This window comes from Coptis chinensis, chromosome 9 (assembly GCF_015680905.1).
Source record: "Coptis chinensis isolate HL-2020 chromosome 9, ASM1568090v1, whole genome shotgun sequence".
In the NCBI taxonomy this organism is placed as follows: domain Eukaryota; kingdom Viridiplantae; phylum Streptophyta; class Magnoliopsida; order Ranunculales; family Ranunculaceae; genus Coptis; species Coptis chinensis.
Window position 1 is genome coordinate 60270377 of NC_141464.1, and position 144179 is coordinate 60414555.

The 144179-nt window shown below is 38.3% G+C and overlaps 8 protein-coding genes, 6 long non-coding RNA genes and 1 pseudogene across 24 annotated transcripts; 8 read left to right on the top strand and 7 right to left on the bottom strand.

Annotated features, from left to right (window-relative positions):
* Positions 1-6307: 6307 nt before the first annotated feature.
* On the top strand, positions 6308-6401 carry LOC147477071 (small nucleolar RNA R71; annotated as a pseudogene).
* A 7499-nt stretch (positions 6402-13900) lies between these two features.
* Positions 13901-20579, bottom strand: LOC147477072 (uncharacterized). Of its 6 annotated transcripts, none has more exons than XM_086584266.1 (5): positions 20475-20579; positions 20259-20309; positions 16243-16427; positions 15989-16159; positions 13901-14195 (listed from the first exon to the last, which is right to left on the bottom strand). In XM_086584266.1, exons 3-5 carry the CDS (start codon positions 16396-16398, stop codon positions 14088-14090), a joined length of 435 nt encoding a protein of 144 aa, XP_086440392.1. In that variant the 5' UTR covers positions 16399-16427; positions 20259-20309; positions 20475-20579; the 3' UTR covers positions 13901-14087. The 6 variants fall into 6 exon arrangements, 5 of the variants coding, with proteins under 5 accessions (XP_086440392.1, XP_086440389.1, XP_086440390.1 ...); XR_015208933.1 differs by lacking the exons at positions 13901-14195; positions 20259-20309; positions 20475-20579 and adding exons at positions 15063-15126; positions 15201-15858; positions 16861-16912; XM_086584263.1 differs by lacking the exons at positions 20259-20309; positions 20475-20579 and adding an exon at positions 17024-17796.
* Positions 20580-28947: 8368 nt separating this feature from the next.
* Positions 28948-29670, top strand: LOC147477073 (uncharacterized). Its single transcript, XR_015207191.1, has 3 exons — positions 28948-29110; positions 29233-29266; positions 29361-29670. It is a non-coding gene; the product is annotated as an uncharacterized LOC147477073 (long non-coding RNA).
* A 701-nt stretch (positions 29671-30371) lies between these two features.
* On the bottom strand, positions 30372-32656 carry LOC147477074 (uncharacterized). Its single transcript, XR_015208052.1, has 4 exons — positions 32518-32656; positions 30938-31087; positions 30806-30853; positions 30372-30716 (listed from the first exon to the last, which is right to left on the bottom strand). It is a non-coding gene; the product is annotated as an uncharacterized LOC147477074 (long non-coding RNA).
* LOC147477075 (outer mitochondrial transmembrane helix translocase-like) lies at positions 31707-85710 on the top strand. Of its 5 annotated transcripts, XR_015208048.1 has the most exons (6): positions 31707-32583; positions 33494-33794; positions 33897-33958; positions 84179-84237; positions 84329-84522; positions 85652-85710. XR_015208048.1 is itself a non-coding variant. In XM_086583147.1 (5 exons), exons 1-4 carry the CDS (start codon positions 32470-32472, stop codon positions 84191-84193), a joined length of 492 nt encoding a protein of 163 aa, XP_086439273.1. In that variant the 5' UTR covers positions 31707-32469; the 3' UTR covers positions 84194-84237; positions 84329-85576. The 5 variants fall into 5 exon arrangements, 3 of the variants coding, with proteins under 3 accessions (XP_086439273.1, XP_086439274.1, XP_086439275.1); XM_086583147.1 differs by lacking the exon at positions 85652-85710 and having other exon boundaries at positions 84329-85576; XM_086583149.1 differs by having other exon boundaries at positions 32522-32660; positions 33494-33958.
* LOC147477076 (uncharacterized) lies at positions 36560-40809 on the top strand. Of its 2 annotated transcripts, none has more exons than XR_015208050.1 (2): positions 36560-40371; positions 40453-40809. It is a non-coding gene; the product is annotated as an uncharacterized LOC147477076 (long non-coding RNA). The 2 variants fall into 2 exon arrangements; XR_015208051.1 differs by having other exon boundaries at positions 40458-40809.
* Positions 51720-58834, bottom strand: LOC147477077 (phenylalanine--tRNA ligase, chloroplastic/mitochondrial-like). Its single transcript, XM_086584251.1, has 11 exons — positions 58698-58834; positions 58345-58569; positions 58074-58264; positions 56876-57082; positions 56668-56785; positions 56454-56530; positions 54923-55102; positions 54026-54070; positions 53323-53427; positions 52116-52229; positions 51720-52029 (listed from the first exon to the last, which is right to left on the bottom strand). Exons 2-11 carry the CDS (start codon positions 58565-58567, stop codon positions 51979-51981), a joined length of 1311 nt encoding a protein of 436 aa, XP_086440377.1. The 5' UTR covers positions 58568-58569; positions 58698-58834; the 3' UTR covers positions 51720-51978.
* Positions 65969-66390, bottom strand: LOC147477078 (uncharacterized). The gene is made up of 3 exons (XR_015208692.1): positions 66280-66390; positions 66124-66213; positions 65969-65998 (listed from the first exon to the last, which is right to left on the bottom strand). It is a non-coding gene; the product is annotated as an uncharacterized LOC147477078 (long non-coding RNA).
* Positions 68038-69794, top strand: LOC147477079 (uncharacterized). The gene is made up of 5 exons (XM_086583380.1): positions 68038-68942; positions 69056-69219; positions 69342-69375; positions 69470-69668; positions 69772-69794. Exons 1-5 carry the CDS (start codon positions 68820-68822, stop codon positions 69792-69794), a joined length of 543 nt encoding a protein of 180 aa, XP_086439506.1. The 5' UTR covers positions 68038-68819.
* LOC147477080 (uncharacterized) lies at positions 70357-72132 on the bottom strand. The gene is made up of 3 exons (XR_015208505.1): positions 71044-72132; positions 70912-70959; positions 70357-70822 (listed from the first exon to the last, which is right to left on the bottom strand). It is a non-coding gene; the product is annotated as an uncharacterized LOC147477080 (long non-coding RNA).
* A 6637-nt stretch (positions 85711-92347) lies between the features above and the next one.
* On the top strand, positions 92348-92833 carry LOC147477081 (uncharacterized). The gene has a single exon (XM_086585912.1). It carries the CDS (start codon positions 92348-92350, stop codon positions 92831-92833), a length of 486 nt encoding a protein of 161 aa, XP_086442038.1.
* Positions 92834-93003: 170 nt separating this feature from the next.
* Positions 93004-93450, top strand: LOC147477082 (uncharacterized). The gene has a single exon (XM_086585913.1). It carries the CDS (start codon positions 93004-93006, stop codon positions 93448-93450), a length of 447 nt encoding a protein of 148 aa, XP_086442039.1.
* An 8371-nt stretch (positions 93451-101821) lies between these two features.
* Positions 101822-108952, bottom strand: LOC147477083 (phenylalanine--tRNA ligase, chloroplastic/mitochondrial-like). The gene is given in 12 exon segments (XM_086584410.1): positions 101822-102131; positions 102218-102251; positions 102253-102329; positions 103423-103527; positions 104127-104171; positions 105020-105199; positions 106551-106627; positions 106765-106882; positions 106973-107179; positions 108174-108364; positions 108446-108670; positions 108801-108952. Coding segments are annotated over 11 exon segments (1308 nt in total). The 5' UTR covers positions 108669-108670; positions 108801-108952; the 3' UTR covers positions 101822-102080.
* A 6048-nt stretch (positions 108953-115000) lies between these two features.
* LOC147477084 (uncharacterized) lies at positions 115001-120702 on the bottom strand. The gene is made up of 3 exons (XM_086585914.1): positions 120682-120702; positions 120478-120575; positions 115001-115622 (listed from the first exon to the last, which is right to left on the bottom strand). The coding sequence occupies exons 1-3, from the start codon at positions 120700-120702 to the stop codon at positions 115001-115003; spliced, it is 741 nt and encodes a 246-aa protein (XP_086442040.1).
* An 8038-nt stretch (positions 120703-128740) lies between these two features.
* LOC147477085 (uncharacterized) lies at positions 128741-130031 on the top strand. Its single transcript, XR_015208076.1, has 3 exons — positions 128741-128852; positions 129588-129738; positions 129841-130031. It is a non-coding gene; the product is annotated as an uncharacterized LOC147477085 (long non-coding RNA).
* Positions 130032-144179: the final 14148 nt, after the last annotated feature.

Here is a 144179-nt window from a genome sequence, read left to right on the forward strand (position 1 = left end):
TCACAATGTCGACCCCAACCCGGTCCGTGTAACGGGCACAAAAAACAGGGAAGAAACATAGCATAATACGACAAACTAAAATAGGCATAAGAAGATACTTATGCCTCATGTTCTGGGCTCGTGCTAAACTAGACATTAATGTCTTGGGAAGGTCATATAGTAGACGTCCCCCAGCTAGAGCAAGGAAAACGTCGTAAGTGGCGTCATTCGCATAAGAAAAATGCCACTCCCCTAATATGTTTAGCATTATAAAAAAACATCACTGTGCCCACGTTCATGGACAGGCTACCAAGGGCGATGTTATATTCCCCTTGGTCTTCTATCCTAAAGATTCCTGCCCCATAATGCTCATGCAAATCCTCATAGTTATAGAGGTACATATTATCTACCAAATAGGCCCATGAGTCTTGTATTTCAGAGGGCATAACAAGTCCGAGAGCAAAGGCTAACAAGAACCTGGTAATTTCTATTGGTTCATCCCCGATGGTGATGGAGAACACTTGTTCTCCATCTGGTCTATCAAAGAACTTACAATTATCATAAAAATAAGATGTAAGTACGGGAGAATAAAGTTCATCAGGACTTACCAATAGTGGCTCCCAGCCTGCTAGAATGATCACTTTGCGAAACCACACACCATAGGTGTCACTTTGGAAAAAGTCTTCAAAAGACTGTTCCGGTATGATACGAGGGGGTGTCATCACCAACTACGCGCTGGAACAGTTGCAGAAGATCCTGGAATAACCCACAAAAAATCGGATTTTTCCTTGCCTTGCGGTTCCGGGCGCGTGCGCTTCAACCTATGCAGGGTGAAGCGCAGGTTGTAACTACGGTGAATTTCGAAGTTCGTGCACTTAGGCCCGTGGTGCACTCATTTTTGCACAGGATGGGCTGAAGTTGCGCTCTGGATGAAAACTGGAATTCCAGTGTTTTGGGCGCAGGTAGTGCTCAGGTTTGGGTTGGAGAGGCGCAGTCGCTTCGGGGGTAGAATTTTTGGCGGTGTAGTAGCAGTGGCGCTTCCAGCCAAGTGAGTGTCTTCGAGTGGTGTTGTGCGCCGAAGTGCGAAAGGAAAAATAAGGGAAATTGGGAATGAAACGTGAGAGATGAATGTAAGATGTAGTGTGGGTTGTGAGTGTAGAATGAATGAAGTTTTTATAGGTTTTAAATTGCTAAAACGAATCGGAAAGTTGCCAAAAAGCTTTAAGGCAATTTCTGGAAACAATAAAATTTCCAAACCCGAAAATGGAAACAACTCATATTCTTGATTCTAAAACAACCCTAATATCTTTTAGGTTGAATTTAAGATAGAAACTGCCTAACTCATCGAGATTTCATCCTACCACAATATCTATTCATAGATATGCCCATATCGACAATATTCTCAACTCACTCCAAAACAAATTCTACAATAGATGATCATATAATGAATTATGCTAGGCTAAATAATACCACCCCCAAACAATTCGGGAAGGTGGGATTAATGATAAAAACAACGTACAATTTGAAAATAACCAAATTATATTAAAATTTAATTCAAACAACATAAAACAACCAAATTCAAATTTAATTACTAAACTAATATCCGAACTAATAAAACAATAAAAATAACTAAATAACAGCGAAACACAAAATTATTCGAAACACCCATGTGATGAAGATGGACCCTGAGATGGAGATTGGTCTTGGGATGAAGAAGGGCTCGAGCCATCTGTTCTTTGGCGACGACGCTCATGCCTCTCAGACTCATCTGAAACAGAACCCTTCAAGGGTGGCATGCATCGTAGAATCTCTACTTGGAACAAGCACTGTGCTTCCATCTCATCCTTTATTACTGTATACTAGGCCTGGTGACGCTGGTGGATAGTCTCCATGTTACACAAAATATCTTCTAGACCCTTTTCGAGCATTTCTAAACTCGTCTGAAGGTTCGTTTGTTTATTTCGAACTATATTTGCCTATCTCGTATATCTTCACAAATAGCGTAAACGCAACGCACGCTAGTGTGCAACACTGACATGCGTTTTGAATCAGACATACACCTCTCCAAGGCATCTTCATCCAAACATGTCATGTCCTTCATTTCCTCATCCGAATCCACCACCCTATCCTCCGGCAACATCCAAGTCTTTTGGATACACTCCTTATAACTAATTTCATTTGCATGCAATTTCAACATCCTCCGCTCAGTTCTTGGTTTATTCTCCCAAGACAACATTATCTTTGTAATTAAAACAGGAAATGGTGTGATACTCTTCCTAACTCCTTTAATCATATTTAGCAAAAACTCGAGGATACAGAATTCATACCTCTTCTCTTGCAATATCCAGAGAACGTGCAGACATGTAAACCCGATGTCGCTCACTTTCTTCTCCCAATGACGTTCTTACCAATCCACTGAGCTACAGCCAATTGGTTGGTTTGCAGAGATGACTGTCGAGCACAATGTCGAGCACAATGAGAGTTCGTATTATATTGACCCTCCGTGACGGTGTCGTTCATCAATGCAGGAACTCAAGTATACTAGGATTCCTGTACAGTGGCTTCTAGGTGGCATCCAGGCGTAATGCCTAAAATTTCAGCCAACTTCTCTCTCGATAATTCTCTCCTAGTCCCACCCACTCTCATGAAAATTTTCTGACCATCCAACTCTCTCTTCTTATAGAACTGTTCGACCAAATCGGAGTGGTAGAAATCATCTCTCGAGTACCACAACCGATTCCAACCCCTCCTAATCATCTCATCACCGTAAAACAGCGTGAACTGGTCTGCCGTAAACACTTGTTCCGGCAACAACCTTTGTTTTTTTAGCCATTTTTATTTTAGAACGATTTGGTGTTTAAGTGGAATTTGGGGATGGAGTTTGAGACTCCCTCACTAACAAAATAGTAGTGGTGGCACGATAGTTCCAAATTCTTTGAGTTTTGGGTGTTTTTCGGTGGTGGAAATTTTTGGGATTGGTGGAGGAGTGTTTTGGAGAAGATTTGAAGTTGGAATTGTATTGTGGGTGTGGGTGTATTGCGGTTTCTTTTTATTTTTATTTTTGGTTAGGTTTTTGAATTTGGTAATGGCGAAATTGGAAAGAAATCGCGATTCTGTTTGATTTAGAGGAAGGAGACGCACGCGCGTGTGTTGGGCCCAAGCCCAAATTGATTTTTCGATTTTTGGCGATTTTTAGCGCAACTTCAAACTAAAATTTTCGTTTTGTTACTAATACGGTTTATGCGAATGAGATATGGAAATAATCAGGAGAGAATTTCCAATCTAATGATCCATAAAACATTCTATTCCGACCATGGGTGACATATAAAAAGATGAAAAATGCCTCAAAGTGTGTGCATGACGTAAGTTATGTGAACGAATGAAATCTAACTTAATAGAAAATGTTAACCCAAATCAAAATACGATTAAATGGTCTAAACAACATAAATGGAAAGTTTGACACATCACGGAAAGAAACGAACACCCCACCCCCAAAAAATTTTAGACAACAGAGTTGAGAAAATTTATTTTTAAAAGTGGGTCTTTTAAAGTCAGATGCCCGAGACTTAACAAATAATCGGATATATAAATAAATTTTTAGCCTGCAGTTTTCCATATATTAACAACCTAAAGAGTTGTGGGTCGTTCTATAAAGAAATAACATGGAATGCACCCCTAAATAGAATCAAACACCAAGATGTCCTACGACGCGACTTAGTGAAATGGTAACAAAATCTGATAGATCTAGAAAGTAAGTGCGCATGCATATTCTTTTTCATCTTTGAACGAGAGGGTGTTCAAGTGAATGATCGTGAGAAAATAGATGTTTGTGGAAGATATGGTGGATATGGATGAATTTTAGACATACGGGATGGAAGAAATGAGGATGTGGGTTTAGCACAAAACTCATTCATGGTGTAGGTAGGAAGTGTCTCAATCCTGAAAATGAGAGTGTCAAGTGCCTTTTCCTTGGTAATTATTTCCGTATTAGGAGGATTTAGAAAATCATTAAGCACAGAAGAAACAAGAGGGTCAAGTGCAAACTCCAGGTTCTTTTGAAAAGGTGGAGGGCGGGGAACATTGATGATGGAAGATGAATGAGTAACGGGATGACGTGAGGTGGATGAAAGGGTCTCAGCTAGAGCTCTCAGGTCTAGACCATCAGAAACCTTGAGATATACAAGACAATCCTCAATAGGTGGGTCAAAAGAATCACTGGGATAGAGGGTGAAAAATTCATCTTCCGTCATAGCGTCAAGGGATGAATGGATATCAATAGGAGGGGACTCTCGAGGTGGCGAATAAGAGTTGCAAAAGATGCTAAGGAAATCTTCCTCGAATTTTGTCTACGTCCAAGGAGTCCTTGTTGAAGTTGGAACTTCCAAGGGCAAGGAATTTGTGAATCTGATTATCTAGAAACGTTGTTTTGAAATAATCATGAGCTAAACTCTCGATCATGCTAACCTCTCTATCGATATTGGTATCAGGAACTTGTGTGATTATTTTAAATACATTGACCTCAACGGAAAGATGGCCAAAAGATAGAGACATCGAACCATCGTGGCAATTTATAAGCGCATTGGCAGTTGCCAAGAAAAGGCGCCCTAAAATGATCGGGACAGAGTTGTTAGCGACTTTTGTATCGAGGATAACAAAATCCGCAAGATAGTAGAAATCCTGAACCTTAACCAGCACGTTTTCCACTACACCCTTAGGATACTTGATAGACCTATCAGCTAATTGCAACGTCATTGTTGTAGGTTGCATTTCCTATAGACCTATTTGTTTATATAAATAATAAAGGAGTGAATTAACACTTGCCTCGAGGTCTAATAAAGCAGTGGTCGTGTGAGTATCCCCTAAGGTGCATTGTATAGTAGGACGACCAGGGTCCTTGTACTTAACGATTCCATTGTGTTCCGTTAACGTTGGAAACTGTTCAGTTAAAAAGGCGTCTTTAGGAATATTTGTCTTCCGCCTTTTAGTGCACAACTCTTGGAGAAACTTAGCATGGTGAGGTAATTTTTTAATTGCATCCAAAAAAGGTAAGTTTATCGTTAGATTTTTAAAAACTTTCCTAATCTTGTCAAAGTTTGTATCCCTGTTTAACATAGCTAATTTCTGGGGAAACGGTGGTTTCTCTCTATATTTAGCGTATGGATCAACTGGATGTCTAACCTTTGCTTTATGTTTCTTAGGTTGTGGTTTAACTAGTACCTCTACAGGGGTAGGCTCTTCAGTTTCTATTACGGTATCTAGTTCAATCTCAATTATGGTAGGGACAACTGGTGGGGTAACTATAGGCATAGTTGCTTTGTTAACAACCACTTTCCTAGAATGGAGAGTGGTGATGGCATTCAGCTCACCTACGTTTGCATTTTTGTTACTAGTATTACCGTTTATCTCAAAGGCTATATTTGGTGTTTTAGGATTAGTTATTGCTTGACCTGGAAACACACCTTTGGGTTGTACTTTCTCTTGAGCTAACTGCTATAAGGAAAGTTGTATGGCTTGTAAAATCTATTGTTGAGATTGCATAAAGGTATCAAAACGATCCGGTTGTGGAGGAGTGTTTACTATAAGTTGTGTGACAGGAACTATGTCACGTTGATTATTAATTGGTGGATTTTGTTAGTTATTATTATTAACCGGAATGATACCACTATTAGCATTATAATTATTATAATTACCCTGACCTTGTCCTTGTCGTAGTTGAACTTGGTTGTTATAATTATAATTACCCTGACCTTGTCCTTAACCTTGTCGTGGTGGGCTTTGGTTATAATTGTTTGCTGGCCTAACATTTTAATTATTGAAACCTGGAGGTGTTACTTGTTGATTATTTCTCTAACTGAAGTTGGGATGTTGTCTCCAAGGGGCGTTAGAAATAGGAAAACTATTAATCGAGCAAACATTATCTTGTTGTGACTGTTGTTGTTCATAGACGAGAGGACAATATGAGTCGGGATGCTCTGGACTCAAACAGAAATTACATGGATTGGAGTTGACATTCATGACGGGGATAGGCGTTTGTTGAACAGAAATAGCCTCTACCTTTTAAGTTAGAGATTCGATTAAATTTTTAAGTTTCGGATCGGGTTTCATCTCAAACATACCGGCGGCTTTAACTGTTGCAGAAGAACTAGCGGAACGGGAGAAATTGTCACTACCCCCCAGTTATTATTACGCTTAGTTTGATCTTCTAAAAATTTTATAAACCTCTGAGGGTCCCTTACTTAGGAAACTACCCCCATTCATTATGTCAAGCACCTCCTTGTGGTAGTGTAACAATCCCTTGAAAAAGGCACGACCTAGCGTGTCTTTCATGAGGTTATGGTGTGGACATTCTATAAGTAGATCGGTGAAACGATTCCAAGCTTCTGAAAATGATTCATGAGGATTCTGTTGAAAGAAATGAATCTTGGAAAGCATTTCATCGATCTTCAGTGGTGGATAAAAATGTTCCATAAATAGTTGAACAAGTTTAGCCTACGAGTCCACAGAATTTGGCGCTTGGGCAGTTAACCAAGACGCCGCCTTATCGGCTAATGTGAAGGAAAATACCCTCAGTTTAATTTGTTCAGCACCAACTGTAGGATGGTGGAATGTAGTAAAGACTTGGTCAATCCACGCGTAATGTGATAAGGCTTTTCATGGTCTAACCCATGAAAAACGGGTAACAAATTAAATATATTTGGGGGGATTCGGAAATCCCCCACTAGGTCTGATAGAACGATGCAAGATTTGGGGCTATCGTTCAAGGCCTTATAAAAGTCAGAGAGAGGAGACTCTCTTTCTTCAGCCATTACTTCAGGTGGTGTATGTGAGATATTAGCTAGAGGTGTAGTAAGTGGTATACTAGAAAGGCGTGTTTGTTGACGTTGCTGGTTGATTACGTTAGGCGTTTTTCTTTGGCCTGACCTTAATCTCATGCAATGCTAAGACTAATCTTAACTAAACACAACAACACTTCAAACAATCCTAATATGCTAGTATGAACCTCTAGCAGGAGATGCGAGGTGTGGAAGAAAAGAGTACCTGAATGCCTCCTTGCTTCGCTTATGAATAGCGTCTTGTTTACGCGTGCTCAGTGTGTATAACAAGTTAAAACACTGAAAACTTGAAAGAAATGGAAGTTTGAAAGAAACCTGTGGAAATCGGGAAGATTTAGTCCCAGGATAGGCCTAAGTAGTGCACTTAGCAGTGGCAACTTAGCCTTGGTAAAGGTTCAGTGGAAAAGCGAGGAGTTCGCAGGGGGCTCATGTTTTTTGCCTTTGCAAAGCGGGGTCGCTTCGGTCCAAAAGTGGAGTCGTGCTCAACTTAGCCTTGGTAAAGGGGGCAGTCGTGTAATTCGGGGAAAAAACCTCGAGGTCCAAAGTGAGAATCAAACAAGGGTGGGGGTGGGTTCATGTTTTATAGAAAATAATGCTTGCAACTAAGAAGGCGCCATTTGATAAACATAAAATGAATAGTTTTACTAATGATCAAAAAGTGGAGTTCCGTGGAGTGGGTCGCTTATCAATTTAGCCTACCAAGTAGAGTTGGAATAGAAGAATTTATACTAATTGATGTGAATTCAAATAACACGATACGAATAACAAAATGACAGAATGCTAAGGTTTGGATCTAGATAAAGAATTAAAGGGAATTGAATCCACCTTAACTCGACTTAATTAACTAACAAATATTCATCGTGATCCAAGTTTCAATGCTTCGCATATCAAAATGGTAATTCTAATCCCTAATCATACATGGCATCTCTACCAATTAATAACTAGCATGTGAGGTCGTCCACCCATTCTCATGGCGAATCAACGACCTTCTAGAGTGGAATAGACTCTCACGACGATTTCTAAGTTAACAAAAATCAAGCTTCATTAAGGCTTCTTCAACCCCCTCTAATGGAGGTTTAGCCTTGAATCATTATGCTATCATTTCCATATGAAATTGAATTACCCATAATATAAAGATTCTAACTTTATTAAATTTAACTAAACAATAATTGAAATCCAAATTAATAACTAGGAAATGAATAACAAACAGTAATTGAAATTAGATCTAAATAAATTTAAATGAAAAATCGAAATGATTAAGAATAAACTATTTTATTTATCTAATGAAGGATAAATAATGATTCAAATAACTAATCTAAAACAAGGAATGAAACTACTTAATTAACTAATTGAAATTCAAAAACTAGATCTAGAAGCTATTATAATGGCTACTTTTTTATCTAAACTATCTAACTATATTTTCTTCAGAGCTAAGTCTTGTTTTTATGTAAAAAGGAGACCAGATCCACAATTTCGTGCATGGGCTGAGAAGCCATGTTTTGGGCCGGAAAATCGAGCCCAAAGCCACAATTTCTTCAGTCCACAGAGCCCGTTTCAGCTGGCTTTGACTTTAGTAGAGTTTTCGTCCACTTTTGCTCTTCTGATTGGGTCAAGGCTTGGATCATTGGAAAGCTCTTTTTGAGCCGGTCATTTTGACGTAAGGTAGGCCCAAATCGAGGCCTGGGTCCAAAGATACGATCTTCAAAAGTTCTGTTAACTTTTTTGTGCTGTTTCTGCCCGCGTTAACTCTGACTTTTCAGCTTATGACCGGGCTTACAAAGGCTTTTTCTCCTTGAATCTTGGCCTTTAATCACTTAACTTTTTAGCAACCAACCCTTGCTCCTTTACATTACCAAAGTGGCACATTTCTGCATATAATTGACTTCAATGCCTGAAATACATAAAAGCACGTAATTAGTATTAACTCTTATTTATTCTCGCATAATTGGTCTAAAAGTATTATTGTTAAGGGGTCAAAACTACAGTTTTGGGCTCTTATCAAACCACCCTCTTCTCAAAGTGCTCCGAAATGCACAAGAATCAAATAGACTGGCAGAATGGGACAATTATTTGAGTACATATAGCATTACTTTCGAACTGCGTACTTCAGAAAAAGGTCATGTTTTTGCTTCTTTAATGTCGGACTTTTCAATCAATGATATGGTCACAAAAATCAATCATGATGAAGACTCATCTACTGAAAAGGCAACAGTTGGGGGCGGCGAGGTCCCACAACATTTATTACCCTATCATCAGACGCATGGATAGTCTACACAGACGAATCATATAACAAGTTTGAATCCGGGTTCGGGTGTCTTTTTATTTCTCCTGATGATTCAACGATTAAGCACTCAATTCGTTTTGGTTTCAAAGCATCTAACAATGTAGCGGAATATGAAGCAGTTAGTTAAGTCATGCGTACTGCTTTAGGATTAAAAGTTCAGAAGCTTCAAATTTTTACAGACTCTCTATTAGTGGGAAGTCAGTTTGGAGGCTCTTTTGAAGCATGGGATGATAAGATGGCAGCATATCTAAACTTGATCCATAGGTTTTCTCGTCAATTTGATGTCATTTCAATCATTCAGAGACCTCGGAACAACATTTGACATGCTGACGCCTTGGCATACCTATCTGCATCTATCACTACTGATGGCCCAAGACAAGTTATTGTCAATTTCCAGCAAGATCCAAGTATTGATTTGTCAGTCAAGCAACTCACGGACATTTACATCAACACGTGCTATTTTTTCATTGCTTCTTCAGAGTCATCACCTTTAATTGTTCATGTTGTGACCATAAGAAAAAGAAAATATGACAATGATGAATTGTTGTTTAACTGGCTAAATTATGATTCCTCTCAAGATATAGACATGTTTAACCAAGGGAATGAAACAGAGTTATTAACTTCAGGAGTTGTTCAAGGTGACCAAGATCTCAACAATTCAAGAAAGGGGCCCCGCGCTTTTGATTGTCTATGCTGGCAGCACCAACCGAGGACTAGCAAACTCCATACATTGCCTTCCTGAACAATGACATATTTCCTTTAGACCCCAAACTCGCTGAGATTGTCAAGCATGATGCCTGGAAATTCTTAACGATAACATCGTCCAATGGTGATCCATAGTTGTATGAAAAGAGAAATATTTTATCCCCGATGCTTAGATGCCTCACCAAAGCAGAAGACTTACTCGTGTTGAAAGAAATTCATGCAGGCATTTGTGGCAATCACGTCGGTAGTCAGAATTTGGCTCATAAAGCAATGACCCAGGGATATTGGTGGCCTCGTATGCAACTAGATGCCAATCAAATTTCTCGAACATGTATACCTTGTCAAAAACACTACAACATAGGTGCTCTACCAGCCACCGAATTGCATCCAATTTTTTCTCCATGGTCATTTGCAATGGAGTTTGGACATTATTGGCCCCTTCCCTATCCCGTTCAAGAAGGCACATTAAAGGGTGAAGAGTCGAGAATTGGCCTACGGATCGACTAGCAGGCGTCCTCAAAATTGACCTATAGTAAAGCCTCGAAGCTACCACTTTGACAAAAATGCATATTTGGGGGAGGCTACAATTAAAGTAGTTGTACAATCTGGCATAAAACGTTAGCGAATCCCAACAAAACCTACACTGACCACCAAATTAAAGACGCGGTCAAAAATGTTATTTTTGAAAGAAACTGAAGAAATATCGAGAAATCAGAATAAAGTTCAAGTTTTATATACAACTTAAGACTGGGGGCGAGCACTTGTCAAGTACTTAAGATTTGGAATTAACACCAATTAACAATAGCTGTGTCATTTATGCTTATGGCTAAGAACATAACAAGTCTTGCTACTGGTAAGTATATCATTCTGAAGACAACTGCAAAAACCTACAATGACTCAGTACTACGTACTGTTATTTCTATGATACCAGCAGAAAAAGTGCATTGACTTCAATAGTCTTCAAACTCATATTATAATTGGGGGCGACGAAGACATGTTAAGAGCTAAATTTGTTCAAACACTAGAGTATTTTTTAAAGTTGCATTGGCATTCATGTGATGATTTTTCAGGAACTAACTCTTTATAAACAAAAAATAGTTAATCAAAGTCACAAAGTTTGCGTTTGCGATACCAAACTCCGTGCAATCAAAGTCATATTTTGGGTTTGCGATACCTACTCTAGGCAATCAAAGTTGCAGAGTTTGCGTTTGCGATACCAAACTCTGTACAATCAAAGTCCTGGTTTGGGTTTGCGATACCAACTCTAGGCAATCAAAGTCGCAGAGTTTGCGTTTGCGATACCAAACTCTGTGCAATTTAAGTCCTAGCTGGTTTGGGTTTACGATACCAACTCTAGGCAATTAAAGTCTCAGAGTTTGTGTTTGCGATACCAAACTCTGTGCAATCAAAATCGTGGTTTAGGTTTGCGATACCAAGTCTAGGCAATCAAAGTCGTAGAGTTTACGTTTGCGATACCAAACTCTGTGCAATTAAAGTCCTGGTTTGGGTTTGCGATACCAACTCTAGGCAATCAAAGTCGCAGAGTTTGCGTTTGCGATACCAAACTCTGTGCAATTAAAGTCCTGGTTTGCGTTTGTGATACCAAACTCTTATTTCAGTAACTTTCTTCTTTACCAAATTGAATAAATTCCATCTAGCAATGAGGGGGCGATGTATGTACCACCATATTAGTACCCTTACTAATGGATTCCATTAGAGTATTTACATTAAGTCTAAAAGACCGATCCTTGGTTACCTGGACGGCTCACAGTTCCAGTTAGCCACTTGGACGGCTCACAGTCCACTTAGCCACCTGGACGGCTCACAGTTCCAATTAGCCACTTGGACGGCTCACAGTTCTAGTTAGCCACTTAGACGGCTCACATGTTAAGTTAGACATCTGGACGGCCCACAAGTCTAGTCAATCACCTGAGCCGGTCACATGTTCAGTTAACCAGTCCTATCTAGTGAGAGTCCTTGTGCTCTCAGAACTCTTATTTTCTATTTCTATAAATAGAACTCTTCACTTAACAAAGAACTACGTTTTGGAGACTTGATTATGGAAACATATTTTGGATACGTAGGCAACCATTAAAGGCACAGTCTCACTCTTTATACAACATCTTCCCTTGCATATTCAATAAAGTGTCTGGGTAAATTCTTACCCAAACAAGGGATGTTCTGCCTTACTCTCTTATATGAGCTATGGAAACATAGGAATTTTGTTAAGTTCGAAAATGATACTGCAGGGCATAATATCATTTGGAAGAATACCCACATTACTTGGAGTAATCATCTAGAGGCTTTCAAGATAGATGACCAAGAAAATGAAGTATACAGGGCTCCACCTGTAGAACATAATCGATCATGAAGATATATGGCCTTCTTTTCACTTTGATGCTGCATATGACAGGAACAGTTTCAGAGGAGCAGCTGGAGTGATTAGCAAAGATGCTGATGGAAACAATCTCACTGCAGCTTTTACAAAGTTCAAAGCCAAAAATGCCCAGGAAGCTGAATTCATTGCAGCAGAATTAGCATGTAAACTGTTGCATCATCTCTCTCCACAAGCAGCAAGATTTCTGGGGGACAACAAAGCAGTGATGGAAACTATAGCCCAAGATATAGAAGCTACAGACTGGAACTGTAGTGTATGCCAATTGTTCTGAACATTATTATTTTGTTAACTCTCTACATATTCCTCTTATTTGTAATTGGATTAGTAGAACTTTGAATGGGGAGGCTCATATCATAACACAATGGGCTATGAAATTTTCAGGTGTAGAGCCTCCACCAAATTTTCTGAACTGTAATCTTTTATATTTTGAAACTTAATATATAAGATGGTCGGGTTATCGGGAAAAAAAAATCTATATATGACGTATGTGCATATAGTAGTATAGTAGTATAGTATAATGTACACGTGTTCGTAAAATACACATGTATGTACAATTTATTAGATATACTTAAAGTTTTTAGAAAACTTTGAAAAACTATTGAATTTAGAACCATTATTTCTTTTGAGAGGACAAAAATATCGGCGGACTTAATTAATGGGTATGGATCCAGATTTTCTAAATATAAGAAAAAAATCGAAAGACCCGAACCCGATAGGAACCGTTAAAAATAAAACCGAAACTAAAACCGGTAAGAACCGAATAGGAACCGACCCATGAACACCCCCACTTTTGACATCCCCAATCATTTCTAAGTTATCTCTAATTAAAGAATAACTGGTATGAGAGATTTAGCACTTCCCACAAATCTATTAGATGGAATTTCTAAACTTGATCTAGTCTAGTTTAAAGAATTATGTCTCTATAATTTCAAAAGAACTAAATTTTAAGGCACAATAATGCAATAAACTAATCAAAACAGAGAACAATCCTCACATAGTCTTCATTTGAACCTCCTCTATTAGGAGATTTAGCCTAGTGTAATCGGATTTAACAACACATGACAATAACAATAAGACATGATTGAAAAAAAAAAAAAACTTGATTAATAAAAATGGTGTTTTAATGGAGGTTTTAGGCTAGAAACATAAACCCTAATTAATTAAACTAATGGGGGAGGAGATTTATGGAAGGTTTTATGGACGATTTTTCCATTTATGGGAACTATTTTGATGATTGTTTGTCTAACACTACACCATAACAGGCTATTTGCAACGGCAAAAAACCGTTGCGAATAATTTTCGCAACGCTTTTTAAGCGTTGCAAATAGGGCGTCGGTAAAGTGTTGGAAATATTTGCAACGGTTTTTTACCGTTGCAAACCAAATTTTCAACGGTTATTAACCGTTGCAAAGTGACAATTACTAACGGTTAAAAGCGTTGCAAAATAAAATTTTCCAACGGTTATTAACCGTTGCAGAGTGACAATTAGTAACGGTTAAAAAGCGTTGCGTAGTTTGATTTGTAACGATTATTGATGATGCTTTAATTTTTTTTGCTTTGCAACGGTTTAAAACCGTTACTAATGTGTTGATATTGTAAAAAAAATTATTTTTATTTTTTTCTTGCCCTAAATTTGAACCTCCTGGTTTCATATAGAAACAAAGAAAATTACCAACGCTTTTGCAAATAGGACGAAAGGAATTAATCAAAACAGGAGCATTTGTATTATGGTTTGATGACTAAATCTCAAAAGATAGTGAAAGAGGTAAAAGAAACTACCTCATCTATACACCAACCAAATAAAAAATACAATTTTATGAAATCAAGTAAAATACAATTCTATACTCCCAAGCAAAGTTTTGTACATCCTGACAACTTCAGCTCCCTATCAAAGATCACAACAATAATCCTCAATCCTTAAATTGCCAAATGAAGTCATAGTGCAACATGAAGATGAACAAGAGCTGCGAGAAGAAAAACAAACCTTCTCATATACCTGTAGTCAGAAAATAAGAAACCTTTTAGGCCTCGTATAACTTTTTTAGTAAGGAAATACACAATGGAACTATATGTATATATAGGAGGGATAAAGAGTAAGACTCATAGTCACTGTATGGTCCATAATAGACCCATATGAGGAGTCATAGCCAATCATGGAGTTGCACAACATCAGCCAACACATTTCAATACATCAGAATCGACAGCACACAATCACTTCAGATCAATAGTAAAATCACGAAAGAGAACAACAACTAAGCAACATACGAAAATGCTGATTTTCACTAATACCCAATAGAAAGTAACAAAATATCAACCTTCCACAATACTTTCAAAATGAAACACAAGCACAACGCGCATCTTTACTTAGGTAGAAACTTTAAATCCATTTCAAAATCAACAATTTTCTTCCATAGGCACGAAATGCTAGAAAGGAATATCACGGACCAGAACCAGATATACGTTTGTTCGCATGATAAACAATCGTCCTCAAACATATTTATTTACAGTTGCCATAGAAAATATAACGCAAATGACCACTAATGGTTATCTTATAATATTCGGACGATTTGGGAACCAATGCGTCTCACATTTGCAAGACTGGATGTCTAAACCAGTAAAGTGACGAGCAATTAAACCGTTCTATGAAGATGGACAGTAATACAGCCACACACCTCCCACGCCCAAAATAGAACTGGGTGGTGCTATCCTTAGCTTCCTTTTCCTGCTAAGAACTACGTTGTCGGGTTGTAAGGTTTTATTTTTCCCAATGGAAATTATTTTTTATAACGTAAAAAAACAGGTTCCCAATAGCAATACACTTACCCTTCTATTTGTGGCTTTTACAGAACCACAACCTGCAACGTTTCTTTTGACTCTTGTATATAGCTCGCTCTCCTCCATGTGGACCCAATAAACACGTCATTCACCTTGTCAATTCTTCATGTGTCATAATCCAACGAGGGAAGCGAGATTATGAGTTACGGAGGGTGAAATGATATACCTTCGTCCCTTTGTCTTGCTTTTCCTCCTTCCAATGCCACCTCTGCTTTACACTCTCTCTCTCTTTATACTCTCGTAGTCTCTTTGCGGACAAACTTGACTAGGTGATCTGTTTTCAACTAGGTAGTGCAGTTTTTGAAGTTCAACACTATGTTCATTATGCTTTTCTATTTCACTTCAATAGAAATTTTAGAGTTCTTAGTGCATCAAACAAACTCTTTTCATTCGATGGATGCTCAAATCTTAAAAAAGAGCCCTTCTAGGAGGTTCTGATTCAGACTTAAGTCTTACTGAATCCAAATTAATTTTGGTACTACAGATTTTGTTATTCAAGTATTGAAAAGTTCTTTTCGAGTTTTGGTTTTCCCTATAAAAGCAGTTTGGGTGTTCACTGGCAGATTATGATAATTGCACTATATATTTGTACTTTTTGAGGAGATTATTACTATCATAAAGACTCGTGGGTTTTTGTTGGAAACCTTGTGTTTTAACCTAAGTCACCCTAACACAGATATGAGTGTTAGTGTCTGATGCGGGATATGAAGCGTCCGACGTGAATGTCCATGTGCCTGTGGATCCGACATGGACTTCTTTAAATATTTGAAATGTCCATGCTACTTTTTTAAGACCCTGAGTCTGTGTGTGTGGTGCCTCTCTGTCTGTAATGTGTGCATAAACAGTATAATGTTAAACAGTGTTTCGAAAATGCAGATCATTGGACGCTAATTACAAACTAGGAGCATAAAGACTTAACAATTTAATAATTAAAAGGATGAGACTGCTACAAACCGTTTCAACTGCATGCTGAAATAACTCCCTGGCTCTCTCCAACTTTGTCTTCCCATATCTTTTGACAAATTTTGTCAAATATGTTACCCAGATATCCTTGACATGGGGATATTTGAATATTTTGACACCCCTTTCATATACCTTGAATGCATCCTCGAAGTATTTATTTTCCTTCAAAACACCAAAAAATAAAAATTAGCTCTAAATCGACTGAGAACCATTAAAAATGGTAAATACCAAAGGGAAACACATACCTCCAGAAGCAAAGCATAATTGATTATAACTTGTGGTGTTGCAATCTTCAAGTCAAGTATCCGTTCATAAACAGCACGAGTTGACTCCAATGTTCCTAAACCCTCCTCTAAATCTACATAAAAAGCCCATAATCTTAAGGACTTGTAAAGCTTCATCTGCACTGGCTCGTTCCCATCAGCAGCAACTGCACAGAATACCAAAGGAAATATGAATTTTAGAAATATTCCATGATGTTGTATGTAAATCCATTTGCTCTTTAGAACTTTATACCAATGAAAGGTTACTTTTTTATTGGCACAGCATGTGTCTACATGCAGTTTTCTGAACTAAAAAGATTAAGCATATGCAAATAAAGTTGGAATGTTCAAGTTCAGCCCGAGGTAACAGACATCAAGCAATGTGTATGGAACAAACCAGTTTATGAAGGACATGTGCTGAACACAGATGGTACACTTAATGTTGAGTTAAGGGATGGGCAGCTGTTATAAGAGATCATGAAGGTTCAGTTGTTGTAGCAGCAAAGGGAAGGTCTTCATATAACTCAATTGCACTGATTGAGTTACAAGGAGTACTTAAAGGACTTCAGTTAGCTATGACACATCAAGTGAGGAACTTACAGGTGTGAATAGACTCTAGCAATGTGGTTTCATTCATCTCAAATGAGGGGAAGCTTCCATGGCAGGCAAATTACATGATGAAGGAGATCAGAACAATGATTGCAAGGCTACATGTTTTTTTACTTTTTTTCATTATTCATGTATATAATAGTGAACTCCCTACTCGGCATTCTCCTGACTGTCGAAGACCGGGCCCAGGCCGGTGAAAGAGGTCTCGAGAGGGTAGGTAGCGCCACGCTATTGTTCGCGTATAAGCGGCTATTCGTTAGCAGTAGTTAACATGTCTACGTAGCAACTAATAATGAGTCATCTTGACTGCGACAATGGTAGCGAAAGTAAGTGACTCTTCTTCAGGGGCACAAGAAGATTGAAAAGCCGTCTGCTTCCTTCATCATACTGATCTTTCGCACACTAGACGCTGATTCTTGACAAGATCTAGGCCACTAAGCTCTGTACAGAGAATAGCCGTACTATCACAGGAAATATTAATCCTACGCATTTTGAAGATCGGGGCCAGACTGATGAAATCCGCCGCTAGGTTATAGAGGACGAAAGAATTCATCCGTACCGTCAGGCCTGCATGACCGGCGGCTAGCTCAATTGCTTTTTGCCGCCCTTGACTAGGCAAGCGACACTAGCTTACTATTACGACGAGGCCCGGCCTTATCTGATCTGGTTGAGTAGTCTGACTTCGGCACCTCACCTGCAGTCGAAATCTGGCCTTAGTTTAGAGTTTGGAGGCAAGGGCGCTAGCGGAAATTCAAGTGGAGGCTCTTTCTTCTTCCTGTAGGTTCTTCTGATCCGCCGGTCACGTATGACGATCAGCCGACATGGCCTTTCACCAGCACGAGATTCAGCTAAGCCGCCCTAAGTAAACTAAAGACGGCCTATTTCATCAGTCTGGCGACGCCTAATCACAATCAAGTTACATGGCACTAGGTTCGAGTCGCGAGCACTGCCCCTTTCAGTTGGCGGCTAAAGCCAGTTTCATAAGTCTGGCGACAACTAGTCCAGGTTAAGGGCATGCCTGACGGTATTAACTGTATGAGTTAGCCGCTGCCGATGACCGCTGACAGTAAGCATTACCAATATATTAAACTCTAAGTCACGAAAAATCTAGCCGTACCGGCCACTCTCCGTTCAGGAATTGAGCGAAATCATCCTTTCATAGCCCCATCGGCGTTAGAAAGAGGCCTTAGCATGGCGTAAATCGGCCCTGAAATGCTATTCGTTGTTCCACCAGGACTCTCCTAATAGGTGATTGGGGCGGATGATGGCCTTATCTTATGCGAGATCGTGACACAAGTGACACAAGGCTATAACCAAGAACTCACGGACTCTTTCCTTTTCCAGACCCAGACCTAGGCCACGAAGAATCAGCCAAGGTTCATCAGTCTGGCTTCGCGCATGCACTACTATGAATATCAGTCCTGCTTTGGCGCAGCAGCTATTGCGTTTTGAATATAGTTCACGGGGCAGGTAGGAGAGGATAGGCGGCTAATTAAATGAACTATATATAGTCAGGCGTTCTTAGCCATGGTTCTCAGGTAGTTGCTGACGCCGCCCTAACTATTAGTGAGAGCTAGATTCCGCTTGCTTACAATCCATCCAGTGAGGCACTTACTTATGCCTTCGCTTGAAGTTCTTCCTCTTTCCCTTTTCAATACCTAGTGCAGGAGAAATCGGTACAGAAAGGTCACTCTCAGTTCTGAAAATCTTGCTAAATCATTGTGGATAAGGGGCGGGCGGGTCTAACGGCCTTTTGAAGAGGCTTTCGTTCGGTTAAAAATATCCCCTCGACTAGTGATTAGGCTCGTCTCATATGAAAAATCGGGGAAGACAATCAAGTCCACTTCAAGCCAGTCGCCATCGGAAGCAGGAAAGAGTCACTCTCAGGAGAAGACAACATTGATTGAATAAAGGATTTTCAAGAGGGCATGGCATCCTGTGTTGAATAAGATGAAGCGGAATCTGGAGATTATGGGAAGGGTAATCCAAGGGAGACTGCCTCATGGGAGTTCGGGTTCTGCATGCCTTCTTTCGGGTGTCCCTGCCTGTGCTGCGGTGGCTGTTGTTGTGGGTGTTCCATCCGTATATCCATCCTTTCAAGCGAATGAGTATACGAACCGGAATCCGAGCGATCGAATGACTATGAAAGACGGGAGCGAAGCACGCAACAATCTCCAGAGTATCTATCCCTCGCCCAACTACGTCCAGTAGCTTTGATTCCATTAATAGCAATAGGTCTTTCACATACAAGGAAAGAGAATAGGCACCGAAAAGCTTTTCGGAATATAAGTAAGTAATAGAAGCAATCAGTAGAAAAGGAATCGGCAAACAAAGGCATTGGAAATCATACTTGGCACACCAGCCAGCGGGTCATAGTTCTTTATATTTAAAATAACCATCATTAGGGTCGACCACTTACCTTCACTTTCCTTCTCTACGCCTCTGTCTTCCGCTTGATGAACTGAACGAACAAGCGAAGAAAACCCTTACCAAGCCAAAAAACGTGAGCGCCTAGCGGCTTTTTGGCCGTATCTTGCTGGGCTAGCGCGCACTTCCGTTTTCCCTTTACTAATATGGGGGCTCCGTAGCTTGCTGCTTTCGAGCCCCAACTCTAAACCTTTCTTGGGCGGGTGCTTTAGGTTCTCTTCTTGGCTTAGTTAGCTCTTGCTTCAGGTGTACTCTTGTCTAGCTCTGTCTAGAGGTGCTACTCTTTAGTCTGTCTTGTGATGCCTACTCCTGAGATGGAGTAACTCTACCTTTAGGTGTACTCTTTTGTAGCTCTCTCCTTTTTTTTAGTACTATCGCTATGAAAGGAAGGGAGAAACCAGCCCTACCACTGCTAATGCTACTGCACAGAAAGAAAGCAGTGCACTCCTTTTGTACCTCTTGCTTCTTGTAGTTATTGTGATAGCATTTATAGGTTTAGATAACCTATCAAAATAAAAATCACGGAAACAAACAAATTCTTGACTTTCAAACATGCCATCTTCCTGGATGAAAACAAAGGAAAAAAAAGACTATGAATGAAACCATCTCATATACTAACAAAGATGAGACCTTTAAACTAATTGTCATATCCTACCACTGTATTCAAACCTTCTTTTAAATGATGGAACACTATGTCGAAGTAATTAGCCAATTACATCAACAAAATGTAAGCAAGAAGCTGTACATTTTAAGACCAGAGAACACCAAACCCAAATCTGGCCGAGAACTAATTCTAGTGGCATCAACAAAGAACAAACCAAAGACACCCAACAGAGAGAAAATAGATCAATTCAATATAAAAATAGTTCCTCTACTTAAAAACACAACTTTCCACTAATAAAACTAATACCCATCAATAATTAGTTATATTTCACGCAAAATTTTCACACAGGCTGGCTTACCAAAATGTTCTTCGAGATACTCCTTTAGGATCAACCGGTTCTTCGTCCGCCCTAAAATTTTCAAAGATCCATTATTAAATATGTAAAACAAAACATGGCCATCTCTTTCTTCCTTTTTTTTCACATAGTTTGGTAAAATTTTAATAAATGAATAAATTTAATAAATGGAATGATAAAAAGATTGAGACATGGCAAGTGACGGAAGAATATCACGACCTCAGACTGGATGTGTTTTCTGTTGTGGACTTTATGAAGAAAAATCCAAAATTAGTTTTGAGTGCGGTGATGAATTAGTTTTGAGGGGATGATAATTTTAGGGATCTTGTGTGAGAGAGAGAGAGCGAGGAGAGAGAAAGAAATTTTCGTTTTAACTCAATGATATTTAGCTTTTTTTTTTTTTAGTTTAAGCTCTTTCGGAAATTTTCAAAATTTTAATTTGTAACACTTCTCCAACGCTTTTTAAGCGTTAGCAATTAATTCCGGAAATTCAACCAAATAAAGTAACGCTTTACAATATTGCCAACGCTTATTTAGCGTTGGAAATTTACTAACGGTAAATAACCGTTGCAAATCAAAAAAGGTGCGTGTTGCAAATATCCTATTATGGTGTAGTGTAATCTTTCCAAGGTTATGAAAAGGTGTTAGGAAAATAATTTGGTATTGAATTGGAAAAAGTGTCATTTTTTGGTAAAAAGAGATATAGGTCTAACTGATATTGTGTCCAATGATAGAATAAAAGTAGATAAAACTAAATTAGACAAAATAGCATCTCTACTTATACCACAGACTATTCGTGATATCAGGGCATTTCGAAGCTATATAGATTTCTATAGGCGTGTTTTATCAAAGATTTTTAAAAAATAACTAGGCCTTTGACAAATTTGCTTTTAAAAGATATCATATTTGATTTCAATTATGATTGTAAACAGACTTACAAGTAGCTTACAAACCAAATTAAACGACCTAGATAATAAGTCTAACAAAACCACTTTGTTTATTTGTGCAGGTTTATTTGTGCTTACTGCTTAGAAATTAGGGTAGATCTACCTCTACTTTGGCATTTTATATTATATATATATATGCTTTAGTTACTTTAATTTATTAATTAATATGTTGGGAATGTTGCTTGGGTTGTATAAAAAAATATATGTTGGTCAAAATGGAAATGAATGTATTAACAAGTTGAAAATGGGTACCACAAGAATGGACAAATGGTCACTAAATGAATGTACTAACAAATTCGCTAAATGATTGTATAGACAAGTTCAAAATGGTCGTCAAAGAAAGACTTTCCGATTTTCAGCGCCGAATTTTGTCAATTCCAAAATTTGAATAATTTCCATTATTCCGAAATCTCCGAGAAAGAGTCCAATTTATTGATTTAAGATACCAAGAAAGGCTGCAATATATACATCCCGTTACACTTTAGGACTCTACTGAAATCCTATATTCCTATGTATCTCTGTTTGTTAGGGCATCTCCAATGGAGAGTGGAAAAATCCATCTCCACATAGGCTCCACATAGGCGCCATTAGGATTATACACTCTAGAGAAATCCCAAATACATAAAGTGTATATTTACTATTTGTGGTTATTCCAATGGTAGGTGGAGGCAAATGTGTAAAAATAGATAGCAACGGACTTAAACTGTCACAGCCCATTCAAAATAATGTAAAATAACGGATTTGGTCTGTCGCAAAAGCTTAAAACAAATAGTGGTCCACTTTCAAACGTCATTCAAAGCAACATCGGTGTTTTTAAGTTTAATATCACTGAGCGACGGACTTAGACCGTCGCAAACAGAAAAATAAAGCTTCGTGTTGAAGTGACGTCTGAGTTTTTAAGTTAAACAGACATTATTTTAAGTGACGTCCGGATTTTTTATTAACTAATAGCGAGAGGGAGAATTCCCTCACCCTCTCTATTAGCTAATACACTATTACCTATGGTATAGCACCTCCATTGGAGAGAATTTTTTGATATTTGGGGTGTAAAATTTCCACTCTATACGGTTACACACCTCATTGGAGATGCCCTAAGGTCTTCCCAACAAAGAAAGACTCTACTGAAACTGCGGTCAAGAAGTAAAGACCTATCTCTCCGAAACATGGCGCATCAAGAGTCGTTAGACGAAGGACAAATAAGCAATCTACGATGAACTCATCCATCATATTGCATCTTTTTCGACACAAGATATCGTTTTCCAAACCGGTATACTTTCAAGAAGATGGAGATTTTTATGGGATTCTTCCGACCTCCCCAACTTAATCTTCTCGCTAATTTTTTCACTCTTTCGAGTAGAGCCGATGCCTTGACAGATTTTGCGGACAAAGTACTACTTCATCGCGAAAAACCCACCCTTCTAAAGAAACTCAGTTTGACTTTTGAAATTTATAGGTATAAATTAGAACATGTTAGTAAGTGGATTGTTGCGGCATTAGAGTCTTGTTGAAGAGTTTCTCATCAAAATAACTACTTATTTTCCCCGCAAGTTCGACAAGTGCATGTCAAAGTTTGCACCATCTCTTTTCTCTTCTAAATCGGTTAGAGTTTTGAAGTTGGACCTTAATTGTGCGGGGTAGTCGGACGAGCTAATAATACGGGGAAAAATTGATTTACCTAATTTGCAATGGTTGCATCTTGGATCGATGCATTTGGGTGAGAATTTGGTTGAAGAATTTCTTTCTCAATCGGTCTGTTTTGCGAACTTTGGTAATTGTTTCCTGTAAATTTGGTACAAAAAAGTTATAAATATTTGTTCACTTCAACTTAGGAATTTAGTTCGAACTTAACACCCTCCTAGATCGGTTGGTGCAATTAAAATTTTGCACCAAACCTTGTTTTCTAAAGTGTGGTTGATTCATTTGAGAGATTATTCTCCGGAGAACCTAAATTCTCTAGTCAAAGCGGGCATCCATTTGATGAATAAATCTTTTAATGAACTTCCTATGGATGAGAAGAAAACGGGCACCGCGTTTGATGGAATATCTAACGGGTCTTAGAAACGTAGAAGCTCTAACATTAGGATGTGAATTCCTTTGGGTAAGTTTTTTCTGTTGGGGATTACACCAATACCAATCGGTTCCCCCACTACGAGATAACTTGTATGAACACACTTCAACTCGGATAAATCTCAAATATCACAAACTACCTATACTAACATGCCCAACTTCGCTAAACAACTATTAACAAATGGATAATAATGTAAAAGCGGAAAAGCAAACCACAACACAAAGATTTACCGTGGTTCGACCAATGATGCCTACTTCCACAAGAGCGGTTCTTAATAAAATGGGAAGGAAGATTACAATCTCTCCTTTACAGTCTCTCACCTTACTAGATCACTCTTATTCTTTACGGGGTTGTATCTCGTAAAGGTCTCTCTCTTTGTTTTAGTCCGGATTCCAATCCTTCCGACTTGTTAGGTTTACGTTAGGTTAGGTTTTCCAAAACCTTGATTTTTGGTTTTATCTCCAAAACCAAATTTCGCATGAATCTTGTAGCAAGGCCCACAAAAATTATGCTGGCTGAGCGCTGGCGCCACTCGAAGCGAAGTCGCGTTGAAGACTGGAAGCCGAAGCTGGTCGCCCTATGTTACTAGAACTCGAAGCGAAGTCGCGCCTATATGGCGAGCGCTCGACTTAATCGCGATGCGAATTAGCCCGTTTCTGTCGACTCGGTTTCTCCTCATGTGAGGGATAACTCAACAATCTCCCCCTCGAACGGTGAGGGGGCTACCTCCATGCAATTGCCAAATCAGCGGGGAGGAGTGTACGCCATTCCGCAATAGCACAACAAACATCAAACTTACCTTTCGGTAAGACTTTGGTCATCATATCCGACCCGTTCTTGTCGGTATGGATCTTCTCGATACACAAATGCTTGTCTTCAAGTACTTCTCTAATCAATGATAACGACGTGTATGTGCTTGGATCTAGAATGGCTTCGGATTCTTGCTCAAGTGGATGGCGCCTCGATTTGTCACATAGAACTACAAACTGTTTTACGCTTTAGCCCTATTTCGTCGAAGAACCTCTTCATCCATAGCAACTCTTTGCAACACTCGGTGGCTGCAATATACTCGGAAAGTAGTGGAGAGGGCAACACACTTTTGCAACTTAGATTGCCAAGAAACCGCTCCCCCGCAAAAGTAAACGGATAACGGGAGGTGGACTTCATCGAGTCAACATCACCGCCATGTCCGCATCGGTGTAGCCTTCAAGTAAGGGCTTACTTCCACCAAAGCACAAACATGATTTGGAAGTGCCTTTGATATATCTCAATATCCACTTAACACCTTCCCAATGTTCTTTACCGATTTGGCGAAATCGCTTACCACCCAACTGGCGAAAAGCAATATCCGGTCTAGTACACACCATGGCATACATCAAAGCGCCGCATGCGGATGCATAAGGAATCTTTTCCATCGACTCTGCTCATGCTCACCCCTTAGGACACATCTCTTTGGTCATGCGGGCTGGCCACCAAGCGGATAACCGACCGGCGGCTTTTGATCCATGTTGAATCTCTTCAACACCTTTCTCAATGTAGCTTTCTTGAGAAAGCCACAACTTTCCACTCTTTTCATCACGGTGATCCGTGATCCCAAGTATCTGTTTTGCTTGACCCAAATCCTTCATCTCAAAGGACTTACTCAAGTCTTTCTTCGGCTTGGATATCTTGTTGATGTTTGGGCCAACTATCAACATATCATCCACATACAATAAGCACAATGAAATCCCCATCCGGAAATCTCCGAACAAACACACAATGATCGGAAGCGGACTTCTTGTATCCTTGCTTCACCGCCATAAAGGAATCAAACTTTATGTACCAGCGTCTCGGTGCTTGCTTCAACCCATACAAGCTCTTTATCGGCTTGCATACTAGGTGCTCCTTGCCTTTGACCTCAAACCCTCCGGCTGGTCCATGTAGACATCTTCTTCAAGGTCTCCATGAAGAAAAGTCGTCTTAACATCTAGCTGCTCAACCTCTAGGTTCATACTTGCGGCCATACCCAATACCACCCGGATAGAAGTCATCTTCACTACTGAGGAGAAAAAATCTCATCAAAGTCAATCCCTTTCCTTTGACCGAATCCCTTCACAACAAAGGCGAGCTTTGTGCCTTGGGTGAGGATTGTTCTCCTCATGCTTGACTTTGTATATCCACTTATTCTTTGACTTTTTTCTCCCGTGGGTTTCTCAACTAACTTCATAAGTGTGATTCTTATGCAAAGAATCCATCTCGTCATGCATGGCCTTCAACCATTTTTCTTTGTGCGTACCTTCAAGTGCCTCTTGATAGTACATAGGTTCTCCACCATCCGATAGTAGCGACGCGTTATGTGGTGGATACCTGGTTGAAGCTAGTCTCTCTCTGTCGGACCTCCTTGCCCCATCTGGCGGTGCCTCGGGAGGATGCACGCTTTGCTTTCGGTGGTGGTTCATGCATCTCATCGCATCTTCTATACCAATAGGTTCTATCCCATCATGAGCAATAGGATTCTCATCATGAGCTTCAAACTCATGGTTCTCTGCATTCTCAATGCCCTTACAGACGTTCCACGGTAGGAACTTCGGTTCTCAATCAACAAGATCATTGGTGAAAGCCTCAGCTTCTCACCCCTCCTCAAAGTCTGCTATGGTTTGGTCTTCGGGGAACACAACATCTCGACTTCGGATTACCTTCTTGTTAATCGGATCATAGAGTTTGTAACCAAACTTTTCATCTCCATAACCCGAGAAAAATGCCTTTGCTTGGATTTGTCATCAAGCTTGGATCTCTCATCCTTTGGAATATGCACAAATGCCCCGCACCCAAATACCCTCAAGTATCCATAATCAACATCTCGCGACCATACTCTCTCCGGATAATCACTATTCGAGGCTTTTTTGGTGACGGGTTGATCACATGTACATGCGGTATTGCGCTTCTTACCCGGTAGCTTCTAGGTAGCTTAGAGTGAGATAGCATGCATCTTATCCTCTCTACAATGGTGCGGTTCATTCTCTCTGCTATTCCATTACATTTGCGGTGTCTTGGGAGCGGTGCGCTCATGGCGAATCCCATGACTCGGCAATACTCTTCAAATGGCCCAATGTACTCACCCCATTATCCGAAAGTGAATACACTTCAACAACTTCGATCTCTCTTTCTTTCCATCTTTGTGGAATTTCTCAAACACGCCAAGTACTTCATCATTGGTCTTCGGACTATAGGCCCATATCTTTCTTGACGCATCATCAATGAATGTCAAAGCACGGCTCCCGGTGGGACTTCACTCTCATAGGACCACATAAGTGCGTATTGTGCACTAGCTCGGGGACGGTGTCCTTTACGTGAGACGGGAATCTTTGGAAAGACACCTGTGTTGCTTTCCTACCAAACAATGAGTACATGTATTTAAATGTGTACCTTTGATGTCCGGCATGGCCTTTTGCTTAGCAAGAACTTCCATCCCTTTTATGCCCATGTGACCACGGTCTCTTGTGCCACAGATTCGGATGAAACTTCTTCTTCGCGCGATTCGCTCGGGTTTACACAAACTAGCCACGTGTTTTGTAAAGAGAGCGAAGTTTTCTTTCCTCCGGCTGCTACAATGGAACCTCCTTTCGGTTCCATACCCGTTACCAAAACGAGTTTACAAAGCCATCATCATCTAATTTCCCGGCCGAAATTAGGCTTAGCCGTATGTCGAGGGGACATGTCTTACATCCTTGAGTGTCAAGGTGTAGCCGACATTGGTTTCTACATGAACATCTCCAATGCCTATAATCTTGAGACTCCATTGTTACCCATCCTTACTTCACCATATTCACCACACCGTAGGTAGTGAAGAATCCCCCTCGTCTTGATTGTGACGTGATGGGACGCTCAGATGTATCTATCCCACTCAGATCGACATGAGGTACTAAGGCGACACACCCTGATCGACCGACACAATTCCCACTAGGTCGCCGACTAGTGCGGTAGTATCTCTGCTGTGTTTACGTTCCTCGCACCATGTCTTCATGTACACGGTTATTCTTCTCATCCCTCTTGATTGTTACTCATATCTCATATCTGGTGGCCTTTTGTGGCACAATAGTAACATTGCCTCTGCGCCTTGGGAGTTCTAGTTTCACCCCTAGATTTATACGTCATCACCTCTAGAGCGAGATGGTTTTCTGCTTCGACCTCTCCCCGTTTCTCGTGAAAGGACCTCCGAGTTAGAAGAGCCGCTTCTTTGCACTCCTTCTAGTCTCCTCATTCAACAAAGGCGTGGTAGCCATCTCCATGGTAACAATTCCATCCTTGGTCGCTCCATGTAGAGAAACGCTAATGTCTCCCAACTTTCGGGTAGAGCCTAATAGAAACAAAGCCTCAACCGTCTCCCAAATTGATCTTCATCAAATGCATCCGATTGATGATATTCTCAGACTTCATTAAGATGCTTTCGGACATTGAAGAACCTTCTTGGTACTTCGTGGTTCCGCAAACTTCTTAACGACTAGCACTTTGTTTCCACCCGACTTCCTCTCATAAAGGTCTTCGAAGTTTCTTCCATGACCGAAAGGTGTAGTCTCTTGGGCCACATGGTGAAAGACACCGTCGTCAATCCATCGTCGAATGTATCCAATCGCTTTTACGTCAAGCTTTTTCCACTCGGCCTCATCATCTTTTCTCGGTTTTACTCCCTCATTCTCGATGGGAAGTGCCAAGTCCTTGCAAGATTATAGCAAGTCTTCCATCTTGGCTTTCCGGATGGTGTAGTTCTTCCTATTCGGACTCATCATAATGAAGTGTTCACGGAATGGTCCATCTCTCAAGTTATTTAACCTCAAATCTTCTCTCGGGAATTTCGTCAAACACCTTCTGACCAAGATTCGGATAACACCCTAGGCTATTCTAACCAAGGTTCTGATACCACTTGTTGGGGATTACACCAATACCAATCGGTTCCCCCACTACACAGATAACTTGTATGAACACACTTCAACTCGGATAAATCTCAAATATCACAAACTACCTATACTAACATGCCCAACTCGCTAAACAACTATTAACAAACGGATAATAATGTAAAAAGAAAAGCAAACCACAACACAAAGATTTACCGTGGTTCCGGCCAATGATGCCTACTTCCACAAGAGCCAGTTCTTAATAAAATGGGAAGGAAGATTACAATCTCTCCTTACGTCTCTCACCTTACTAGATCACTCTTATTCTTTACAGGGTTGTATCTCTGTAAAGGTTTTCTCTCTTTGTTTTAGTCTGGATTCCAATCCTTCCGACTTTGTTAGGTTCTCATTAGGTTAGGTTTTCCAAAACCTTGATTTTTGGTTTTATCTCCAAAACCAAAATTTCATGGTAATCTTGTAGCAAGGCCCACAAAATTATGCCTCGAGCGAAGTCGCTAGCAAGAAGACTGGAAGCCGAGCTGGCGCGCTTTCACTTTTGAGCTGGTAAGCCCTATGTTCTTGGAACTCGAAAGCTGAAGTCGCGCTTATCTGAGCTGGCGCCAGCTTCGACTTATCGCGATGCCGAATGGCCGTTTACGTCGCTCGGTTTCTCTCCTCATGTGAGGGATAACTCCAACATTTTCATTCCATCACAACGCCAGTTTCTCTTTGTTCTTCTGAAGTCACTTAGCCGCAACATCTCAATTAACATTTTGTGTTTGTTGTTTTTTTTTCAAATATCTAGAACTTGTCAGAAGTGTCATTTGCATTAGAACCGCTTCAGACTTTGCTCTGCAATCTTAGATACTTGACGTTGGAAGTACCCTCTGTTAAAAATTGCATGTGCGGGATGATTTACTTACTTCAAAATGTTCCCAACATAGAGGCTCTTGTCTTCAAAACGTACGGGTAAGTTAAAGGCATTTTCAAATTATTAATGCACTGTTGCGCTTTTCATTTAGGTAGTTTGCCCCTGCAAACACTTAGTATGACCTTGTATTGTTTGTGTACGCAGTTCTTCAATAATACAGAGGTTGGCTAGCTGAGGCTGAATTTTGGAATAAGGTAATCTTTTGACGACTCGATTGTCACTTGTTTACGTTCTTTTACTTGATAGTTACATAACTGTTTTGTGTTCGCAATCTATATATTTTTGTAGGAACCCTCGTACCAGAAAATCATGGAAACTGATTGGGAAGAGAATTTACTGTTTGACTACTCCATATTATACAAGCTCAGGACAATTGAGTTCAAGATATTTCTCGGATGTAATTCTGAGTTCAGGATTCTAAAACTTTTGTTAAAGGCTGCCAAGTGCTTGGAGAAAATAGATATTATTGCTTCTGTCATATGGGGGGGTTATTACGACAAAGAAAATATGCAAACAACTGTTAGTGAGATTCGTCATTTCCACGAGCTTCTCCAAGTATATCAATATCGTTATCATTCTCTTAAATCTTTGTAGTTCCGTGGACCGGTGAACGTTAGATTTTTCTTACTGCAGGATACATAGTTTTATAATCTGACTATTGTTATGAGTTGCATCTATGGTTCTTATTTATGTCCTGCCTGCACTTCAAATATTTGAATAGGATTTTGAAGCCCCTAACCTGGAATTGGGCTACATACATGTGTTGACACCAACTCTCCTACAAAAGGTCGCCAACTTGGGAAAGGATGTACAGCTGAGGCCAAGCCTTGTCTTTTAAACAAGAAGGAAACACTGTGAAAATCAACCCTGATGGGGCATGGTTTGAGAATTATCAATTCAACATTGCTCAATATCTGATGCATCATCAAGGAGGCCAGAATTCAGTGCATCATCAAGTTATTTGCAATCCAAAAAAAGTCTATGTTTTCTGCCGCAAGGAAACCTGCTTATTACCCCTTTCCAGTGGATTCATATATATGCCAAATACGCTTGCAAAAATGCAGAACAAATAAGACAACTGAACTCAAAACAGAACAATTGAGCGGAACTGACATGTTACTCAACAGAGATACGACAGCAATACGAACATCAATTATCAAGTTCAAAGTACAAGGGAGGACAAAAATATCGAGTTCATAGTGATGTCCTCAAGTATTGTAACTCAACTATCGCTCAAACTGACATAATGCAAAAACAAATAATAATTAATATAAATCAAACCAAAGATGTAAGAAAAATGAAAATGAGAGAAAAAAGAATCCTATGAAAATTAATTGGAATGATATTGCCACTGCGATACTTAGACTCGTGGATATCTCTTTATCTGCTTCGATTCTTAATACATTTCACCTTTGCTTCTTTGTCATTGACTGCACTTTTAACTTCACCAAGATGATCTTCTCTACTTTCACTAATGAAAATCACGCCTCTTGTAGAAAGCACAATGATTATGTTCTCTAAAACTAATGCGTTCTTCAACAACAATTTAAGAAACCCGAGCTCATCTTCACAGCCTATAAAACCTTCTATCTCGACAAATTTAAGGTGGGAATGGTCTTCCTTGATAGTTGAATTAAATGATGACTACAAAATAATCAGAAGTTGGATTGAGTGATATGTTTATGAACACCAACGCCTCGTTAATTGAACTAAACGGAGTGCTTTGTATATACCTGATTCCTGAACAGGAGCTTTTTCCCTAGAACCAATAACGCATAACTCTACACATTTATACAAAAAAATAAAATTTCAAATGGTATCTACGTAAGTATTAAACAGAATTACAAGAATAAGAAGTTACTAACCTCGAGAATTTCTAAGATAAGTGCATCCACATTTGGAGCTATCTTGAGCAAGGAAGTAATTGCTTGGATAGAGATTTGGGACAGTGTTACTTGCAGCTTCAGGCAGAACTAATAATTTAAGGTTCGGCGCAGAAATAGTGATTCTGTAATCTGTATTAGATAGTTGAAGTACTAAATTCTGAAGCCGAGAGGACAATATATCAAGATCTAGTTTGTCAGTAAAGCTACATAATTTTATGACTAAAGTTTCCAAACCTTGACAATTAGAAAGAAGTTCATCGATTCGACTTTTAATCCTAAAACCTTCAATATGAAAATATTCCAGCTTCGGTAAATGAATTCTTTTAGGAATACTTATTTTTAGTAGGCCTGAATCAGAAGGACCTTCTAGCTTCAAAGTTCTAAGCATTTCACTGTTAAAGATAGAAGAAGGCAACTTAACAAGTTTCTTAATTGACAGATGCAAACAATGAAGACTTGGAAAATTAGTATTTTACCAAAGACCCGATAAGTTGAAATCTCCTTCAAGTTTCAAAACCTTAAGAGAACTAGATATGAAAAGAGCTGCAGGAAACTCTAAGGGGCTATCAAGATTAAGATTCAGATTAATCTCTTGAACACGATGCATTAACGCAGCACGAATCCAACTCTTAAGACGACTAGTACTACAATTGTGTGATTTACAGGAGAAACCAAACTTTTGTAATGGAAAGTTATACCGGTGAAATAACACCCTATCCTGAAAATATAAAAATCACTTTTACTGTGACGTGGGAGCTTTTCCAATGAGAAGATTACGTTCGGGATAGAAGTATAGGACATTTTTTTCGACCAAAATTCTCCCCATGATTTTGACAATACACTTGTTTGAACAATGGTATTCATATCAAGAAAAGACATGATGCAGCAGTTAAGTTCATCAGGAGATTGCTAAGTCTGTCTTCATTCCTAATAACAATGCTTATTGACGTTTCTTCTTTCGTTCTCTTACTAGTGAATCCTTCTTCTTCTTGGTTTGCCACTTTTCTCTTTTTTCCAGATGTAGTTTCTTCTCTTTTAGACACCATTGTTGCTATTCTCTTTTTAAGTGAGTTGAATGATAAAAAAATAGCGGAAACAAAAACCCAAAACCCTATTAGTAATCAAAGACCATTAATACTGAGTAGTTGAGAATGCTCCCAGGAAGCCACCTCATTCCTTTTTTTTCTCTTAGATTGACACCTCAGCTTTTATAATCATTCGGCACCAAAAAAATCAAACTCACGCCCAATTTTAAAAACTGTTCGCGTAAGAATCTAAAAAAAACAAAAGGATAAAAAAACCTTTCGTCAGCAAAACCTTATAACCCAAACTTCTTCCAATCAATCCATCCGCAAAATAGAGATAGAGACGTCAGCAGAAGGAAAAGAAGCGTTTTCTTCTTCCCCAATCTAAAGTTCTAAACAACAAACAAAACCTCAAAAAACAAAAACCATAAATAATAATAAGAGCAAAGAGAAGAGATTAAATAATAAACAAAAAAAGGAAGGAAGATGGGAGAGGGTAGAGATACGAAGGTGTTGCAGGAACTGTTACTTTACCTATCGAGCGCAGCGCGTTGGTTTTATTCGCTGGTCTCCGTCAACTTGACCCTAATCGGGAATCAAGTAAGAAAGCCCTCGAACACAAAAAGTAGATTTCTAAGCATTTAGGTCGTCCTCTTATCCACACTAATGCTTATGAGGTACCATCATCATCCGGTGTTTTATTTTATATTAACTGATTGATGTCATTCTTTATTGGCTTTTTTGAATTTCACTATGCTTCATACTCAGTTTACTCACCGATGAAACTATGCACATGTCTTCTTTGCTTTGGTAATAAGAAAGAAAATGAGAGACTTATTAAACCCACAAAAGAGACAGAAGACATCATATCACCGGTCGTTGATATCATCCTAACAAGCAGAAGATTAGTAAAGAAAAACAAACATCCTAGCATGGTAATTAAATAAATTATTTTTTGTGTCAGAACCGAGTTATCTCTAAACCCATTACCGCACTACCCAAGACCTTTTTCTTTCATCTATTTTTATTAGTAAAAGGCATATTTTTTACTAACCAGTAAAGCAAAAGAAAAAATCCCGTGGGTTGAGACTTGCCATTTTCTCAATGTGTAGAGGTTAGTTATCTACATCTACTTCTGAAAACGAAGCTAAGGTTGAGCTTGAGTTCTATTACTTAAGCCATTTTTAGTTACCATACCTTTCTCTGGGGCAGTGAGAAATGAACTTTGTCAAGATATTACAAGTTGGGCGTTATATTCTAAGTCTTCCATTTTGATGATTGAACAGTATCCAGACCTGTGCAACAGATGGTGTCTTTGTAATCTTTTCATTAAGCCTGTTGGAATGTTGATTTGTTTTTTAAGTGTTGACCTTGGGATGGTCAAAAGTCCAACTTAACTGTTGAAATCTGCATATTTATTTAATGTTAGGGATAGTGTAACAATATTTTGGTGAAAGCATTTTTGCTGAAAATAGAGTACCAATATTTATGTCTTTTATTTCTCTTACAGGATGTAATTGCATGCAATGTCATAAATCCTGATCATATTGATGTAGAGTTTGAGACCATTGGGGGTTTGGATAACATTAAGCAAGCATTATATGAACTGGTGATTCTTCCACTACGAAGACCTGAGCTATTTTCATATGGGAAGCTTCTCACTCCGCAGAAATGGGTGTTATTGTATGGACCACCTGGAACTGGAAAGACAATGCTTGCCAAGGCCATTGCAAAAGAATCTGGAGTTGTATTTATCAATGTGAGGGTATCTAATTTGATGAGCAAATGGTTTGGTGATGCACAGAAACTTGGCATGTGGAGTTATATTAAACACTGTTAACCATCAGATTCAAGTTACTATTGTCAATTTTGTACCTAAAGTAGGGCCTATATATCTATTGGTTCTTCTACAGATTCATTTAAAGTTGCTGAAGCAAATTTAAATTTGATAATTATTATTCCAACAATAGAACAGGTGTGTTTCTTTCTTTCGACAATTTTTTTTTTTTCTTTTTCAATTTCAATTAGGGATTTTTTTTTTTTTTTTTTTTTTTTTTTTTTTTTTTTCCGAAGGAATCCAATCCACCTTTCAATTAGGGTTTCTAATCAAGACTTTTCGTTGAGTTCTACAACTTAAAAAGTTCTCCAAAATCCAAAATCTTCGTTGAAACTTTGGGGCGCCGAAGCTAACCGGTGGTTCACAAAGAACTTGGTCGCTTGAGGACTCTGTTAAGTTCTTTCCTCAAAAGTCAACACTAATATTTCTTTACGTAATTGCTCACTCTTCTTTTCCCTTCTACATCTCTCTCTCTCTCTCTCTCAATGGAGCACACAAAAGAAGCCGCACTATTAACATAAATGAGGAAGTCACTAGAGCAGACTAGGCTCAAGAATCGAGGTAAGTTTTTTGTGTTTTGCTAAATACCAAGTTATAAAATGCAAACACCCGTTATAGTTTTGATGTAATCAAGTGTATGGTGCTTACACAGAACTATGGTGATGCCATGTTGACGAGATTTTTAGTAGCAAGGTCGATAAACCCAATGAAAGCAGCTAAGATGTTGGTTTCATGGAAGAAATGGAGGGAAGAGTTTGTACCATTGGGTTTTATTCCTGATTTTGAAGGGCCTAATGAGTTAAAAGCTAAAAAAAATTATTTGCAAGGACCAACCCCAATTCAAGAGTAAGTATACCCTTTTTTCCCCCTCCCTATTATTGTATGTGAATTTAGTAGTCCCCCTTTATGTTTTGGGGTGGTTTAACTTACCATGTTTTTCCTGCGTAAATTGGTTTGAAGTGCTAAATCGATACTACATTGTTAAAATCGTCTTTTTAGACAACTCCATGTTGCTTGACTGTGAATATGAGGGTCCATACTAAATTATGGAGATGAGGGTGTAGTTCAAAAAGCCCAGAAAGATGGTACTGAAGAGCCATATTCCAAAAGGCCTCATCATCAATTAATAACATCTGTGTCTTCCACAAGAAACATAATGGCTCAAAGCTGGATTTTTGATTTTGGTATTCGATGAGATTTTTTTTTTTTTTTTACAATATTATGTTATTATTTTAGTCATTTATAGTTGTGTCTTGCTTTGAAGGATGATATCAAAGGATCAAACTCTTTGATATCACCAATAGTTGTGTGTCGAACCATTGGTTCCATTGGTGGTTGTAATGGTAATGGGCTAATAGTGCACTTTGGTAGTTCCTTTGCACCATATGCATTCTCCTTTACATTGTTATGTAATTGAATGTGGTTGCATTTTTCCCTATTAAATTAGACTATAAAGTCTTATTTGGATAAGTTTTCAAGTATGTCTGTGTCTTTTAGATATTTTAGTATATTGAGTTTATATATTTAGCTTTAATATTTATTCCAAATTCATCCTTTCTTTACAATGATTTATCCTTTCTTTCATTTGATATTAGTCTATGTATGTGGCTAACAATTCAAACCAAAATAGAATTCATGTGACTGACAAATATTGTCATTTACATTCTTTTAAGAAAAATGGGGCATGCAATTGGAAAACATTGTAATACCTAACCGTGTAACAGTGAAATATCTTGAAAAATTTTGTTTATGTAGATACCGACACTAAATCCTAGGAGCTTTCTCTCAAACTTACTGAATGTCAGATTGGTTATGCTTTATATAACGTTGAGATAGGCTCTGATGATATTTTCTACTTGGTCTTCTTAGTATATTGACCTATGTCATTAGAAAGCCTTTATCATTCCTGTTTAACATTTCAAACTGGATTTGATAGGCTCATTTATTGATTCACATTGATGGTTTTTTCAGAGGCAATACGGAATGAATGTTGTTGATTCTGTATGTGTTCAATAAAGCCTTTCATGGGTTAACAGAAGTGCATCGTGACAACTGAGAAGTACAACAAACTTGACTCTATGTATCCAACGTTTCACAAATGAGAAAAGCAACGTAACTAAGCTAGGTATGCATACGATAGATCATAAATGACATCTTTGGGCACTAAAATGAGTTTTGATTTCCATTCTATGATCAGTATTAGTTTCATCTCATCTATGATAGGAACTGAAAATCTCCATTTCAATTGAGTTATGAATGAGGGAATTGGAAGTTTATATAAACCTTAAGGTATGAGCAAGGTAGTTCATAATCAGAACTTAATGCATAGGTCTCACAAGAATGCACTCTCTAATTTGAGGACTCACAAAATTGTTCTTGCGTTTGATTGAATTGTGTTGGTTCGAAAACACCTCTTCTATTCCAATCAATAAAACCCCACTTATATGTTTTTTTTTATGTCTGTTAGTATGTTTCTATGGTATCTAGGTACCATGCAGTAGTAAATGTGATAATGCTAATATAGTGATTGCAGAATTGTTATAAATTTTTTGTATTTGTTTACACTACTTTTAAATCCCACTATATTTCTTAAGTTCCAGTGACAACAATCAGTGGAAAAGTAGTTGAGCAAGTAGATTTGTTAAAAAAAAGACAGGGGCCATAGCATCTGGACGTGTGGCAGTTTGCCATTTTATATGTACTATGGGTTGCAAGATTGTACTTTCCCACGCCGAGTTTGTGGATACTGCAATTATATTTGGTATGATGGCCGTCGTTCATTTCGGTGAGAAGTAAATATCTTACACTGTTTCATACATGAATAGATGTCTTGATTGTCGTATATATACCTTGCTTTTCAAATTGTTTAGGCCAGGAAGTTTCATTACGTTAATTGTGATGCTCATACCCTCTGAAGACTTTGAAATGGTGGAATAGTCAAAGCCATAGTTAAGCCCGTAATTGGTCTTTAGAGTGTGCATGAATGGAAGTTAGCTTAGATTGCCATTCGATTACTCATTTTCTCTTTCTAATTTATTATGACGTTATTAGATTTTGCATATCCTACCACACTCCTACAAGTACTAACTCAGGTTCTTACTAAACACATTTGACTTGGTCTTGCTTGAATATTTTTAGCGCAGACACAATTAACACTTAGGTATGTCTGTCAAAAAAATTGGTTTGGATGGTAACGAGATTAAGGAAAAAACAAGGGAGAAGACAATATTAATTGGTACTGTGACTCAAAAGATGCTCCTGTTCAGTTAAAGATACTTAATTAAAGTTTAGTATAGTTATACTAACCTGAATCATAAAATGCTTTAGAGGTATATGGGAACTATGCAAATGCTTTACTCCATTAACATTCAATTCTATGAAATTGTACTTAGAGATAAAATTTGTGATGCTACTTATAAAGGGGGAATGCATATATAATCCCGTTCTTATAGTTTGATATTTGTAGTGGATTGGAAGTTGAATTGTTAGGTTCAAAATGTCTTTTTGGCATTAAGTCGTGACAACTTGGTTTAGTCTAGACAAACACACACATGCTTTAAATAAATAAATTCACTCAAGCCACCCATACTCTTCAAGGGAAGGACAGTCAACCATGACACTTTCTTTAGGCCATTGCTCATTTCCTTATTGAGTAAACTTGGGACATATCATTACATGCTAGCCAAACGTAGATAAAAAGGTAATAGCTAATTTTTAATTTCAAGGAGTTACATGTTTTGTGATTCAAATGGCTATAGAAATGGACGATAGTAAAGTCTTCAGAGAGTCAGCCTATAGAAAGAGTTTGAAAACATTATTACTCGCTATAGTTAGTGTTATTTTCTTTGTAAGAGTTTGACCACCATTTAGTTGTATTTCAAGGTACTCATTGATCTTTGTAAACCTCAATTGTGTTCATCTTTGACTTTTTGTATCTTGATTTGGATTCGTCCAATTTCAAGGACATGGTTGCAGTGGAAACTTAGTTACCACATTGTAGGTGTACCAAGGTCATATGATTATTTATGTGCAATGCATCGATCACCGTGTTAGTAGGATTAAAAAATAATTGGGGTCTTAATTGTTAAAATCCTTCAAACAATAAAATATAAATCACTATTTAACGGATAGAACTCAAAAGTTTAGCGTTGAAACTTACCTCTCCCGTAGTTAAAGAGCAAGTATCAATTTCTTCTCTCCCATAGAAGACAAAGTTTAGTCACACATATTTTTTGCAATTCATCTCAATCCATCGCTGGAAGGTATGTACTCACAAATAAGTAATCTCCTCTTATGTGTTTTGTTTTCACTTGAAAATCCAAACACAATCAAATGTATACTGATTGAGCTATTCTTCATCGAACTCATGATTAAAAATCTTTTGTTACAAGAATTCTTGAAGAAAGTGAAAAGGTCTAGGTATAAAATGTCAAATGCTTTATTACAAATATAATTCGTGCTCTCACCTCTTTTTTGCTGGAAAACAAACAGTTCATTGTGTTCAAAAGGGCCTAGAATCACCGGCATACTACACTGGCAGGTATGCTCCCACCGTTGAGAAAACATTAATGCTTCATTGCATGTTGTTTGAGTTAAATAATAATTTGTGTAGTTATTTGATGTTTCATTAAGTACATATTCTATGCAAATCACATGTATTATTATAGGGTATATGATTAATTTGTTGTAGAAACACCTAATTTTTGTAATTTTAGTGTAACCCCCAATGCATACCAAAAGTCTACAAAGCTTTTGATACTTGGTTAAGGAATACTTGGTTAAGTTAAGGATTTTGGATACTCGGAACTTTTATAGACTTTGAGTTCTGTTTAATTGTCATTGGGGTTGAATTATTCACACCAACTTTAATTTCTTTAACTTAAATGCTTAAGTACTTTGCTCTTCGCTTGAAAGTTACCTTTCTAAATATTTTCCTGTGATAATTCTCCTTCACCATTTTCATATGCTATTTCGATCATTTACATTCATTTTGGTTCCAATTAGAAATTGCATACCTGTAGATGGCTGTGATTTTGATCCTATGACCTTAAGTATATAAGCTTCTGCAGATTGACAAGGATTCATGAAATTCATGCTTTCACTTAGAGAACTATAAGCAAGGGAAGCAGGCACTAATGGTTGCTTGAAGGTGATTTGCACTAATGTGGAGGTTAGTTTAGACTCAATATAAATATGCTTTGCAGGATGGTAAGTATACTAACCTTTTTGTAGGGGTGGATTACCATATAAAGATTTTTGGACAAGCTAAATCTATTTTATTTGTTGAATAACTTTGATAAAAGGACGCACAATGTATAGAGGAACTAACAGTTATGATGTAAATTATACAATGTTTTTAGTACATTTTAGACGCGCTAGAGAAACTAATGCCTTCTTAGGGAAGGAACTAAATTGTCTTGAGGCGTAAGGGTTATTTAACTGTTCTGGCATTCGTCGAGACGGTTAAGTAACTGGATTAAACAATGAGATATCTATATTGTTATGATTTTCAGGTTATGACAGGATTTAAGTTTATGAAATGTTGAAAATACAAATGAGACTTTGCCGAAATTTTTGTATGATTATTCTGTCTTTGTTTAGTTTAGGTTTTGCTTAGTTGGTCCGATCACGTCCCGAGTTTCATAATGACTGTAGATGTCATGTGTCTTTGGTAATCAGTCATTATAAAATTTGGGGCGTGACATAGTTGATGGCAGATGACATGCACCTTGGTATTGTCTTAATATGTTAAATATATAAGTAGGAAGCTACCAGTTACATGATTCATCATGGGTTAGGGGGGTAATGAATCAAGCAGTAGCTAGACTTGCTAGCAATGTTTTTGAGTGTGGTTGATGATGCTATTTTGAACTTTGCCCCTCCACTGAATGTATAGTGGAAAAAACTCTCTGGGGTATTTATGATACAAGTCATTGAATGCAGCTGACAAGGTGTTCCTCTCAACCTATATTTTGGCACATTTAACGTCCAAAGTTCCTATCTGTTTTGGTAATGAGGTATGTTGGCTAAACTTTTTGAGTGATTATATTGCAAATTGGTTCATGGGGGATTCTATAAACTGCTCATTCCATTTATACTCTGTTTTTTATTGTTAAACTTCTATTTACTCACTCTACCGAGTGACTATATATGTAATGAAGAACTTTTGTGGATTGACACCTTTTCTGCAAAAATCTATCTGAATACGTTTCTTTGTTTCGATGGTCATGTGTCCTCAGGTCTATCTGAATAACATTCTTATATTAGTTATTTTAAATTGGTACTCGCCTCTTGATATTGTTGTATTAAGATTGTAGTATTATTCTGTTATATATATATATATATATATATATATATATATATATATATATATATATATATATATATTAGGGAACATTTGCATAGGTTTATCTTAGTTTTGCCTGTAAAATGTTTTTGCTACGTTTTGGTATACACCTAACATATTTTATTACTATCTTGAAAAACAACGCATTAAAATCAAACGAGAGGATAAAGAACCAAATGCCAAGAAATAATGTCTAGGAATTCAGGTAATTTACTCATTCAATAATAGTCATATATAAAATATTGAAATAATAAATAACTGACGCTTAAAATTATTCTTATTGCAGGACAGATTGCGATTGACTCATCAATGGACTCCTGACATATACAACGAAGTGCGCCAAAAAATTTGCGTTGCAGACATACAAAAAAATGCTCAAGTTATATGTTGAAAGTTACTTTTATTAGATTTTTTTGTTATTCCAAGGGATAATATACTTACATTAAACTCACTTTTCTGTCATTGTCTTTCATTTAAACTATTTGTGATGAAGCTTACTGCACCAAACATACTTTGTCAATTGTCTTTCCAATATGCGACATATGTTGGTAGTCAATTTCACTGGAGTCTTTTAGTCGGCTGTTCAATGAACATATCATATTCTATGTTGGCTATATTTCTATAGTGGTTATAGAAAAATTCTTACAGTGGTGTTGTTTTACCTATATTCTTTGAATTTATTGTGTTCTGCCAATTGTCTCATATTATGCTACAAGTTTTATTTCAGTATGATTTACTTAACTTGGTTCCCATAATCTTTCATCGGCAACCTGGCAACTTATTGCAACAGGAACAATAATAACCCAAAACTAGAAATAAAACCATTTAAAAAAAAAATTAGAAAAACATAAACCCTTCAAACAAAATATATATATATTATAAACAATGAATTATTAGCTATCAATATACATATATTATTTATTCAAGTAGACTTTGGGCTTTTGAGTCATTAGCTATCTATGTAGCAAGTCCGGCCACCGGCCGGGCCAAATGGCTAGTTAATGGGTAACAGTGTAGTAGTCTATGTCCAATTACACTCTGCCACCGCTTGATGTACATAATGGTCTGGCGTTTCTATTCTGAACAAGGTCCATGGCGAGCCCAAACATTATGCCGCAAATAACTAGGTTAAAGTTCAAGTTCGTCACGTGAAACTCAAGAAGTTAACTTTTCGGACACTACAATTTAAAAACAAAAACTTGACCAGAAACTTAATCAGCCTAATTCCTGAACACCAAGATGACATGTCTTCTGGCCAGAGGTAGAATAAGATAGAAGGGAAAGGGAGCACTAGATACATTCTGCAAAACCCTAAAAAGGCGTGGACTCTATATAGACATAGGGGCAGAGAGGGTTTTTGGTGACCCGAAGGGCCTTGAGAATAGTAGAATAGGAACATCCGCAAGACAAATATCTAGGCCGCATGAACCCTAAAGCGGCAATTGTGGCCGGATAACAATCGAGGGATTGAAAAGAAGATCGTCCGGACAGAAAGAAAGTGAAAAAGAGATAAATAGTAGAAAAAGAGAGAGAGAGGTGGAATTTTGGTTAACACATTTGGTGCCGTCTGTGGGGAGAGAATAATGGTATGGCTACAATAGCTAAGAAAGGAAGAGGGAGACCCAAAAATGTGAGGGCTGAGGTCGGTGAGGATGAAACAGTGAGTGTGGAGGTGGAAGAAACGGGAGAGGAAGTCCAGGATGCAGCGGCGGAAGCAACCAGACTCTTACAGGAAGATGTAGTGAGGCAGAGAGATGAGAATGATGATCTGAGAAGGGAACGGGAAACCACACAAGGAGAGGAGACAGGAGAGCCAGAAAAAAGCAAGGTGGAGGGCCAGCATGAGGAAGCCCCTCATGGATCAGGAGCAAGTCTAGGGGGAGGCATCACACTGGAGATGGTCCAAGCCATGATTGAAAAAGACCGAGAAGCAAATCGTGTGATGGAAAGGGAGAACCAAGGGGTGGCGAAGAAGTGGTGGCAGGGCTTAATCAGAATCTACTAGCAGACTCCATCTGGAACTCTGAGGTACCTAAGAGGTTTGCGCAACGAAGGTTCGAGAGATACGATGGAAAGGGTGATCCTGCGGACCACTTGCACCATTTCAGGCAGCAGATGCCGCTGTGGCAAGAGAATAAATATGATGGACTCCGTTTTATGATGTTTCCCGCTAGTCTGAAGGGGGGAGCTTCGGACTGGTATTATCAATTGGGGTCGCGAAGTATAAGCAGGTTTAAGGAGTTGAAACAGGCATTCGTGGACCATTTCATCCACCAGAAGAGGAGGGTAGTCGACATTGCGGATCTCTTTAACGTCAAACAAAGATCCAGCGAGACTCTTAGGGAGTTTTTGTGTAGGTTCAAGGAAGAGACGTTGAGGGTGGAAAACCTGGATGAGCATACTGCAGTCATAGCTTTCCAACATGGATTGAAGCAGGGATATAGAGTCCACAAATCTGTGTCCAAGATCAAAGTCACAACGTTGCATGTGTTGTATCCGAAGGTCGAAAAGTACATACGCTACGAGGACATGTTGCAGAGAAATAGGAATGAACCCAGGAAGTTAGAAAAATCAATACAGAATGTAGGCCAGGATGACTGAAAAGATAGAGGCATGGCTGCGGTAAGAGAGGGGGGGGGCATATAAGGAAGAGACACACAAAGTAGAGAGAGGCAGAGACCAGGTGAGGAAGGACATCCGCAAAAGAAAACCATACCGCGACATAAAGTCCACACCTTTGAACAAACAGTATTATGAAGGTCCTTGGAGTATGCCTAGGGAGTTGGAAGGGAAGCCTTTTTGCGCATACCACCAAATCAGGAACCATACCACCAATGAGTGTTTCGCGTTGCAATGGCTGGTGGAGAGAATGATAGAGAAGGGAATGCTGAGGGAGTTTGTCAAAGAGGTACACCCGGTTGAAAGAGTGCTGGTAGCGGCCAGGATCCTAGGAACAATCAATGTCATCTTTAGTGGAGAGATGTTGAGGAGGAATGCTCACAGGGACAAAGTAAGGAGGACAGCCAGCTTACAACAAATTAATGAGGTTTTGAGTATTTCGCGGCCAGTACTAGGGGCCGCCATAAAGGACGGGAGGATAGAATTCACACCAAAGGACACGGAAGCGGTAGTCGCCACCACGAAGATGCATTGGTGATCACAATAGCAATGGGTAATTACATGGTGAAGAGGGTTTTAATAGATTGTGGAAGTTAAGTGGATTTGTTATTTAGGGGCGCGATGGAGGAAATGTGCATCGAAAGGAAGCAGATGAATCCTCCCTAGACTAATTTAATTTTTGGATTCAACGGCATGCAAAGATGACGTAACCAATGGGGAGTTGGTGCTACCAAGAATCATGGGACTAGTGACGGTGTTCACTCGCTTCATGATAGTGGACACCAATTCGCAGTATAATGCGATCTTGGGAAGAAGATGGATTCACGAGATGAAGGCAATTCCATCAACTTATTATCAAGTAATCCACTTCCTAACTAATAGGGGAATGTACGAGATAAGAGGGGACCAGGTCGCGGCTCAAAGTATTCACCAGGTGGCTGCTAGAGAATTGATCCGCGACCCGGAAAGGTACATAAAGAGAATGATGGGCCCTAGCATATCAATTACATCTTTGCGATCTCGGGCAAGGAACTGCCTATGGGGGCAAAGACAATGGATGAGATTGAGACTGTGAGGAGGAAGAGAAATTTATATCAGTTGGGGCCGATTTACTGGAGGAGTCAAAGGCAAAGTTGACGGCCTTGCTGACAGAGAACAATGACGTTTTTGCTTGTCTATAAAGGATCTGGTGGGAATTTGGATCCGAGTTCGCGATGTCACAAGCTGCATATGAGGGAGGGTGTCAGACCCATCCGACAAAAGATGAGGGGTGTAAGGTCGTAGTATGCGCAAGGAATAAGGGAAGAGGTACAGAAGTTGAAAGCGGCGGAATAATCCGCGAATGCCAATTTACAAAGTGGCTCTCAAACATAGTTGCAGTGCCGAAGAAAAATGGGAAAGTAAGAATGTGCGTCGATTTCACGGATGTCAACTAGCAGTGCCCAAAGGATTGCTACCCAATGCCGTGGATTGATGAGTTGGTAGATCGAACCGCCAAGTTTAAAATTTTCTCATTCATGGACGGCGTCAATGGGGTACAATCAAGTGTTAATATACCGGCCTCGACCAGAGAAGACCGCGTTTATAGTAGAAGGGGAGTTTCTTCGTTATCTTTCGAATGCCATTTGGATTGAAGAACGCGGGGGCGACGTTTCGGAGAATAGGGGAGAAGATGTTTGAGAGCAAGATCAGAAAGGGAATGAAGATCTATATAGATGATATGGTAGAAAAGAGTATGACCGAGGAGGAACATCGCGGCCCCGAGAGAAACATTTTTATATCGAGGAAACACAAGCCGATGTTGAATCCGAGAAATGTATACGTTTTGGGGTGACGTCCAGGAAAGTTCTTTGGGTACATAGTCACATACCGCGGAATAGAAGCAAACCCGGACCAGATCAGGGCTTTACATGAAATGCAGTCATCGTAGAATGTGAAGGAGGTTCAGAGGTTGGCAAGGAGAATCGCAGCCCTCAACAGATTTATTTCAAAATCTTCGGACAAGTGTTAACCGTTGTACCGACTCTTAAGGAAGACAACTGACTTTCAGTAGACCGAGGCATGTGAAAGGGCTTTCCAAGAGTTGAAGTTATATTTAGGAAAGGCCCCGATCTTGTCGCGACCCGGGCAAGGGGAGAAGTTATATTTGTACTTAGGGGTGTCGGAGTACGCCATCAGCTCGGTGTTGATAAGGGTGGTGGACAAGGCAGAGAGGCCAATTTACTTCCAGAGTAAAACAATGTTAGATGCAGAAACCAGATACAGTAGGATCGGGAAATTTGCTTTGGCTTTGATTTTTTCTGCGTTGAAATTGAAACCCTACTTCGATGCTCATTCGGTGGTTGTGGTGACAAACTTGCCTCTCAAGCAGGCTTTGAAGGCTAACAAGTCAGGGAGAATGTTGAAATGGGCGGTGATGCTAAGTTCATATGACCTTGAGTATCAGATCAAGACCGTGGAAAAGGCACAAGCTATGGCGGAGTTCCTGGCAAAGTTCTCCGTCGAGGACCCTACTTAGGGGGAAGAGATGGTTATGGAACAGGAGGGCGACACCAGCCACGACCCGTTAGACCCTTGGGATATGCGGAACGGGTGGAGGGTTTAGCAGATGGGTCTGCTACGGACACAGGTAATGGAATTGGAGTGGTATTGGTTACACCAGAGAATAATTGTCTAGAGTTGTCGATGAAGTGGGGTCGCCCGCTTTGAACAATGAGTCGAGTACAAAAAGTGGTGATAGCTGGGTTGGGTTTGGCTATCGATCTAGGTGTGAGCAAATTGACAATTTATTCTGATTCCAACTTGGTGATATGCCAAATGAATGGAGGATTTGTTGCCCGATGCCCTAGGATGGCAAAGAATTTGGAGGTATTACGGAGAAAGGCCAGCAAGTTTGCTGAGATCAGATTTGCTCATCTAGGCCGCGGTGAAAATAAACACGCTGACACATTAGCATATGTTACGGCAGTCCTGCCAGGGACCGAAGGCAGATCCATTGAGATCAAGGTGCAGAGCAAGCCAAGTATCGCCGAGGAAGAGAGGTTTGGATAGCCACTGAGGACGAGCCAGGGTGGATGGAACCCATAAAAAAATTTCTATCAGGAATAGAGATTGCGGATAAACGAGAGAAAAGGATAATGGAACAGGTGTCCCAAAGGTACATTTTGCTAGACGGGGACCTGTACAGACGGAATATCAGTAGACCACTCTTGAAATGTTTGGGGCCGCGGCAGGCATAAGAGGTCTTAGGTGAGATTCATGAGGGGAATTGTGGGAGCCACTCAGCAGGACGAAGGACGGCTCACCGGTTGTTATCACAGGGGTATTTCTGGCCTCACATGAAGAGAAATGCAACCGAGTATGCCAAGAGGTGAGAGAAATGCAAAAGATTCTTAGCTCGGCACCGATACATGCTCCAGCGGAGCCTCTACATAAAGTGTTTAGCCCGTGGCCATTCGCCATGTGGGCACTAGATATTGTCATATCACTACCTATGGCAAGCGGCAAACGACGGTTTATGCTTGCCGCGACTGACTATTTCACCAAATGGATAGAAGGCGTGGCTCTGCAACAAGTTAAGGAAGAACATGTAAAGAAATTCTCGTGGGAGAATATAATATGCAGGTTTACGCTCCCGCATACGATAATCGCAGATATTGGGACTCAGTTTACAGGGGGTAAGGTGCGAGATTTCCTCAAAGCGTTCAAAGTAAAGCAGAGATTCTCGGTCCCCTTACAACTCGAGGGAATGGCCAGGCAAAGTCTTCGAACAAAACTATAATGGAACTTGAAGAAAAAATTGGAGGATTGAAAGGGGGCCTGGGCAGACGAGATAAACCATGTGCTATGGGCGTACCGAACAATGCCGCGAACATCGACTCAGGAGTCGCCATTTGCCATGACGTATGGAGTGGAGGCAGTGATTCCAGTGGAGATGGTGGTGTCTACCACTAGGACCAGGGCTATGGAAGAAGGAGTGAACGAGACTATACTAGTCGCAAAGTTGAACCTTACAGAAGAGAGGAGAGACATAGCACGTATTAGATTGGAGGAGTACCACAGGAGATTGCAGAGGCAATATGATAAGAGAGTGAAGCCTCGGCAGTTCTAGGTGGGTGACAGCGTACTGAGGTGAGTGACCCCGACCACCAGGAAAGAGAACGATGGAAAATTGGGGCCCAACTGGGAGGGGCCCTATACAGTGGTTGAAAAGGGAAGCTCCGGAAGCTATCGGTTGTAGACTCCAATGGGAGAAGACATCGCGAGACCTTGGAACGTCAGAATGTTGAAAAAGTTCCATGAGTGACGCCATGAACCGTTAGTTAAATAAAGACAAGTTCAACTGCTTCTAGAGATTGTTATTTGAGTTTTATAGTGATGTTTTGTGTTACATATTTTATCATAACGAATAGAGAACAAACTTTGTCCAAATTGTTTATTACATTATTGGGTGCGAATGAATGGAGAATCTGATTGAGGACCAGAGGTCCGAATCCAACTTGGGGGCAAACTAAGCTACTTGGGGCAAAACCGAGCTACCCTTAACCAGCCTTCCTACCGGTGAGAGACAGCGGGGGTTGAGCCCCTTCGGATGATGAGGTCCACATCTAACTTGGGGGCACACCGAAGGCTGCCCCCAACCAGCTCCACCGGCCGAGAGACCAACAGGGGGTTGAGCCCTTCGCGAATGAGGTGGTCCGAGTCCAACATGGGGGCAAACTGAGTTGCCACCCAAGGGGCTTCGCGGCTGATAGCTAATTGAAATACTGAATATCGAGGGGGACAAGTTAGGGGTTTAGCTAAAGCTTTAATCAAAATGGCCGAACATAGATTTAAAAGAAATAGTAACTAAATTGCATCACACCAGACTGGTTAATTAGCAAAAAATATATACTTGCCCGCTGGGAGCACCCAGAAATACGGGACACAAAGTATACGTACAAAAGTTTGAAAGGAAAACATATTCAAATCAAGAACAAAGAAATTAACTCCAAGCTATTGGTCATTGGCCGTCTCCTTCTGATTCTGATCATCAACCACTTCCTTTAGGGGCAAGCCCTCAAAGATTTCCACCACGGCATCATCCGGTCACAAGGACAATGTTGTGGTCCTCTTCGATGATGGTGGAGTAGACGCAATGGAGGGTCAGCAGCAGCGGTAGAGACAAAGGAGGGTGAGGGAGGAGTCTCCCAACAGCGGTGAGCTCGGCTAGGCGACGCGTTGGAGCTCCCTAGCAATTTTTTTTTCTGCTAGGTCCCGAAGTGATCGAGGCGCCTTGGCCCGATTGTTCAAATGCGACCTAAGCGGCAGCCTCACTTTGCTTTGTCACTCTCCACTTTGACACGAAGGTCAGCCATCCTTTGGTGGAGAGTCTCTCCGCTGGTTCGAATGCTTTGTATGCGAAGTTTAGAGTCATAAGACGAAGGCCGTCGTCGCGGTCTTTTCTCTAGGCAGGCATATCTTGTTTTCCAGCCTTCAGGCCCATTGATCTCCTGCTTCACCGCATCTAGGGTGTCTAGAGTGTTGGTTAGGCTGTGGATGATGTAGCCTATATCCAAGCTCAGCTGAACACAAAAGGGACATTAAATATGTTACAGGCAAAAAGTACCAAGGCAAGAGGGGAAAGAGGCACACCTTTTCCCAGCCAGTATAGAAAGCAGCACGGTGGGCGGCAAAGGTCCCAGAGTCATTGTAGGCCTGGTCCCGGGGAAGATGGGGGCTGAAGAACAGTGTGGTGGCCACCGCGACATTGTCAAAGGCCGAGTCTCGGGTGGTGACCACACGATCCCTAGCTTTGAATTCAGGACGCCAGACTTCGGGCCCAACGGACATGTGATCCTTGCCTGGGCGACGTGGGTGAGCCCCTGGCCGCGGTACTATGGCGGCTGGGTAGAAGGAGCAGTGATAGTCCCCGTAGTTTTGCATTTCTTAGCGGGTGGACTCTTCGCCACAGAGTCAGTGGGCTCTTTTTCTGAGTCACTGTCCCACAATTTCAGCTTTGTCACGTCCATGTCTGGGGAGTGCAGAGGGGAGCCAACGACTTCGAAATCGTCTTCCCAATCAGCGAGGGAAGAATAAGAGGCGGGGGCACCTTCTGGGATGCCCGAAGAAGGTTCCACAGTAGTAGGGTGTGACTGAGAGGCTGCATCTCGTTTTGGTTGCAGCTTGCTTAATGGGAGATCTTCTTGGTGTAGCCCCTCTTCTTGGTCTTAGGGGGGGAAGGTTTAGGTAATCTTTCCTTAGGAGGAGGTAGGCGGTAGAAAGGGCCCCGGTACTTGCCAAAGTCTTTGAGAGTTGGGTCCGGAGGAGAGGAGTGCCTTTGTCCGGTCGATACCAAGAACGCGTCACCGATCACTTCCTAAATCGCGAGCTTCGGAAGATTTCCAAGGAGACACTAGCGTATAGTTGAGAGTGCGAGTCTGGTCTCCAACCTGTATCAAAGAAAATATATTAAGCACGATAACAATGAGAACAGTAAGGAGAAGCATAAGCTAACCGACTACACTTACCGCTATGGAGAAAATGTAAATGCCTTAGAGAAACTTCAGGAGGTATGTCCGCTGACAGAAAGCTCCCAGACACATACACGGGATAGTGGTGTCACACTTTGTCGGAAGTAGTGATGCGGAGAACGAAAGACTTCTTCCACGGATGGCTACAGTAGGATTGGTAGCCTACACTCCCAAACTTGGTGCTCTTCTTTATATAATAGTGGGCGATTATGTCACGGAGTTGGATTTTGGGGGAGTGGGTTTTGTTATAGAAGTTAGCGGCATACATAATACGCCAGAAATTGCCAATACCTTGACATGGCGGAATGTTGAAATGATTGCATAGCTCTACATCTAGTAGTGACAAGGGAAAGCGCAGGCCGACCACTATTTGACCTATTGTAATTACCAGACTTCTCAGCCGAGGCTTGACAAGGTGAGGGAAGTGAGTAACTCCCGACACATGTTCTAGGACCACATCATCAGGGATGCCATATGCCACCTTGACCGCAGCTAGATTAGGTCTGCGGTAATAGGAGGGAGGCGGAGGAAGTTTAAACGGTCTTCTTGAGGTGGAGGGGACAGCGACAGGGCTATCCGAGTCAGAGTCCGCGGACTCAGACCTATCAGCGATGGGGCTACTAGACCTAGAAGTTGTGGTCCCTGATCTAGCGGATCTGACGGTGGATGAGCTCGCCGACTCGGAAGGCGACATAATGCAAACAGTGCGAAAGGTGGATGCCGAAAGGTGATGGATCCAAAGGGGCAAGTGTGAGGAACCAAAGATCACCAGAGAATAGCAAACAATGTATGGAAAAGAGTGGAAAGAGAAAAAGAAAGAGGATAACGAACGACTTATAAAAGGCGGGTAAAAGGGAAGGAGGCTTTGAAAACTTAAGCGAAAAGCGGGAGGAGGTATCACCGGAAAAAGGAGAGGAGCGGGAGGATTGATCGAAAGAGAAAGTGTGAAGGAGAGGTTGGGGATGAATGTGAATGAATGAGGAAATGAAGTTGAGTTGGAGAGAAAAGGAAGAGTTTGAGCGGGATTCGAAGCGCTAGGGGTACGGGGGTAATTTCCAGGGTGCGAAAGTCGAAGAGCCAAAGGAGATGGGCTAGAGGATAAGTGACGCATGGAGGCCAGGATACGAGGAGTCAAGTTCTGCAGGTATTCATGACGCGTGGTGGCGTGTGAAGTACGCAAGCTAAGTCAGAGTGAACACGTGCCAATCAGGAGAGAGCACACGCCGGCATGAAAAGGGTATAACGTTGGCGGAGGGTATCTATGCCCCCCGAACGGGATTCTCCATAAAGTTCCGAAAATCGAGGGGGCATCTATATCAGCCTAATTCCTGACCATCAAGATGACATGTCTTTTGGCCCGAGGTAGAATAGGATAGAAGGGAAAGGGGGCACTGGATACATTCCGTGAAACCCTAAAAAGGCGTGGACTCCATATGGACATAGGGGCCAGGATGGTTTCGGTGACCCGAAGGGACGCATAATAGTAGAACAGGAACATGTTGCACAATATCTAGGCCGCGAACCCTAAAGCGACAGGTGGACGGATAGCAATCGAGGGATTGAAAAGAAGATCGTCGGACAGGAAAGAAAGTGAAATAGAGATAAATAGTAGGGAGTTGGAGAGAGAGAAGGGGAGAAAAAGAAAAGGAGAGAGAGAGGTTGTAAAAGAGAAAACAATTGTAATTAAAGTGAGGTAGAATTTTGGTTAACACAGATATCTTACACCAATACACCGCCCAGGGTGGATGGCTTGAAAGTAGCCTCCAATGAAATATGCACAATGTATATATTAGATGCATGGTGTGTAATTCATTTAAAGGCCTGTTTGGTGGCATAGATTGGGTAGCTTGTATAATGAATAAGACCATTAATAAAGTCTTTAGTTGTTTGGTCATGTCCATCTAGTGAATACGGCTCACAACTTATAAATAACGAACACATAAAAAGGCCAATAATCGGTATAACGTTATTTCCCTCCACCATGCAAGCACTTAGCTTATACTTTTCACCTCCTTCGTCTCTCTTCACACAATATCTTTTAATTTCTCAAAAAATTTAAAGCAGAGATTCCTCTATATTCTCAAATATATTAAACCCAATTTAAATTGATTATTGTTGCTCTAAAAGAAGTTGATGTGATTTCTCTTTGTAATTTTTTTTTGAAGAATATAGAAGTATGTTCGGAGTTATTTTTGTAAATTAGTTGTGAAACTTGATCCAATAATCTGATTTTAATTGAATTGAAGGTTTTAATTTGAAACCTTTTGGATTATTTTTTGTATAATCTTTAAAGTTTTAAAGTTTTTTCTTTTTTCATTTAATTGGGGTGGGATAATTTCGGTGGGGAGAAGAGATGGAACCAAACACTTTCTACATTGATCATCTACGGGACATCAACAACAAGAATTGGATACTCCAAATATGATCAAGTAACACGTTATACAGCACTAATTATTACTGCCAAACCCTGTGCAAGTGATGTATCCAGATGTTTTTAAACTGGACAGGATTCTATCTCCAAAATCAAGGATTAAACACAGGAATTATATACAGTATTAGATGCTCAATAATATACCTCTTCTTTCCTTTCTATTTCAGATCCAGCTTCCAATCAATTGATTATGCAAGAAGGAAATGCAAGATATGACAAAAAAAAATTGTGTTTTTCCATAATAGATATCTCATCTTAAAACAACATTCAGTTTGCTCTGCACCTCTTCTCTTACTTTCAACTGCAGCAAAAGCACAATTGTGTTAGGGTTACAAAACTATGATTATAATCCATTACACCAAATACTTCTTTTCAATTTCTCTTTACCTGCAGTTGATTTATCTCCTCATCTGTGAGTGAGCGCTCCATGGATCGGAAGACTATCCTGTAACAGTGACTAGTCATTCCTTTCTTGTTGGTGAAGTTATCAATCAGTTGTACCTGTAAAGAAAGTAAGTAACATGAATTTTAGATGGACTGCAACTTTATGCTTTTCAACATGGGTTGTATTACACCCTTTTCTTTTTCTTTTTCCAATAGAACAAGTACATATTATTAAACAAACCACAAAAACAGGTACAACAATTACATTCAATAGAGCAGCTTGGTCTGTTTACCAGCCATATAACAAACCATGGAAAAATTGCAAACTATGGCAACTCAACAACGATGACGACCTACTTACAGCAGTCATCAAATTACAGTAAATGAGAAACTCCATTAGTTCTCACGAATTGATTACTGAAAAGACTCATTTCCTTTTCCTGATAGGAGAATTGGTACAATCAATGGCCTCAAGAAGTATATAACACAGTTAAAAAGGTAGCGTGAAAACCAATATCCGTCACTTCTTAAATTCCAGAAACTTTGTATCCAAGGAGCTCCATTTACACAATCAGACAAATGATCGACAAAACTTCTAAACAATCTCATGTTTTGACACTAAGATTGAGATTGAGAGCTATAGATAGTACAAACTGTCAAGTTTAAAATAAAAGAAGTCTCCTGAAACTCTCCCACGTCCATTATCTCCTTAAACAACAATGTGTTGGCAAACTTCACTAGTAGGACAACCCAGTCTTGTTGAAATGCTACTTCTCACTTCGTTGACATCCCTGTCAAGTATAAACAGATTTCTGTGGTCTTCCTTAAAAGCATGGTTCTCAATCATGTCCACCACCACTGTTGCTTCTGCCGCTGTTGGTATACCAGTAATGACAAATAAATAAAAAGGAACTACTCTCGCTTCCTCCAAAAGTCTTCTCTATAGATTGTTTTCAGCACATCTATAGGACAACTACAAGAAATTTTAAAAATAATTTCCTAGAGATAGTACTGCCTCAAAACACCAACCTAATTCCAGGTAATCAGGTAGCAGTCTGTTATTTCATAAAGAGCTCTTAGCCTCTTACATCAGATCACTATAATTCCAGTAAATTTTAAACAATGAAGTTGAAAGTTGAGAAAGATGCCTAACTAGAGAAACAATGGAACCAAAGGAAAAGTTATCAGATCAGAGCAACTTATGACATACCTCCTCTGCAAGATCACCAGCAACTCCTCTAACAATTTCACACAAATTATTCTCAGTAAACGAGTCATTGATCCAGAAACTCATGTCCTTGTAACAAGGAGGAAACTGCAAATACCAATACTTTCATTTTACTTCTGCATAAATCCTTCAACAAAATGAAAGTATTCAAAAATACGTAACAAAGGAACATGATATTGCTGCCATCTAATTGAATGTTTTGATAGTTACTAGCAAGTGGTTTGCTACCATCTAGAAGGATTAAAGCCTATTTAACCAATGAAACTCAAAAAAAAAAAAAATTTGTTGCCTTGAAAAATAAAAGAAATCTTTAATCATCAATCAAAGATCCAAGACAGTAGGTAGGCAATCTCCAGGAAAGTGAAATCCCCATCATTCTTATAGGCCTAGTTATACTTGTCGATGGACCTATATCATGGGGAGCCATGAATTAGACCCAAGAGTTATCATCTGGGTCAGCACAAGCCAAGACGAAAAGGAGCCCGACACAAATGTGGAAAATAACAAAATCATCTGGCGAATCTTTAATAATAAACATGACAACCACATATCTCTCTTAATTGTATCAAGACTGCAAACGAATTTCAATGTGATGGAAATTTTGGTTCTCTAAACAAGTGTGTACAAGCATTCAGATAGATCTTTCATTCCTAATATCTACTAAAGGATAAACAAACTTTCATACCTTTGAAAACTGCTTGAACTTGACCCCAAGCTGGCCTTTTGAGAACTGCATACAGGATAACATAATTCAAAAAATTGTTGATATGGATGATGATTGGACAAAGGTCTCTAAAATGGATTCTGTTTAAAAAAGATCGTGAAGATGGATGTTCGTCACATACAACAAACAAGGTCAAGTGTGCAGTTTGGACCGTTTCATGCACTCATTGGCTAAAAAGGATGTTGTACATAGTGTACAATTTACATCTTGGAGGTAGCCGAAAGTTATGTTGTGTGCAAGTGCAAGTAATCGACAAGTTCTGTTTACGTATTTGTTTATTTTTCTGTGTGTGTGTGTGTGGTGGTGGTGGGGGGCACCAGCTTCAAAATTGCAGAATTTTCTGTCAAAGCAAATACTTCTCTTTAATTATTTACTTTTATTTTGTTAACATTGTTGTGTGTGTGTGTGTGTGGTATATGCATTTAGTTTTTACGAAATAATAATTTCCATTTAGTTATTATGCATTTAGTTATTATGAAATTAGTTTGAAGATTTCAGAATTTGGTTAGAAGTCTTAGAACCAAAAGTGCACTGAAGTCTTGGCAAATACTACACTGCCATTAAAATAAAATGCTAATACCCCAGCAGATTACTACAACTCAACTAAATTATCTTTCATAAGGTTTTACAAGATTTAACTAGTATGCAAAATGACCTCCTTTTGTTGAGTCCAGCAACTGTTTTTATTCCATAAATATTATTTTTCTAAAGGCACGTAATGAAAATAGAATTGCTTGGCATTCGTAAGTCATATTTTCGGCACTGATTAGTTTTTTGTTAGATATTTAGCATGCAAGCATTGCACAGATACTTAAAACAAAAGGAAATTAATATGCCTATCTTGCTTTAAAAAATTACCTGTGAAGTAAATCGCTCATCATTTGACCAGAAAAGCCTAATATCAGGTATCTCGAAAAGAACCATTGCAAGCCGCTCTAGCCCAAGTCCAAAAGCCCATGCAACGTTATCCGCTCTACCATTTCTCTTTAGTATTTCTTGCTCTACCACTCCACAACCCAAAACTTCCATCCATTTTTCCTAGAAAAGAGTTCAACGAGAGCTAATAAGTTACATGGCATGCTAAAAGAAAACTTTTATTCAAAGTCGTACATGGTAAAGGTTCGAGCGTCCGGCCATCCCTTGAATGAGCCAAATAAAACGGACTATCTTTTTCCTGCCTAGGATATGAATAATCTTCTTTGTGGTCTAACACTTCTAATTTTTGTATCAGGTTATTCAACAAGTTACTGCATCTTGAAACAATTACCAATTCTTCAATCAAGCAAAATACCAAACTCACTGAAATGGAAGTTCATAAGATCTTCCCATAAAACTTTTGAGGTCAGATTTGCCAATATCTTGACTAAATTTGTGTTCTTCCAAGATCCCAACTCTGGACCGTATTCAGAGAATTAGGGGCTCTAAACAATCAACTTTTACCTATAGATTCAAATTCTGTATAAACAAATTCGTAGTGATTTAGTTCAGCATTAGTATCTATATGGCACTAGAGCTTTACAGAGTTGTAACTGATCCTTTTGAATATTCTAATACCAACCAGTCAATCTGACCCCATCATCTTTAATTCTCTTTCTGGTTCAAGTTATTTTCACACGGAAACCCAATCATTTAAAGGATTTTTTTTCTTTTCTTGGGAAAAAGTAAGGATATTTAATTCCTTTTGAAAAATAAATAAAAAACAAAAAGGTCAAATTAATCATGTTTATCATTTCTTTATGGCTGTATTTGGTGGCATGGATGGGACATTATCCATTTGTCCGAGTCTTAAGCTGGCTTACAGACATTACAGTTTATAAACTGTTTGGTGGGCTTTTAATGTGACGAACAAATTTAGCAGGTTAAAGAGTGCATAGACATCTTCCACAAGATGAGCTAACACATGATGGAAAGAAGACGCGGGTCAACCAAATTCCTACTTACAAACTATTTGGTGGGCTTTTGATAACAGGTTGAGCACACAGAAGAACGCACACACATCTTCCACAGTCCACACATACGTTTATTACTACGTTACATGGACACGCCATATTTTCAAAATAATCCGTGTGGGATACGTATCTACGTGTCCGTATCGGACACATATTGTATGTGATATACCCAGTATTTATATTTCACCGTGTCAGACACTTCGTATCCATGTCGAATATGGACACAGCTATCCATGTCAATATAACTTAGGTTTATTAGGAATTTAGGATATTGAAGGGGAAAGGAAAGATGCTGCAAACACGTGGTGGATAAAGAAATATGGATCAACTAAATATTATCTGTACTAGCCATTAATAAGATAAAGTCTTGATGAGCTGGATTACTTTGACAGGATAGTCTCTCCTATTAAGTACGAATAAAAGAGTGCTCGGTCACACACCTGAAAATATATTTCAAGTTCAAATGATGGACTGGTGAATGGAAAATAAGCGTCAATCCAGCGCATTTCTACAGCCCCTGTAATTTCCTTCGCATTTTGAGTGATCAGTACATTCAAAGCGAATATACCACACATTTCATACTAAGTATCTTACCACAGCAGTTACTGAAATCAAAAAATTATCAAGCAGGTAATAGGGCGTAATCAAGCTTACCAAATAAATGGCGTGCCAGACCCTCGAGACATTTTTTTAGTTCCTCTGCAGCATAAGATGTGCTATTTATGCCAGATTTCTCCCACTCATCTGGACTGAAAACGCGAAAGCCTTCCATCTGCAGAGTATGAAAACCAACTCATCAGACAACAAAAAGAAAATTAGGAAAAACTAGAGAAACGATCACTAGAATCAGGCACAAAGAAACCTGATGGAAAACGGGGTAATGAGTTGAGTCGATAGAATCTCTACGATAAACATCTCCAGTTACAAGGAAATGAGTCTGCCCCATCCTCAGAAGCTCTGCCTGATGGGCACTTGTATGGCATCTCAGGACAGTTTGAGCATCAATGTAGTATGTGTCATTGTAACTCCTGCTTACATGATCAGCAGGAACCAATACATCATCAAAATTCTGCACAGAGTACAGCTATGGTCAAGAATGAATGATGCACTACCAAAGTACCAGGACTGTATAATCTAAACAAGCAAACTCTCAGAAAATCAGTTGATATCAAGAGAGAATCGGTTAAAATAAAGGAGAGAGGATTGATGAAAAAGCAGTATAAGATGTACTTCTGGAGTTGCTCTAAAGGAAGCACCAATCAAGGTAAGCCTCACTATCTATCAAAGCATTTCAAGATGCAAAGATAACTGGATAAAAAATAGTTTAAAAAAAAAAAGAAAAAGAAAATATCAACAGCTAGGGTAACATCAGAAGCAAAAGCATCATGCATCATAAAAGAAAATAAATAGTCATAACATTAAAGGGAGAGGAAAATCTTAAAGCCGAAAGCAAGTGGGTTTCAAGCAAGTTAAACTTTTGAGTCCAAAGAAACTCAGGTTGTTATATAAATAATTTAGTAGAGTCTAAGCAAGTCATAGTTAAGCCAATGAATTCCCAAGAACAGATCACTATGTAGTTATCTATATAAATAGCTCAAGCTCTGGCACCAAACCTTGTCAAGTTCCCAATCAACACAAAATAATTGGGTAACATTGACACGCCATATTTCAAAAGTAATTGTGGTCCGATCATTATCCACGTCGGTGTCAGACACATATTGTATGTGATAAACCTCAACTTTTGATATTTCACCGTGTGTGTCAGACACTTCTTATGCGTGTTGGATACTGTACATGTAACTTAGCAAAATAACTATTCTCATCCACTTATTACTACATTTTCCATTCCCTTTCTGTTTTGCAGCTCAATAGTATCTCTTTATCAGTAGTTAGTAATAACACCTCTTCCTATCCTATTAAGTCGCAAAAGAAATTTGCGCACAACTCCAGATTATGGCATTTCAATTTTCTACCTCGATCAAGAATTACAGTACCTATTCATTTACAAAAAAATAAACAAAAATCTAAAATTCCAAGAGAAGCCAACAATCATTCCATACCTGTTTTAAAGAAACGATTGGACAAAGATTATCGAACTTAGTAAACTCGGTTGTATAATTCTTGTCAAAGTAGTCGTAAATTGCATTCTTCAAAATCCCAATAGGGTGTTTATCCCTATTATGAAGTTGCAACCCAAGTTTCGTAAATATACTATCCGGGACATTATTCGTCGGGTCATCCTTCACCACATCTACCAAACAAAAACACAAAACATATAAAACTCAAAACATAAACACGGCAACTTAGTAAAAACAATGTACATTACATTACCATCCTTGGTAATTTTCGTTCCGCCAATGTCCAATACAGCATTAATTGGCTGACTCAAATATTTATTATTCTTCTTTGTAGAAATAGATGGCAATGCAGTTGAAACACTATAATGCCGAAACCCATATCTCCGAAACAAATTCGAGGGTACGCAAAGCCCCGAAACTGCTACAGTAACACGTAATAAACTACCACCTGAACTTGCATGCATTAACATCTTCATTTCTGATATAATATAAAAAAGTAAAAAAAAAAAGGGGGTTCAGTTTACTTTTGTTTTAAATGGTAATTAAAATTGAAAGTAAGTAACGAAGTAGATATATGACGGGAATATAGCGGAGAGAAATTTTTACCTTTTTGTTGTCTGCCACGTGTTTGATTGGTTAATGTGAGGAAATGAGAGTCTGGCTAGTTAGTGTAGTGGAGAAGTTGTGACTTGTGAGAGATTTTGATTCAAAAGAGATAATGGTGTGGAAGTAATAGGTAGTCGTAGTACCAAAACAAGTGAGTCCACGGGCTAGTTTTATTGAGACACATGGAACTGGTCCTGGCCCAAAATGGTTTTAAGTCAATGAAATGAATCAGGAAAACAATGCACTTAAATATCGGGATTAGAAATCGGTAACGAAATTATGATTTCGAGAACCGATTTTTTAAACGTATATCAGGTAGTAAGAAACAATAAAAACTTGAAATTATGACTTTGAGAACCCATTTTTTAAGGGCCGCGGTATTGGCACCCCATAAATGGGACTAACACCCCTTTGACCAATTCAACGATCTTTAGTACCTCTCCATTAAATACACAAAAAACACTAACGGCAAGCACCTGCCGTGGGATCGCACAATCCACGGTATCGAATTATCGCGAGATCCCATATCCCACAGAAAGTGGCTGCCGTGGGTCTTTTTTTTTTTTAATTTTTTTTTAATAGCCACCATAAAAAAAAGTTAGTTACCGCGAGATGATTTTGTTTACTAAAATAGTGTCTTTATTTGTGTTAATTATCAAAACTCTTCATCATTAATTTGATCACAAAATTTTCTTATAGCATATGAAAATATTTGCTGCGAGATAGCAAAATTATAGCTCGATTGTATATTTTTTTTGTCATGGTTTTGGTGTTGTTCTTGGAATGTATAAATAAATTTTAAAGAAGAAAATGAAGTATCCATATGTCGTGTGTATTCAATACACAAAATTTGAAGTGAAAAAAAACAAAAAACACAAAAAAAATGTCGCGGCAACTGCCTGCAGTGGGATATGCGATCTCGCTGCAACCCGATGTCGTAGATTGTGCGATCTCGTGGCAGTTGCCTGCCGTGGGATATGAGATCTCGCGGCAACTGCCTGTCGTAGAACTATAGGCATGTGGGGGTGTAAAAGGACATATAAGGAATAACCATTATTGTTTTACTTTTTGTCAAATGAGTGCTAATCCCATTTATAGGGGTGTCAATACCGCGCCCTTTTTTTAAACGTCTATATCAGGTAGGCGGGAACACATTGAGTTTTGAGACTGGGATTTTTTTTTTCAAGAAACAAGAAAAACTTTGATACATAATTGAGAGTTTTGAGAGCAAGCAAAACAAGAAAAGCTTCAATACATATTGAGGTTGTGGGTGTGTCTAGCTAGTGCGAAGAAGGAAAAAGAAAAGAAAGGTTGACACAAGAAAGTGAACTTGAGGATCATATCAATTTGGATCAATGCAATCATGACACTAAGAAAAAAGCGCAATTATGCTGGGGTTTTTTTTTTTTTTGGCTAAAGATAGGTTAAGCAACTTACCAGATGCGGTTCTTGAATACGTTCTTTCCTTCTTAGACATGAGAATCGCCATTCGAACAAGTATGTTAGCAAAAAGATATCGAACTCTTTGGCATTCCCTCCCTAGTTTAGATCTTGATTGTTAAGTCTATCAGAGATCTTTAACAAAACCAGTTGAGGGATCATCTTCTTTACCCAACAAGTTACTTTTTCCTACATTTATTAACAATGTCTTACGGTTACTTTGAAATAGAAATATCGGGATTAGAAATCGGTAACAAAATTATGACTTCGACATCGAATTTTTGAAAGGACCAGGAAAGTGGTTTTCGTCATTATACGCGCAAAAAGTTTCCTAAGCCATGTCTCTCCACAAACATATCCATAATCTTTTCAACTATTGATTAACTCTAGTTAATAAAATGTAAAAATTCATAAAATCTAGCCAAAATATTTATCTTATTCTCTTGATCTCCAAATCATTCTATTTTTTTTCTTCACAAATCTTTCATTCTTGTTTTCTTTCAAAAACATGAAAAGTCACAAATAAGCTTGTTACTTTCCCCTCATCTATATTTACGTCTCTTTCCTCTTCATTCAACTTTGCACCAACATTAATATCTATCAATATCAATATGAAAAACTCTTGTATTTTATATCATTCTTAAATTAAAGAGTCTATTAATGTAAACGCAATTACAAATTGCAACTTTATAACTAACAAAAATACTTGTGATAATAGCCAATAAAGCTAGAAAATTTGTTATTGTTTTTTAAACTTTTTTCATAATGTTAGTGAAGTTCTCTCTTCTTGTTTTTTGGTTTTTGTGTTTTTGTTGTTTGTTTCACTAAAGCTGGAAAAGGATTGGATGGAATGGAATAGAAGGGATATAAGAATATTTTTGGAGTCAATATATATTTTTTTGAAAGATTTGTGAAAAAGAATGAAATGATTTGGAGAGAAAATAATATAAATCTTTACTTAGATTTTTATTAACTAGGGTTAATCAATAATTGAAAAGATTTTGGATATGTGGTAGAGATGTGCTTAGGATGCTTTTCATTTCTGAGCGCATAGGAGCAAAAAAATCTCATTTAATGACTGTTGGATGTGAGAAAAAATTAATTTGGCGATGGGTTTTTGGTGCTTTCTAAATCACGAGTCAATAAATAACACTACATCCATACTCAAAAAATGGCGCATGAAAAATACAAAAGTGCCGCTAAATATCACTTTGTGTAGTGTCTATAATCATTAGTGATAAGGTATATAACTTCCAAGTCAGCAAATGTTCCCTGTCAGCCAAAAGCTTCTAGAAATTGTTTGTTATTTATTTAGTTACCATATTGTCATTCAGGTAGTTTGTTACTTTGTTTTAGGTTATGTTTGTTATGTTACAAAACTGTTATAGCGTCGTTAATGGTTGTTAGATTCAGTTGTAATTAAAACAAATAACGTTTCAGATAGTTTAATATATGCCCATATCATGGGTTGGATTTTGGTTGAAATTTTGGACACGTCTACATACTAAATGTCTATATCAGGAACAGACGGAACTCAATGAGTTTTGAGATTGGGATTTTGGGAGCAAGAAAGCATTGATACATAATAAAGAGTTTTAAGACCAAGGAAAAAAGAAATCTTGATACATATTGAGGTTCTAAGTGTGTCTAGCGCGAAGAAGAAAAAAAAGAAAAAAGATGTTGACACAAGAAAGTGAACTTGAGGATCAAATTTTAATGCAATAATGGCACCAAAAAAAAAACATTGTTTTGCTAGTTCTTCTTTTTCTGCTAAAGATAGATTAAGCAACTTACCGAACGATGTTCTTGAATACATTTTTTCCTTCTTAGACAGGAGAATCGTCATTGGAACAAACGTGTTAGCAACAAGATATCAAACTCTTTGGCATTCCCTTCATAATTTAAATCTTGATCGTTTAGTAATTCAGAGATCTTTAACAAAACCAATTGAGGGATCATCTTCTCTACCCAACAAGTTATGTTTCCCAAAATTTATTGCAAATGTCATACTCATACACAACAACAAGGAAGACAATCAATCAATTTGTCTGGTTTGGCATGAGTTTTGTGATTCACTAAATTCTTTCCTTCGAGCTGCTTTATTTAAAACAAAATGTTTCAAGAACTTGATCTTTAGTTTGTTCCTAAAATTTTGGTGTTTGAGTTACCCAATGTTCTACTTGCATCGAGCTAGGGTTTTAAAGAGTTTCAAGTTGAGAAAAACTTAGAGATATTCTAGAAAGTGCAAGCTTAATTTGCCTAATAATTTCTCTTTGCTAGAACTTACAACTCTACACCTTGGGTTTGTTGAAATTTCATGCGGAAGCTCTTCTCGGGTTGTCCAAAACTTGAAACTTGGTTCTAATTAAATGCCCGGTAGCCAAGGTCCCAGATTCTGACTATAATATAATAACACTTCGATTGAAATTCTTAGTAGTTGATACGTGTAATGATTGTTATGGTAATAAAGACGTGTTAAACATTGTGATAAGTGCTCCAAGACTACTTCATTTTAGATTTATTGTAGTGTGTGCATGTGGAGAGTATGGTTAATGGAGCAAGTGTTGATATTGTGATGATGCCACATACTACCTGAAGAGTATGGTTAATGTAGCAATGATGGTAATGGTTTGAGTGTTGCAGTGAACAAAGATACGTTGCCAGTAATAGCAATGATGAGTTTGGCAGACGGTGGCGTCATGAGATGAAGCTGTGCATTGAGCATCTAAAGTCGAGTCGATCTTAGCTTGAGAGCTAAACGTGTGTGCAGAGCCGAGTCAACTTCGAGTGTGATAAGTATCTGGTAGTCAAGTTGAGTCGTTTGGTGTTGCAGAGTCGATATCTTGACTATAGAGTTCGTTGCATACGAGCTATGTCAGGGTGTCATACGTGTGCATATCACGTGAGTATTATGTAGGATGTCTCTTACATTTAGTAAATTTTGTCCTTATTGCAATGCAATATATTGCACGATGATTTTCAAGTGCAGGGAATTGCAGTGTGACATGAATGTCTGCTGCAGTGAAATCCAGAGCCAATGGGCATTCACACGTATGTGGCATATTGTTAAGCTTTGGTGAACGTATGTATGTACTTGCTAAAATAAGTTTTCCCCGTCCTAGCCTAACTAAATCAGGTAGGGGAGGCGTTTGCCTAAGCATTTGTTTGAAAAAGAAAATCTAGCTCATTAATCCTTATATATGAGTGGAATTTGGAGCATAAATTCTCCTTCCCAAATCTGTTTTCTTGCCAATATTTTTATTTTAAGTATTTCAATATTATGCATCATATGATTTTTTATTGCACTATACAAATCAGTTCAGTTTGGGATCGAATTTCAGCAGAGACAATTTTTTTCTATATCCTCGAGGATTGTGTATTTTATCATTTTCATGTAGGATGATCAGAAAAATGAGCATGAGGCAGACCTCTTTTCTGAAATTCTATAACATGAACTTGTGCAATAACTCGACCCAAAATATGTCTCCTAAAACAAATCAAGCTTAAGTTCTTCTAAAATAGAATGGAATGTTCTAGTGGCTAAATCAGTCTATCTTGTGTATGTTGGCCAACCTTTGTTTTCTCGAGTAATTGCATGCCAAGATGAGTTACACGCTACGCTTATAAATAAATCTGGTTTCCCATACCTCCTTACTAACGCCATTGCATCCCTCGATAGCAGGCGATGCATATCCCGAGGGCTACCAATATGAGAAGGTGGGAGTATTATCCTTTTGCCAATGTTGCCTATTCATAATAAGTGAATATTCTTAAGTTTTAAATAAATAGGCTATGTAAAATGAAGAAAACCAATGTGAAGATGATGTTATTATAGAGATGAAAAATATAAGGTACTGCATGTGTCTCCCCGCGAGTTTAGTGCATCCCGAATGCCCCCGGTACAACTTCGGACCTAATAGTTTGTCGACATTATCCCGATAAAATCTCATTTTCATCGTCTCAATTTTGACACACATGTCAACTATAAACTGTTGTAGAAGGCGACATCCCAAAAGAAACAATGAGACTTCAGAAGGCCGAATCTGAGTAGCAGCGAACATGAGAATTTAGAATTTGTAATACACGGGGCAATACTAATGAGCAAAAGACATCGTATACTTAAACTGTTGATATTCTCCAACAAAATCCTTGATAATTTGAAATTTAAAAACAAAAATCATTTCCAACAGAATAATGCAAAAACATCATATGATTATATCAAAATAAATGATAAACCCAAGAACTCCAAAACGGGTTTAAACCTTTTTAGAGAAAATGAAACTGCGTTTGCCTATAAATCCAACAAATTCCACAACAAATTCAATCCATATCTCAAAAGTAAACAAAGAACATTAAGCGTATACAAAGGCATATAAAAAAATTAAGGAAAAAAAAAAAGCTTTTTATAAGCAAATGTAATGAACTATGGAAATTGACGGGAAAAAGTGTCCTTTCTCTTCCACCGAACCCTTCCAGAACACGTTTTTCACCAATTTTTTTAAAAGAAATTCTAATAGCGGATGTGAATTTTAGAACATATCAACTTATTAAAACATTTTAAGTTAATTCTTATTTTAAAAGTAAAGTCGTCAAATCATGTATATTCTTAAAATTATGACGAACCAATGAAAATAGGTCGATTGAACGTCTCTCTTTCTTGATAGGAAGGATTCTAACAAATGAAAGTAATAAAAGTTAGTTGTCTAACAACAATAACATATACCACATAGTATTGTTAAAAAACCAAAATGTAGCAACCAACACAATCAAAATATCAAAGCGAAGCACATAGCTTATTTGGTTTTATGAAGTCTATACATACCGCAAAAATATACGCGATAGTAACTCACGACAACTTATTCTTCTTGTATTGCTACGATGCACACCCAAGTCCCAACCATATTCACCAAAAGGCAACATTAAAGGATATTGTAACGGATCATAATATCCAAATGGTATCTCGGATTTGTCTGAGTCGGGCCTTGATTGTGTTTGAACAATAATATCTCTTTGGCTCCAATCCTTACGGATCATTATCTCCAATCAATATTGCAGCGACTTGCGATGCCGTTGGCAATGCATGATCTCGGGCGATCGCTTCTCAACTCTTTTATAATAAGTCGACAATTTTGCAAATCATCTCTTTGGCGAAGTTGTCCGAACACGCCGACAAAGGGGTTATTACAGATTGTCAAGGATATTTGTTAGCGTAGGATATAACATTAAATTTATGGCTTGGCTTGGTTTTCAGCATGCCGATTTTTCTACCTCATGATCGATTATGTCGTAGATATACATCTGTAAATACCTTGGCCTTCTATCACCGTAGGCGCCAGATTGCCAATCCTATGATAAATAGACGCTCTTGCATCGAAATGAGTATCGCCATCCCGGCCCATTTGCAAGATCTTGATCAAAATCAACTCCCATTGAAGTAAATGCAAATATATGGTTGTACGAACGGATATTTTCTCTGAAATGTTGCCCCAAGTCAGATCCCATCCCGAAACAAATGAACTAATTCGGGTGGCGCAATTTGGTCTCGGTAGATTTATTCTTCCTTTTGAGCAACATATTTCACGGTTTCATGAACGAATCATTAGGCTCCACAATTTGGCCGCAAAATTCTAGGCGAGGTAAAATGTATGTTTCAAAGTCTTGAGTTGAACAAAATTCCCGCACATCTATAAAACCCGTGTTTATCCTTGAAGGTATTTGTGATCGAATTGGTGTGCCGATGTTGTAGGAGTGTTAACATCCCCGATATCTGCGAGCATTGTAAAAGCGCGCTTAACTTCGAAAACAATGAAAAAATAAAAGTAGAAAACATAATGTCGTAGGAGTGTTAACATCCTGATAATCTGTAGACTTTGTAAACAGGCAGTTAACTCAGAAACTATGATAAAATAAAAGCAGAAAACATAATTAAAGCAGAAATCTAATTGCACTAAAATGAGAAACCAACAAAAAATCAAAATCAAAAAACCTAATTGCATGCGATTGTTAGGAGTGTTTGTGTATCTAGCCTGTCGACGAATGTTGGTAAGACGCACACGCGCAGGGTGTGATGCTGAAACTGGGAAACAGTAAACGAGACAAATGATTGTCAATAAACAAAGGCCGCCACCCACAATGTGAATACCTGCTGTATGAGTAGACGAATGTGGTGTTTGAAACCGCCTTTGATATCTATTTCTATCCCTAATACTACACAGATGCCTTCTTTGAGTATCAGGCATTCGTTGCTTACACCGATTATCGACTCGGTTGCTTGAAAAACATGAACAAACACAAAACTGAAAATGATATAAAATAAACAAACGAAATGCTCAAACTAAGAAGGGATGAGGTTAGAAAAGACATGTGAAAAAAACTAACCCTGATCCATTTGCGTCGCAAATTCTTTTAATAAAAAAAAAGACCGATAATAAGAGGTAGAGAAGAGAATATACAAAAAAGAGAAGATAAAAAATGAAATTGGAGTTTGTAATGGGAGTTAGTAATGGATTTTAAAACATGAAAATGAAATTGAGTTTGTAATGGAGTTTTAGAAGTTAGAGATGGAGAAGGCGATGATGGGAGATGCGGTTGAAACGGTGTATTTTGGCTCAAGCGATATTTTGAATGGAGAAGTTACTACCGTGTTTTTCCGTTTTTTTGGTTTTTAAGTTTGTTTGTTGTTGAATGACAAAGATACCCTTACACTTAAAGCCTTTCTAAAATTTGGTGGGTGAAACTTTTGGGTACCCTTTAGACTAAAAATCTTGGTATAAAAAGGAGAATACGGGGACTAATAACGGGGGCAAGTTTTCCCATTATATATAAGATATATGCTTTAGTTACTTTAATTTATTAATTAATATGTTGGGAATGTTGCTTGGGTTGTATAAAAAAATATATGTTGGTCAAAATGGAAATGAATGTATTAACAAGTTGAAAATGGGTACCACAAGAATGGACAAATGGTCACTAAATGAATGTACTAACAAATTCGCTAAATGATTGTATAGACAAGTTCAAAATGGTCGTCAAAGAAAGACTTTCCGATTTTCAGCGCCGAATTTTGTCAATTCCAAAATTTGAATAATTTCCATTATTCCGAAATCTCCGAGAAAGAGTCCAATTTATTGATTTAAGATACCAAGAAAGGCTGCAATATATACATCCCGTTACACTTTAGGACTCTACTGAAATCCTATATTCCTATGTATCTGTGTTTGTTAGGGCATCTCCAATGGAGAGTGGAAAAATCCATCTCCACATAGGCTCTACATAGGCGCCATTAGGATTATACACTCTAGAGAAATCCCAAATACATAAAGTGTATATTTACTATTTGTGGCTATTCCAATGGTAGGTGGAGGCAAATGTGTAAAAATAGATAGCAACGGACTTAAACTGTCACAGCCCATTCAAAATAATGTAAAATAACGGATTTGGTCTGTCGCAAAAGCTTAAAACAAATAGTGGTCCACTTTCAAACGTCATTCAAAGCAACATCGGTGTTTTTAAGTTTAATATATCACTGAGCGACGGACTTAGACAGTCGCAAACAGAAAAATAAAGCTTCGTGTTGAAGTGACGTCTGAGTTTTTAAGTTAAACAGACATTATTTTAAGTGGCGTCCGGATTTTTTATTAACTAATAGCGAGAGGGAGAATTCCCCCACCCTCTCTATTAGCTAATACACTATTACCTATGGTATAGCACCTCCATTGGAGAGAATTTTTTGATATTTGGGGTGTAAAATTTCCACTCTATACGGTTACACCCCTCATTGGAGATGCCTAACGTCTTCCCAACAAAGAAAGACTCTACTGAAACTGCAGTCAAGAAGTAAAGACCTATCTCTCAGAAACATGGCAGACCGAAGAGTCGTTAGACAGAAGGACAAATAAGCAATCTACCTGATGAACTCATCCATCATATTGCATCTTTTCTCGACACAAGATACGTTTTCCAAACCAGTATACTTTCAAGAAGATGGAGATTTTTATGGGATTCTTCTGACCTCCCCAACTTAATCTTCTCGCTAATTTTTTTCACTACTGGAGTAGAGCCGATGCCTTGACAGATTTTGCAGACAAAGTACTACTTCATCGCGAAAACCCACCCTTCTAAAGAAACTCAGTTTGACTTTTGAAATTTATAGGTATAAATTAGAACATGTTAGTAAGTGGATTGTTGCGGCATTAGAGTCTTGTTGAAGAGTTTCTCATCAAAATAACTACTTATTCTCCCTGCAAGTTCGACAAGTGCATGTCAAAGTTTGCACCATCTCTTTTCTCTTCTAAATCGGTTAGAGTTTTGAAGTTGGACCTTAATTGTGCAGGTAGTCGGACAGAGCTAATAATACCAGGAAAAATTGATTTACCTAATTTGCAATGGTTGCATCTTGGATCGATGCATTTGGGTGAGAATTTGGTTGAAGAATTTCTTTCTCACTGTCCTGTTTTGCGAACTTTGGTAATTGTTTCCTGTAAATTTGGTACAAAAAAAGTTATAAATATTTGTTCACTTCAACTTAGGAATTTAGTTCTGGAACTTAACACCCCTCCTAGATCAGTTGGTGCAATTAAAATTTTTGCACCAAACCTTGTTTTCTAAAGTGTGGTTGATTCCGCTGAGAGAGATTATTCTCTGGAGAACCTAAATTCTCTAGTCAAAGCAGGCATCCATTTGATGAATAAATCTTTTAATGAACTTCCTATGGATGAGAAGAAAACGTGGGCACTGCGTTTGATGGAATATCTAACGGGTCTTAGAAACGTAGAAGCTCTAACATTAGGATGTGAATTCCTTTGGGTAAGTTTTTTCATTCCATCACAACGCCAGTTTCTCTTTGTTCTTCTGAAGTCACTTAGCCGCAACATCTCAATTAACATTTTGTGTTTGTTGTTTTTTTTTCAAATATCTAGAACTTGTCAGAAGTGTCATTTGCATTAGAACCGCTTCAGACTTTGCTCTGCAATCTTAGATACTTGACGTTGGAAGTACCCTCTGTTAAAAATTGCATGTGCGGGATGATTTACTTACTTCAAAATGTTCCCAACATAGAGGCTCTTGTCTTCAAAACGTACGGGTAAGTTAAAGGCATTTTCAAATTATTAATGCACTGTTGCGCTTTTCATTTAGCTAGTTTGCCCCTGCAAACACTTAGTATGACCTTGTATTGTTTGTGTACGCAGTTCTTCAATAATACAGAGGTTGGCTAGCTGAGGCTGAATTTTGGAATAAGGTAATCTTTTGACTACTCGATTGTCACTTGTTTACGTTCTTTTACTTGATAGTTACATAACTGTTTTGTGTTCGCAATCTATATATTTTTGTAGGAACCCTCGTACCAGAAAATCATGGAAACTGATTGGGAAGAGAATTTACTGTTTGACTACTCCATATTATACAAGCTCAGGACAATTGAGTTCAAGATATTTCTCGGATGTAATTCTGAGTTCAGGATTCTAAAACTTTTGTTAAAGGCTGCCAAGTGCTTGGAGAAAATAGATATTATTGCTTCTGTCATATGGGGGGGTTATTCAAAGAAAATATGCAAACAACTGTTAGTGAGATTCGTCATTTCCACGAGCTTCTCCAAGTATATCAATATCGTTATCATTCTCTTAAATCTTTGTAGTTCCGTGGACCGGTGAACGTTAGATTTTTCTTACTGCAGGATACATAGTTTTATAATCTGACTATTGTTATGAGTTGCATCTATGGTTCTTATTTATGTCCTGCCTGCACTTAAAAATATTTGAATAGGATTTTGAAGCCCCTAACCTGGAATTGGGCTACATACATGTGTTGACACCAACTCTCCTACAAAAGGTCGCCAACTTGGGAAAGGATGTACAGCTGAGGCCAAGCCTTGTCTTTTAAACAAGAAGGAAACACTGTGAAAATCAACCCTGATGGGGCATGGTTTGAGAATTATCAATTCAACATTGCTCAATATCTGATGCATCATCAAGGAGGCCAGAATTCAGTGCATCATCAAGTTATTTGCAATCCAAAAAAAGTCTATGTTTTCTGCCGCAAGGAAACCTGCTTATTACCCCTTTCCAGTGGATTCATATATATGCCAAATACGCTTGCAAAAATGCAGAACAAATAAGACAACTGAACTCAAAACAGAACAATTGAGCGGAACTGACATGTTACTCAACAGAGATACGACAGCAATACGAACATCAATTATCAAGTTCAAAGTACAAGGGAGGACAAAAATATCGAGTTCATAGTGATGTCCTCAAGTATTGTAACTCAACTATCGCTCAAACTGACATAATGCAAAAAACAAATAATAATTAATATAAATCAAACCAAAGATGTAAGAAAAATGAAAATGAGAGAAAAAGAATCCTATGAAAATTAATTGGAATGATATTGCCACTGCGATACTTAGACTCGTGGATATCTCTTTATCTGCTTCGATTCTTAATACATTTCACCTTTGCTTCTTTGTCATTGACTGCACTTTTAACTTCACCAAGATGATCTTCTCTACTTTCACTAATGAAAATCACGCCTCTTGTAGAAAGCACAATGATTATGTTCTCTAAAACTAATGCGTTCTTCAACAACAATTTAAGAAACCCGAGCTCATCTTCACAGCCTATAAAACCTTCTATCTCGACAAATTTAAGGTGGGAATGGTCTTCCTTGATAGTTGAATTAAATGATGACTACAAAATAATCAGAAGTTGGATTGAGTGATATGTTTATGAACACCAACGCCTCGTTAATTGAACTAAACGGAGTGCTTTGTATGTACCTGATTCCTGAACAGGAGCTTTTTCCCTAGAACCAATAACGCATAACTCTACACATTTATACAAAAAAATAAAATTTCAAATGGTATCTACGTAAGTATTAAACAGAATTACAAGAATAAGAAGTTACTAACCTCGAGAATTTCTAAGATAAGTGCATCCACATTTGGAGCTATCTTGAGCAAGGAAGTAATTGCTTGGATAGAGATTTGGGACAGTGTTACTTGCAGCTTCAGGCAGAACTAATAATTTAAGGTTCGGCGCAGAAATAGTGATTCTGTAATCTGTATTAGATAGTTGAAGTACTAAATTCTGAAGCCGAGAGGACAATATATCAAGATCTAGTTTGTCAGTAAAGCTACATAATTTTATGACTAAAGTTTCCAAACCTTGACAATTAGAAAGAAGTTCATCGATTCGACTTTTAATCCTAAAACCTTCAATATGAAAATATTCCAGCTTCGGTAAATGAATTCTTTTAGGAATACTTATTTTTAGTAGGCCTGAATCAGAAGGACCTTCTAGCTTCAAAGTTCTAAGCATTTCACTGTTAAAGATAGAAGAAGGCAACTTAACAAGTTTCTTAATTGACAGATGCAAACAATGAAGACTTGGAAAATTAGTATTTTACCAAAGACCCGATAAGTTGAAATCTCCTTCAAGTTTCAAAACCTTAAGAGAACTAGATATGAAAAGAGCTGCAGGAAACTCTAAGGGGCTATCAAGATTAAGATTCAGATTAATCTCTTGAACACGATGCATTAACGCAGCACGAATCCAACTCTTAAGACGACTAGTACTACAATTGTGTGATTTACAGGAGAAACCAAACTTTTGTAATGGAAAGTTATACCGGTGAAATAACACCCTATCCTGAAAATATAAAAAATCACTTTTACTGTGACGTGGGAGCTTTTCCAATGAGAAGATTACGTTCGGGATAGAAGTATAGGACATTTTTTTCGACCAAAATTCTCCCCATGATTTTGACAATACACTTGTTTGAACAATGGTATTCATATCAAGAAAAGACATGATGCAGCAGTTAAGTTCATCAGGAGATTGCTAAGTCTGTCTTCATTCCTAATAACAATGCTTATTGACGTTTCTTCTTTCGTTCTCTTACTAGTGAATCCTTCTTCTTCTTGGTTTGCCACTTTTCTCTTTTTTCCAGATGTAGTTTCTTCTCTTTTAGACACCATTGTTGCTATTCTCTTTTTAAGTGAGTTGAATAATAAAAAAATAGCGGAAACAAAAACCCAAAACCCTATTGGTAATCAAAGACCTTTAATACTGAGTAGTTGAGAATGCTCCAGGAAGCCACTTCATTCTTTTTTTTTCTCTTAGATTGACACCTCAGCTTTTATAATCATTCGGCACCAAAAAAATCAAACTCACGCCCAATTTTAAAAACTGTTCGCGTAAGAATCTAAAAAAAACAAAAGGATAAAAAAACCTTTCGTCAAGAAAACCTTATAACCCAAACTTCTTCCAATCAATCCATCCGCAAAATAGAGATAGAGACGCGTGTGAGAAGGAAAAGAAGCGTTTTCTTCTTCCCCAATCTAAAGTTCTAAACAACAAACAAAACCTCAAAAAACAAAAACCATAAATAATAATAAGAGCAAAGAGAAGAGATTAAATAATAAACAAAAAAAGGAAGGAAGATGGGAGAGGGTAGAGATACGAAGGTGTTGCAGAAACTGTTACTTTACCTATCGGCCTTGGCCGTTGGTTTTATTCGGCTGGTCTCGAGTCAACTTGACCCTAATCGGGAATCAAGTAAGAAAGCCCTCGAACACAAAAAGTAGATTTCTAAGCATTTAGGTCGTCCTCTTTGTTGGGGATTACACCAATATCAATCGGTTCCCCCACTACACAGATAACTTGTATGAACACACTTCAACTCGAGATAAATCTCAAATATCACAAACTACCTATACTAACATGCCCAACTCGCTAAACAACTATTAACAACGATAATAATGTAAAGCGGTAAAAGCAAACCACAACACAAAGATTTACCGTGGTTCGCCAATGATGCCTACTTCCACAAGAGCCGTTCTTAATAAAATGGGAAGGAAGATTACAATCTCTCCTTACGGTCTCTCACCTTACTAGATCACTCTTATCTCTTTCTGTCAGTTGTATCAGAAAGGTACTCTCTTTGTTTTAGTCCGGATTCCAATCCTTGACTTGTTTTGGTTATCTTTTCCAAGACCTTGATTTTTGGTTTTATCTCCAAAACCAAATTTCGCACGCACCGTTGTAGCAAGCCCACGGAAAATAGACTGGCCTTGGCGCTCTCACTCTGCCGAGTCGCGCTTAAAGACTGGAAGCCGAGCGCGGCGTGCTCACTCTAAGCTGGTCGCCTTATTCTATCGAACTCGAAGCGAAGTCGCTATCTATCTCGGCCGCGGCTCGACTTCTCTGCGATGTCGAGTTTGCCCGTTTCGTCGGCTCGGTTCTCTCCTCATGTGAGGGATAACTCCACAATCTCCCCTCCCGAGCGGTGGGGGGCTACCTCCATGCAATTGCCAAATCAATAAGAGGAGTGTCGCCATTCCGGTAATAGCACAACAAACATCAAACTTACCTTTCGGTAAGACTTTGGTCATCATATCCGACCCGTTCTTGTCGGTATGGATCTTCTCGATACACAAATGCTTGTCTTCGAGTACTTCTCTAATCCAATGATAACGCGTGTATGTGCTTGGATCTAGAATGAAAACTTCGGATTCTTGCTCAAGTGGATGATGCGCCCGACCGTCACATAGAACTACAAACTGTTTTACGCTTTTAGCCCTAGTTCGTCGAAGAACCTCTTCATCCATAGCAACTCTTTGCAACACTTTCGGTGGCTGCAATATACTTACTCGCTACGTAGTGGAGAGGGCAACACACTTTTGCAACTTAGATTGCCAAGAAACTCCCCCCCCCGCAAAAGTAACCGGATAACCGGAGGTGGACTTCATCGAGTCAACATCACCGCCATATGCGCATCGGTGTAGCCTTCAAGTAAGGGGCTTACTTCCACCAAAACACAAACCGCGATTTGGAAGTGCCTTTGAGATATCTCAATATCCACTTAACACCTTCCCAATGCTCTTTTTTGGTTTTGATGAAATCGCTTACCACCCCAACGGGCGAAAAGCAATATCCGGTCTAGTACACACCATGGCATACATCAAACCGCCCGACTCGCGGATGCATAAGGAATCTTTTCTATCCGACTTTGCTCATGCTCACCCTTAGACACATCTCTTTGGTCATGCGGAACTCGCCACCGCGGACAACAACCGACCGCCCGGCGATCCATGTTGAATCTCTTCAACACCTTCTCAATGTAGCTTTCTTGAGAAAGCCACAACTTCCCACTCTTTCTCACACGAAAGTGATCCGCGATCCCAGTATATGCTTTGCTTGACCCAAATCCTTCATCTCAAAGGACTTACTCAAGTCTTTCTTCAAATTGGATATCTTGTTGATGTTTGGGCCAACTATCAACATATCATCCACATACAAAATAGCACTATGAAATCCCCATCCGGAAATCTCCGAACAAACACACAATGATCGGAGCGGACTTCTTGTATCCTTGCTTCGCCATAAAGGAATCAAACTTTATGTACCAATCTCGGTGCTTGCTTTCAATCCATACAAGCTCTTTATCGGCTTGCATACTAGGTGCTCCTTGCCTTTGACCTCAAAAACCCTCCGGGTCGGGTCCATGTAGACATCTTCTTCAAGGTCTCCATGAAGAAAAGCCGCCTTAACATCTAGTCGCTCAACCTCTAGGTTCATACTTGCGGCCATACCCAATACCACCCGGATAGAAGTCATCTTCACTACAGGAGAGAAAATCTCATCAAAGTCAATCCCTTTTCTTTGACCGAATCCCTTCACAACAAGGCGAGCTTTGTGCCTTGGGTGAGGATTGTTTGTTCCCCTCATGCTTGACTTTGTATATCCACTTATTCTTGAGAACTTTTCTCCCTGTGGGTTTCTCAACTAACTCATAAGTGTGATTCTTATGCAAAGAATCCATCTCGTCATGCATGGCCTTCAACCACTTTTCTTTGTCTGTACCTTCAAGTGCCTCTTGATAGTACATAGGTTCTCCACCATCCGATAGTAGCACGTACGTATGTGGTGGATACCTGGTTGAAGCTATTCTCCCTCTGTCAGACCTCCTTGCCCCATCTGGCGTGCCTGCCTCGGGAGGATGCACTTCGCTTGCTCGGTGGTGGTTCATGCATCTCATCTGCATCTTCTATACCAATAGGTTCTATCCCATCATGAGTAATAGGATTCTCATCATGAGCTTCAAACTCATGGTTCTCTCAGATTCTCAATGCCTTCGCGACGCTCCACAAGTAGGAACTTCGGTTCAATCAACAAGATCATTGGTGAAAGCCTGTAGCTTCTCACCCTCCTCAAAGTCTGCTATGGTTTGGTCTTCTAAGAACACAACATCTCGACTTCGGATTACCTTCTTGTTAATCGGATCATAGAGTTTGTAACCAAACTTTTCATCTCCATAACCCAAAAAATGCACCGCTTGGCTTTGTCATCAAGCTTGGATCTCATCCTCCTTCGAATATGCACAAATGCCCCCACCCAAATACCCTCAAGTATCCATAATCAATATCTCTGCCTCCCATACTCTCTCGGATAATCACTATTCGAGGCTTTGCTGCGGCCACGGTTGATCACATGCCGCGGTACATGCGCATTGCTTCTACCCAAAGAGTTTCTAGGTAGCTTAGAGTGAGATAGCATGCATCTCATCCTCTCTACAATGGTGCGATTCATTCTCTCTCGCTATTCCATTCTCATTTGCGGTGTCTTGGGAACGGTCTGCTCATGACCGAATCCCATGACTCGGCAATACTCTTCAAATGGCCCAATGTACTTTCACCCCCATTATCCGGCGAATACACTTCAACAACTTCCCAAATCTCTCTTTCCACCATGCTTGTGGAATTTCTCAAACACGCCAAGTACTTCATCCTTGGTCTTCGGACTATAGGCCCATATCTTTCTTGGCGCATCATCAATGAATGTCAAAAGTACGGAAAACTCCCTGGTGGGACTTCACTCTCATAGGACCACATAAGTCTATGTGCACTAGCTTTCGGGGCGATTGTCCTTTCCGCGTGAGACGGGAATCTTTGGAAAGACACCCCGTGTTGCTTTCTACCAAACAATGAGTACATGTATTTAAATGTGTACCTTTAATGTCCGGCATGGCCTTTTGCTTAGCAAGAACTTCCATCCCTTTTATGCCCATGTGACCGCGGTCTCTTGTGCCACAGTTCGGATGAAGCTTCTTCTTCGCGCAGATTCGCTTACGCTTTACACAAACTAGCCGTGTTTTGTAAAGAGAGCAAGTTTTTTTCCTCCGGCTGCTACAATGGAACCTCCGCTTTCGGTTTCCATACCCCATTACCAAACGAGTTTACAAAGCCATCATCATCTAATTTCCCACCCGAAATTAGGCTTAGCCGTATGTCGTGGACATGTCTTACATCCTTGAGTGTCAAGGTGTAGCCGACATTGGTTTCTACATGAACATCTCCAATGCCTATAATCTTGAGACTCCATTGTTACCCATCCTTACTTCACCATATTCACCACGGTACCGTAGGTAGTGAAGAATCCCTGTCTTGGTGTGGCGGATAGGATGCTCCCTATCTATCACCCACTCGTATCCCGACATGAGGTACTAAGACAAAGACACACCACAATCGACACAATTCCCCACTAGGTCGCCGACTAGTGCGGTAGTATCTCCTCACGTGTTTTCGCCCTTTGCACCATGTCTTCATGTACACAGTTGTTCTTCTCATCCCTCTTCAGTGTTCTGCACTCATATCTGAAGTGGCCTTTTGTGGCACAATAGTAACATTGCCTCTCTGCCTTAGGAGTTCTAGCTTCACCCCTAGATTTACTTCTGTCATCACCTCTAGAACGAGATGGTTTTCTGCTTCGACCTCTCCCCCGTTTCTCTGTGAAGAGGACCTCTGAGTGAGAGGAGCTGCTCCTTGCACTCCTTCTAGTCTCCTCATTCAACAAAGACGTGGTAGCCATCTCCATGGTAACAATTCCATCCTTGGCTGCTCCATGTAGAGAAACTGCTAATGTCTCCCAACTTTCGGGTAGAGAGCCTAATAGAAACAAAGCCTCAACTTCGTCTCCCAAATTGATCTTCATCAAATGCATCTGATTGATGATATTCTGTACTTCATTAAGATGCTCAGACATTGAAGAACCTTCTTGGTACTTCGTGTCTGCAAACTTCTTAACGACTAGCACTTTGTTTCCACCCGACTTCCTCTCATAAAGGTCTTCGAGTTTCTTCCATAGACCAAGGCGTAGTCTCTTAGGCCACATGGTGAAAGACACCGGCCGCTCATCCATTGTCGAATGTACCCAATAGCTTTTTCGTCAAAAGCTTTTTCCACTCACCCTCATCGCCTTTTCCGGTTTTACTCCCTCATTCTCAATGGGAAGTGCCAAGTCCTTACTTGCAAGAAAGCAAGTCTTCCATCTTGGCTTTCCGGATGGTGTAGTTCTTCCTATTCGGACTCATCATAATGAGTGTTCACGGAATGGTCCATCTCTACAAGTTATTTAACCTCAAATCTTCTCTCGTGAATTTCACAAACACCTTCCCGACAAAGATTCGGATAACACCCTAGGCTATTCTAACCAAGGCTCTGATACCACTTGTTGGGGATTACACCAATACCAATCGGTTCCCCACTACACAGATAACTTGTATGAACACACTTCAACTCCAGATAAATCTCAAATATCACAAACTACCTATACTAACATGCCCAACTCGCTAAACAACTATTAACAATAGATAATAATGTAAAGCAGTAAAAGCAAACCACAACACAAAGATTTACCGTGGTTCAGCCAATGATGCCTACTTCCACAAGAGCCAGTTCTTAATAAAATGGGAAGGAAGATTACAATCTCTCCTTACAGTCTCTCACCTTACTAGATCACTCTTATCTCTTTACAGGGTTGTATCTCTGTAAAGGTACTCTCTCTTTGTTTTAGTCTGGATTCCAATCCTTCTGACTTGTTTTGGTTATCTTTTCCAAGACCTTGATTTTTGGTTTTATCTCCAAAAACCAAATTTCGCTGGCACTATAGCAAGCCCACGGAAAATAGACTGGCGCTGGCGCTCTCTGGCCGAAGTCGCTTAAAGACTGGAAGCCGAGCTGGGCGCACTCCACTCTAAGCTGGTCGCCTCTATTCTATCGGAACTCGAAGCCGAAGTCGCGCTCTATCCGGCGCTGGCGACTTCTCGACTTCGATGTCGAGTTTGCCCGTTTCTGTCCAGCTCCAGTTTCTCTCCTCATGTGAGGGATAACTCCAACACTCTTATCCACACTAATGCTTATGAGGTACCATCATCATCCGGTGTTTTATTTTATATTAACTGATTGATGTCATTCTTTATTGGCTTTTTTGAATTTCACTATGCTTCATACTCAGTTTACTCACCGATGAAACTATGCACATGTCTTCTTTGCTTTGGTAATAAGAAAGAAAATGAGAGACTTATTAAACCCACAAAAGAGACAGAGGGACATCATATCACCCGTCGTTGATATCATCCTAACAAGCGTAAGATTAGTAAAGAAAAACAAACATCCTAGCATGGTAATTAAATAAATTATTTTTGTGTCGAGCCGAAGTTATCTCTAAACCCATTACCGCACTACCCAAGACCTTTTTCTTTCATCTATTTTTATTAGTAAAAGGCATATTTTTTACTAACCAAAAAAGCAAAAAGAAAAAATCCCGTGGGTTGAGACTTGCCATTTTCTCAATGTGTAGAGGTTAGTTATCTACATCTACTTCAAAACGGCTAAGGTTGAGCTTGAGTTCTATTACTTAAGCCATTTTTAGTTACCATACCTTTCTCAAGGCAGTGAGAAATGAACTTTGTCAAGATATTACAAGTTGGGCGTTATATTCTAAGTCTTCCATTTTGATGATTGAACAAGATCCGACTGCGGGCAAATGATGATGGTGTCTTTGTAATCTTTTCATTAAGCCCGTTGGAATGTTGATTTGTTTTTAAGTGTTGACCTTGGGATGGTCAAAAGTCCAACTTAACTGTTGAAATCTGCATATTTATTTAATGTTAGGGATAGTGTAACAATATTTTGGTGAAAGCATTTTTGCTGAAAATAGAGTACCAATATTTATGTCTTTTATTTCTCTTACAGGATGTAATTGCATGCAATGTCATAAATCCTGATCATATTGATGTAGAGTTTGAGACCATTGGGGGTTTGGATAACATTAAGTAAGCATTATATGAACTGGTGATTCTTCCACTACGAAGACACGAGCTATTTTCATATGGGAAGCTTCTCACTCCCAGAAAGGGGTGTTATTGTATGGACCACACGAACTGGAAAGACAATGCTTGCCAAGGCCATTGCAAAAGAATCTGAGTTGTATTTATCAATGTGAGGGTATCTAATTTGATGAGCAAATGGTTTGGTGATGCACGAAAACTTGGTATGTGGAGTTATATTAAACAATCGCTAACCATCGATTCAAGTTACTATTGTCAATTTTGTACCTAAAGTAGGGCCTATATATCTATTGGTTCTTCTACGATTCATTTAAAGTTCTTTGAAACAAATTTAAATTTGATAATTATTATTCCAACAATAGAACAGGTGTGTTTCTTTCTTTTCGACAATTTTTTTTTTTTTTCAATTTCAATTAGGGGTTTTTTTTTTTTTTTTTTTTTTTTTTTTTTTTTAAGTGGAAATTTTATTAATAATGATAACGAAGTTTTACAAATAATTAGGACAAGCGTGCAACAAGCTGCGCCGCAAGTCCTTTCTGAATGGCAAATCCTATCCTCCTAAAAACAAACTCGTTAGAACCAACTGTCATTACGTTGCAGTCCATAACTTTTTGCAATCTCTTAAGGAGCTCAACAAACTGTTGTGCCAAGAAACAAAAAGTGTCAAAACTGAAAGGAATGGAACAATGCTGGTTAGCTCTACAAGCCTCCTCGTGCTTCTCAATTTTCCCTACTGCTGCTCTATTAGCTGCTTCTCCCACCTCAAAGACTCCATTCCCAAGCCCTACCAATGGAGAGGCTCCAGTTACATCAACACACGCATGCCTCCCCTCAGACCAACTGTAGATCAATACATCTGCAGGCCGAAATGTCGATCTCCCCTCATTCGGATCAGTGAGAAAATTCACAGGAGCCTCCTTCTTCACCGGCCCCACTCCAAAATGCATCACATAAAATATCTCTAACATGATCATGTCGGTATTTGAAACCTGGGAAATATCTACAATGTGCTGCATGGTCCCCAAAAGCATCTAGTCTGCTCTTTTTGCAAACAGGGCATAGACCACCATCAGAGTACAAAGGAATCATGAGAACGGTACCGAGAATAGAACGATACTCTACCGGGTGACATATCTTTCGTCCAAGTCCCTCCATCGAATAGCAAGTAGGAAATCCTTTGCATGTTCTCGATTTGTAAGCATCCATGATCGCTTTCGACGAAAGCAGATAACCCAAACTCCCTCTCAAGACCAGCAACAATCTTACCATAGAACGCTTCCGCCAAAACTTTTTGTGGTTTTGAGGGGACGGTAGCACTCACAGGCATAGAACTGAGGTCAAAATCGGGTAGACAGCGACTCAATGCACTGCTAGCAACATCAAGAATCTCATCCAAAGGTACTGGGCCACAACTCCTAAGAATGTGGTTTTGAAGCTCAGAAGTCTGACAGCGGGAGGCCACAAAAGCAAATGTAGAGACATCAGTGGCACAATAAATACCTAAACCACCAAGACGTAATGGGAGTGTCGATAACCGCCACTGTAAATCACCGAAGCCAGGACCATCAGAAACCACAATACCCTGGAGAACACTGCGGAGATGCCGATCAAAAATCTGAAATGAGCCTCTGCGAAAAGGATGGTGGACAAGTAATGAATCGCGAAGACCAACTTAGAGAGCCCAACACAAGCTCGTGGAAGCTTAACTCACACCGTGAATCTTCTAATACGCCCAAACGGTCCATCGTAGTCATAGCCTTGTCAATACGCCATGCGAGCAAGACCCATGACAAAAGATGCATCGCTAATCGCACTCCAAGCAGCAACCCCTGGCGAGGATGGGACAGATCCGAAGGAAAGAGACCGGGGAGTAGAGCGGCGTGGATCTAGTGATGGCCAAAATATCTCCGGTTTTAGCCACATTAAGAACCAACCCATAAGAAGGTCCTTCTTCCTGAATCATACCCAAAGCCGCCGCCACCGCTCGTATCCCCATCGAGTCCCATCATCTAGGTTCCACGCTTTGTAGCAATAACCCGACAACCGGATGGATCCGTTATAAGAGGATGCAACACCGGTGCAAATAGAAGGGACCCGGAGGGTCGCCTTTGCTTGGACCCCATGAGACCATATATAGCCATCCCCCACGTATAACCTCGCAGGCTGACAATACAAGTACTCGACCCAAGGAGCAATAGCTGGGCATCGTATACGAACCTCTTTCAACATGATGGTTCGATCAACCATGTTAAAAGCATTCTGAAAATCTACCAGCAGCATAGAAAGAGAGCTATTGTCGCTGTTAGCATACACCATACGGTTGACAGCATGTAAAATCGCCTCCGCTCCACCGAAAACACCCACCCCATAATTGGAAATCTGTAAGTACCCAACCACATCTCTGGAAACACCTCTCATTGCAATCTTGGAGACCGACGGCGCTTGGACCATGCCCACGGCTATAGGCTTAATAATCGTTATCCGGCTTAAGAAGTGGAGTAAAGCGGAGCACTCGCTATGAATTCCGCTAAAAAGTGTGGACATCGTCCCTCAGAACCAAAAGATTCACCACGCGGGTCAATGCATCTAGCAAATCGGGACGATATAGCTGCTGCGGCACCACTCATAGCATCCAACAAATGCCGAGCTCGAAGACCATCAATGACCACAAGAAGTGCCTTTCGAAACGACCCTAATGCATGACAAAAGGGTATCTCTCTCTACAAATAAAGGAGGCTCAACAAAGGGAATAGTTGGTCTCACGGTGGTTTATTGTCGACCGGGTGTTTCTCCTCTAATGCTTGGATAGTCTCCGCCGAGTTAGGGGCTTACCCACGATGATGACAACACTTTTACCGCTAACGTAAAATGTCCATCGCCAACCTTCAGATGCATCGGGCGCCATTCGGTAAAAACAGATCGGCCGGGTGTCTGGATTGAAGGAGGCTCTCATGCAGACTCTAAGAGGCTTAAATAGTCCTCCGTGCTCGTTCCATATCATCAATGCATGGAGTATCTGTTTCTGCTGAAGGTTTTTCCTAGTACCAGATCGACGCTCCTGACGATTCTGTGGTTGAAAAACCTGTAGAGTGCAGCACGGGAGAAGGAGAAGACGAACCCATGACAAAACTGAACTAGGATCAGCCATAATATCCCAGAGAGCAGACTTCAATGCACCAGAAAATGCCAACCGACATGCACGTGGTATACTTTTCACAGTGCGAAAGGGTATACGAAATGCCCTATCAAGTAACGTCTCATCAAGAGAGGGAACAACCCCCAGAGGCCTCAAGATAGCACTAGCGTCTCCTTGTGATGAGAGTGCAGATTGCATAGTCATAGGGATAGGCGGTGGTTCTGGTATGCCGACAATAAGGCATCCCAACTCTCCATTATCAGTCATTTCCGGTGGTTTTGTGATGTCTCCTGAATGACGACATGGTATGGTTAATGCATGCAAGCTGAGACAGTGGCCACACATCCATTTGTTCACCGTTTTCAAAAAGTTAAGAAGGGATAAATATAAACTTATGTCCTTCTTAATCTTATCTCGCAGGTTATCTATATCTCCCTGACCACCCAAGTGCTGTTTCTTAATGTGAGTTTCGATATACGAAACCGCAAAGCCGCCACCACCATTGGCCCCATCTTTGCACTGGTCAAACTCACGAAAAGGACAATGCACATGCTTCTTCTGAGAGAGCATGATGACTATATCCTATACTCGAACGAACCCAAAAACAGACGACACCAATAAGAAACCACAACAACCAAGAGCACTACCATAAATCAAACCCAACCAACAACCATAGCATCGAAGCAAACCCAACACCAACAAAACCAACTAACAAACCGAGCATTGACGCAAACCCACCGCCATCAAAACCAACAACCAACCAATAGCTAATCAATTAACCAACCAACAATTTAATTTAATTTAATTTATTTTAAATTAAATTAATTTATTTTAATTTTTTAAGGTGTTGGTGAGAATTGTGGGGTTGTGTTTTCGTTTTTGGTTGGAAGCTGGGTGGGTAGTTGGATGGTGATGGAAGGGGTGGGATTGGGTGGCTGTTTGAACTGGTGGTGTGGTGGAAATCGGTGATTGCAAAGTCTGAAAAGGGTGTAATTCGGTGGGTGCAAGGTCTGAAAATGGTGGTGGCTCTGGTGTTGCGTGGTCAAAATGTTTGTATGGTGATGATGGTGGTGCGGTGCGTGGATGGTGGTGGATAGTGGGTGGGATTGGGTGGTGGTTTGAACTGGTAGTGCGGTGGAAAACGGTGGTTGCAGAGTCTGAGAATGGTGGGGATCGGAGAGTGGAAGGTCGAGGATGGTGGTGGTGCTGTTGCTGCGAGGTTGGGTTTTCGGTATGATGACGATGGTGATGGCGGTGGGTGGTGGCAGTGGTGGTGAATGGTGGGGATGCAGCACGAGTGGTGTTGCTCTGTTTGTGTGTAGATCTGTTTTTCAAGGCCAACGGTGGTGGTGGCTGCCGTGCTGGATGGTGGTGGTGATGGGTGGTGGATAGTGGGTGGTGTAGTGCTGACAGGGTCGGGGAGAGGGTGGTGGACGGTGGGTGGTGGTGCGCACAAGTAGTGCTGCGAGGGTCAGGGAGAGAGAACGTGAATAGTGTCCGTTTTTTTTTTTTTTTTCGAGGAATCCAATCCACCTTTCAATTAGGGTTTCTAATCAAGACTTTTCGTTGAGTTCTACAACGAAAGTTCTCCAAAAATCCAAAATCTTCGTTGAAACTTTGGGTCGCCGAACGAACCGGTGGTTCACAAAGAACTTGGTCGCTTGAGGACTCTGTTAAGTTCTTTCCTCAAAAGTCAACACTAATATTTCTTTACGTAATTGCTCACTCTTCTTTTCCCTTCTACACATCTCTCTCTCTCTCTCAATGGAGCACACAAAAGAAGCTGCACTATTAACATAAATGAGGAAGTCACTAGAGCAGCTAGGCTCAGCAACTGAGGTAAGTTTTTGTGTTTTGCTAAATACCCAAGTTATAAAATGCAAACACCCGTTATAGTTTTGATGTAATCAAGTGTATGGTGCTTTCACAGAACTATGGTGATGCCATGTTGAGGAGATTTTTAGTAGCAAGGTCGATAAACCCAATGAAAGCAGCTAAGATGTTGGTTTCATGGAAGAAATGGAGGGAAGAGTTTGTACCATTGGGTTTTATTCCTGATTTTGAAGGGCCTAATGAGTTAAAAGCTAAAAAAAATTATTTGCAAGGACCAACCCCAATTCAAGAGTAAGTATACCCTTTTTTCCCCCTCCCTATTATTGTATGTGAATTTAGTAGTCCCCCTTTATGTTTTGGGGTGGTTTAACTTACCATGTTTTTCCTGCGTAAATTGGTTTGAAGTGCTAAATCGATACTACATTGTTAAAATCGTCTTTTTAGACAACTCCATGTTGCTTGACTGTGAATATGAGGGTCCATACTAAATTATGGAGATGAGGGTGTAGTTCAAAAAGCCCAGAAAGATGGTACTGAATAGCCATATTCCAAAAGGCCTCATCATCAATTAATAACATCTGTGTCTTCCACAAGAAACATAATGGCTCAAAGCTGGATTTTCTGATTTTGGTATTCTGATGAGATTTTTTTTTTTTTTTTTTACAATATTATGTTATTATTTTAGTCATTTATAGTTGTGTCTTGCTTTGAAGGATGATATCAAAGGATCAAACTCTTTGATATCACCAATAGTTGTGTGTCGAACCATTGGTTCCATTGGTGGTTGTAATGGTAATGGGCTAATAGTGCACTTTGGTAGTTCCTTTGCACCATATGCATTCTCCTTTACATTGTTATGTAATTGAATGTGGTTGCATTTTTCCCTATTAAATTAGACTATAAAGTCTTATTTGGATAAGTTTTCAAGTATGTCTGTGTCTTTTAGATATTTTAGTATATTGAGTTTATATATTTAGCTTTAATATTTATTCCAAATTCATCCTTTCTTTACAATGATTTATCCTTTCTTTCATTTGATATTAGTCTATGTATGTGGCTAACAATTCAAACCAAAATAGAATTCATGTGACTGACAAATATTGTCATTTACATTCTTTTAAGAAAAATGGGGCATGCAATTGGAAAACATTGTAATACCTAACCGTGTAACAGTGAAATATCTTGCAAAATTTTGTTTATGTAGATACCGACACTAAATCCTAGGAGCTTTCTCTCAAACTTACTGAATGTCAGATTGGTTATGCTTTATATAACGTTGAGATAGGCTCTGATGATATTTTCTACTTGGTCTTCTTAGTATATTGACCTATGTCATTAGAAAGCCTTTATCATTCCTGTTTAACATTTCAAACTGGATTTGATAGGCTCATTTATTGATTCACATTGATGGTTTTTTCAGAGGCAATACGGAATGAATGTTGTTGATTCTCGTATGTGTTCAATAAAGCCTTTCATGGGTTAACGTATGCATCGTGACAACTGAGAAGTACAACAAACTTGACTCTATGTATCCAACGTTTCACAAATGAGAAAAGCAACGTAACTAAGCTAGGTATGCATACGGTAGATCATAAATGACATCTTTGGGCACTAAAATGAGCTTTGATTTCCATTCTATGATCAGTATTAGTTTCATCTCATCTATGATAGGAACTGAAAATCTCCATTTCAATTGAGTTATGAATGAGGGAATTGGAAGTTTATATAAACCTTAAGGTATGAGCAAGGTAGTTCATAATCAGAACTTAATGCATAGGTCTCACAAGAATGCACTCTCTAATTTGAGGACTCACAAAATTGTTCTTGCGTTTGATTGAATTGTGTTGGTTCGAAAACACCTCTTCTATTCCAATCAATAAAACCCCACTTATATGTTTTTTTTTATGTCTGTTAGTATGTTTCTATGGTATCTAGGTACCATGCAGTAGTAAATGTGATAATGCTAATATAGTGATTGCAGAATTGTTATAAATTTTTTGTATTTGTTTACACTACTTTTAAATCCCACTATATTTCTTAAGTTCTAGTGACAACAATCAGTGGAAAAGTAGTTGAGCAAGTAGATTTGTTAAAAAAAAAGACAGGGGACATGGCATCTGGACGTGTGGCAGTTTGCCATTTTATATGTACTATGGGTTGCAGCTGTACTTTCCCACTTCAGAGTTTGTGGATACTGCAATTATATTTGGTATGATGGCCGTCGTTCATTTCGGTGAGAAGTAAATATCTTACACTGTTTCATACATGAATAAATGTCTTGATTGTCGTATATATACCTTGCTTTTCAAATTGTTTAGGCCAGGAAGTTTCATTACGTTAATTGTGATGCTCATACCCTCTGAAGACTTTGAAATGGTGGAATAGTCAAAGCCATAGTTAAGCCCGTGAATTGGTCTTTAGAGTGTGCATGAATGGAAGTTAGCTTAGATTGCCATTCGATTACTCATTTTCTCTTTCTAATTTATTATGACGTTATTAGATTTTGCATATCCTACCACACTCCTACAAGTACTAACTCAGGTTCTTACTAAACACATTTGACTTGGTCTTGCTTGAATATTTTTAGCGCAGACACAATTAACACTTAGGTATGTCTGTCAAAAAAATTGGTTTGGATGGTAACGAGATTAAGGAAAAAACAAGGGAGAAGACATTATTAATTGGTACTGTGACTCAAAAGATGCTCCTGTTCAGTTAAAGATACTTAATTAAAGTTTAGTATAGTTATACTAACCTGAATCATAAAATGCTTTAGAGGTATATGGGAACTATGCAAATGCTTTACTCCATTAACATTCAATTCTATGAAATTGTACTTAGAGATAAAATTTGTGATGCTACTTATAAAGGGGGAATGCATATATAATCCCGTTCTTATAGTTTGATATTTGTAGTGGATTGGAAGTTGAATTGTTAGGTTCAAAATGTCTTTTTGGCATTAAGTCGTGACAACTTGGTTTAGTCTAGACAAACACACACATGCTTTAAATAAATAAATTCACTCAAGCCACCCATACTCTTCAAGGGAAGGACAGTCAACCATGACACTTTCTTTAGGCCATTGCTCATTTCCTTATTGAGTAAACTTGGGACATATCATTACATGCTAGCCAAACGTAGATAAAAAGGTAATAGCTAATTTTTAATTTCAAGGAGTTACATGTTTTGTGATTCAAATGGCTATAGAAATGGACGATAGTAAAGTCTTCAGAGAGTCAGCCTATAGAAAGAGTTTGAAAACATTATTACTCGCTATAGTTAGTGTTATTTTCTTTGTAAGAGTTTGACCACCATTTAGTTGTATTTCAAGGTACTCATTGATCTTTGTAAACCTCAATTGTGTTCATCTTTGACTTTTTGTATCTTGATTTGGATTAGGCCCAATTTCAAGGACATGGTTGCAAATGGAAACTTAGTTACCACATTGTAGGTGTACCAAGGTCATATGATTATTTATGTGCAATGCATCGATCACCGTGTTAGTAGGATTAAAAAATAATTGGGGTCTTAATTGTTAAAAATCCTTCAAACAATAAAATATAAATCACTATTTAACGGATAGAACTCAAAAGTTTAGCGTTGAAACTTACCTCTCCCCGTGAGTTAAAGAGCAAGTATCAATTTCTTCTCTCCCATAGAAGACAAAGTTTAGTCACACATATTTTTTGCAATTCATCTCAATCCATCGCTGGAAGGTATGTACTCACAAATAAGTAATCTCCCCTTATGTGTTTTGTTTTCACTTGAAAATCCAAACACAATCAAATGTATACTGATTGAGCTATTCTTCATCGAACTCATGATTAAAAATCTTTTGTTACAAGAATTCTTGAAGAAAGTGAAAAGGTCTAGGTATAAAATGTCAAATGCTTTATTACAAATATAATTCGTGCTCTCGCCTCTTTTTTGCTGGAAAACAAACAGTTCATTGTGTTCAAAAAGGCCTAGAATCACCGGCATACTACACTGGCAGGTATGCTCCCACCGTTGAGAAAACATTAATGCTTCATTGCATGTTGTTTGAGTTAAATAATAATTTGTGTAGTTATTTGATGTTTCATTAAGTACATATTCTATGCAAATCACATGTATTATTATAGGGTATATGATTAATTTGTTGTAGAAACACCTAATTTTGTAATTTTAGTGTAACCCCAATGCATACCAAAAGTCTACAAAGCTTTTGATACTTGGTTAAGGAATACTTGGTTAAGTTAAGGATTTTGGATACTTTCGAACTTTTATAGACTTTGAGTTTTGTTTAATTGTCATTGGGGTTGAATTATTCACACCAACTTTAATTTCTTTAACTTAAATGCTTAAGTACTTTGCTCTTAAGCTTGAAAGTTACCTTTCTAAATATTTTCCCTGATAATTCTCCTTCACCATTTTCATATGCTATTTTCGATCATTTACATTCATTTTGGTTCCAATTAGAAATTGCATACCCTGTAGATGGCTGTGATTTTGATCCTATGACCTTAAGTATATAAGCTTCGCAGATTGACAAGGATTCATGAAATTCATGCTTTCACTTAGAGAACTATAAGCAAGGGAAGCGGGCACTAATGGTTGCTTGAAGGTGATTTGCACTAATGTGGAGGTTAGTTTAGACTCAATATAAATATGCTTTGCAGGATGGTAAGTATACTAACCTTTTTGTAGGGGTGGATTACCATATAAAGATTTTTGGACAAGCTAAATCTATTTTATTTGTTGAATAACTTTGATAAAAGGGCCTGATGTATAGAGGAACTAACAGTTATGATGTAAATTATACAATGTTTTTAGTACATTTTAGACGCTTAGAGAGAAACTAATGCCTTCTTAGGGAAGGAACTAAATTGTCTTGAGGCGTAAGGGGTTATTTAAGCTGTTTCGGCATTAAATCGAGGCGGTTAAGTAACTGGATTAAACAATGAGATATCTATATTGTTATGATTTTCAGGTTATGACAGGATTTAAGTTTATGAAATGTTGAAAATACAAATGAGACTTTGCCGAAATTTTTGTATGATTATTCTGTCTTTGTTTAGTTTAGGTTTTGCTTAGTTGGTCCGATCACGTCCCGAGTTTCATAATGACCGTAGATGTCATGTGTCTTTGGTAATCAGTCATTATAAAATTTGGGGCGTGACATAGTTGATGGCAGATGACATGCACCTTGGTATTGTCTTAATATGTTAAATATATAAGTAGGAAGCTACCGGTTACATGATTCATCATGGGTTAGGGGTAATGAATCAAGCAAAGAGCTAGACTTGCTAGCAATGTTTTTGAGTGTGGTTGATGATGCTATTTTGAACTTTGCCCCTCCACTGAATGTATAGTGGAAAAAACTCTCTGGGGTATTTATGATACAAGTCATTGAATGCAGCTGACAAGGTGTTCCTCTCAACCTATATTTTGGCACATTTAACGTCCAAAGTTCCTATCTGTTTTGGTAATGAGGTATGTTGGCTAAACTTTTTGAGTGATTATATTGCAAATTGGTTCATGGGGATTCTATAAACTGCTCATTCCATTTATACTCTTTTTTATTGTTAAACTTCTATTTACTCACTCTACCGAAAGTGACTATATATGTAATGAAGAACTTTTGTGGATTGACACCTTTTAAAAAAAATCTATCTGAATACGTTTCTTTGTTTTGATGGTCATGTGTCCTCAGGTCTATCTGAATAACATTCTTATGTTAGTTATTTTAAATTGGTACTCGTCTCTTGATATTGTTGTATTAAGATTGTAGTATTATTCTGTTATATATATATGTATATATATATATATATATATGTATAACTTTTGTGGATTGACACCTTTTCTGCAAAAATCTATCTATTTCTTTGTTTCGATGGTCATGTGTCCTCGTGTCTATCCTAATAACATTCTTATATTAGTTATTTTAAATTGGTACTTTCCTCTTGATATTGTTGTATTAAGATTGTAGTATTATTCTTATTATATATATATATATATATATATATATATATATATATATATATATATATATATATATATATATATATATATTAGGAACATTTGCATAGGTTTATCTTAGTTTTGCCTGTAAAATGTTTTTGCTACGTTTTGGTATACACCTAACATATTTTATTACTATCTTGAAAAACAACGCATTAAAATCAAACGAGAGGATAAAGAACCAAATGCCAAGAAATAATGTCTAGGAATTCAGGTAATTTACTCATTCAATAATAGTCATAAATAAAATATTGAAATAATAAATAACTGACGCTTAAAATTATTCTTATTGCAGGACAGATTGCGATTGACTCATCAATGGACTCCTGACATATACAACGAAGTGCGCCAAAAAATTTGCGTTGCAGACATACAAAAAAATGCTCAAGTTATATGTTGAAAGTTACTTTTATTAGATTTTTTTGTTATTCCAAGGGATAATATACTTACATTAAACTCACTTTTCTGTCATTGTCTTTCATTTAAACTATTTGTGATGAAGCTTACTGCACCAAACATACTTTGTCAATTGTCTTTCCAATATGCGACATATGTTGGTAGTCAATTTCACTGGAGTCTTTTAGTCGGCTGTTCAATGAACATATCATATTCTATGTTGGCTATATTTCTATAGTGGTTATAGAAAAATTCTTACAGTGGTGTTGTTTTACCTATATTCTTTGAATTTATTGTGTTCTGCCAATTGTCTCATATTATGCTACAAGTTTTATTTCAGTATGATTTACTTAACTTGGTTCCCATAATCTTTCATCGGCAACCTGACAACTTATTGCAACAGGAACAATAATAACCTAAAACTAGAAATAAAACCATTTAAAAAAAAATTAGAAAAACATAAACCCTTCAAACAAAATATATATATATTATAAACAATGAATTATTAGCTATTAATATACATATATTATTTATTCAAGTAGACTTTGGGCTTTTGAGTCATTAGCTATCTATGTAGCAAGTCCGGCCACCGGCCGGGCCAAATGGGTAGTTAATGGGTAACAGTGTAGTAGTCTATGTCCAATTACACTCTGCCACCGCTTGATGTACATAATGGTCTGGCGTTTCTATTCTGAACAAGGTCCATGGCGAGCCCAAACATTATGCCGCAAATAACTAGGTTAAAGTTCAAGTTCGTCACGTGAAACTCAAGAAGTTAACTTTTCGGACACTACAATTTAAAAACAAAAACTTGACCAGAAACTTAATCAGCCTAATTCCTGAACACCAAGATGACATGTCTTCTGGCCAGAGGTAGAATAAGATAGAAGGGAAAGGGGGCACTAGATACATTCTGCAAAACCCTAAAAAGGCGTGGACTCTATATAGACATAGGGGCCAGGAGGGTTTTGGTGACCCGAAGGGACGCAGAATAGTAGAATAGGAACATGCTGCACAGTATCTAGGCCGCGAACCCTAAAGCGACAGGTGGACGGATAACAATCGAGGGATTGAAAAGAAGATCGTCGGACAGGAAAGAAAGTGAAAAAGAGATAAATAGTAGAGAAAGAGAGAGAGAGAGGTGGAATTTTGGTTAACACATTTGGTGCCGTCTGTGGGGAGAGAATAATAGTATGGCTACAATAGCTAAGAAAGGAAGAGGGAGACCCAAAAATGTGAGGGCTGAGGTCGGTGAGGATGAAACAGTGAGTGTGGAGGTGGAAGAAACGGGAGAGGAAGTCCAGGATGCAGCGGCGGAAGCAACCAGACTCTTACAGGAAGATGTAGTGAGGCTGAGAGATGAGAATGATGATCTGAGAAGGGAACGGGAAACCACACAAGGAGAGGAGACAGGAGAGCCAGAAAAAAGCAAGGTGGAGGGCCAGCATGAGGAAGCCCCTCATGGATCAGGAGCAAGTCTAGGGGGAGGCATCACACTGGAGATGGTCCAAGCCATGATTGAAAAAGACCGAGAAGCAAATCGTGTGATGGAAAGGGAGAACCAAGGGGTGGCGAAGAAGTGGTGGCAGGGCTTAATCAGAATCTACTAGCAGACTCCATCTGGAACTCTGAGGTACCTAAGAGGTTTGCGCAACGAAGGTTCGAGAGATACGATGGAAAGGGTGATCCTGCGGACCACTTGCACCATTTCAGGCAGCAGATGCCGCTGTGGCAAGAGAATACATATGATGGACTCCGTTTTATGATGTTTCCCGCTAGTCTGAAGGGGGGAGCTTCGGACTGCTATTATCAATTGGGGTCGCGAAGTATAAGCAGGTTTAAGGAGTTGAAACAGGCATTCGTGGACCATTTCATCCACCAGAAGAGGAGGGTAGTCGACATTGCGGATCTCTTTAACGTCAAACAAAGATCCAGCGAGACTCTTAGGGAGTTTTTGTGTAGGTTCAAGGAAGAGACGTTGAGGGTGGAAAACCTGGATGAGCATACTGCAGTCATAGCTTTCCAACATGGATTGAAGCAGGGATATAGAGTCCACAAATCTGTGTCCAAGATCAAAGTCACAACGTTGCATGTGTTGTATCCGAAGGTCGAAAAGTACATACGCTACGAGGACATGTTGCAGAGAAATAGGAATGAACCCAGGAAGTTAGAAAAATCAATACAGAATGTAGGCCAGGATGACTGAAAAGATAGAGGCATGGCTGCGGTAAGAGAGGGGGAGGGCCATATAAGGAAGAGACACACAAAGTAGAGAGAGGCAGAGACCAGGTGAGGAAGGACATCTGCAAAAGAAAACCATACCGCGACATAAAGTCCACACCTTTGAACAAACAGTATTATGAAGGTCCTTGGAGTATGCCTAGGGAGTTGGAAGGGAAGCCTTTTTGCGCATACCACCAAATCAGGAACCATACCACCAATGAGTGTTTCGCGTTGCAATGGCTGGTGGAGAGAATGATAGAGAAGGGAATGCTGAGGGAGTTTGTCAAAGAGGTACACCCGGTTGAAAGAGTGCTGGTAGCGGCCAGGATCCTAGGAACAATCAATGTCATCTTTAGTGGAGAGATGTTGAGGAGGAATGCTCACAGGGACAAAGTAAGGAGGACAGCCAGCTTACAACAAATTAATGAGGTTTTGAGTATTTCGCGGCCAGTACTAGGGGCCGCCATAAAGGACGGGAGGATAGAATTCACACCAAAGGACCTGGAAGCGGTAGTCTCGCCTCACGAAGATGCATTAGTGATCACAATAGCAATGGGTAATTACATGGTGAAGAGGGTTTTAATAGATTGTGGAAGTTAAGTGGATTTGTTATTTAGGGGCGCGATGGAGGAAATGTGCATCGAAAGGAAGCAGATGAATCCTCCCTAGACTAATTTGTTTGGATTCAACGGCAGCATGACAGAACCAATAGGGGAGTTGGTGCTACCAGTAACTGCGGGACTAGTGACGGTGTTCACTCGCTTCATGATAGTGGACACCAATTCGCAGTATAATGCGATCTTGGGAAGAAGATGGATTCACGAGATGAAGGCAATTCCATCAACTTATTATCAAGTAATCCACTTCCTAACTAATAGGGGAATGTACGAGATAAGAGGGGACCAGGTCGCGGCTCAAAGTATTCACCAGGTGGCTGCTAGAGAATTGATCCGCGCACCCGAGAAGGGTACGCAAGAGAATGATGGGGCCCTAGCATATCAATTACATACTGCGATCTCAGACAAGGAACTGCCTATGGGGGCAAAGACAATGGATGAGATTGAGACTGTGAGGAGGAAGAGAAATTTATATCAGTTGGGGCCGATTTACTGGAGGAGTCAAAGGCAAAGTTGACGGCCTTGCTGACAGAGAACAATGACGTTTTTGCTTGTCTATAAAGGATCTGGTGGGACTGGATCTGGAGTTCGCATGTCACAAGCTGCATATGAGGGAGGGTGTCAGACCCATCCGACAAAAGATGAGGGGTGTAAGGTCGTAGTATGCGCAAGGAATAAGGGAAGAGGTACAGAAGTTGAAAGCGGCCGGAATAATCCGCGAATGCCAATTTACAAAGTGGCTCTCAAACATAGTTGCAGTGCCGAAGAAAAATGGGAAAGTAAGAATGTGCGTCGATTTCACGGATGTCAACTAGCAGTGCCCAAAGGATTGCTACCCAATGCCGTGGATTGATGAGTTGGTAGATCGAACCGCCAAGTTTAAAATTTTCTCATTCATGGACGCGTCAATGGGGTACAATCAAGTGTTAATATACGGGCTCGACCAGGAGAAGACCGCGTTTATAGTAGAAGGGGGAGTTTACTGTTATACTCGAATGCCATTTGGATTGAAGAACGCGGGGGCGACGTTTCAGAGAATAGGGGAGAAGATGTTTGAGAGCAAGATCAGAAAGGGAATGAAGATCTATATAGATGATATGGTAGAAAAGAGTATGACCGAGGAGGAACATCTGGCGGGCCTGAGAGAAACATTTTCTATACTGAGGAAACACAAGCTGATGTTGAATCCTGAGAAATGTACGTTTGGGGTGACGTCCGGAAAGTTCTTTGGGTACATAGTCACATACCGCGGAATAGAAGCAAACCCGGACCAGATCAGGGCTTTACATGAAATGCAGTCATCGTAGAATGTGAAGGAGGTTCAGAGGTTGGCAAGGAGAATCGCAGCCCTCAACAGATTTATTTCAAAATCTTCGGACAAGTGTTAACCGTTGTACCGACTCTTAAGGAAGACAACTGACTTTCAGTAGACCGAGGCATGTGAAAGGGCTTTCCAAGAGTTGAAGTTATATTTAGGAAAGGCCCCGATCTTGTCGCGACCCGGGCAAGGGGAGAAGTTATATTTGTACTTAGGGGTGTCGAGATGCGCCATCATTTCGGTGTTGATAAGGGTAGTGGACAAGGCAGAGAGGCCAATTTACTTCTAGAGTAAAACAATGTTAGATGCAGAAACCAGATACAGTAGGATCGGGAAATTTGCTTTGGCTTTGATTTTTTCTGCGTTGAAATTGAAACCCTACTTCGATGCTCATTCGGTGGTTGTGGTGACAAACTTGCCTCTCAAGCAGGCTTTGAAGGCTAACAAGTCAGGGAGAATGTTGAAATGGGCGGTGATGCTAAGTTCATATGACCTTGAGTATCAGATCAAGACCGTGGAAAAGGCACAAGCTATGGCGGAGTTCCTGGCAGAGTTCTCCGTCGAGGACCCTACTTAGGGGGAAGAGATGGTTATGGAACAGGAGGGCTACACCAGCCACGACCCGTTAGACCCTTGGGATATGCGGAACGGGTGGAGGGTTTAGCAAATGGGTCTGCTACGGACACAGGTAATGGAATTGGAGTGGTATTGGTTACACCAGAGAATAATTGTCTAGAGTTGTCGATGAAGCTGGGGTTCGCCGCTTTGAACAATGAGTCAGAGTACAAAGCGGTGATAGCTGGGTTGGGTTTGGCTATCGATCTAGGTGTGAGCAAATTGACAATTTATTCTGATTCCAACTTGGTGATATGCCAAATGAATGGAGGATTTGTTGCCCGATGCCCTAGGATGGCAAAGAATTTGGAGGTATTACGGAGAAAGGCCAGCAAGTTTGCTGAGATCAGATTTGCTCATCTAGGCCGCGGTGAAAATAAACACGCTGACACATTAGCATATGTTACGGCGATCCCGCCAGGGGACCGGCGCGATCCATTGAGATCAAGGTGCGAGCAAGCCAAGTATCGCCGAGGAAGAGGGTTTGGATAGCCACCGAGGACGAGCCAGGTGGATGGAACCCATAAAAAATTTCTATCGAATAGAGATTGCGGATAAACGAGAGAAAAGGATAATGGAACAGGTGTCCCAAAGGTACATTTTGCTAGATCGGGGACCTGCATTGCATCGAATATCGAGAGACCACTCTTGAAATGTTTGGGGTCGCGGCAGGCATAAGAGGTCTTAGGTGAGATTCATGAGGGGAATTGTGGGAGCCACTCAGCAGGAAGAAGGACGGCTCACCGGTTGTTATCACAGGGGTATTTCTGGCCTCACATGAAGAGAAATGCAACCGAGTATGCCAAGAGGTGAGAGAAATGCAAAAGATTCTCAGCTCGGCACTGATACATGCTCCAGCGGAGCCTCTACATAAAGTGTTTAGCCCGAGGCCATTCGCCATGTGGGCACTAGATATTGTCATATCACTACCTATGGCAAGCGGCAAACGACGGTTTATGCTTGCCGCGACTGACTATTTCACCAAATGGATAGAAGGCGTGGCTCTGCAACAAGTTAAGGAAGAACATGTAAAGAAATTCTCATGGGAGAATATAATATGCAGGTTTACGCTCCCGCATACGATAATCGCAGATATTGGGACTCAGTTTACAGGGGGTAAGGTGCGAGATTTCCTCAAAGCGTTCAAAGTAAAGCAGAGATTCTCGGTCCCTTACAATCCTGAGGGGAATGGCCAGGCAAAGTCTTCGAACAAAACTATAATGGAACTTGAAGAAAAAATTGGAGGATTGAAAGGGGGCCTGGGCAGACGAGATAAACCATGTGCTATGGGCGTATCAACAATGCCGCGAACATCGACTTCGAGAGTAAGCCATTTGCCATGGCGTATGGAGTGGAGGCAGTGATTCCAGTGGAGATGGTGGTGTCTACCACTAGGACCAGGGCTATGGAAGAAGGAGTGAACGAGACTATACTAGTCGCAAAGTTGAACCTTACAGAAGAGAGGAGAGACATAGCACGTATTAGATTGGAGGAGTACCACAGGAGATTGCAGAGGCAATATGATAAGAGAGTGAAGCCTCGGCAGTTCTAGGTGGGTGACAGCGTACTGAGGTGAGTGACCCCGACCACCAGGAAAGAGAACGATGGAAAATTGGGGCCCAACTGGGAGGGGCCCTATACAGTGGTTGAAAAGGGAAGCTCCGGAAGCTATCGGTTGTAGACTCCAATGGGAGAAGACATCGCGAGACCTTGGAACGTCAGAATGTTGAAAAAGTTCCATGAGTGACGCCATGAACCGTTAGTTAAATAAAGACAAGTTCAACTGCTTCTAGAGATTGTTATTTGAGTTTTATAGTGATGTTTTGTGTTACATATTTTATCATAACGAATAGAGAACAAACTTTGTCCAAATTGTTTATTACATTATTGGGTGCGAATGAATGGAGAATCTGATTGAGGACCGAGGGATCCGAATCCAACTTGGGGGCAAACTAAGCTACTTGGGGGCAAACTGAGCTACCCTTAACCACTTCACTACCGGAGAGACAGCCCGGGGGTTGAGCCCTTCGCGGATGATGAGGTCCACATCTAACTTGGGGGCACACTGAGCTGCCCCCAACCAGCTTCACGGCTGAGAGAGACCAACAGGGGGTTGAGCCCTTCGCGAATGAGGTGGTCCGAGTCCAACATGGGGGCAAACTGAGTTGCCACCCAAGGGGCTTCGCGGCTGATAGCTAATTGAAATACTGAATATCGAGGGGGACAAGTTAGGGGTTTAGCTAAAGCTTTAATCAAAATGGCCGAACATAGATTTAAAAGAAATAGTAACTAAATTGCATCACACCAGACTGGTTAATTAGCAAAAAATATATACTTGCCCGCTGGGAGCACCCAGAAATACGGGACACAAAGTATACGTACAAAAGTTTGAAAGGAAAACATATTCAAATCAAGAACAAAGAAATTAACTCCAAGCTATTGGTCATTGGCCGTCTCCTTCTGATTCTGATCATCAACCACTTCCTTTAGGGGCAAGCCCTCAAAGATTTCCACCACGGCATCATCTGTCACAAGGACAATGTTGTGGTCCTCTTCAGATGGTGGAGTAGACGCAATGGAGGGGTCAGCAGCAGCGGTAGAGACAAAGGAGGGTGAGGGGAGGAGTCTCCCAACAGCGGTGAGCTCAGCTAGCTGACGTTGGAGCTCCCTAACAATTTTCTTTTCTGCTAGGTCCCGAAGTGATCAGAGGCGGCCTTCAGCGATTGTTCAAATGCGACCTAAGCAGCAGCCTCACTTGCTGCTTTGTCACTCTCCACTTTGACCTGAAGGTCAGCCATCTGCTGGTGGAGAGTCTCTTCCGCGGTTCGGAATGCTTTGTGCGAGTTTAGAGCCGCAAGACGAGCGTCGTCGCGGTCTTTCTCTAGGCGGGCATATCTTGTTTTCCAGCCTTCAGGCCCATTGATCTCCTGCTTCACCGCATCCAGGGTGTCTAGAGTGTTGGTTAGGCTGTGGATGATGTAGCATATATCCAAGCTCAGCTGAACACAAAAGGGACATTAAATATGTTACAGGCAAAAAGTACCAAGGCAAGAGGGGAAAGAGGCACACCTTTTCCCAGCCAGTATAGAAAGCAGCACGGTGGGCGGCAAAGGTCCCAGAGTCATTGTAGGCCTGGTCCCGGGGAAGATGGGGGCTGAAGAACAGTGTGGTGGCCACCGCGACATTGTCAAAGGCCGAGTCTCGGGTGGTGACCACACGATCCCTAGCTTTGAATTCAAGACGCCAGACTTCGGGCCCAACGGACATGTGATCCTTGCCTGGGCGACGTGGGTGAGCCCCTGGCCGCGGTACTATGGCGGCTGGGTAGAAGGAGCAGTGATAGTCCCCGTAGTTTTGCATTTCTTAGCGGGTGGACTCTTCGCCACAGAGTCAGTGGGCTCTTTTTCTGAGTCACTCAGCTTTGTCACGTCCATGTCTGGGGAGTGCAGAGGGGAGCCAACGACTTCGAAATCGTCTTCCCAATCAGCGAGGGAAGAATAAGAGGCGGGGGCACCTTCTGGGATGCCCGAAGAAGGTTCCACAGTAGTAGGGTGTGACTGAGAGGCTGCATCTCGTTTGGTTGCAGCTTGCGAATGGGAGATCTTCTTGGTGTAGCCCCTCTTCTTGGTCTTAGGGGGGGAAGGTTTAGGTAACCTTTCCTTAGGAGGAGGTAGACGGTAGAAAGGGCCCTGGTACTTGCCAAAGTCTTTGAGAGTTGGGTCCAGGAGGAGAGGAGTGCCTTTGTCCGGGTCGATACCAAGAACGTCACACTGATCACTTCCTAAATCACGGAGCTTCTGGAAGATTTCCAAGGAGACACTAGCGTATAGTTGAGAGTGCGAGTCTGGTCTCCAACCTGTATCAAAGAAAATATATTAAGCACGATAACAATGAGAACAGTAAGGAGAAGCATAAGCTAACCGACTACACTTACCGCTATGGAGAAAATGTAAATGCCTTAGAGAAACTTCAGGAGGTATGTCCGCTGACAGAAAGCTCCCAGACACATACACGGGATAGTGGTGTCACACTTTGTCGGAAGTAGTGATGCGGAGAACGAAAGACTTCTTCCACGGATGGCTACAGTAGGATTGGTAGCCTACACTCCCAAACTTGGTGCTCTTCTTTATATAATAGTGGGCGATTATGTCACGGAGTTGGATTTTGGGGGAGTGGGTTTTGTTATAGAAGTTAGCGGCATACATAATACGCCAGAAATTGCCAATACCTTGACATGGCGGAATGTTGAAATGATTGCATAGCTCTACATCTAGTAGTGACAAGGGAAAGCGCAGGCCGACCACTATTTGACCTATTGTAATTACCAGACTTCTCAGCCGAGGCTTGACAAGGTGAGGGAAGTGAGTAACTCCCGACACATGTTCTAGGACCACGTCATCAGGGATGCCATATGCCACCTTGACCGCAGCTAGATTAGGTCTGCGGTAATAGGAGGGAGGCGGAGGAAGTTTAAACGGTCTTCTTGAGGTGGAGGGGACAGCGACAGGGCTATCCGAGTCAGAGTCCGCGGACTCAGACCTATCAGCGATGGGGCTACTAGACCTAGAAGTTGTGGTCCCTGATCTAGCGGATCTGACGGTGGATGAGCTCGCCGACTCGGAAGGCGACATAATGCAAACAGTGCGAAAGGTGGATGCCGAAAGGTGATGGATCCAAAGGGGCAAGTGTGAGGAACCAAAGATCACCAGAGAATAGCAAACAATGTATGGAAAAGAGTGGAAAGAGAAAAAGAAAGAGGATAACGAACCTGACTTGCGGTGCAGCAGCGGGTAAAGGGGAAGGAGGCTTTGAAAACTTAAGCGAAAGCAGGAGGAGGTATCACCGGGAAAAAGGAGAGGAGCGGGAGGATTGATCGGAACAGAGAAAGTGTGAAGGAGAGGTTGGGGATGAATTTGAATGAATGAGGAAATGAAGTTGAGTTGGAGAGAAAAGGAAGAGTTTGAGCGGGATTCGAAGCGCTAGGGGTACGGGGGTAATTTCCAGGGTGCGAAAGTCGAAGAGCCAAAGGAGATGGGCTAGAGGATAAGTGACGCATGGAGGCCAGGAAACGAGGAGTCAAGTTCTGCAGGTATTCATGACGCGTGGTGGCGTGTGAAGTACGCAAGCTAAGTCAGAGTGAACACGTGCCAATCAGGAGAGAGCACACGCCGGCATGAAAAGGGTATAACGTTGGCGGAGGGTATCTATGCCCCCCGAACGGGATTCTCCATAAAGTTCCGAAAATCGAGGGGGGCATCTGTATCAGCCTAATTCCTGACCATCAAGATGACATGTCTTTTGGCCCGAGGTAGAATAGGATAGAAGGGAAAGGGGGCACTGGATACATTCCGTGAAACCCTAAAAAGGCGTGGACTCCATATGGACATAGGGGCCAGGATGGTTTCGGTGACCCGAAGGGACGCATAATAGTAGAACAGGAACATGTTGCACAATATCTAGGCCGCGAACCCTAAAGCGACAGGTGGACGGATAGCAATCGAGGGATTGAAAAGAAGATCGTCGGACAGGAAAGAAAGTGAAATAGAGATAAATAGTAGGGAGTTGGAGAGAGAGAAGGGGAGAAAAAGAAAAGGAGAGAGAGAGGTTGTAAAAGAGAAAACAATTGTAATTAAAGTGAGGTAGAATTTTGGTTAACACAGATATCTTACACCAATACACCGCCCAGGGTGGATGGCTTGAAAGTAGCCTCCAATGAAACATGCACAATGTATATATTAGATGCATGGTGTGTAATTCATTTAAAGGCCTGTTTGGTAGCATAGATTGGGTAGCTTGTATAATGAATAAGACCATTAATAAAGTATTTAGTTGTTTGGTCATGTCCATCCAGTGAATACGGCTCACAACTTATAAATAACGAACACATAAAAAGCCCAATAATCGGTATAACGTTATTTCTTGGTTTAGCTGCAAATCCTGCAAATCACGCACTCATCTCCCTCCATTCCTATCTCCTCCACCATGCAAGCACTTAGCTTATACTTTTCACCTCCTTCGTCTCTCTTCACACAACATCTTTTAATTTCTCAAAAAATTTAAAGCAGAGATTCCTCTATATTCTCAAATATATTAAACCCAATTTAAATTGATTATTGTTGCTCTAAAAGAAGTTGATGTGATTTCTCTTTGTAATTTTTTTTGAAGAATATAGAAGTATGTTCGGAGTTATTTTTGTAAATTAGTTGTGAAACTTGATCCAATAATCTGATTTTAATTGAATTGAAGGTTTTAATTTGAAACCTTTTGGATTATTTTTTGTATAATCTTTAAAGTTTTAAAGTTTTTTCTTTTTTCATTTAATTGGGGTGGGATAATTTCGGTGGGAGAAGAGATGGAACCAAACACTTTCTACATTGATCATCTACGGGACATCAACAACAAGAATTGGATACTCCAAATATGATCAAGTAACACGTTATACAGCACTAATTATTACTGCCAAACCCTGTGCAAGTGATGTATCCAGATGTTTTTAAACTGGACAGGATTCTATCTCCAAAATCAAGGATTAAACACAGGAATTATATACAGTATTAGATGCTCAATAATATACCTCTTCTTTCCTTTCTATTTCAGATCCAGCTTCCAATCAATTGATTATGCAAGAAGGAAATGCAAGATATGACAAAAAAAAATTGTGTTTTTCCATAATAGATATCTCATCTTAAAACAACATTCAGTTTGCTCTGCACCTCTTCTCTTACTTTCAACTGCAGCAAAAGCACAATTGTGTTAGGGTTACAAAACTATGATTATAATCCATTACACCAAATACTTCTTTTCAATTTCTCTTTACCTGCAGTTGATTTATCTCCTCATCTGTGAGTGAGCTCCATGGATCGGAAGACTATCCTGTAACAGTGACTAGTCATTCCTTTCTTGTTGGTGAAGTTATCAATCAGTTGTACCTGTAAAGAAAGTAAGTAACATGAATTTTAGATGGACTGCAACTTTATGCTTTTCAACATGGGTTGTATTACACCCTTTTCTTTTTCTTTTTCCAATAGAACAAGTACATATTATTAAACAAACCACAAAAACAGGTACAACAATTACATTCAATAGAGCAGCTTGGTCTGTTTACCAGCCATATAACAAACCATGGAAAAATTGCAAACTATGGCAACTCAACAACGATGACAACCTACTTACAGCAGTCATCAAATTACAGTAAATGAGAAACTCCATTAGTTCTCACGAATTGATTACTGAAAAGACTCATTTCCTTTTCCTGATAGGAGAATTGGTACAATCAATGGCCTCAAGAAGTATATAACACAGTTAAAAAGGTAGCGTGAAAACCAATATCACGTCACTTCTTAAATTCCAGAAACTTTGTATCCAAGGAGCTCCATTTACACAATCAGACAAATGATCGACAAAACTTCTAAACAATCTCATGTTTTGACACTAAGATTGAGATTGAGAGCTATAGATAGTACAAACTGTCAAGTTTAAAATAAAAGAAGTCTCCTGAAACTCTCCCACGTCCATTATCTCCTTAAACAACAATGTGTTGGCAAACTTCACTAGTAGGACAACCCAGTCTTGTTGAAATGCTACTTCTCACTTCGTTGACATCCCTGTCAAGTATAAACAGATTTCTGTGGTCTTCCTTAAAAGCATGGTTCTCAATCATGTCCACCACCACTGTTGCTTCTGCCGCTGTTGGTATACCAGTAATGACAAATAAATAAAAAGGAACTACTCTCGCTTCCTCCAAAAGTCTTCTCTATAGATTGTTTTCAGCACATCTATAGGACAACTACAAGAAATTTTAAAAATCATTTCCTAGAGATAGTACTGCCTCAAAACACCAACCTAATTCCAGGTAATCAGGTAGCAGTCTGTTATTTCATAAAGAGCTCTTAGCCTCTTACATCAGATCACTATAATTCCAGTAAATTTTAAACAATGAAGTTGAAAGTTGAGAAGATGCCTAACTAGAGAAACAATGGAACCAAAGGAAAAGTTATCAGATCAGAGCAACTTATGACATACCTCCTCTGCAAGATCACCAGCAACTCCTCTAACAATTTCACACAAATTATTCTCAGTAAACGAGTCATTGATCCAGAAACTCATGTCCTTGTAACAAGGAGGAAACTGCAAATACCAATACTTTCATTTTACTTCTGCATAAATCCTTGAACAAAATGAAAGTATTCAAAAATACGTAACAAAGGAACATGATATTGCTGCCATCTAATTGAATGTTTTGATAGTTACTAGCAAGTGGTTTGCTACCATCTAGAAGGATTAAAACCTATTTAACCAATGAAACTCAAAAAAAAAAAAAAATTTGTTGCCTTGAAAAATAAAAGAAATCTTTAATCATCAATCAAAGATCCAAGACAGTAGGTAGGCAATCTCCAGGAAAGTGAAATCCCCATCATTCTTATAGGCCTAGTTATACTTGTCGATGGACCTATATCATGGGGAGAAATGAATTAGACCCAAGAGTTATCATCTGGGTCAGCACAAGCCAAGACGAAAAGGAGCCCGACACAAATGTGGAAAATAACAAAATCATCTGGCGAATCTTTAATAATAAACATGACAACCACATATCTCTCTTAATTGTATCAAGACTGCAAACGAATTTCAATGTGATGGAAATTTTGGTTCTCTAAACAAGTGTGTACAAGCATTCAGATAGATCTTTCATTCCTAATATCTACTAAAGGATAAACAAACTTTCATACCTTTGAAAACTGCTTGAACTTGACCCCAAGCTGGCCTTTTGAGAACTGCATACAGGATAACATAATTCAAAAAATTGTTGATATGGATGATGATTGGACAAAGGTCTCTAAAATGGATTCTGTTTAAAAAAGATCGTGAAGATGGGTGTTCGTCACATACAACAAACAAGGTCAAGTGTGCAGTTTGGACCGTTTCATGCACTCATTGGCTAAAAAGGATGTTGTACATAGTGTACAATTTACATCTTGGAGGTAGCCGAAAGTTATGTTGTGTGCAAGTGCAAGTAATCGACAAGTTCTGTTTACGTATTTGTTTATTTTTCTGTGTGTGTGTGTGTGGTGGTGGTGGGGGGGACCAGCTTCAAAATTGCAGAATTTTCTGTCAAAGCAAATACTTCTCTTTAATTATTTACTTTTATTTTGTTAACATTGTTGTGTGTGTGTGTGTGGTATATGCATTTAGTTTTTACGAAATAATAATTTCCATTTAGTTATTATGCATTTAGTTATTATGAAATTAGTTTGAAGATTTCAGAATTTGGTTAGAAGTCTTAGAACCAAAAGTGCACTGAAGTCTTGGCAAATACTACACTGCCATTAAAATAAAATGCTAATACCCCAGCAGATTACTACAACTCAACTAAATTATCTTTCATAAGGTTTTACAAGATTTAACTAGTATGCAAAATGACCTCCTTTTGTTGAGTCCAGCAACTGTTTTTATTCCATAAATATTATTTTTCTAAAGGCACGTAATGAAAATAGAATTGCTTGGCATTCGTAAGTCATATTTTCGCACTGATTAGTTTTTGTTAGATATTTAGCATGCAAGCATTGCACAGATACTTAAAACAAAAGGAAATTAATATGCCTATCTTGCTTTAAAAAATTACCTGTGAAGTAAATCGCTCATCATTTGACCAGAAAAGCCTAATATCAGGTATCTCGAAAAGAACCATTGCAAGCCGCTCTAGCCCAAGTCCAAAAGCCCATGCAACGTTATCCGCTCTACCATTTCTCTTTAGTATTTCTTGCTCTACCACTCCACAACCCAAAACTTCCATCCATTTTTCCTAGAAAAGAGTTCAACGAGAACTAATAAGTTACATGGCATGCTAAAAGAAAACTTTTATTCAAAGTCGTACATGGTAAAGGTTCGAACGTCCGGCGCTCATCCCTTGAATGAGCCAAATAACGGACTATCTTTTCCTGCCTAGGATATGAATAATCTTCTTTGTGGTCTAACACTTCTAATTTTTGTATCAGGTTATTCAACAAGTTACTGCATCTTGAAACAATTACCAATTCTTCAATCAAGCAAAATACCAAACTCACTGAAATGGAAGTTCATAAGATCTTCCCATAAAACTTTTGAGGTCAGATTTGCCAATATCTTGACTAAATTTGTGTTCTTCCAAGATCCCAACTCTGGACCGTATTCAGAGAATTAGGGGCTCTAAACAATCAACTTTTACCTATAGATTCAAATTCTGTATAAACAAATTCGTAGTGATTTAGTTCAGCATTAGTATCTATATGGCACTAGAGCTTTACAGAGTTGTAACTGATCCTTTTGAATATTCTAATACCAACCAGTCAATCTGACCCCATCATCTTTAATTCTCTTTCTGGTTCAAGTTATTTTCACACGGAAACCCAATCATTTAAAGGATTTTTTTTCTTTTCTTGGGAAAAAGTAAGGATATTTAATTCCTTTTGAAAAATAAATAAAAAACAAAAAGGTCAAATTAATCATGTTTATCATTTCTTTATGGCTGTATTTGGTGGCATGGATGGGACATTATCCATTTGTCCGAGTCTTAAGCTGGCTTACAGACATTACAGTTTATAAACTGTTTGGTGGGCTTTTAATGTGACGAACAAATTTAGCAGGTTAAAGAGTGCATAGACATCTTCCACAAGATGAGCTAACACATGATGGAAAGAAGACGCGGGTCAACCAAATTCCTACTTACAAACTATTTGGTGGGCTTTTGATAACAGGTTGAGCACACAGAAGAACGCACACACATCTTCCACAGTCCACACATACGTTTATTACTATGTTACATGGACACGCCATATTTTCAAAATAATCCGTGTGGGATACGTATCTACGTGTCCATATCGGACACATATTGTATGTGATATACCCAGTATTTATATTTCACCGTGTCAGACACTTCGTATCCATGTCGAATATGGACACAGCTATCCATGTCAATATAACTTAGGTTTATTAGGAATTTAGGATATTGAAGGGGAAAGGAAAGATGCTGCAAACACGTGGTGGATAAAGAAATATGGATCAACTAAATATTATCTGTACTAGCCATTAATAAGATAAAGTCTTGATGAGCTGGATTACTTTGACAGGATAGTCTCTCCTATTAAGTACGAATAAAAGAGTGCTCGGTCACACACCTGAAAATATATTTCAAGTTCAAATGATGGACTGGTGAATGGAAAATAAGCGTCAATCCAGCGCATTTCTACAGCCCCTGTAATTTCCTTCGCATTTTGAGTGATCAGTACATTCAAAGCGAATATACCACACATTTCATACTAAGTATCTTACCACAGCAGTTACTGAAATCAAAAAATTATCAAGCAGGTAATAGGACGTAATCAAGCTTACCAAATAAATGGCGTGCCAGACCCTCGAGACATTTTTTTAGTTCCTCTGCAGCATAAGATGTGCTATTTATGCCAGATTTCTCCCACTCATCTGGACTGAAAACACGAAAGCCTTCCATCTGCAGAGTATGAAAACCAACTCATCAGACAACAAGAAGAAAATTAGGAAAAACTAGAGAAACGATCACTAGAATCAGGCACAAAGAAACCTGATGGAAAACGGGGTAATGAGTTGAGTCGATAGAATCTCTACGATAAACATCTCCAGTTACAAGGAAATGAGTCTGCCCCATCCTCAGAAGCTCTGCCTGATGGGCACTTGTATGGCATCTCAGGACAGTTTGAGCATCAATGTAGTATGTGTCATTGTAACTCCTGCTTACATGATCAGCAGGAACCAATACATCATCAAAATTCTGCACAGAGTACAGCTATGGTCAAGAATGAATGATGCACTACCAAAGTACCAGGACTGTATAATCTAAACAAGCAAACTCTCAGAAAATCAGTTGATATCAAGAGAGAATCGGTTAAAATAAAGGAGAGAGGATTGATGAAAAAGCAGTATAAGATGTACTTCTGGAGTTGCTCTAAAGGAAGCACCAATCAAGGTAAGCCTCACTATCTATCAAAGCATTTCAAGATGCAAAGATAACTGGATAAAAAAATAGTTTAAAAAAAAAAAAAAAAAAGAAAATATCAACAGCTAGGGTAACATCAGAAGCAAAAGCATCATGCATCATAAAAAGAAAATAAATAGTCATAACATTAAAGGGAGAGGAAAATCTTAAAGCCGAAAGCAAGTGGGTTTCAAGCAAGTTAAACTTTTGAGTCCAAAGAAACTCAGGTTGTTATATAAATAATTTAGTAGAGTCTAAGCAAGTCATAGTTAAGCCAATGAATTCCCAAGAACAGATCACTATGTAGTTATCTATATAAATAGCTCAAGCTCTGGCACCAAACCTTGTCAAGTTCCCAATCAACACAAAATAATTGGGTAACATGGACACGCCATATTTCAAAAGTAATTCGTGTCCGATACGTATCCACGTGTCGGTGTCAGACACATATTGTATGTGATAAACCTCAACTTTTGATATTTCACCGTGTGTCAGACACTTCTTATGCGTGTTGGATACTGTACATGTAACTTAGCAAAATAACTATTCTCATCCACTTATTACTACATTTTCCATTCCCTTTCTGTTTTGCAGCTCAATAGTATCTCTTTATCAGTAGTTAGTAATAACACCTCTTCCTATCCTATTAAGTCGCAAAAGAAATTTGCGCACAACTCCAGATTATGGCATTTCAATTTTCTACCTCGATCAAGAATTACAGTACCTATTCATTTACAAAAAAATAAACAAAAATCTAAAATTCCAAGAGAAGCCAACAATCATTCCATACCTGTTTTAAAGAAACGATTGGACAAAGATTATCGAACTTAGTAAACTCGGTTGCATAATTCTTGTCAAAGTAGTCGTAAATTGCATTCTTCAAAATCCCAATAGGGTGTTTATCCCTTCTATGAAGTTGCAACCCAAGTTTCGTAAATATACTATCCGGGACATTATTCGTCGGGTCATCCTTCACCACATCTACCAAACAAAAAACACAAAACATATAAAACTCAAAACATAAACACGGCAACTTAGTAAAAACAATGTACATTACATTACCATCCTTGGTAATTTTCGTTCCGCCAATGTCCAATACAGCATTAATTGGCTGACTCAAATATTTATTATTCTTCTTTGTAGAAATAGATGGCAATGCAGTTGAAACACTATAATGCCGAAACCCATATCTCCGAAACAAATTCGAGGGTACGCAAAGCCCCGAAACTGCTACAGTAACACGTAATAAACTACCACCTGAACTTGCATGCATTAACATCTTCATTTCTGATATAATATAAAAAAGTAAAAAAAAAAAAGGGGGGTTCAGTTTACTTTTGTTTTAAATGGTAATTAAAATTGAAAGTAAGTAACGAAGTAGATATATGACGGGAATATAGCGGAGAGAAATTTTTACCTTTTTGTTGTCTGCCACCTGTTTGATTGGTTAATGTGAGGAAATGAGAGTCTGGCTAGTTAGTGTAGTGGAGAAGTTGTGACTTGTGAGAGATTTTGATTCAAAAGAGATAATGGTGTGGAAGTAATAGGTAGTCGTAGTACCAAAACAAGTGAGTCCACGGGCTAGTTTTATTGAGACACATGGAACTGGTCCTGGCCCAAAATGGTTTTAAGTCAATGAAATGAATCAGGAAAACAATGCACTTAAATATCGGGATTAGAAATCGGTAACGAAATTATGATTTCGAGAACCGACTTTTTAAACGTATATCAGGTAGTAAGAAACAATAAAAACTTGAAATTATGACTTTGAGAACCCATTTTTTAAGGGCCGCGGTATTGGCACCCCATAAATGGGACTAACACCCCTTTGACCAATTCAACAGTACTAGTACCTCTCCATTAAATACACAAAAAACACTAACGGCAAGCACCTGCCGTGGGATCGCACAATCCACGGTATCGAATTATCGCGAGATCCCATATCCCACAGAAAGTGGCTGCCGTGGGTCTTTTTTTTTTTTAATAGCCACCATAAAAAATAGTTAGTTACCGCGAGATGATTTTGTTTACTAAAATAGAGTCTTTATTTGTGTTAATTATCAAAACTCTTCATCATTAATTTGATCACAAAATTTTCTTATAGCATATGAAAATATTTGCTGCGAGATAGCAAAATTATAGCTCGATTGTATATTTTTTTTGTCATGGTTTTGGTGTTGTTCTTGGAATGTATAAAGAAATTTTAAAGAAGAAAATGAAGTATCCATATGTCGTGTGTATTCAATACACAAAATTTGAAGTGAAAAAAAAACAAAAAACACAAAAAAAAAAATGTCGCGGCAACTGCCTGCCGTGGGATATGCGATCTCGCTGCAACCCGATGCCGTAGATTGTGCGATCTCGTGGCAGTTGCCTGCCGTGGGATATGAGATCTCGCGGCAACTGCCTGTCGTAGAACTATAGGCATGTGGGGGTGTAAAAGGACATATAAGGAATAACCATTATTGTTTTACTTTTTGTCAAATGAGTGCTAGTCCCATTTATAGGGGTGTCAATACCGCGCCCTTTTTTTAAACGTCTATATCAGGTAGGCGGGAACACATTGAGTTTTGAGACTGGGATTTTTTTTTTTTTTTTCAAGAAACAAGAAAAACTTTGATACATAATTGAGAGTTTTGAGAGCAAGCAAAACAAGAAAAGCTTCAATACATATTGAGGTTGTGGGTGTGTCTAGCTAGTGCGAAGAAGGAAAAAGAAAAGAAAGGTTGACACAAGAAAGTGAACTTGAGGATCATATCAATTTGGATCAATGCAATCATGACACTAAGAAAAAAGCGCAATTATGCTGGAGTTTTTTTTTTTTTTTGGCTAAAGATAGGTTAAGCAACTTACCAGATGCGGTTCTTGAATACGTTCTTTCCTTCTTAGACATGAGAATCGCCATTCGAACAAGTATGTTAGCAAAAAGATATCGAACTCTTTGGCATTCCCTCCCTAGTTTAGATCTTGATTGTTAAGTCTATCAGAGATCTTTAACAAAACCAGTTGAGGGATCATCTTCTTTACCCAACAAGTTACTTTTTCCTACATTTATTAACAATGTCTTACGGTTACTTTGAAATAGAAATATCGGGATTAGAAATCGGTAACAAAATTATGACTTCGACATCGAATTTTTGAAAGGACCAGGAAAGTGGTTTTCGTCATTATACGCGCAAAAAGTTTCCTAAGCCATGTCTCTCCACAAACATATCCATAATCTTTTCAACTATTGATTAACTCTAGTTAATAAAATGTAAAAATTCATAAAATCTAACCAAAATATTTATCTTATTCTCTTGATCTCCAAATCATTCTATTTTTTTTCTTCACAAATCTTTCATTCTTGTTTTCTTTCAAAAACATGAAAAGTCACAAATAAGCTTGTTACTTTCCCCTCATCTATATTTACGTCTCTTTCCTCTTCATTCAACTTTGCACCAACATTAATATCTATCAATATCAATATGAAAAACTCTTGTATTTTATATCATTCTTAAATTAAAGAGTCTATTAATGTAAACGCAATTACAAATTGCAACTTTATAACTAACAAAAATACTTGTGATAATAGCCAATAAAGCTAGAAAATTTGTTATTGTTTTTTAAACTTTTTTCATAATGTTAGTGAAGTTCTCTCTTCTTGTTTTTTGGTTTTTGTGTTTTTGTTGTTTGTTTCACTAAAGCTGGAAAAGGATTGGATGGAATGGAATAGAAGGGATATAAGAATATTTTTGGAGTCAATATATATTTTTTTGAAAGATTTGTGAAAAAGAATGAAATGATTTGGAGAGAAAATAATATAAATCTTTACTTAGATTTTTATTAACTAGGGTTAATCAATAATTGAAAAGATTTTGGATATGTGGTAGAGATGTGCTTAGGATGCTTTTCATTTCTTAGCGCATAGGAGCAAAAAAATCTCATTTAATGACTGTTGGATGTGAGAAAAAAATTAATTTGGCGATGGGTTTTTGGTGCTTTCTAAATCACGAGTCAATAAATAACACTACATCCATACTCAAAAAATGGCGCATGAAAAATACAAAAGTGCCGCTAAATATCACTTTGTGTAGTGTCTATAATCATTAGTGATAAGGTATATAACTTCCAAGTCGACAAAAATGTTCCCCAATCGACCAAAAAGCTTCTAGAAATTGTTTGTTATTTATTTAGTTACCATATTGTCATTCGGTAGTTTGTTACTTTGTTTTAGGTTATGTTTGTTATGTTACAAAACTGTTATAAGCGTCGTTAATGGTTGTTAGATTCAGTTGTAATTAAAACAAATAACGTTTCGAGATAGTTTAATATATGCCCATATCATGGGTTGGATTTTGGTTGAAATTTTGGACACGTCTACATACTAAATGTCTATATCAGGAACAGACGGAACTCAATGAGTTTTGAGATTGGGATTTTGGGAGCAAGAAAGCATTGATACATAATAAAGAGTTTTAAGACCAAGGAAAAAAGAAATCTTGATACATATTGAGGTTCTAAGTGTGTCTAGCTCGAAGAAGAAAAAAAAAAAAAAAAGAAAATAGATGTTGACACAAGAAAGTGAACTTGAGGATCAAATTTTAATGCAATAATGGCACCAAAAAAAAAACATTGTTTTGCTAGTTCTTCTTTTTCTGCTAAAGATAGATTAAGCAACTTACCGAACGATGTTCTTGAATACATTTTTTCCTTCTTAGACAGGAGAATCGTCATTGGAACAAACGTGTTAGCAACAAGATATCAAACTCTTTGGCATTCCCTTCATAATTTAAATCTTGATCGTTTAGTAATTCAGAGATCTTTAACAAAACCAATTGAGGGATCATCTTCTCTACCCAACAAGTTATGTTTCCCAAAATTTATTGCAAATGTCATACTCATACACAACAACAAGGAAGACAATCAATCAATTTGTCTGGTTTGGCATGAGTTTTGTGATTCACTAAATTCTTTCCTTCGAGCTGCTTTATTTAAAACAAAATGTTTCAAGAACTTGATCTTTAGTTTGTTCCTAAAATTTTGGTGTTTGAGTTACCCAATGTTCTACTTGCATCGAGCTAGGGTTTTAAAGAGTTTCAAGTTGAGAAAAACTTAGAGATATTCTAGAAAGTGCAAGCTTAATTTGCCTAATAATTTCTCTTTGCTAGAACTTACAACTCTACACCTTGGGTTTGTTGAAATTTCATGCCAGAAGCTCTTCTCAGGTTGTCCAAAACTTGAAACACTGGTTCTAATTAAATGCCGGTAGCCAAGGTCCCAGATTCTGACTATAATATAATAACACTTCGATTGAAATTCTTGGTAGTTGATACGTGTAATGATTGTTATGGTAATAAAGACGTGTTAAACATTGTGATAAGTGCTCCAAGACTACTTCATTTTAGATTTATTGTAGTGTGTGCATGTGGAGAGTATGGTTAATGGAGCAAGTGTTGATATTGTGATGATGCCACATACTACCTGAAGAGTATGGTTAATGTAGCAATGATGGTAATGGTTTGAGTGTATTCTTCTCTAATGATTCTCCACAACTGATAATGGCTTCCTAGTCATAGTTTTTCATATCAAAACAGTTACACATGATTTAAAACATCTATCATCACCAAATCATCAAAAGAAAGCAAGCTAACTTAATCTAATAACTTAGTACATAAACCTACGCATGAATCGTCGTAATTCAAATCTCTCTTTAACATCTAGCTTCTAATTACCATCATATGAATAGCACAAAAGCACAACATATCATGCTTCTATTGTAAACATAAAGTCTAACTCACCTTTGCTTGCAAAACGTTAGTAGTATCTAGAAAAGAAAATTGATATCGCGTTGATACTCCTCTTTTTTCTTCTTCCTCTTCTTTTTATTATGGAGGCTAGGGTTTTTATGGTTCTCTTTATTTTTTTATCTTTTGAAAAAACGTGGGAGAGAAGGGGGAAAAAAAGTTAGCTACGTGAGTTATCATTGATAACTATCCCACGTTTCTCTCCTAGAGTTGCTTAACCAAAATTTCCAAATTTCTAATTTCTATATTTTCAAAATTTCCAAAACATTATATCAATAAATAAAACTAAATAAATAATAACACCACAATTAATTAGTAAAATAAAAACGGGGTTTTACAATATACACAACTCAAAGGAATCTCGTCCTGAGATTCGAAGTAGATAGAAGCAAATAAACAATTAGTAATATCATAGCAACTTAGTCGTATAGTAGAAATGACAAATATATATATAAGTGACATACATGCTCTATTAGTGTAACATATCTAACATCAAATGCTTGTATACTAACCTTGAAAGTGTGTTCATAAACGTATAAAATCCAAGAAGCACGTGTATACGCTAGTATACACAACTTAAAAGAATAAACGTAATTAGTTTTCTTCAATTGCCAACACTTAATTAGAATAATTATTTCTCGATCAATATAACAAAACTCATACTTTTCAACATAAATCATACTAAGAAGGCAAGGTAGTTCCTCTCACACCGAGGCAGTTAGTTCCTTTTTTAGTATTTCCCCACTAGTCCAAGACGTTCCACATTTAATATACTTCTAATAATATCATTTCTCATTAATCTTCTCGGTCAAAAAGTTCGTTTCAAAACTCACAAGTTCATCCACCATCTTGGTGTTTACAAATATATCAACATTTCTCTCAGTGTCTCACGAACACCATATGTTTGAAAATAAAAATATAAATCGTATAGGCTGATTCATATCATCAATGACCTACACTATGTCCATTATCACATAAGATCAAACACCTACAATATGATGCATGCACATTGGCTCACACACCAATGATGTGCAAGAATACACTGGTTCACATACCAACGATGCATACAAGTCCTCTACCATCACATAGGTTCAAACACCAATGATGTATGGTATGCACACTGGATCACACTCCAACGATGTACATGTATACACTGGATCAAACACTAATGATGCATACAGAGATGTGTTATGTATATTGGATCACACATGCACCAACGATATATATAACTTGGACAATATCAACAATTACAAATCCAACCTTTACCAAAAGGGTTTCTTTATTTCTTGAATAATTCCAAATCACTCAAATATGAAATTTTATAGTCACATTTTCTTATTTAGCAAATACTTACTTTAAATAGAAAACTCTATTAGGAAAACAACACTATAACATGTTGAACAATTTCGAGTATAAATTTCATAAGAAGATAACCAGTAAAACAACAAGCATTTTATTTATTTGTTTGTTGTTGTTGTTGTTTTTTTTTTTTTTTTTTTTTTTTTTTTTTTTTTTTTTTTTTTTTTCATAAAATCAAACGATAAATTCATACATGCTAAATACAAATAAAGAAACTAATAAAGAATAAGTTCAGACGCCCCTAACATTAACCAGTGCAGTTCTTAATATGGTGTCCCAACTGTCCACATTTATAACACTTGCCTACTAGTTCATTTGGTTTAAGACACCTTCGAACAGTATGCCCAACTTCCCCACAGTTCAGACAATTACCATAAAATTTCTTTAGCGAAGTACTAACGTCCTTCTTCACACGCTTAAATGTTTGCCTATTATAAGGGTGATATCGATTTTGTCTCTGCCTTTGACGTGATTAACTAGAAATAAGATGCAAGCTAGCTTGTTTTGGGGCATTCTCATTCTCTTTAAAGATCTTTTCATGGGATTCATTATCTAGATGTTCGTATTTTAATGTCAAATCTAACACGCGATCGAAAGTTTCTGAATCAAAGGTTATCAAATAACTCGATAGATATGGCTTTAGTCCACGGATGAACTTCTGGTTCTTCTTTACTTGGGTATCCACTAGATAAGGAGCATACTTCGATATTTCATTAAACTTAGTCACATACTCCGTAACAGTTTTCCCTCCTTGGGTCAGATTAAAGAATTGCTCAGTTAATTGCTCCTTAACAACATTAGGAACAAACCTTCCCTTAAATCTTACTTGGAAATCCTCCCAAGTCATAATTCCTACATCCACACTATCCTTGATAAACCCCGACCAAAATAAAGTTGACCCCTCCAACTGGTGAGAAGCCAACTCTTGTTTCTGCACCTCACTGAGTTGCATCTTAGCAAACACAAACTCACACATAGTGACCCATTTCTTAGCATCAATGGCCCCTTTCTCTCCATTGAACTTCTTCCCTCCTAAAGTTGCAAAATCCTTGTTTCTCCTAGCAAAAGGATCCCCTAGATTAGCATTTAGACCACTATGAACAGTTTGCACTAACTGAGTTAATTAATATTGCTCCCAAATCAACGGATATAGGATTACTTCCTGTACCAGTAATGTCATTGTCATCTCCATCCATCACCTTAAAACAAAACATACATCTATTATAACTCCACACATCTTAAACTCAAACACACCCAATCACCATATTCCGAGAATCACCTAGATCTTCCAAATATAGGCTAACCTAGCCTCTGATACCAAACTATCACACCCCAAATTTCCAGACAATAAAAAAACAATGATATTCAATAATTTGGAAACCCAGGATGAAACGAAAACGTAATACCCTGTAGGTTATCAAACACGATATAAAAAAAAACGAAAATCAAATGAAACCAAAAGGAACAACTCTTCATTCACATATAAAAATATTACAATCATTTCAACTTGGAAGATAAGTTAGTTCTATTTTCTCAAAACGGTATGTAGTTTCTTCCCAAGTAAGATTTCAATCCCAATATACATTTCCATGAAACTCATATAACTATAATGCCCGTATTTAAAATACGTATTTATTTATTTATTAATTAATTTATTTATTTAAAATTTGTTGGACTGGATTTGGGATATGTGGGCCTGATTTCTGGGCCCGAGTCTGCATTGGGCTTAGGTTTCAAACCCAGGTATAGATTCATATTTTTTTTCCAGAGAATAGGGTTTTTGGGGGATTAAAATAAAATAAAAATAGAGGCGGAGATAAAAGCTCGCTTGCTAGAGTGTTGGAGCACGAAGATTTGGACTAGGGGGAATTCATGGAACTTTTAATTAATATGAGTAGATATTTTATTGAATTTCTTTTATATAAAAATTCTCGTTATTGGTCGATTTTACGATGCTGGAAAATGGTCTGGGCTGTGTTTTGATTCAGTATTGATTTAGTTTTAGCACTGTATTCTATTTAGTGTTAGTATTCTATTTAGTGTTAACTGTGTTTATATCCGCGTTTATGGTTTGAAGAAAACACTATCTTCGGAAATCTTGTCCCGACCCCTTGATAATAAGTGAGTACTCAATCGATTTCAGGCCTACTGTAAATAGATTGGTAGGTCGATGTATAGATTATTGGTGGTCGTGATTTGGTGGAAGCTTATATGCTGTTCATGGCGGCTAAAGCCCCACCGATAGAATCGTCTGTAAATTTTATTTGAACTGGGATATATTTTTGTTTTGGTTGATTTCATGATGCCTGGTGGTTGTTATGAAGTGTTGGGTATGCCATTGATGTTTGGTTTGGGTGATTGAGTGTTGGAGAGGAGTGGGGCTGTTCAAGCTCTGTTAAAGCTCTGTAAAAGTGTTAATGGCGGCTAGAGAAATCGCCCAATAGATTAGAGTAGGTGAACTGTTGTTGTTTTGGTTGGATGATGTTGGGTGGTAGTGGGGGTGTGAGGGCTGTCAAGTGGGGCTGTGTGAAGTCGTCGAACGGTGGTGGATGGAGGTCGAGATCTAAGTTTGAGTGATCTCGACAGTAGACAAAAGTGTGTTGTGTGTTAATTAATGTTGTTTGGTTTTTGATGAGGAGGGAAACCGTTGGGTTGAAAGGGGAGGACGAGTGGAGGTTGTGGTGGCCGATTTGGTGGCTGGTGGTGGGAGCTACTGGAGATGAAGAAGATGACCGGTTGGGCTTGGGGCTTGGGCCTTAGATGGTTTAGTTGTTGGGCGAAATCTAATTTTAGTTGCTGGGCTGAAATCTAATTTTAGTTGTTGGCCGGATTCATTTCCATTTGTTTTGTTTTGGGCCAATTCTATTAGTTTTTGTTGGGGCGAATTATAATTTTTGTATACATGGGCCGATTTTCTTTTATTTTGTGGGCTGGGTCATTATTGTTATGTGGATCCAGCTAACATTATTTGAATATTTGGTTGAGTCATGGGTTTGGCTAGTTAGGTCCGAATTATGACCTTAGGCATGAGCCCATGAGCCATGCACCTTTACCTTAGCCGTGACATGAACTATGACCTTAGCCATGAACCATGGCTATGACCCTGAACCTGTTGAACATGGAAATGACATGCTGACTTTGACCGTTGACCGTTGACCATTGACCGTGGAATGTTGACTTTTTTCAGATTTTCACATATTTAATTTTATGGACAATTGTAATAATAAAATGTTGTCGAAAGTAGTATAACCTTATTTGTCATTATCTAATTAAGATTTGACATGAGTAGTGTGTAAAGAATATAAATATTGGCACGTAATAAGAGGGGAATTCTTATAAGACTTAGATATATACATTTCTATGAGAATTACACTACATACGGACTCAGATTCATGAAATTTAGTATTGGGCTGTTGACGGTTGATCAGTTTGACTTGACTTGTGATTTGGACTCGAATAATTATGCGTAATATTTGGACTTGAGTTATTCTTTCTTTTTAAAGTCGTTTCATTTTGACATTGGTAGAATGGACATATATTTTGGTTATTTATATACTATTTATATTGTGCACAAATGGAAATAACGCGTGCCTTTGATGGTGAATTGAGTTCACATAAATATATTGAACGAATGCATTACATGATTGATTACTATTATGAGTTGCTACTTAAATGAATTGTAGTATTTATGAAAGCTTGAGATATTCCATATGGTGTAGTGCAATATATGATTGGCACGTGAAATAATAAGTTTTGAGATTTGAAATAGAGATGCTTGGATATCGTGCAATGAATAGAATTGGAACGTGATAATGTGGATTTTATTATAACAAGAAACGTTGAGCTGCAGTACAATTAAGTATACTGGCATGAGATAGAACAAGAATTATTATGAGACATGAAGGTATGACAACTGAATAAATTACGTAACGAAAATCCTAGAACCTAGCTACCACAACTCATGTGATTTGGCCCTTGTGATGGGCTTATGTGATATGATTGGCCCTTCTGGTGTTTCAGTGAATCTGAATGGCCCTTCGGGCATAAGTGATTTGATTGGCCCTTATAGCGTTTCAGTGAATCTGAATGACCTTTCTAGCGTAGCCGAATAGTGGCTTGAGTATTCCATTCGCAAAATTAGAACGAGACGCGCGATATTTTATACCGAATAGTGGCAGTACTTACATAATGGCTTTTGTGTGAGGGTTACCTGGTGTGCGGCATCCCGCTTAGGGTAATTGCACACGGAGTGGGCCGTTATGTGAGGGGAGGCATGTGGATGTACATGTTCGGCGTTGGGTAGCGATTGTGGTAGCTAGGGAAACTAGGTAAAACATAGATACGACATGATTTTAGGGACACGCAAAGAAAACCATAAATAATATAATTATGGTAATAGGTTGGTTAATGATATATCTTTAAATATATGATTGTATATGGTTTTGCAGAAGGGTGGGTCAAACTAATTTCTTATGCAGAGACGACCCACTCTGTAATTGAGCATGAAATGCGGTAAGTATAAAATATGCTTGGCTGGTTATTAATGTAGTTAGAACCTAAGGCGCCTTGGTGGAGTAACTAAATGCCTTTGTATTATTGTTGGGAAGCTAAGGCGCCTCAATGGAAGAACTACATGCACTACAACCAAACAGCACTTTTGTGACGGCTAGGAGGCGTCAGAATTATTTTTTGTGACGCCTACAAAGCGTTGGAATTTAAGCGTCTGTGTTGGTGTCAGAAATATTTGTGACGCCAAACTGCTGTCACAATTGACATATTTACTAACGCCTGTACGCCGTCACTAAATGTGCATTACTAATGCCTCTACGCCGTCACTAAATTTGCATTACTGACGCCTCTACGCCGCCAGTAATTATAAATTTGTTTTTTTTTTAAAAATGCTTATTGACGCCTGTCAGGCGTCACAAATTATTATTTATTTTTAAAAAAAATTGTTTTTGGTTTCCATCCTAATATATATTTATATTTTTTTTCCCCCCTGAAATTGCCTGCATAAATACAACCACATAAACCCCAAACACATAATATAATTAAGACTTTACAAGCAATTATACACAAAGAAAATCTTAGTAATAACCATCACCAAAATTTGACTAAGTATATATATCACTTAATGAATAACATGTAAATTAAAAGATATAGATGTATGGATATAGCATAATCTACCAACATACTATTTCAATATAATTCCTATACAACAACTCAAGATCACATCTTAAGAAGCAAGAGCATGGGGTCCTTGACGATTCTCCTGGCGGTCTCGCTCTAAAACATACACCCTGGACCAAGCTGGCAACTACAGATCTTCGGTGATGTTCATTTTTCCTTCATAAAAAGAAAAAAATTTATTTCAACTAGACCTTAGTCAATACAAGCTAAGGAACCACTAAAACAAACTATTGACTAGTCAATATACACAATTTTCACTAACCGTGCAGTCGTAACATAATATGCTCTGCCACATGCATGATTTCACAAAAAAAATGAAATTTACTAGCATTTAGACTGTTAAGAGTAGAACATTTTCAGCATTCCTAAACCTCTAAAATTCTGACATGTGAACCATCTAAAACCAATAAATGAGCACGTCTAGAGTAGGACAAGGTACTTAGGTACAGAAGCCACAAGGCCATACTACACGAATTGACCATTTTATTTTAGGATAGCTATTTAACCAGCTACTCATATTACTAGTTAATGATGCCTTTGCAACTTGAACTCATGTTTCATAACCACCCACTAAAAAGAACCCAGGATAGGATGCTAACTACAAATCTCTCCAGCACTGGCACAAGAACCTCCAAGTTGCAATCTGGGAGACAGCAAGTGATTGCTTCCCGTACATTTTTACTGACCGCAGTAGAAACTATTTTTAGTGGAATTATGAGATGCAAAATACCCTTGAAACAAATGAAGGAATGTACAAACCTTTCTGTTGAAAGGAATGCAAGAAGCAGTGCTACATAAGCTTCAATAATCATCTTCTCTGCTTCACACTCTCCTTGCAACAGAGCAGCCTCATCATCCTACATCACAATATCAAAACAGTTACTCTAAGAATCCTGCATGGGCGATTTTCGAAACAGAAGAGATGTCTCCTTACAATGACAATCATACTACAAAAGTAGTTACTCCAACAAAATTACATACCATGGCAACAACTTCCCTCTCCAGATGTCTCACCAACTCCTTGGTTGGCCAAAAAGATGGAACACAGGAGCGGTATTACATCCTCGACTCTTTTTTTTCAGATTCTCCGAAAAGCAAGCACCGAAACACTCAGAGTAGGCGCAAGTCGATCTGTGAGAGAAGCCATAGAGAATTTTACTAACCAACAATTTGACAGATCCTTTCCTCGTATGAAATTTTAACTAATTAAAAATAAGTGATTAAAAAAAATCTAATTGATTAAACCAAGTGGAAATAAATGAAGATAAATATAAAATTTAGAGCAAGCATACTTAATCCATAGATATCTATAATCTATATAAATTATCACAAATAGAAAACTACAAGTTTCAAACTGTGAAACACGAAGCTAAAAATAATTACTGTTTTTTATTCTTCAAACATCGTAACCTTCTCTCGCTCACTTGACATTTAGTTTTATTCATTCATATCTAGGATATACCAGGGCTATGAAAGTAGACTGGAACGCTGCTCCCTACTCACAATATATATGAAGATTGCAAAAGGATTTCTGCACTCGATGGAGGGTCCTTGTGGGAAAAGTGGAAAACTCAACAATAAGAAAGATTTTAGAGGCGGCACTGGTTGTATTATACTCAGATGCCAGATCTGACACATGACCGATAGAATATAACCATAGGACACATTTCAGGAAATAGAATATATGTTTGAACCTCTAAGAAAACATTCCACCAAACAACATTTTTTTCCAATGGAACTTTCACCATCAATGTTTCAAAGTGCTATTTTGGGACCTGAGGTAATTTGCTGCAATGAATCTCAAAAACCAATTTATGTAGTAGTGTTAGCCTGGGATTATAGAGGGTATCGTTGAACATTCAAAAACAGATAAAATTCTACTGCAGCCCAGCAACACTTCCCAACCAGTAAAATAATTGAGGCCAAAATCAACAATAAGAACTAACACCCAAATCAAAATAAAGCATACGATAACACTAAATACAGGATGCGATATGGGTGCTGAACCCAAGGATATAATTCAAATGTCAAAGAACTTGACACCAATACTTCGAATATACATGCTCTAAGCATGTGTTGTCAAGAGTTACAAGCAATATGCCGCATGCCGCATGACCAAGGAAGCTAGAAGTCTAACTTATCAACCATATTACGTTCAGTGCACACCCTCCAAATCATAACAAAGTAACTATTATATATGAAACAACTAATGAAAACCAATTCCATAGCTTTTAATTGCATTGAGTAAATACTAGATAAACTAAATTATTTATAATAATTATAACAAGTCCATGATCTTTTAAGTAAAGAGTGTAGTAATTACTTATATAGTTCACTATGCCAATGCAATTTAAGGAAGTTAACCAAGTTGGCCTTGCATATCCTGTATATAGGCATAGTATAGTATGTTTAGGGCTAGGTAAAGGTGGCCTTCAAAAATTATTTTAGAAAATTATAGAACTACAATGAATAGGATGGAAATGAAATGATACCATATGAAAAAGAGGGCACACATAAATTTAACAATTAAGCACCTTCTAATAAAGTTCACACATTACATACAATGCCAATGCAATTGCTAAAGTGTTCACCATCTGGTTATGAGTTTACAACCTCACCACCCCGTTAAATTAGGGAAGTACTAGCAGCCAAGTAAGAGAAGAAAATAAATGGCCAGTAGCCTTGGGCATAACGATCACCAAATTGCATCCACAAAACCCCTCTTTGGGTCCTACAAGTACAAAGAGAACACAACTTGTATAACTCAATGAAATGGAAGCAAACCATCATTAATAGGAAATACATTATCCTAAGACACTTGCCGATGATATCTAAATTATGTTTGGTATGTTCTTTGGTTTGTACCTTCCAAACAAGAACAATTAAGTCATAACACTGAGATTGCATATGATAGAGTGATAGACCATGGGAAGAATAAATTAATTAATGATAATGTAGGGGATACAACCATATATTCATATCCAGACAACACCTCTTGGAAAAAGATTAATTAATCTAATCAAATGTGCCATAACACTCCCTAGCAAAGTACTAGTGAACTCAAACCCAAATGAAACTAAATGACAGTTCTTAGGTGAACCACTTCAATTAGCATAAAACTTTACTCAAATTCAATAAAGAATAGTTAAACTAATTCTTTTAAATAAACATAGACCTTACTGACATTTCTATTGCTCCAAGATCAAATTAACAACCCGCCTAAACATATCCTATATCCATATATCCTCCGATATCCAATAATCAAATAAACTTCTACCAAATCCAATATCCACGTGTCTGTGTCGGACACATATTGCATGTCATTTACCTCGAATTTTGATATTTTGCCGTGTCCTACAATTCATCCGTGTGTCCGATCTGGGCGATCAATGTAACCTACCTTAAAACCAACCTAGGAAAGAAAAAAATATCATGAAACCAAATGAAATCACCACAACTCGACTCACCCAGAAGCCCAACATTTTCTCTCGAAAATTGTCATTGTAGCCTTAAAGCCCAAACAAGGGGCACATTTGGTGATATACATAAGTGAATTAATAGATGTTATCCAAACACAGATCCATAATTACTTTCCCAAGTGTTCAATGCATAAGCCACTAAAGAATATAGGGCAGTACAAAATGAAACTAAAGTAAAACATTAAAAGGAGCAGCAGATGTTAAAATAAGACCAACATTCATGCATGCCCTGTATAATCTCTACTCTTTAAGCTGGGGATAGAAGACAAGCATACAGATGATAATTGGACACACAAATCTCTAATCTTTCAGCAGGATACAAAATTAACTCAACAATTTCAATATTATAAACAAAACAACCAACTTCAGCAGAGAAAATACAACAAGATCGAAATGGGCAATAATGCTTTAATTCCTCAACCTAATAAATTTACAACCAAAATTAATTAAACTGAAACCAACAAACCAACAAGCATATAAAAGCATCTAACTTAGTATCTTAGAGGAGAGTGCCTAGCTTAGATACTTAACTATGGGTGTATCTCAGATCGGGGATAAGCACGGATGAAACTTTTACCTTCGTTACTCAAGCAAGCCAACGTTTAAGTTTAAACTAACCAACTCAATCAAAATTCTAAATGAAGTGAAAGACACCCACTTCACAAAAATGAAATGAAATGAAAATTCTAAAAAACTGACAAGTCTAACTTTCACAATAGTAGTGCAGTAAGTCGAACTTGGAAACTATTATAAACAAATTCATTCAACAAGAAATTATAAACACTAGAAAACGAAATCAAGATTTGCAAACCCAAAAACCAAAATTTTGAAAAACAAAACTGATCTTCATAGAAACTAACACTAAATTATTGGAAAGATGACACCTTTGTTTAAGAAGAAGAATTTGAGATGAACAAACTACCTCCTTTAGTCCGCTTTCATCGAAATTTGGAAAAGATGAACGAAAAGGTGGTGGAATTCGAATAGATTGAGAAAGTGGAGAAGAGATCAGGCGGAGTTTGAGGGGGAAGTGGTTTCTCTCTGTTGTGCTGAAAAATTTTAAGTCGAGGAGAAATCGCAGAGATGGGTAGCTTACGCCTCATCTTGTCGCACACGCCAAACACGTGCCTTGGGATCTTTCTTAAAATGATGCCTCTTTGTCGTCACTTTATTTTCTACGAATTTCAAAAATAAACTAAACTATATTTTTTGACTTATTGTGACGCCAAACAACAACAATAACGGCAATTTGCCATCACAAATTTTATGACGCCTTTTGGTGTCACAAATCTAGAAAGGCACCTGTCACAAAAAAGGTGTTATGGTGTAGTGATGCCTTATTTATTATGCGTATGGTTTGTTGTGTGGTTAGTGGGAAGTTAAGGCGCCTCAGTAAAGGAACTACCGGCCTTAATTATTGTAATTAAGAATATCGTATTAGTTGTTGGAAGTTAAGGCGTCTCGGTGGAGGAACTAACTGCCTTATTTATTGGGTATATATATGTATTAGTATGATTTGTAATTTAGGGCTACTCACACCAGCATTGTTTATAATGCTAACCCGATTTGTATGTTTGCTTATCAGGTGTGTTCATTAAATGAACATAGTTGATAAGTCTTGACAAGTTTAGTGTTGAAGAAGGTTGGTTGCTGCTTGTGGTTTGCATTAGCGTCGCATTCAGGATATGTTTTGTTTTCCCTTAAGGTGTAATAGATTTTAGTTGAGACAAATGTGGTTTGGTATTTCTAGTTGTAATTATAATTAAAGAGTTATTGAAAGGAGATTTGTAACCTAATCTTATTTGTGAATTTTTGTAATGAAGAAGACTTTTGTTTAATTTGAAATTTTTATTGGTTTTTAATTATCCGTATACTTAAACTGATTATGGGATTTTGGAAGTTGAGAGTGCATCACACCTCGAAAATCGAAGAGTCGGGAACAAATATTGTTTTTCCGAATTCTGTCGAAATTCGGGGTGTGACAATAACAGTACTCATCATTCCCATTTTCCAAATTAACTCACAATATAAATACCACTTACCTTCTATTTATTAAATGCACATATGATAACTCATTTAAATATGAGTTTGATACACTTTATCTTTACATGCTAGCACGTCGTCTTAGGGTAGGATATTTACGTTCCTGCATACAAGATTAACGGATCCTACCCTCCTGCAAAAACAGAGTTATACATCATCACATATCATCTCAACCATTTTTCCATTCATAATCAAAACCTCATTTAATGCATTGAATCCTAATTGATACCATATGGTTCGTCCCGCAAATTAGAGAATACCACTTATCCTTACACTAACAGGTCATTCATGACACATTTCATGAATATCTTGGGTTATTACCAAATATCCTTACACTAACATTCATGACATATTTCATGAATACCTTGGGTCGCTTCCGCATTCAAGGAATACCCATCATAACACCAACAAGTCATTCATGAGTTTCAATGAATACCCATCATAACACCAACAGGTCATTCATGACACATTCAATGAATACCTTGGGTCATTCCCGCCACATTCAATGAATACCCATCATAACACGAACAGGTCATTCATGACACATTCAATGAATACCTTTTTAAACAACCACTATCACGTACACAATTTAATACTAATATTGTACACATATAATTATCACTAAAACTAATATATAATATATAATATAGTGGCTGCACCTTTACATAAGGCTACCTATGTATCCAATCTTTCAAGATTAGAATCAAACCTTACGTAACTCTTAACCAATAAATATCAATATCCTTGTATGTACTTTTAAAGAAAACAACAATTTATACTATATAGAATCACATGCAATCAGTTTCAAATACTCCCACAATCATATACGTAAAGTTTCAAACCCAGAGATACCATACACTATGAACCTTTAAATCCAAAAACTCAAAAATAGATATTTCTCTACTTTTGATTCTCCAAAAATGATCTTATGAACCATGTCGGTTCCAAATAAAACCACAGTCTAAAATTAGGCTACAAATACTATATAAAACCCTTAAGTTAAACACCTAACAGTTTCCATTACAACTTAACAAATATCAATAGGCTTGTCTTTCTATACTGCATCGACAGATAACCAACCGTTGGATCTGTTTACCATTAAAATATGTCACACCACTATATATGATAACCTTACAGATTAAATTTCAAGTCAATCTGGTAATGGATAAAACTCCATCTAAGCAAAATAGTACGACTGCACACTGCAGTGTTCTACTGTAGTTTCAACTAAACCAGTCTGGCTAATGAAATCCTCGACCGATATCCGACCGGTGGATCTGTCTTAAATTCTAATATGTTATTATAATACGAGTTATACATCTACAGAATGAATTTGAAGAAAATCCATGACTGGTTAAGCCTTCATCTATGCCTAAATGTATGGTTGCGCAGTGCAGTTTTCTAGCGTAGTTTATACTTCGACCGGTCACGCTTATGCATGCCTCGACAGAAATCCAACCATTGGATCTATCTATAATTCGAATATACCATACTACATCGTCTTATAAAACTCCATATTAAAATTTAGAGCCATCCAATTATTAATATATTTCCATCTAATACAAAACTTTTGATTGCGCAGTGCAATTTTCTGTTTTCCTTTTTACTGTTCACCTTCTTCTCTAATGATTCTCCACAACGGATAATGGCTTCCTAATCATAGTTTTTAATATTAAAACAGTTACACATAATTTAAAACATCCACCATCACTAAATCATCAAAAGAAAGCATGTTAACTTAATTTAATAACTTAGTACATAAACCTACGCATGAATCGTCGTAATTCAAATCTCTCTTTAACATTTAGCCTCTAATTACTATCATATGAATAGCACAAAAGCACAACATATCATGTTTCCACTGTAAACATAAAGTCTAACTCACCTTAGCTTGCAAAACGTTAGTAGTATCTAGAAAAGAAAATCGATATCGCGTTGATACTCCTCCTCCTCCTTCTTCCTCTTCTTTTTATTATGGAGGCTAGGGTTTTTATGGTCCTCTTTATTTTTTTATTTTTTGAAAAAATGTGGGAGAGAGGGAAAAAAAAAAGTGTTAGCTACGTGAGTTATCATTGATAACTATCCCACGTTTCTCTCCTAGTTTTGCTTAACCAAAATTTCTAATTTCTATATTTTCAAAATTTCCAAAATATTATATCAATAAATAAAACTAAATAAATAATAACACCACAATTAATTAGTAAAATAAAAATGGGGTTTTACATATAGACCGGAACCAAGTTGGATAATTGTCACCGGATAACAGAGGAGAGACGAGAATAGCTATGGGACTATCTGAGTGGTGTACAAAGAAAGGATTATCAAAACCTGGAGGAGAGTCATTATTGGTGTTTGAGGCGTCGACCATTGAGAATTGAGAGGAGGCAGAATCTTAGAGCGGTTAGGGTTAGGGCTTGGATCGAAATTAGGCTGATACCATGATAAATTAGAGAAAGAGATATTGATTTGAGATAATATTTACTTGATTGATTTCTACTGTTTACACAATTATTGTTTATATAGAGATTACAAGTTCCTAATATGTACACATTGTTTCTATCTACGTTAATAGAAATTCTAAAACAAATAGAGAACAAACGGTGCAATCTGCGATACTGGAATGGAAGGCACATGCGCGCTTCAGTTGTTCTATGTCAGAGCGCGTGCGCGCTCTATCTTCTAATAAAAAGGGAGCAAAAGAGAGGACTCATTCTTTCGAACGTAACATGTTGTATGAGGGATTGTGGAGTATAGAATAAGAGGCACTTGAAATGATACAAGAGAAGGTTACAAGCTTATGGAAAGACATGAACCAAGAGTGTTTAAGGCCAACTCCTGTGCCTCCGCAAGTCCTTAAAGTCGTTGTTTACAATTTGGCGCGAATATTGTTACTTTGTTAGGGCATCAATGCAGGCCCTCAAAATAGAGGGCCACGTCAGTCTTTTCAAGGTGTGTTTAGAGGAGACAAGGGACATAGATGACCCTTACATTTTGGTTTATCCAATGCAAACCCTTATATTCACTACTACAAAAATGCACATTAGCCACGGTAGGTTATTTGGTATATACCACTGTTCCCATAATAACAGTGGTTTATACTCATTCACCACGGTACAAAATACTTTCTTAGTTTTGGAACAAACAAATACCACTGATTTTGTGAAACAGTGGTATATATTACTCCATATACCACGGTACTATCAAATATAACCTAATATTTTTTTTGTTTTCGTATACCCCACTGTTTCCATAGAAACGGTGGTTTATATTTTGGGCAAAATTATAGCTACCGTGGAAAAAGCGAGTTCTGGAAGAAAAAAAAAGAAAAAAAAAAGAAAAGAAAAAAAGGGGAAAAGAAGAAGAAGGAAAGACTCGCGCTGGAATCTACAAACAGAGGACTTTTATTTTATGATAACATCTGCGTTCTTTCCTTTTCTTTATCGTAGTCTTTTTTTTTCTCTAATTTGGTTGAAATTGCTAAATCTGGTGTTTTTTATGGTAGGAATATCACTGGTTGTAAATCCTTCATGGACGAATCCTACTGGGGAGTGGCTTGTAGAATGTAAATTGGTCTATGAGCTTTTCACAAGCAGTTTGACTTCCCGTTTAAAGGTTATGTTTCATTGTCATTGGATTTTTGTGTACTCTATTCAAACAAGTCTTCCTTTGGAAACATCTTGACTTACTGAATTGAACTCTATGTCTTAGTTCTCAATTATAACTAATCATGGTATGTTCAAGAATCTTGATCAATTTGACCAGGTTATTAGCATTAAATTGTTTTAGTTGTCTTTGTTGTACGTATGTTTCACTTTTTTCATTTTCATTTTCAATCTCATGATTAGATCTGACTTGGTACTTCCTACGAAAGATGTTTCTCCACTTTCATTGTTATTAGAAAAATCATATAGGTTAGAAGCAGAAATTCTCTGAGAACATGTACCGTTATATGTAATGGCAATGAAAAGTTGACAATTGATGCTGAGGTTTGTCTAGATAGAAAAGATAGCCTAGGCACATCATATAGAGAAACACACTGGAGAAGTAGAGTTTCAGAAAGGCGGAGGGTGATGTGTGGAGGGTTTCTCTTGACACACACAGCCTTGAGGATGACTCTGAATGTAGGAAACTGGCTGACTTCATTCCGCTAACCAACTATAGGTCTGAACGATAAGTATTATGTTATTTTTAAAGAGATGCACGTAGGTCAAGGAAAGCATTATATTATATGTTAATAAATAGTGCATATTCCCTTAATTGAATGTGAATGTCTGATGGTAAACTTCTTATAAAGAAAGTAAGGGATAAGTTTGATTTTATGCTTACTCGGTTCCTATAATCATGCAGGATTGAACGGAAATATGGAATATTTAGCAAATTAGATGCTTGCTCCTTTGTTCCAAACGTATTTGATAAGGGAAACATTTTAAGCATTGTAAAAGATTCCTTCCCTCATGTCACTCATGTTGCTGGTATCGCTACTGTTTTCCATCCAAAGGTATGGGAGAGTATTGTTTTGACCAAAAGCTATATCCTTTGCTGCCCATATGGTTGCCTCATCATTTTTTTGTTTTTGTTTTTGTTTTCTGTTGTACGAAAGGAACCCTTGCTAAATGGAATCGCACCAGGAGCACAAGTTATATCTTGTAAAATTGGAGATTCACGCTTAGGTTCAATGGAAACCGGAACTGGTTTAACTAGAGTATTGATCACTGTAGTGGAGGTAGATCTTCTGATCATCTAATAATCTATGTTCTAAATTTTAAGGAGTTATTCCTGTTTTTGAACCATATCTTCATTAATATATTTTATCCACATCTATGTTTTCTGGTATTTCTTTTAAAATATCGTCTTGCCCTTAAACCAAGATAAAATCCTTTCTTACGATAATGCATTGGGTCCAAGCACTGTAACTTGTTTTCCATGCTGGAGTGTTTTTTTTTTTTGGTTGTTGTTTCGAAATTAGTCTTTTTCTCTCAAAGTTCTCAGTCCTATACCTACATGGACTCTTCAGCGGCATATGCTTATGAATGGAACTTCAATGTCATCTCCATCTGCTTGTGGAGGCATTGCTCTGTTGATTAGCGCTTGAACTTTAAGAAGAAATCAAACAAGCTAGATGACATACTGATGATGTCTAAGGGAGCTCAATAGGAATGGGAGCAGTTCATTGGGTTAGTTGTAATGTCTAAGGGAGCTCTACTGATGATCGTTCCTCACTTTCAACTATCTCACTCCTCCACTCCCGCTCTCCAGGTCTTCTCTCCACTCTCAAGGTACGTTCCTACACTCCTATTTCTTTTTTTCCTTTTCTTCTCCAGCCTCTCTCCACTCTCTTCTTCTGTTATTCACTTCTTCTCCTCTAGTCCTCTCCCACTTTTTTTTTTTTTCTTCACCAACCTCTCTCCACTCTCGTCTTCTGCTCTTCACTTCACTTCACTTCTCCTTTCCTACTTTTTTTTTTTTCTTCTCCTGCCTCTCTCCACTCTCTTCTTCTTCAGTTCTGCCTCTCTCCACTCTCTTCTTGTCCTACCTCTCTCCACTCTCTTTTTCAGTTCTGCCTCTCCTTTTTTAAGTTTTAAATGTTTGGGGGTGGAAGAATGCGAGTAGTATGATTTCAACACAAGTTGTAAATTTGTGTGATTGTGTCTAAATGCTTTCTGCTGAAGCTGGACCCTCTTAATGGTCCACTGTTAGCAAATTTATTTGTGTAATAATGACGTAAGGGCAGAGATGCTAATTGTCCAATGATTACAATTTTTTCAGGAGAGGGAGTGTTATGTGCATGAGTGCTAAGAGTTTAAGTACTCAGCAGTTAATGCGTTTTCACTCAATGAAGATGGAGGAAATAAACAAGATTATAAGGGAACTGTGGCAGCAAACATATAGGGGACAATATATAGATTATATAAGCATTCATTCTAATTATGAGAGTGCTGGGACTCGATCCTATAGTTACAGAGTACGCACTAAAAATATCTTTAGACTTAAAACCTCTTTTAGACTTAATCTAGTTTCCTTGTAATGAACTTTGGTGTTGTTTCTCCCTCTACTTTGTAGGTGCTCATGCAGACCAGTGATGCAGAGCTGGAAATGCGTGGAAGGTGCAGTGCTGGTCAGAAGGTGAGAAAGTGAAACTTTCTAGTATTTTATATGAAAAAGAATGGAAGAAGTCTCTCTTGATTAGTTTTTTGGTTTTTCCTTAGATTATATGTAAGGGGACAAAGCTCACTAGAATTGCTATTTTTTATTAGAAACTTCTGACTTAGTTTTTAATGCTGCAGGTAGGGGAAAACAATTCTTAATAATTGATGGCAGCTTGTTCAGATAATTCTTTTGAAAATAAGGTATAAGTCGTCATACACTAGCATTCTCTATTTTGTATTACTCTTCATTTTTTAGTTATTATATTACTCTATGATCTTTGATCATGCAGATAACAAATCTATCCCTCAAAGATAACAAGAGGAACTTGATGTTGTTCGACTTGAAATTCTTAGATTCATCCAGCATAATGGAGCGTTCGAGCCAAGCATTGTGTCTTAGCTAGGTTTTGACCCATTCCAGTTAAGGTTTGGTGTTTGGTCTCACCATTTTTTTTGATATTTTAGATGGAACAAATAGATTGCTCTTTTGATTAATGGAACAAGTTAGGTCATTATTATTTTAATAGAACAAGTAAATTTGGATGTTTATTTCATTATTGATGACTCAGAAAAGTTCAAAACTCTTTTAGCAATTCAATGTCTCCGTATTGGATGTTTAAATTTATTTCTTTTGTTCGAGTTACACTATGAATTGTTTATTTGAGCAATGTGTTTTTAAGTCCAGTGTGGATATATATGGTGAAAATGGGAAGGTTGCAGGTTGAATGAATATGATTAGAATCAAATAATTAGGGGTTTTTATTTTATTTTTTAAAAATGACTATAAACCACGGTTTGGTAAGAACTGAGGTATAAGCAGTTTATATACCCCACGGTGTTTATCTAACCGTCGTATTTAGCATCACTATTCCCCACGGTTCACATCAAATAGAGCATACTGTTCAGACTATTAACCACAGTTTGAAAATCCTAATACCACGGTTTTAGTCAAAACCGTGGTATATAAGAGGTACTTTTCCCCACGGTTTTGCTAGAAGTATTTGTCATGGTGGTTGTTACCACGATATGAAAACAGTGGCTAAAGGCTTTTTACCACTGTAAATAATAGTGGTATATGAGCTTTTCTGTAGTAGTGATTGAATGGTAAATCTGGCCTAAGCTTTCAGTTGATGTGAAACTGGTATAGTGGAAGAGTGTTTGACCTCTGACTTGCACGTTCTGGGTTCGAGTTTTGTGGTAGCAATCCTCCGAAATTTATTTTCCCTTTTAAATTTGGTCTAAAAAAACTTAAAATACTGAAAAAGTTGTTGACGTGGGGGTTCGAACATAGATTACTTCAACTGAAATCCTTACCCTTATGGGCCATATTTGCAAAATGGACCGGATCCTTTAAAATTGTGATAGAAATAAAGACATCTTTCCATGATGGTAACTATAAAGGCCCATACAGAGGCTGCATTGGAAACTCATTTTTGCATTGGTCCCTTAAATTTAAAGATAGAGCGGTTTATAAAGGCCCCATTGGTGATGCCCTTAGTGTATTATTCTGACGGTGATGAATACACAAACTCAAAAGGTCGTACCCAAGATACTGTAGCTTCGTTGCTGATTAATCCAATTCCTATTTGAATTATTTGAACACATGTTCTGTAATTATTTAACAGTAGTCAGCTATGTGCCGAACTGCCGATAGACTGAAATTAAGATTTTCGTGAATGATATATCTGACTGACATAAATACATTTTAGGCCTTATTAATTGTCAGCCCATAGAAGTTTTGGGGGCCCATCCATTTCTTTACTTCGTGCTGTTCATATACTAGCTAATGCCTGTGCCTTCGGCACGGAATATGTAAAGACAAGCATCATCATGTAATGAAGCAATTAAGACTTTTGGGATTTTGACGTGGAATACAACAATTACTAATACTGCCATGATTTACACGCTAATTATTCAGATTTTTTTTTTCTTTTTTTAGTGACATTATTTTTTTTTATCAACACCCAAAGGTTTTACCAACTTTGCTAGTAGGCACATGTATTTTTCAGTGACATATCAAATGCTCTTCTCATTGAAATCCTAACAAAACTCTTTGACAAAATTATAAAATTATATGAAGACTTGATATACGTCACGTAATAATAAGGGAGTTTTCAAATCGTCTCAATTACAAAAGAATATTATAATATATAGTAATAATATCAATGGAGAAAGATTTGATAAGTGATACAATTCCAGTTGTTGTCGCAAACTTGAAAAGATGAAACACCAAGTATTCCTTAGCTTTACATACCATCTCCAATTGCTAGATTTCAACACTTCATAAGAACCGTTTCAGATCATCAACAATGTCTAAACAATGTCTCTGTTGACCGCAATTTCCCCAACTATAAAGTCAGTTGGATCCATGGCTCATTTCTGAAAATTTAATTGCAGCCTTATGTTCATAGCGTTGACCTCATTACAGGATCTCTTCTTTACATGCTTACATATATGTGTTTAGTCGAGAAAAACAAAAAAAAAATAAAAAGACATAAAAAACATAAAAAAAAAAAAAAAAAGACATAAAAAAATAAAAAATAAAATAAAAGTAATAAACAAAACATTTTGCGAATAACAATGTTGGAAATTTACAAATGAAGAACATCTGAATTGACCATCAATAATAATATGGGTTAGTTAAACTTACCCCATTTGAGTGATCCAACGGTCAGATTTCTTCATCTGAAAAAAAAAAAAAAAAAAAAAAAATCATCTCAGAACTGTTTGGATCTTGCAATTGGGGGGGGGGGGTATCACTAATATTTTTGAAAATGGGGGGGGGGTAAGTCTAACTAACCCTAACCCTAATAATATTCCTAAAGTTTCATCATGCCTTCACTTTCTTTGGTAACTAATATTACTACAAGAGCGCTTCACCAAACAAACATTCAACAAAAATGAACTACAACGTTTAACGCATGAACTTACTGTTCAAGTTAGAAATTGTCCACAGTCGTTGTCAGATATAATATACTCAAACTATGACCTGCAACCCTAAAAATTCAAAACTAACAATAATAGTCACTTAACTAACACCAATGTAAAAATCCCATCAAATCACCTAGAATTGGAGTAGAGGTCTTGGCTAGTACACCCTCTTCATTGCAAGAGTGAATGGAAGAAATGAAACTTTGTCACCCCAAAAAAGGAGGCACCATGAGAAGAAGTCCGAGAGCAAACTGTACGCAAGAGTGAATGGAAGAAATGAAACCTTTTCACCCCAAGAAAGGAGGCACTATGAGAAGAAGTCTAAGAGCAAACTATACATAGTGACCTGAAAGCACAATCCAACGTACACTAACCCTTTGCTTTCAAAGTGATATTTTCAACAGTATAATAAGTCCAGTGAGGACTTTGACCACCAAGTCCATACAGTCCTTCGCAACACTTTTAGAAAGTGTGACTTGCGCCTTGAATCTGGAACATCGTATCATTAGTGATCAGTGCTTGGCATGTTTGGATGTATATGCATAAATAAAAGGGCCTACAACTAAATCAAAACAAAGAAAAACAAATTGAATGCACATAAACTTAGGAGGTTGAGGGGTCTAGATCACTAACGTCATATTCACTGAAGCAGTCGATATTGCATATATATGCCACAAAAGCTATCCACCAAGTGCATTTCATTTCAAAAGCTGGGCGGGTTGGCATTAGTACTACCTTTAGTGAACTTGAAGCACCAAAAAGCTCAACTTATACCATCTTGCAACCTGAAATAAGACTTTGCAAAGTTTCTATCAAACATAAAAAGTGTATAACAATTTTTTTAAGACACCAACTCAAAAGTCAAAATGACCGATACACTATCAGCAAATACAATTTTAATTCAATACAACAAAAAAAGTACATTTAGTTCAGGTAATTCTAGCTTTGGGAAGTATTGAGTATCCTATTGGAAAGGCATGTATAAGTAACAGAGTCTAGTAATGCTGCTATTATACATATGGATTAAGTGAACATTGATTAGGATAAAGATGCATGTAACTATATATTGTACCTAGACATTTAATTTACTCCATTAGAAACTCAAATATATATACTTAACGTAGGTGCTTAAGTTTGAAAAGCAGAAGGGTCACTTTCCGGTGACTCAAATGCACATATATAGGCCGTGAGAATAAACTGATTCCAAATCAATGTTTTATATACTACTAAGTCAAGAATTTTGTGTGTGTGTGTCCAAGTGAGTATTTTTTACTATAGGATTGAACAAACACATTCGTCTCCCCATTAAAATAGAACTAATGCATTCGTATCCTTATTAAAACAAAGCATTTGATCAACTTAAAAGGCTCCCTTGGAGCATCTATGGAACTCTTAGAATATGGAAAAACTTTGACCTACCGAATGTAAATAATATTAATCTTTTTCCGCTTAAAAGCGAAGCCTAAAAGTTATTCGTCTTGACAAAAAGAGGATTTGAGGTGTATAGCCGACATACAATCGTAAGTAGCTATCTATAATCTATTTCCTAAAGATGTTGCGGAACAAGACATCCTAAACCATTAGGTACGGTGGAAATCTAAATGTCTTGAGTACAACATGCCATCAAGTTCTATTCCACAGTAAGAAACTTGGTAGAACCAAAATAACAAAAAATATATTTAGCGATGAACTGTAAAAATCTAAATATGAAATCCCCATGAAAATATTTATCTGATGAGTATTAATCATATAATATCAATTATCCATTCAGTGTGATGAACTTTTCAACTGAGAAATCAATAAAATTGAGGAATAAAACCAATAAACATTTTCTTGAAAGCAGAAAGCACACATTTTACAATGAATCAATAGTAATACATTTTTCTTATTTAAGATTAAAGAGCCTTCAATGAAATGCAGCACACTTAATAATAATAATAAAAATAAAAATCAATGCTACTAATATTTTAAAGATACTAAAGAACAAAGTTTTGCTTCACCTCTTATATTGACTATAATAACTTGTCAACCCAATCACCAAAGTTGACGCCTCCAATGCAATTAGGAAACTGCATTCAAAATAAATATAGTTGAGTGTGCATAGTTGAATGATTTAGACATTTTTGAATCATCCATGATGAATGTCGGGTTCGCTGTCTTTGCCATGACGTCCATTGCTCCCATCAGTTCTCCAGCAACCTTGTAACCATTTCAATATGGAAGTCAAGAAAATTCCAGAAATCAGTAGTTTCAAGAGATACAAAAACAATCAAAATAGAAAGAATAGTAATAATTAATTTGCTAAGAAAAATACTTGCATGAGTTTGTGGAAAACCTTTTGATGGTAAAAAATAGTATAAATGAGGCCTTCGGGTTTAAAAACTAACTGGAAGAAAATAATTGTTGCACCTGTTCATGTCTTCATGAGTCTTGGGCAAATAAGAATTGATGAAGAGCTGATCTCAATTGCAAAAAAGAGAGTACTAAATTACAAATAAAGAGGGGTTAAATTTAATTGCAAAAATTGCATGCCCTGGTCCTTCAATAAGATTATAACACTAATGCTATTAAAAAAGAAAAGATTAGATCAAGACAACCAATCATTGAAATTAGACTAAAGTGAAGTATAAACATCAATACAGAGTGAATACATGTAATAGATTCGGGATGCAATAAAAATATCAAGAATAACTCAGAGTCGAGACTGGAGTTTTATCGTAAATGAGGCTTCTACCTACGGAAGTGATCATACCTTCCACCTTGCTTTCTGTTAATTGTATTAAGGCATTTGCGGGATAGTGTTATACTCAAAGAACACGCACTGCACAAATCATGCTGGTTAGAAAAGGTTATGCCTCATACGTGTATGAAAATATGCATGAAAAAATTGTTGTGGGAAAGGCCCCACTATATGGCTAAATCATCACAGCATACACACAAATACTCAAATTGCAAAACCCATGAAATCCCCAAATACCAATAGCCATTTTCAGAAACCTCTACTAACCTTCATTGCCGCCGTTGATCATCATGTCTGTAATTTGTTCATTGCAATGAGCTTTCCTTGAGTTGTGGGAATCATCGAATAAGTAAGACAAATTTATGATCCCTTGTTTTTTTAGTTTGACCTATTAAGATTTAACCTACAAAATGAAGCTCTTGGTCTCTCATGAAATCCACCACATAGTAGAATTTTGTAAAATTAACTTTTTGTTTTTAAGTATTTGCGCCTTCATATAAAATTTGGTTCCAAGAATTTGAAGGAAACATTCCAAATTACCAATATAGCATATAAGTGTGGCAAGTGGCAAGTGGCAAGTAGTACTCGTCGGTGATCGCACACACACTCTCACCCCGTTTTGCGCTCTCAACTCTCAACACCCCATTTTTCCCCCTCTATTCACGCACTGTCACCATTTCCAGCGCACCCCATTAATAACTGTCTAAAATGCAGAAGGTTTCATCCAAATTTCGAGGATCCCAATGAAATTGGCATTCAATAGACCAGCCTGCTCTGTGCCAGGTCAACATTTTGTAAAGCTTCATTTTTTATTGTTGTTCAGGCCAAAAGGAAAAAAGTGTCTGCTACAATTCAAGAAATTATGGAGAAAAGAAGTATCTTTTGAAAATAATGCCACATTTGTCATTTTTCATTACCGTTCAAGAAAAACCTAAATATAAGTTGCAAATCTCTAATGGACAAAAATGGCAAGCATCACAACTCCAATACAACAACTGAGCTGTGCAAAACTTTGAACAAATCTATAATGGACAAAAATGGCAAGCATCACAATTCCAACACAACAACTGAGCTGTGCAAAACTTTGAAAATCACTTCACAAAGCTCGGATTTGGCCCCCATAACCATAGGTCTTGAGTAGGCTTTCGTCCTGCCGCCAGTTCTCTTTCACCTTCACTTCCACTTGTAAAATTAACCAATTCCAGAGATAACACATGAATTATACCACAAAACCAAAAAAATCATAACTGAAAATGCCTCAAAAGGAAGTGTTGTTGCACTTCAGAAACCTCATAAACATGAAATAATGATTAAGCGGGTGTAGAGTTACAACAGCACAAAACTTAACGGTGCATCTTCCCTTGATGAAGAAAAACTTATTAATTATGAACCAGAAAGTTGTTTTAAGTTGAGCACCTCAAGGAAGACTTTCTTCTGCAAGAAATCTTCTATATCAAGTCGTGCAGCTGTTGCCAGAAGTTTTTTGAACTGTGCCCCATGATATTTTTGTACTAATTAAGCCACACTCATACCAAAACCTTCCCCAACTCCAACTTCACCTTCCATTTGTTATTTATGACTGAAATCTGTTAATAAATAAAATACTATTAATTTATAATGAGTTCATGTGTCATAATTTTGTTATAATTTGATTCCCCCCCCTACAAAAAATAAATAAATAAAACACGAAAAAAGAAAGCAAAAAACAAATAAAAATTGTACAATATTCACTTGACACGGATGAGACCAATAGGAATTTCACAACCAATATCGATAAGAGAGCAATAAGAACACTCACTTATTCATTCATCAAAATGTCATGTTTGGCTACATTGTAAAGCAACCAAAAAAAAAACAAAAAAATTAATGTGCATTACATAATGGGATTAATAAAGACACATATTTGCACATAAATGGTCAGAAATCATACCTCATTATGAAAATGCAATATATAGTCAGAGTGGTGGACCAATATTGTTTGAATCCCATTTACAACCATGTATTGCGAGCTCCTCAGCATGCACAACCACTATACTAAGAATACCATGGTTCTTTCATCCCAAATCATAATGCCTTGCCAAGAGATATAGTGGAAGATCATATCTTATTTAAAATGTAAAAAAAAAAAAAAAAAAAAAAAAAAAAAAACACAATAAATCACAAAAAGTTGTATAGTTGTAACAAACAAACTGAAAACATTCCGGTCAAACACAACGCGATCCTTGCTTGATGTTCTTTATATAGGCAAGTAAAAGCAAGAAGATCAACATATGAGGTTAGGCAGACCTCAATGTGAACGCAGCTTAGAATTGGCATGCCTAATCCAGCCCACCTTTGCATGAAAAAACTAACCAATGAACCAAAAGTTTGTTCACAAACCCATAATTGGTATATTCTAACACAACGGCCAAATTTCCTGTAATCAAAACCAGGGACTATCCAAGGAATTAATTAAAGACTAATGCCCTCAAAACATTATTTAAGCAAGGCACTACAACAATGTAAGTAGAGCAATAAAAGAAATGTAGATAGAGAAACATACATGACAAATTATGTGGTCAAAGGGATCTGACCTTTCAATTGTGGCAAGATGGAAGCAAGGCGACATATCCAATGAACTACTCAAGGAAAAATGAACAAATGACCCCGTCAAATGCCACTCAACATAGAAATCATAAACTTGGTTTATAAAACGATGTGGCCAATGACTTCAAGAATAACTATGTGTGTCTTACTAAATTACAAAATTTTAAAATGAAAATCAAAAGTTTCATACTGAATCCACCGGTCTCTTTTATAGATAGTTGATAAACCCCTTTGCAAAAAAAAATGGATGCCGAAAAGGCGAAAAGAGTCGAAGAATTATCAAAGTATTAGTTATATTTAAAGAGAGTAAACTGGTACTGAATATATATAGGAAGCTCTGAACTTGGACAGAGTTATCGAATTGCAACCTCTTTGAACCTTTTTTTTTTTGAAGAACAAATAACATACGATTGTTCATTTTACCTTATGGATTTTATGTTATCAAATCAACTAAGTAGTCATATATGAAAAATATATTAAAACTTGGAACTACAATTTCAGAGTAAGTGCAAATGGAAAAAATCAAACAGATAAACCTTGAAAGATATGAAAACAACAAATGATCAAAATGAAAACCATTTATGCTGATTAGATATTCTAGCTAGTGACAACCATTATATATAGTAACAATTACTGATTATCACAGCAAGAAACAAATCAACTCAAATAAAAATAGCAAAATTAACTCAGTATAAAATACAAAATAGACTTGGCTTATTTACAGTTGATATCTTTGAAAGACTAATCTCCGTGCACGAAAATAATCCTACAAAACATAATTAATAAGAGGAAGAATTAGAGAAACCATATAATGAGAACATTCTCAAATAAATAAATTAATTAACACGGAAATATTAAAGAAAAAATTCTTCAGTTCAAAAGAGAGAGAAGAAAGAGAACTTTCATGAAATTCAAAAAGAGAGAGAGGGTGCCGAAAGACTTTTTTGTGTTATCCTAGATGGAGGGAGGAAAATTACTAACACCTAGAATTTTTTTTTAGAGGAGAAGGGGAATTGGCAGTTAGAATCATGGCATGATAAAGATTAGAGAGAACTCAATTTGGAGAGAGAGAACGATGGATGATTTTTTTTTTGAGGGGGAGACGTAAAGTGGAGAATTGAGAATTTGAGAGGGCGAAGGAAGTTTGGAGAAGACGAAGGGTGTTTATGTTTAATTTCATAATATTAATTAATTTCTAATCCACTTGTGGCACTCGTCTCGACCGTAGATTTATACCCTTGAAAACGAATCCCAACCGCGAGTCAGAAAACAGCCCTGTTTTGTTAAGTTGATATAACCACAAATGGTAGTTTCTTCCCTCCCTCTCTTCTTGTATGGTGCTCAAATCCAAACCCGGAAAATGATTTGAAGGAAAGGGGAGGGGGTCTCTATTTTGTGGTAACTCTGAGTGTGGGTAAAAAACATTTCAGTTGCATTTCCAACCAATTTAGTTTTTTACTATGCAAGTCCTCTTATTTGATGAGCTTTGGTGATGATGTTTATGTTTGTGATACTTTTATGCTTATTAGTTTGAGTATTTACTTATTTCAGAAAAACGATGCAGTGTCACAACATATTTATATATTAGTTTTGGTCAGAATTGCGTGCTACTTTAGGATTGAAAGTGTTACTCCCGTTATCCCGTAGTAGTTTGGATACTTAATTGATTTTGGGTTCATAGTTAATAGTTCAAATGATTATATTTTTCTTGTAGGGAAAATCGTTCAATAGCTTATTGTGAACTAGGTGAACATGGAGGCAAGGAAAGAGCTCCATTCATCCGTGGGCAATGGTGAACATGGAGGAAGGGAAAAATAATAGTAGAGATATAATCAGCAACTTACATGAAGTATCTTGTCCAAACCTCTGTCTTATAAAAAAGATGGAGATACATCTGGACTACTGTCCCATCCCTAAGATTCAACCCGAAACTTTTTCCCTATGACTCCACTAACTCGGAGGATGAAGACCCACTTGATTATAACGAAAGAGGTGATGATAATTACATTGATATTGTAAAAAAACAGTTTTGTTAAGTCGCCAAAGCTCCTCATTGAAAGTTTTTATTTGTATTGGGGCGGCTTATCTTGCGATACATCTCACACTGATCCATTGCTCTCTATTGCGGTTTCACTTAATGTTCAAGAACTCAATCTCCAATTTTGCTCAAATGATGGTGAATATGAGTTGCTGACTTTCTCTCAAATTTCATTGACGTTTCTGTTACTGGATATGTGTCCTGGTATTCAACCAAATATCGAGCCACTTTATCTCAATGATTTGATAAACTTAGGTTTGAAGATGAAAGTTTTTTCGACAAGCTCTTCTCAGGTTGCCCAGTTTTGGAAGATTTGACTTTAGCGAGTTGTGAGTTTGATGAATCCAAATCCAAGAGTCTCATCATTTCTGCTCGTCATCTTAAGCACTTATAAGGGAGATAACATAACAATGGGGACCATTTGTGGTGCGATAGGGTGCGAGATAACTTAAGCTAATTCAAAGCTTCAGTGCTCCTCTAGTTTGCCGCTTTTAGCAAAAACAAAGTTTAGACTCACCAACTTATCTCTTCATCTACACAAAACCTTCCTATTCAGGTAAAATCCTCCACTGCTTAACAGTGCGAGTTCTGGAAGAAGGGTTAGATATATGCTTCTGGGTAAAATCCTCAACTGAATACAGTGTGAGTTCCAAAAGCTTGGGATTAGAATTGGAGCTGCTTCTATACTTCATCTTTTCGCAGGTTCCATAGTCTATCAGGTGAAATCCCACACTGATCTACAGTGCGTGTTCTGACAAGACTTAGAACCATGGACCTGTATGAATTTGAGCAACCCAATAAGATGTCGACAGCCATACTGTCCCAACATAACCTGTCAACCCACTCTAAGAAGAGTGATGACGCAGTTCAAGCAGAGACAACAAGAGTCTCTTATGCGGATGCCGCAAAGCACCAACTTCGGCAACCGGTGGAATTCCAGGAACTGCCAATTCCTGAGAGGATGGGGGAATACCCAGCAATCACTATCCCAAAGAAAGCCTATGAAAAAGGTTTGGCCTTTTGTAAACACTGTTTGGTGGGAAGGATTGACTTGAAAAAAGTGTCACTGGAGAGAGTACGAGTCATTGCATCACAAATTTGGAAGCCATCAGGGGAATGGCTGATCACGCCCATTGGGAAAGGTTTTCTGTTCCTCCGGTTTTCGAATGCCGAGGATTTAAACAGAGTTTGGGCAAAAGGCTCGTGGGACTTTGAAAAAATGCCTATGAGAATCAGTCAATGGACCACGAACTTCAATCCCGACAACCAAAAGCACTCGCATGGGCTGGTTTGGATTAGATTGCCCTTGAGACTTGGTCAGAATACCGAGGCCGGAGGCTTTGATGTCGATTGCTCGGGGAGTGGGGTATCTGATGCAAATTGATGAGAAAACCCTTAATAGAGAGTATGGTTACTATGCCAACATTCTTGTTGACGTAGACCTATCGGAACCACTGCCGGATCAAATATATGTCAGGACTAAGTCTTCTAACTTCTGGCAAACTGTCGAGGTGGGCAAACTACCAAAAATGTGGGGCATTTGGTAACGGAATGCCGGAGACTTAGAAATGATATGAGGCACAACAAATCCAATGGAAACAAGGACAAGGAGGTGGTCGTAGATGCCACACCCCCACCTCATCCTCTGGAACAGATGGGAGGTAAAAGACGCAGACGTCACGAAAAGAAAAAGATCACTGGAGAGTCCAGCAAGCAAGGGGAGTCTTTGTGGAAAGTGAAAAGTTCAGACAAGTCCATCGAAGTTCAGACGCAAAACCGGTTTTATGGGTCGGAAGTGGACGAGATACACCATGTGGAGGACAATCGCTATTGCCTCAACAGAGAAAAATCCGAGAGTAACTTGGGGAATGTAGTGGAGTTATCTACTGCGCAGGAGATCGCTATTAAGAGGTGTGATAGAAACTGCGATGGATAACACAAAGATCGAGGGTGCCGCAAAGGGGAGCTAAAGAGCGCATACCACGGCTGAAAATCTTGCCTTAGAGGGGGTTTCTGAGAAGTCCACTCTAAATGGCGTGGAAGAGCTTGACTATACTGAGGGTGTGGAAGTGCTTACCGCAGTTGTGAAAACAACGACTGGGTATGCTCAAAGGGGTAAATGAGCTGAGAAATCGATGGTGGATGTTGTGATTTGCCCAATCGCACTGAGCAAGATGGTGATGCACCAAGGTCTGAAAGCGCAGGTATCTCCTCGAAAGAGATAGGAATGGCAAGAGGGATGGAAACTCTGACAGAAAAGGGGGCTACGAAATCAGCGGCAGCAGCATCACAAGTTGCGAGGATGCCAGTCTCACTCCTTCAAAAAGAATCACCATCTATCTTTGGGTCCAACTTTCGAGCAAACCTTGAAGAGGCTGTCAGATTACAAGTAGTGAACACACAGCCAGAGGGTGAAAGTTTTGCGTCTCCTCTGGCTCATGGACCTACCTCAAACATAGTGTCTAACTTCACCCATGAAGAGACCGTTGAGGCAAATT

Coding starts and splice junctions, on each gene's coding strand:
- LOC147477072 (XM_086584262.1), bottom strand. CDS start 16,897: ATGAATGAAACCACATTGCTAGAGTCTATTCACACCT. Junction 16,428..16,860: donor GCTAGAGTCTATTCACACCT/GTAAGTTCCTCA, acceptor TATTCTGTGCAG/TTGCTGCTGATGGGAACGAG. Junction 16,160..16,242: donor ATTATGCTTTGCTTCTGGAG/GTATGTGTTTCC, acceptor GGTGTTTTGAAG/GAAAATAAATACTTCGAGGA.
- LOC147477075 (XM_086583147.1), top strand. CDS start 32,470: ATGGGAGAGGGTAGAGATACGAAGGTGTTGCAGGAACTGTTACTTTAC. Junction 32,584..33,493: donor TGACCCTAATCGGGAATCAA/GTAAGAAAGCCC, acceptor TTTCTCTTACAG/GATGTAATTGCATGCAATGT. Junction 33,795..33,896: donor TGGTGATGCACAGAAACTTG/GCATGTGGAGTT, acceptor GTTCTTCTACAG/ATTCATTTAAAGTTGCTGAA.
- LOC147477077 (XM_086584251.1), bottom strand. CDS start 58,567: ATGAAGATGTTAATGCATGCAAGTTCAGGTGGTAGTTTATTACGTGTT. Junction 56,786..56,875: donor ATTACCCCGTTTTCCATCAG/GTTTCTTTGTGC, acceptor CATACTCTGCAG/ATGGAAGGCTTTCGCGTTTT. Junction 52,030..52,115: donor AGGAGATAAATCAACTGCAG/GTAAAGAGAAAT, acceptor CTTTTGCTGCAG/TTGAAAGTAAGAGAAGAGGT.
- LOC147477079 (XM_086583380.1), top strand. CDS start 68,820: ATGAATAAATCTTTTAATGAACTTCCTATGGATGAGAAGAAAACGTGG. Junction 69,376..69,469: donor AGGCTGAATTTTGGAATAAG/GTAATCTTTTGA, acceptor ATATTTTTGTAG/GAACCCTCGTACCAGAAAAT. Junction 69,669..69,771: donor TGCTTCTGTCATATGGGGGG/GTTATTCAAAGA, acceptor AAATCTTTGTAG/TTCCGTGGACCGGTGAACGT.
- LOC147477081 (XM_086585912.1), top strand. CDS start 92,348: ATGCCGCTGTGGCAAGAGAATACATATGATGGACTCCGTTTTATGATG.
- LOC147477082 (XM_086585913.1), top strand. CDS start 93,004: ATGCCTAGGGAGTTGGAAGGGAAGCCTTTTTGCGCATACCACCAAATC.
- LOC147477084 (XM_086585914.1), bottom strand. CDS start 120,702: ATGGTATGTAATTTTGTTGGA. Junction 120,576..120,681: donor TGGTATGTAATTTTGTTGGA/GTAACTACTTTT, acceptor ATTGTGATGTAG/GATGATGAGGCTGCTCTGTT. Junction 115,623..120,477: donor GCATTCCTTTCAACAGAAAG/GTTTGTACATTC, acceptor AACTGTTCATAG/TGGTCTAAATGCTAATCTAG.